The sequence below is a fragment of the Centropristis striata genome, chromosome 14 (genome assembly GCF_030273125.1).
Source record: "Centropristis striata isolate RG_2023a ecotype Rhode Island chromosome 14, C.striata_1.0, whole genome shotgun sequence".
In the NCBI taxonomy this organism is placed as follows: domain Eukaryota; kingdom Metazoa; phylum Chordata; class Actinopteri; order Perciformes; family Serranidae; genus Centropristis; species Centropristis striata.
In genome coordinates, this window is record NC_081530.1 from 3,206,509 (window position 1) to 3,323,926 (window position 117,418).

The following is a 117,418-nucleotide window of genomic DNA, read 5'->3' on the forward strand; positions in this document are numbered from 1 at the left end:
GTTCTTGGTTAAACACCACTGAATAACTGTTCAACTAAATGATCTGTGTCATGTGAGTGTTTTTACCCTGAGCCTCAGCAACCAAACACTTGGTTATATTATCCAGCAGAACTTATTAAGAGAGCTGGAGCCTCCATTGAGATATCATCTCTAAGTAGATAATTTGCCTCTTCAGTTATTACACACTAATTGCAATACTGTCTCGCTTCCTCTCTTCCCCGCTCTGCTCTCTTTAGCCCTCCATCGGCCTAAATTGGCTTCACCTTCCCATTGAATTGGCGTTATTGATCTTAAATATGACCGGCGGGCGGGCGTTTGTGCTCTTCATTGACGTTAGTGGACAGCAATTGATCTGATCAGCAGAAACAGGCCACGATACAGTAAGAAGTCCTCAGAGAGCGGATCTGAAGTAATCTGATTACATCCAGAAATGTACCATCTCCTCTTTTATTGCCATAGAAAGAGAGTTTGACAGGCCGAGTCATGTCTGGTTAGAAGTAGACTCACTGTGGCCTGTCTCCGTGTCTTACTGGATGTAATATCACACATTTCACAGAGTTTCAACAGGACACCCGTAACAAGGACGATAACAGAGTTTAATAAGACTTTTCAGTAGTTTCCACAAGTGCCATTCAACATCTAGAGTTAGGTAATATGATCAAAGAGCTATCAGATCCTAGCTCCCTTGTCACTGCGAATTAAATCTCATTGTCTCCAAAATCTATTTCCTCGTTGGTTCAGTGGGCTACTTTATATATTAGACATGTGTTAAATTAAAGACTCCCTCATTTGGAAACTTGTTAGGCAAGATTTTTGGTAACACTTTACAATAACCATCTTTTATAAATGTTAAACAGATATTATTCCCGTTATTTTTAGGGTCATTGTGTCATCATGGTGTTTCTCCGTTCATTTTACATAAAAATGTTATATTTTTACAGCAAAACTTTGTGTTTCCTACAGTTAATGACAGTAAAAGTTACAGTTTTGTGCTATTCTTTGATTTACAGTAATTAAAAGTGTCTACTACAGTGATATACAATTTTAAATTTTACGACCCATTTCTGATATAATTTTTAACATTTTTTAACAGTGTAAAAACACTCACATGACAGAGATCATTTAGTTGAACAGTTATTCAGTAGTGTTTAACAATGCACTATGTCTCTTAGTGAAGTCTTGTAGAACCTGATAATGTAATAAATCCCCGATAATGTAATAAAAATCTGCATTTGAGTCCATTGAAAATGTAATAAAACCTGATAATGTAATAACTTCCCGATAATGTAATAAAGTGCATTTCCCAATAATGTAATACACTTTTTTTGGTAACACTTTACAATAACCATCTTTTATAAATGTTAAACAGATAGTTTATTAATGTTTAATCATCATTTATAAACCGTATATAGGCCATTTAGAATGGTAAATACATAATTTATTAATGTTTAACTAACTAAATCATTTATAAATGACTAATAGATGGTATATCAATGTAAGTTTATAGTTACTTTACCATTAAAAAACAATTAAATTACAATTATTAGTATATCAATCGTTTAAGTTGCACTAATTTTAACATTTTTAACACCATATTAAATATGTTAATGATTTAGAAAAGATTCATATACATTTAAGAAATTGGTTGAAAACGTTTAAAGATTAAATATGTAGTAAATTGTTAATAATTGGTTTATAAACCATCTATAAACATAACTTAGTTGGTTATTGTAAAGTGTTACCAGATTTTTTTTTCGTTTCTTTTAAAACAAGTGAAATGGCGAATTAGATATTTGTTTCTTTTAAATCACCTTTTCTTGAATCAGGTGTTTTATTGTCAACCTTTGAGCATCTTTGTTCCTGTTTGTTTAAAGGCACTCACACTTTTCCTGAGCCTGGTGACAGTATTGTGAAATATGAAGTGCACAGGGAACAAGGAGCATTACCAAGCATCATTTTTCATGTCCTAAAGGAATAGATTCCAACATTTTTGGAAAGATCAATGCTATTCGTTGCCAGCAGCTGGTTAGCTATCCAAAAGGAACAAAATCTGTCTATCAGCATCTCAAAAGCTTTGTAATTAACACATTATATCTTGTTTGTATATTCCATTAAAAAAACACAAAGTGTAAAAATTCTTCTTGTCACCTTGAGTTTGCCAGGCAACCAACAGAGACTTCAGGAAGTTGCTGTTCCCAGCCAAGAAATAGTTTTACACATAAATGTAAGCCCACTCCAAAATCACAACTTGTTGTTTTTACTCTTACTATTTTGTACACATTAAGCAAATGAGATGAAACAGGTTAATAAGTGGGTTTTAGGTTAGTAGTCAAGTGGCAACCATAGACTGTATATGAATAATGGACGTAGTCACCGTGACGTCACCCATTGGTTTGTGGCCCGTTGGAAGCCTCGAGTTCAGCGTTATACTCGTCGCCATCTTGTTTCCGATACAGGAAGCAGACCATATTTGGACTGTGGAGGAGGAGAGGGATCTGATCACTGACTACAGCCTCTCTACACCTCAACCTGACTGAGAGAAGCTGCTGCTAATTCATGTTAGCATTAACTGGAGCATTAACTGGGATGTTAGTTTTGGCTAGCAAAAAAACAAAAACAAAATGTATCTTTCTTACCTCAGAAAACTGAGCAGCGACTCCTTGGAGTGTCTGTTAGTCCAACCAAACACTGAACAAGACATTTTTACTGAACAAAACGTTCAAATAAACTGTCATTAAGTGAAAATACAGTGAAAGGGTCAAAGTTATGAGACCAAACCGCTAAACGTCCTCTTTTCTATCTATATAACGTTATATATAACTTTATTGACTCGTTGCCGTGGATACGGATTGTTCTGCTTCTCTCCTGGTGACGGCTCGCCTTGTTAGTGACCTGTCAATCAAAGGTAGCCCCGCCCCAAATCATACGATTCTTTATCTTCTATTTTCTTCTAAATGGGGCCATTATTAGAACTATTGACATCAAATTGTCTTGAAGAAGATTTTTAACTAGTGATTGAGACCATAATGTTGTCCTGAAAAAATTTTCTGAGGTAATAAATCAAGTGAGAAGTTTTCAAATTTTGCACTGAAATGAATGGGCAGATTTTTTTTGCAGCCAAACTTAGCGCCCCCTGCTGGAATTTTTGGTGGATTGCAGGCTTAATGCACTTCCTGGTTGGCCTCCATGCTCAGACATGGAGATTGCCTCCTGATCTGACCTCATGTACTTAGACAACAAAACCACATACCAAGATGGCGATGGCCAAAATGCGGAACTTGAGGCTTCAAAGTCGCAGTCCACAAACTAATCACTTCACTGTGATCTTTACTTTATACAATCTATAGAAGTAATGAACCACATGTTAAAACAACTTTTACAGTTCGCCCTTAAAGTTAGGATAAAATATCTTTTACCTCTTTCCATGAAATGATTGTGACAATGTGATTCATTCTTGAGAGATTTTCTTAAAACTTTATTAATCAAGCTCTCCCAAACATATCACAATGAAAATGAAACCATAATTGTGTGGATTGTGTCAGGAAAAAAAAAAGTATTCCAACTTAATGACACGACAAACAATTTTGGGCCATAAAAAGAAAGATTGATTTTTTTATTTTTTATTTAACCATTGCTTCTCTACTGTAATTGTACCGGGCAAACTGAATTATCCTGCTTGGATCTATTCAAAACACAAGCTGACATTTCTTGCACTTTTCCTTGAATAGTATATACACTGTAAAAAATGTTTGTAGAAATTACAGTAAAACACTGTCAAATTGCATCAGGAATGGGGCGTAAAATTGAAAATTGTGTATCACCGTAGTAGACACTTTTAATAACCGTAAATCAAGGAATAGCACAATTTTTACTTTTACTGTCATGAACTGTAGGAAACACACAGTTTTGCTGTAAAAATATACCATTTTCATGTAAAGTTAATGGAGATTTGCCATGATGTGTGAATGAATGACAAAATTACCTTCAAAATAACGAGAATATTCAGTCTAAATTAGTTTTTGCTGATTTGCTGATTTGATATTTTGCTTAAATTTACAGTAGAAAACCCCCTCACTGTATTTTTTACGGTGAAGTTCTGGCAACCACAGCTGCGGGTAATTTACCGTAAATTTAACAGATTATTTTTTTACAGTGTAGACTAAAGTTGACTTTGTTGTATTATATTTAATGTTTTAATTTCATATTACATTTACGTTTAAAACCGTCTGCATGCTCTATGAGGACGCTCCCTCACCAGCCTGTCATGCCACCCTCTGCCCCTTTAACAGGATCATCTCTGCTCTCAGGGAATAATCCCCGATTCCTGACAATACTGGCTTAAAACCCACCAGATTACCAGGTGGAAAAGGATAACATCTCAAATTCCCAAATTACCTCGACCCTGGCTACTCATCCGACCTCTGAACTCCAGTGAAAACAAAAGGATCATCAACATGAAAGCTAAATTGACAGATGTTTGAAAGACAGATGTTGCTGCTGGACAGATGGGTCGGCCAGTCAACAAGATTAGGGGGGTTTAGATTAGATGCGGATTTTCCGGCATTTTTTGAGGAAATCAGTTGTGCCACATGGACAAACATATGGACAATTTTTTTTAATCACAGGATTGAATGCATCATGATTGTCCATTCACTTGTTCCTGGTGTCATAAAGTATCAGTGGAAGTCTGTCTGGTGAGCTTTTCTACGTAAAAAAAGAGCAATAAGTGATCATGAGCGTGATCATAGCATGCATGTTCTGATGGACGATGTTTTTCCCGAAGCACAGACGTGCAAAAGGCCTCACCACCTCTCATTGGTGGAGCAAGAGACACAGACTTTATAGCATTGCCTCTTTTTGTTATTGCTTCTTGTCTCTTTGTAGCCTTCATGCATTTTTTTCTGTTGTAGTTTTGTTTCTCTTTGTAGTTGTTTTGTGTTACTTTGTAATTCTTTTTGTCGTTAGTTTTTGTCTGTAGTTGTTTTTGACCCTTTATGCAGTCATTTTGCGTCTCTTTGTAGTTATGCCGTGTCTCTTTTTGGCCATTTTGTGGTTGTTTTGGTCCTTTTTATAGTCATTGTGGAACCTGGTCTCACAGAAATCCGTGAAATAGCCACGGATTTCGCTTAACTCAAAATCCGTGGAATAGCCAAGGAATCGCTCAAATTTCCATGAAACTGACACGGATTTCGCTACAATGCAAGTTAATGACAGTCATATCCCGTGGCTATTGGTTTGTTCCAAGTCACGTGACTTTCAAGGTCCCGGCAGTCAGAATAAAAAACATGGCGGACAGTTCTCTCATTTTTAGTGAAAAAAATCAATATTTTGACTGAGTTTCTGCATAAAAATGGATTTTGATCACATTTCTAGCGAGAAATATATGTTTTATTTTCTACATATTCACTCAGTGAATGTACATAATCACTTTGTATGTTGGAATAGCCACGGGATATGACTGTCATTAACTTGCATTGTAGCGGAATCTGTGTCAGTTTCACGGAAATTTGAGTGATTCCGTGGCTATTCCACGGATTTTGAGTTAAGCGAATCCGTGGCTACTTCACGGATTCCTGTGAGACAAGGTTGGTTTTACATCTCTTTGTAGTTGTTTTGGTCTCTTTATGATTATTTTCTTTGTGGTCATTTTGAGTCTCTTCCTGGTCGGTACGTGTCTGTCTGAGTGACATTTTGTAGGTGAAACCCCCGGCCTTTCCATTCAGAAATCCTCCAATGACGGCCTGATCAAATGTGCCACTAAATCTGCCGTAGCAACTGGTTTAAATATAATATTAGTAATGCACTAACATCCCTGCTGTTAGCAGCGAATGTCCTTGTGTCTTTAACTTTCCCTCTGATGCTACACTTGACTTTTTAAAATGCTCTTTCAGGCTGTCCTATTAGCAGCTATTCAGTGTCAAAATGTTTTGACAAAACACTTTTCAGGCGTGAACCATGACACTTTGGAGTAGCTGCACACATTTCTGTGTCACTGTACGTGTCACTCATGTGTCTTATTCATAGACTGTGGGCGGAGGTTATGCTGCGACCTCAGCCATGTCTAGTTCAGTGGAGGCTCAGGGAGATCATTACACATCATTACACCTGATGGGTGATGCTGACAGTGCTGCAATGGCTGACAAATACTATGGGAAGCAGCAAACAAGACACACATCACACACCCTTTCCTTTCCTTTCCTTTCATTCCCCCTCTTGCTCTCACTCCTTCTAACCTTACATGCCCCTATCTTTTATTCCCAGTCCCTCAACATGTAATAACTGGCATGCTGGAGTCATAAGATTGCTCACATCTGCAGTGTGAAATACAAATGTAGCTGTGAACTCAGGCTCCGTTTACATGATGACGGTCTGAACAGAAGACGCAAAAGTGTCGTCACGTCTTCACTTTTTATTCCGCGTTTAGACAAGCGTTTTCGGGAGGAAATCTGCTGCATACGGTGAAGCAAAAGTGTGAGAAATTGGATTGTATGCAGCCAGGCGGCATCACTTAAAGAGATAAGAGCATCTTTGGGCATGCAGAAGTTTTCCCGCTACACATTTTCATCAGCTACTCCTTCCACAAAGTTCTCCTCCATCACTAGATCTCCCAGGTCTCCTTCAAAGCCGTCTGGCTCGCCTCCCACCAATCGCTGCATCCAAAATGTGATGGAGGTAATTCCAGATCCTTCTCTGTTCACTAATACTATCTGTACATATCCTGTACATTTGGTGGAAAGACTCCTGTAAGTTTATTAGAGCTGCCAGAGCAGCTTGAAGGTCCCACCATGGAAATAATCCCACGTTTGTTTATTTTCCTGTACTGGAGCATGTATGTGACGTAAACACATACGTGACGTGAGCAGATCAGATCAGAGTTTTGTGTCTTGTCAGTGTAGACGACACGCTACGGAGGAGAGGATTTAACTTTTCCACTTTGGAAGGTGGTTTCAGATTTTTGCGTCTTTAAGCCCCAAAAACGGCGTCACCGTCTAAACGAAAGGCACTTCCCATAAAATATTTTGTCGTTTTTTGTCCTCGTGTAAACGGGGCCTCAGGGTAATTGCAGTTATGAAATGAAAAAGCTGCTTCCTGTTGAGGAGAAAAGACTGAAATACAGTACATGAGGTGATGTACATTAAGAGAAATCTAAAGAGAGCCTCCTCCACCACGACACCCCAACCCCCATTCCTGTCTTCCGCCTTGTCAAACCTGATAATCCTGACACATGCTAAGGCAACGTAATAAGATACTGCACCTCATATGGACAGAGGAAATGGCACATTGTGAGACACACAGAGCACTAATCCTCTGCAAGACAGCAGGACAGAATGATTGTGCAGCTCTGGAAGACACCGCCACATGCTGTCAACACCATTTTGCACTGAGCATTTTGACATTTTGAGGGAGAAGAAAGTGGCAGAATGTACTGAGGTGATGATCGGAGAGGCTCGGAAGGAAATAAAGGGGTGAATTAACGAGTTAACGACAGAGCGAGGGAGATGAACAGATGAACAGAGAGAGAGAGAGAGCGCACGAGGAGAGATACTGACAGGAGGAGAGAGGAGGAGACAAAGAGTGACAGAGAAGGAGCGAGGAGAGAGGAGGAAATGCAGACGGGCATGTTTCTATGGGCGCTCAGGAAAGATTTGGGATGAGGGAATCTTGCATCATCGTGACGAGCCAATGAAAAGGCTCGGTTAAAATGTTCAAAGGGAGTGTCCTAGCAACAGCAGAGTAAATACCATCGCAGCCACCATTCCATCTTAGACCGGAAAAAACCTTTACACACACACACACACACACACACACACACACACACACACACACACTGATTAACACACGCTAGCTGTTTCAATGCACCTTGCTATTTATTCATACATATGAATGGTTTATAATCTGCATATTTTGATTCATGACCATGCAGTGGAGAGCGAAACCTATATGTCACTCACTGTATGTAAGCATGTTTCACATGACAGTGATAAATCATGACAAGCATCAAATTATATTCTCTATTCATAGATACATATAGACAAGATGTATAATGGGTATAATTTAAGACGTTTTTGTTTGGGTGCATGAGTGAGTATACATGTATATATACACACATTAGGGCTACAATTAATGATTATTTTCATTATCAATTAATTTACTGATTATTTTCTTAATTAATCGATTAATTATTTGGTCTATAAAATATTAGAAAATAGTGAAAAAAAATTTGATAAGGAAAACAGAAAAAAATCAGGAAATGTCTATATTTGGAAGCAGGAAAAACATTTTTATTTTATTTTTTTTACATTTGTACAAAAATGTACTTTAATGCTCAATCAATTATCAAAATGATTGTCCATTATTTTTCTGATCACCTAATTGATTAGTCATCTAATTTTCTTGTTGTAGTTCTTATACACATATTGGCATACACATAAGGATATTTGGCAAATTTCAACATAAATATAAATATGTTAAACATATTTTTCTTTTGTATATATGTGTGCATGTGTGGTTTTGCAGTGGGACATGACCTCCTTGTATACCAAGTTATCGTGTGTGTGTGTGTGTGTGTGTGTGTGTGTGTGTGTGTGTGTGTGTTATGAAAGTCAACATGGCAGTAAATCATCATTTAATCTACTCATATGGATTATAACCAGAGTCAGTAGATTACAGAGGGATAGACAGGGAGCAGATCTTTCAATTACACACCTCCCGTGTCCGTTTCTCCCTCTACACTCCCTCAAACACCCACAGTACTTCATCATGCTTTCTCTTTCTCCCTCACTATTTATCCATCTCTCCATCCACAGCATCTCTCTCTCATTCCCCCCCCTGCACACACAAAAGAAGACCTGCAGAGTCACACGGCCGCTCGGTTCACCCGTCCTGCTCTCCGTCCAAACAGCCTCATGCACACCTCCTCCTCTCCTCCACCAGAATTTTGTCACATTTGAACGAACGCTCCTGAAAAGCATTTAGCCCTCATTCATTCATCCCTCCATTCAGTTTTTTCCTCCCTCCTCCCTGTTTTCCACTCTAGTCGCATGCACCCACCCCTTCTGATCAGCAGTGCAATCTGGGGCTATTGTTTTTAGCAGGCTGTTTGCAGAGACGGCTTGCACACACACACACCTCAAACACCTACATCACTGTATAGAATCGGATGCTTTTTGTGCTGATGCTAACAGCTCCTGATATAATGCATGTGTGATAATGGAGCTGAAAAGGCAAGGGAGCATGCTTGACATGCAATTTACCCACATTGTTCCCAGAACACTCCAGTGCATCAATGTGATATATATGATGCATGTGCTGTGATGGTTCTGGGTCACATATGTCCTGTGACTAAACCATCATCTATGATTGAAAATACACACACACAAGAATATGTGGACTCCATATCTCCTGATGAATTCCTGCTAATTCACACAGGAAGAATGGATCTTTGCTGAGGTGTGTGTGTCTGTGTGCATAGATGTATTTGTGTGTGTGACTGTGGCAGTGACCGTGCCGCTCTGGCTAAGCACTGCAGTGAAAGAGGACAAGCCCCAGTTGACCAGCCCCACAGGGTTTGATGTGGTCGGGGCCAAAATGCAACACTACCCTCCCTACCCCCAGGACCCTGACCCGCGATAGTCCCTCGCATCCAGACTTCTCCACCCTCAGGCAGTAGCGCCATCCCTCAGCCAAACCCCGCTCTGAAACCAAGCACCAGTTAGCCACCAGTGAGTCTACAGTCTAACCCACATCCATCCTCCAGCCTCAGCCTCCTGCTCCAGCTCGCAGCCTCTCCTTTAAGGTGCAGGGTGGGACTGTAAAGGCCCGTTCCTTCTACCGGATGGAGCGATAAAATGTAGAAGAAGAAGAAAAAGAAGAGAGCGTCGGCTCTGCTTACCGGCTGGGCGTGCAGGAGGGGAGGATGATGCCTCTGACTCTGCTCTTCCTTCCTTCTCCCTGGACCGAGGGTGAAACACAGATGGATGCAGAGGGGGGGAGAAAAAAAAGAGAAGGACAAAAAGAGACAGAATGCAGACACCGGCTGCTGGTGGCTGGTGAGAATATGAAGTGAGAAGACAGAGGATGCAAAAAAAGAGGGGGAAAGTGTTGCTTTTTCTCTGTCTTCCTTGGAGAGACTCCTTTATCCTCGTGAGCCAGAGGGCTGTGGATTCACCTAAACACTGAGCACACGCACTGCCTCACGCCACACAGCCCTCCCTCTTCCTCTCTCTCTCTCTCTCTCTCTCTCTCTCTTTCTGCACTAAAGACAGCAGCTGTTGGTCTATGAGAAATAGAACGCTATGTCCCCCTCCCTCTCCTCTTCTCCTCCTACCACGCTCGCTCACAAAGACCCCCACCACACACACACATTCGGCATGTCCTCACAACACCCCCTCCCCCTTTGACTACCACTAGCCTGCTGGCAATAAGAGGAGGGGGCACCAGTCTGTTTGTGTGTGTGTGTGTGTGTGTGTGTGTGTGTGTGTGTGTGTGTGTGGGGTGCAGAGTTGTATTGTGTTTGACATTGTTTCAGTAGCAGAGTGACTTTTTCTGTCCATACGGTGTGAAAGTGAATCATGGTGAGTAAGGATGATGTGCAGCAGGGTATTTTTGCAAACTGTGTGGGTGAGTGCCGAGCATCACTTGCTACTGTGCTGCAGAGATGAAGGAAATTCACTGTATTTGTGGTTAGAGGCAGTGTGAGGGTGTTTATATTTACTGTCAGACCGAACAGCGCAGACCAACAACGGGTATAAACGAGCTGACATTTAATGAAACGTTCACTAAAACAGAATAAGTAACTGGGGTGTGTGTGTGTGGGTGTGTGGGTGGGTGTGTGTGTGTGTGTGTGTGTGTGTGTGTGTGTGTTCTTGTACTTCCTACATAGTGAGGACCAGAACACGTTTTTAACCAACATCGTAAGGACATTTTTGCAAAGTGAGGACCGGCCGAAATGTCCTCACTTTGCAAAAATGTCCTCACAATGTTCTCACTTCTCACATCTTTAAAGGCTTTTTGAGATTTCAGACTTTGTTTTAAGGGTTAAAGGTTACATGATAATGATAATTAACTGAAACTGTATTGTGTGGTTACAAAACTAACTGAAATTACAGTGAAAATGTCCTTCGTTTTCATCTTTGTCAACTTTTTTCATACATAATGAAGATGGATCAGACAAAGGAAATAAAGGCAAAATTTACTGTGACCTCTTTTAATCTCCCACCCAACAAATACCCCATTGCAAAAAAACTAAAACTAACACTAAAACTAATAAAAACTAAACTAAAACTAGCAAACTCACTCTAAGAACTAATTAAAACTAACTGAATTTGAAAACAAAAATCAAAACTAAAACTGATGAAAAATTCAAAACTATTATAACTTTGCAAGGGAATTCATTATTCCAATGAGGGCCCTCACAAAGATAGAAGTACAATAATGTGTGTGTGTGTGTGTGTGTGTGTGTCTGTCCTTGTCATTCAGTCATTCACTAAGAACTTGGTATAGTGAAAACTCCCGTTAGGGACCCTTACTTCAGGGTCGCAGCCCGGACGAAAGGGCATGGTTAAATGAGCCATGGCTAAATTGTCACTCTATGTATGTCCGTGTGTGTGTGTGTGTGTGTGTGTGTGTGTGTGTGTGTGTGTGTGTGTGTGTGTGTGTGTGACAGAGTCTCTATTGTCTGCTGGTCTTGTACCCATACCAGTGTTGATGGCAGGCCACCCGGGGGACTGAAAGAGTGAGAAAAGAGCTGAATGCCACATGCTGCTGAGCAGTACTCAACCACAGTTATTCGAGCCAAATTTAGGGCAGAATCAGGTTAGCAACACCTGGTGCCCTTTTATAATCAGGTTAGGTGAGTGTGTTTTGGGGACAGAGACCGGAGACCAGTTGGTGAACTCTTCCCACTGTGGATGTTATTAATATTTAAACAGGTCGCTGGGTCAAACGAGCTGAAGAGGACGGACTCCAAAGGGCTTCAGATGTATAGTGCTTTTAATTGGAACTGGAAGTCAGAATTTTTTATTTCCTGTTTCGTAAAGTCGGAGGAAACTCAGAATCCAAGATGGCTGCTCTGTGCATCAACACACTGCAAAAAAAGAAAAGTTGGGTGAACTCAAAATTTCAAGGCAACAAACTTTGATAAAATTTTAAGTTGGACAATTGAACTAAATATTTTAAGTTTTGTTTTTGAGTTTGCTCAACTCTGAATTCAGATTTTTGTCAACTCAACTGTAAATTGTACTAATTTACAATCTTACATTGTAATAACTTTTAATCCTCACTTCTGCTAACTTCTGCAATGTGCTGAATTGGCACGATTGTAACGCCGCTATGAAATGTCAGCTAATGTTGCGAACACAATTTTGAGTTAGCATTGATACGCTAATGGCTACTCTTGTAGCTGTAACAAGCAGCGCCGCTAGCATCAGTTAGCCGCTAGCATCAGTTAGCCGCTAGCTTTCGCTAATGACCAAATTTCACCGCTTTCCAGCATTTCACAACAAAGAAATAAGAGTTATCAGAACTATTGTCCCTTGTTGTGAACCCCAACTTAAAGATATAAGTAACAACAACTCACCAACTTGTTTTTGAGCAGACAACTGGCTTCCTTTGTTGTGCTAACTTACATTATTGCCCTAAATGTCAATAATTTATATTTCCAAATTTTGCCAACTAAAATCACTGTTTTAGGCCAAAAAATACAAGTTGGCTTTTTTGCAGTGCAGTTGTAAAAGCTGTAGTTTTTTCATTTCATTTTTTCATTCATCCTTTATTTATTTTCTCGAGGAATCATTGAGGGCAACCCTCATTTGCGATGATGTCGAGAGTACAGAGAAAACACGAAACAGTACAGACAAAACACATGCAGAAACATTTAAATATAGCATAGTATATAGTGTTTATCAACACTTATGTCTTATTCGTGTCCTATTAAACAGTCATACACACAGTACTGTTCAACTTCTGTCTGTGGACATGTTGCTAGAGTGTCTGTATGTACAAAAATGTGTTTTTATTAAGAGGTACTGCTAACAATGGCTAGCTATGATCCTCATTCACTGCTTTTGAAAACTATTCAAAAAGTTTTCCTACTTAAAAAGACAACTCTGATAAAAAGAAATACTAATTATAGGTCCCCAAAGACTTCACGTGTGCTGTCAAAGGACATGTTGTTTGTTCAGTTATGGGGGAAATCATCCAACAGAACATTATCACAGACAAGCTCCAATGTGGCTTTGGTTAGTCATTATAATGATTTGCTATACTGATAACTAGCATGCTTGTAGCTATTAATCATATCAATACTTAGAATAAGTGGTTTCTAGTCTTTCTAGTCTAGTTTTATGTTGATTTTATGATTTTATGATTTTTTTGTTTTTATTGTATTCATGCATATTTTTTTGTGCGGGCAGTACATTTTACATTTTATTTTATTTATTTTTATCCCATTTTTTATTTATTTTATCTTATTGCATCTTACTGTTCTATTGTTTACTACATCTCTTTGTATTGTGTTATGTATTTATTGTTTGTGCAGCACTTTGGAAACCTTGTGCTTGCTAAAAATTGTGCTATATAAATAAAGGGGATTGGATTGGATTGGATTAGTCAGCTTGTAGTGTCCTTATTACACTTTAAAACACCAATATCCTTAATGTCATGTATCTTTTTGTCATAAAATAAGATAATTTGTCATGTAACAAAGCCTTACATATGGTGATCACAAACAATGGCTCTGTGTTGTCTGCTAAACCTAAATGAAAACCAAAAGAAGAGCTTAATGTCTAACAATAAATACGGCTCTTCCTGTTTTTGTGGTTGTGTCTGAGAAATGGATCTTCTGACTGCTACTTTCACATTGCCAAACATTACTGAACAGACTTCAGACAGGCAGCTAGTCATCACGTGGAAACGTTAAGCGGAGTTTTGTTTTTACCTCAACTTCCCCGTGATAATACATTATTAATTCTGCAGACATAATCCTGTGATACAAATTAAAAAACTAGACAGAATGAATTAAATATGAACCAGTGTGAAAACATAAAGGTACAATTTATTTCAGCCACTGCTTACATACATATTTAAGTATTATTAGTCTAGACGGAATTGTCCAAAAAGTGAAAGTGAGGAGCATTTATGGGTACAAGTCAGGAACCGGCCTACTTTACTTATTTCAAGAGTGCTGAATGAAAAAAAAACATGGTTCCCAATATATATATATATATATATATATATATATATATATATATATATATACAGTACAGGCCAAAAGTTTGGACACACACCTTCTCATTCAATGCGTTTTTCTTTATTTTCATGACTATTTACATTGTAGATTCATCAAAACTATGAATGAACACATGTGGAATTATGTACTTAACAAAAAAGTGTGAAATAACTGAAAACATGTCTTATATTCTAGTAAGCAAAGGGTGGTTACTTTGAGGAATCTAAAATACAAGACATGTTTTCAGTTATTTCACATTTTTTTTGTTAAGTACATAATTCCATATGTGTTCATTCATAGTTTTGATGCCTTCAGTGAGAATCTACAATGTAAATAGTCATGAAAATAAAGAAAACGCATTGAGAAGGTGTGTGTCCAAACTTTTGGCCTGTACTGTATATGCAAAATACCAACTTTTAAGGTAAAATTAAGCATTATTTGTGTCATTTTTTAAGGCCGACATAGATATTCAATCAATATCACTTTTAAATGTTCCAGTTGGTATTTTGCATATATATATCTATACATAAAAAGACACTGAGCCTCCACTATATCCTTGCTCTGACCCTAGACTATAGATCTAGAAACTTAATTTCCATTCTTGATTGCCTAATCACAAAAAAACTAAGGGGAAATGGTCCAATGACTGTGCAAGATGGGCAATTTGGTGGCCATTTGATATACAAATTAGAAGGTCAAAAACTCAAAAATTCGCTTGGGAACCATTTTTTTTGGACTCAGCACCCTTGAGATATGTAAGGTAGGCCAGTTCCTGACTTGTACCCATAAATGCTCCTCACTTCTTATAGAAGGCCTTTTTTCTGAAATCCCTCTAGACTATATAGTCTCCAAGAACATTCGAAGAAATAACAATGCATATACTGCATGAACCAGAATGCACCTGTGCCATCTGTAGTCCATCACAAAGGAAGAAATGAAACATGGATGTGGCGCTGCAGTGGTTGACACCCTCCTGTTGGCTGGCAACCGAGCACCATGAGGAAAAAAAGGGAAATCAAAGACAAAGAAGGGAAATGTAGAATAGAAAGCACAGTGAGCAGTTATTCTGTAGTGTTTTAACTTTTTATTTAACACATGCTGGGAGAAGGGTTTCTCTCCACAGGGATATCAGACGGGGCTGAGGAAAGGAGGAGAACCAACGTCAGACATTTTTTTTTTTATGAGTAATGGAAACTCACATTGTGGGAGGCTATTATGAAGCTGGTGTGAGACCTCAGTTTGTTATGATATTGTATTTAGTCACTGTTTCTGGCTCCCATTGAGCTTCCCACATCTATCAGGGAAACAAATGCTTTGATATAACACAGGGTTTTCCTTCCTGTTTGAAAAATGCCTGAGTTCTTTCTAATGACAAGCAGGGGGCGACTCAAATGGTCAATAAAAAAATTAGGTAACGCTTTATATTAAGGTCCTTGTAAAAACCAGCGCACACACTGCAAAAAAGGCAACTTGTATTTTTTGGCCTTAAACAGTGATTTAATTTGGTAAAACTTGGAAATATAAATTACTGACATTTAGGGCAATAATGTAAGTTAGCACAACAAAGGAAGCCAGTTGTCTGCTCAAAAACAAGTTGGTGAGTTGTTGTTACTTATATCTTTAAGTTGGGGTTCACAACAAGCGACAATAGTTCTGATAACTCTTATTTCATTAGTGAAAGCTAGCAGCTAACTGATGCTAGCGGCTAACTGATGCTAGCGGCGCTGCTTGTTACAGCTACAAGAGTAGCCATTAGCGTATCAATGCTAACTCAAAATTGTGGTCGCAACATTAGCTGACATTTCATAGCGGCGTTACAAACAAGTCCAAGTCTAGTCAGCTCTGATCAAGATAAAGTCAAGACAGATTCCAGAGCAAACCAGGTCCTTTTCATGATCATAACAGGCAATAATGTATTTTCAATGCTCATACAGTGAGTTAGGGTGGATAGAAATTATCTCAGAAATTGGTAACGCTTTATATTAAGGTCCTTAATAACCATTAATTAACAAGTAATAAGGCATTGTTCTAGCTTTAGATCCCTTTAGCTGCAAAAAGCATAGTTAACTGTTAACAAGTGCATAGTTAACTTACAATAAATGAGCAATAAAGTATATTTTAATATCAATAAGCAAATAAAAGATTAATAAAGGCATGGCAAAGACATAATGGGTGGGTTATGGGTGTTTGTAATGCTATTATGAAGAATTATAAGATACTCATGAGGCTTTTATTAATGTTCTTATTATACATCTCTTATAGCCTGCTATTAGCTGTATTATAATGCCATTATTAATACTTATATAGGCTTATAACGAACAGTAATGTTAATAAGCATCTTGTAAGGACTTACGAGGGCCTTATTACTTGTTAATTAATGGTTATTACAAGGACCTTAATATAAAGCGTTACCAAAGACTACCCTACTTTTCGCTTGATTCTGTAAACATTTTCCCAATGAGTTTAGTGTTTCTGTCGTTAGTTTCAAGTCTTATTCAATACAGCATGATGTTCATTTTGTATCACAGCTTTTCCAGTTAATGAAAGTTAATTGTACCACTTTGATCGCCTATATATGCCTTATTGAATGTTCTGTTGCACTAAGAGAAATTGTAACGGGTCAGCTATTTTTTTGTTTTATTACTGCTGCACCTTGATAACCAAGCTAGCTAGCTAGCACTAGCGTTAGCTGGTAACTTAGTGTCCTCCTCCCCAGCTCCAATCTCTCCTCCAAATGTAATTACTTCTGGTTCCAAAAATTAAAAGGCTTGAAGTCATTTTGTGTCTTTTTTGGTCATTTGTGTCTTTATGTGTCTGTTTTTTTGTCTTTTTTTGTGTCTTTTTTGGTAATTTTGTGTCCGTTGTTGTGTGTTTTTTAATTATTTTGTGTCTTTTTTTGTCATTTTGTGTCTTTTTTGTCATTGGTGTCATTTATGTGTCTTTTTTGTGTCTGTTTTAGTTATTTTGTGTCTTTTTTTGGTCATTTTGTGTCTTTTTTTTTGTCATTTTGTGTCTTTTTTGATCATTTGTGTCTTTTTTTTTCTCTTTTTGTGTCTTTTTTGGTAATTTTGTGTCCGTTGTTGTGTCTTTTTTTAGCTATTTTGTGTCTTTTTTTGTCATTTTGTGTCTTTTTTGTCATAGGTGTCATTTATGTGTCTTTTTTGTGTCTGTTTTAGTTATTTTGTGTCTTTTTTTGGTCATTTTGTGTCTTTTTTTTATCATTTTGTGTCTTTTTTGGTCATTTTTATGTCTTTTTCAAGACATTCAAAGATTTTGAATGCTTAAATATCATCTTTGCCATTTTCTCATGTGCTAATGTGCCCCTCTGATTAAACACTGGCCCCTCATTGGCCCCCACAGTAAAATTGGTCTAGAACCGCCACTGTACACAGTCTATGGTTTGCACCCATCTGTTGAGTGAATATGTCCTGAGGATATGCTATATAATGAAATTTGAGGCTCAGGGAGAACACAAATGGTGGCATCTGCTGGTTCTGGTGCACAGCAGTTTAAACATGACAGTCTGAGCTATTCTAATACTTCTTTTGAAATCGCCTCCAACATGGACTTAGATCATTTACAGTCTCAGTGCATCTGAATCTGGAAGGCTTTCAAACAATGGAAAACTCTAGTTTCACAGTTGCAAGCATGCATGGCCGATCCTAATGACTCAAAAATGCGCGGGACCAGATGTTCCCTTTGAAACGAGACGGAGGGCAGTGAGTTTTGTTTGTTGTCTGTGAATAAACATGATCTTTGATGTGAGGCCTTGTATTGCACCGTCCTGACCAGCTGAACTCTGGCTGCAGATAAATTGTTCACATCTCACCACACCGTGAAATTCAATTCTGTATGCTGTTAAGGGTGTGTTGTTCTTTCTCTCTCTCTCTATCTGTGTGTGTGTGTGTTCTTGTTCTTCCTACATAGTGAGGACCAGAACACGTTTTTTTAACCAACATTGTGAGGACATTTTTGCAAGTGAGGTCATTTCGGCCGGTCCTCACTTCTTTAAAGGCTTTCTTGAGATTTCAGACTTTGCTTTAAGGGTTAAAGGTTACATGATAATGATAATTAACTGAAACTGTATTGTGTGGTTACAAAACTAACTAAAATTATAGTGAAAATGTCCTTCGTTTTCGTCTTTGTCAGCTTGTTTTATACATAATGAAGATGGATCAGACAAAGGAAATAAAGGCAAAATTTACTGTGACCTCTTTTAATCTCCCACTTCAACAAATACCCCATTACAAAAAACTAAAATTAACACTAAAACTAATGAATACTAAATTAAAACTAGCAAACTCACTCTAAGAACTCATTAAAACTAACTGAATTTGAAAACAAAAATTCACAACAAAATGAAAACTAAAACTAAAGAAAAATCCAAAACTATTATAACCTTGCAAGGGAATTCACTATTCCAATGAGGGTCCTCACAAAGATAGAAGTACAAGAATGTGTGTGTGTGTGTGTGTGTGTGTGTGTGTGTGATTGAACAGCAGATACTGCAGACCCCGGCTGAGACACATGATCATCACCTGCTCTGAAAGACGGCTCTGCACTGAAGGAGACCAAAATGAATAAATAACTCGTTTCCAAGGATACTGAGGGAGGATGGTGAGTAAGTCAATTTGCATAAGCTTTAGGGAAAGTTTGCCTCCAGAGAAACCTACTGTATACGTCTCCATAGTACATATATATGAATTAATAATAATTGCACAAAAGTCTTTGTTTCATGATGATGATCTTTATGTAATAAAGTTCTCCTTTAACCCTTAATAGGGCACTCATTGAAATACTTGCAAATTCCAAATTTCATCCCTAGAGAATATTGGAGGATATTACATACTGCCAGAATGTGTAAAAAAAACATACGAAAATAATATTTTGAGAAAAAAAGTTTACGAGATTAAAGTGGCAAATCTACGAGAAAAAAATGCACAGATTTATGAGATTTAAAGTGGTGAATCTGGGAGAAAAAAGTTGCTTTTTTCCCACTTTTTCCCCGTAAATATGCAACTTTTTTCGCACAGATTTGCCACTTTAAATCTCTTAAATCTGCGACTTTTTTTCTTGTAGATTTGCCACTTTAATCTAGTAAACTTTTTTCTCAAAATATTATTTACGTATGTTTTTTTTTACACATTCTGTCAGTATGTAATATCCTCCAATATTCTCTAGGGATGAAATTTGGAATTTGCAAGTATTTCAATGAGTGTCCTATTAAGGGTTAAAGTGGTGAATCTGGGAGAAAAAAGTTAATTTTTTTCCATTTTTTTCTCATAAATCTGCAACTTTTTTCGCGTAGATTTGCCACTTTAAATCTCTTAAATCTGTGACTTTTTTTTTTTTACATACAGCCAGAATGTGTAAAAAAAACCATACGTAAATAATATTTTGAGAAAAAAGTTTACGAGATTAAAGTGGCAAATCTACAAGAAAAAAATGTGCAGATTTTTTAGATTTAAAGTGGCGAATCTGGGAGAAAAAAGTTGTTTTTTTTCCACTTTTTTCCCGTAAATCTGTGACTTTTTTCGCACAGATTTGCCACTTTAAATCTCTTAAATCTGCGACTTTTTTTCTTGTAGATTTGCCACTTTAATCTAGTAAATTTGCACCTTTTTTCTCGAAATATTACCTGAAGTTACCAAATATAGTTCTTTGCCTGATAAAGGGTTAACATCAGCTGTGAAATTGAAAGCATTTTCAGTTTGATTGTCAGTATTGATTGGAAGGTTTAAAAAAGAAAGAGAAAGAGAAGCAGTATTTTCAAGAATGTATGTATATATAATATATATGAATATATGATATGATAATATATGAAAAACCGGATATGGAGGTCTTTTTTTTGCTGAAATATTAATACCTGAGCATTATTGCCAACCAGCACCTTGGATTATTTATATAGTGTCTATTATTTTTTAGGTCAGTTGTCCCATCCCGCTTGCCGTTGCATGAAAATGCCTGTGGTGTGTGTGTGAGCCTGTCCTCAGATGAGTTTAGCCTTTATAGAGGCACGCTTTATGAATTATGAGGAGAAGTAAAGTGCACCAGTACCATTTAGGTGAAACACAGTGAAAGAGCAACTTGGGGTGAGAAAATCAAAGCTGGGGACATTTATTTCAGAGGGATTTTACACAGAAAAGTCATATATTACACTGTAAAAAGTGTTTGTAGAAATTACAGTAAAATGCTGTCAAATTGCATGAGAAATACGGCCTAAAATAAAAAAATTGCATATCACCATAATAGACACTTTTAATTACTGTCACAGAATAGAACAAAACTTTTGAAAAACACAGTTTTACTGTCAAAATATTTTTAAAAATCATGTAAAATGAATGGAGAAATACCATATTGTCTCAAGGACACAATTACCTTTAAATAAACGGACTACTCAGTCTAAATTACAGTTTTTGCTGATATTTACATTTAAATTTACAGTAGAAAACCCACTCACTGTAATTTTTACGGTAAAATTCTGGCAACCACAGCTGCCGGTATTTTACTGTAAATTTAACAGATTATTTTTGACAGTGTAGCCCCAAAGGAAACGGGTAAATTCAAGAGAAAAAAGATTGATTCAGAAGACTTTATTCTCAAATCAGTTTGAACCAATCTTGGGATTACAACTGACAATATTTTAATAGAACAGACTTTCTGTAATAAGTAGATTTACATTAAACTGAGATGAAAGCCCCTGTTACACATTTTAAGGAGATTTCATATCCTTTTGTGTGTTTCTACTTCAGTTTTATAATGCGTGAACATCTTTGCCTTCATTCTGTATCAGTCCCGCCTACTGTGTATTTCCCATTGACTGAAACTGTCAATCAATCCTTGTTTCCTTTTTTGGTCATTTTGTGTCTTTTTAGACATTTTGTGTCTTTTTTTGGTCTTTTATGTCTTTTTTTGGTAATTTTTTTGTCTTTTCTGGTCGTTTTGTGTCTTTTTTTTTTATAATTTTGTGGTCAATTTGTGTCTTTTTTTGTCATTTTGTTTCTTTTTTTGGTCATTTTGTGTCTTTTTTTTTAATATATTTTGTGTCTTTTTTTGGTCATTTTGTGTCTTTTTTGGTCATGGAAGGGAAAAAAAAGGAAATGGGTAAATTCACTTGATTCTCAGTGTAATCAGTTTTAACCAATCTTGGGATTACAACTGAAAATATTTGAATAGAACAGACTTTCTGTAATAAGTAGATTTACATTAAACTGAGATGAAAGCCCCTGTTACACATTTTTAAGGAGATTTCATATCCTTTTGTGTATTTCTACTTCAGTTTTATAATGCGTGAACATCTTTGCCTTCGTTCTGTTTCAGTCCCGCCTCCTGTGTATTTCCATTGACTGGAACTGTCAATCAATCCTTCGCAGCAGATGTTAGTTGTATCCTGTCAGGCAGGAAGCGAGCGGTTATTGTAACACTGAACAAGACATTTTTAGTTGAACAAAATGACAATTAATTTTGATCTGAAAACACACTGTGAAATTGTCAAAGTCCTCAAACAACAAAACACACCACACAATCAAAAGAAGGCAGGCACACCCTAAAGCAGCAGTTCTCAACCTTGGGGTCCCAACCCCAATTGGGGTCGCGAGATGATTTCTGGGGGTCGCCAAATAATTTTGGAAGTTTGCTCTGTCTCCACTGTGTTAAAGTGTTCATGTGTTTTATTCCTCTGGTCTTTTTTGGTCATTTTGTGTCTTTTTTTGATCATTTTGTGGTCAATTTCTGTCTTTTTTGGTCATTTTGTTTCCTATTTTTGGTCATTTTGTGTCTTTTTTTAAGACATTTTGTGGTCAATTTGTGTCTTTTTTGGTCATTTTATGTCTTTTTTGGTAATTTTTTGTCTTTTCTGGTCATTTTGTGTCTTTTTTTTATCATTTTGTGGTCAATTTGTGTCTTTTTTGGTCATTTTGTTTCCTTTTTTTGGTCATTTTGTGTCTTTTTTTAGACATTTTGTGTCTTTTTTTGGTCTTTTGTGTCTTTTTTTGGTAATTTTGTGCCTTATTTGGTCATTTTGTGTCTTTTTTTTAAGACACTTGTGGTCAATTTGTGTCATTTTTGGTAATTTTGTTTCTTTTTTTGGTCATTTTGTGTCTTTTTTTAGACATTTTAGACAAAAAATCATAAAATCAACATAAAAATCAGATTTAACTATTGCTATTTTATTTGTTTTGATTATTCTCATTGGATTTGTTTGTTTTTGAGTTTACTTTGTTGTGTTACTCGCACATGTTCGAAATAAAAAAGCTGAACTGATCTGATTTTGCATGACTACGTTCACCCAGTCCAAAAGGCATCTTATTCCTCTCATCAAAGGATCAAACATCTGAAGCCTGGACCAGTCACGTTGCACCACAGACGTCCGTCCTGAAGCCCACACTCTCCCTCCATGACTCTCACAGCTAAATGTTAGACTTCCATATCGATGAGCATGTGGGCAGCTGGTGAGCTGGCATCAGGCAGACACTACTCGCAGCGTCAGGATGGAGAAAATCACAGCTTTGTAAATGTAGAAGTGTGGACCGACTCTGGCTTTTGACATGGAATGGAAGGTAAATGTTGCTGGGAAAGTGCTTCACTTGGTAGCATTACCTCCAGCTGACACACAAGCATCATCCCCACTCACAGAAACATCCACCTGCCTCTCCTCCCTCGCCCCACCTCCTCCTCCCCTGTGCCTATTTCTGTCGTCTTATTTGGAGTCAAATGATTTCTGGGGGTCGCCAAATCATCACATCAAAGTGTTCATGTGTTTTATTCCTCAGGTCATTTAATGTCGTTTTTGGTCATTTTGTGTCTTTTTTTGATCATTTTGTGGTCAATTTGTGTCTTTTTTGGTCATTTTGTTTCCTATTTTTGGTCACTTTTTTAAAGACATTTTGTGGTCAATTTATGACTTTTTTGGTCATTTTATGTCTTTTTTGGGTAATTTTTTGTCTTTTCTGGTCATTTTGTGTCTTTTTTTTTTATCATTTTGTGTCTTTTTTGGTCATTTTGTTTCCTTTTTTGGTCATTTTGTGTCTTTTTAGACATTTTGTGTCTTTTTTTGGTCTTTTATGTCTTTTTTTGGTAATTTTTTTGTCTTTTCTGGTAATTTTGTGTCTTTTTTTATAATTTTGTGGTCAATTTGTGTCTTTTTTAGTCATTTTGTGTCTTTTTTTTAGATATTTTGTGTCTTTTTTTGGTCATTTTGTTTCTTTTTTGGTCATTTTGTGTCTTTTCTGGCCATTTTGTGTCTTTTTTTGATCATTTTGTGGTCAATTTGTGTCTTTTTTGGTCATTTTGTTTCCTATTGTTGGTCATTTTGTGTCTTTTTTTAGATATTTTGTGTCTTTTTTTGGTCTTTTGTGTCTTTTTTTGGTCATTTTGTGTCTTTTTTGGTCATTTTGTGTCTTTTCTGGCCATTTTGTGTCTTTTTTTGATCATTTTGTGGTCAATTTGTGTCTTTTTTGGTCATTTTGTTTCCTATTTTTGGTCACTTTGTATCTTTTTTTAAGACATTTTGTGGTGAATTTGTGTCTTTTTTGGTCATTTTATGTCTTTTTTGGTCACCTGCCTCTCCTCTCCATCCTCTCTCCTCCCTCGCCCCACCTCCTCCTCCCCTGTGCCTATTTCTGTCGTCTTATTTGGAGTCATTGATAGAAGTGTGGTAGCTTGACACCCCCCCTCCTCCTCCTCCTCCTCCACTCTCCTCCATCCTCCTCCCATCTCACCCTGCCATTACAGTCGCTGTGGTCTCCCTGCCCCTGCAACACCCCCGCTGAGCTCACGCGGTTAGTACAGTCTGCCTGTGCTCTCTCCTTATAAGGGCAAAATGCATTGACAGAGGCAGAGAGAGGGGGCTGTACCAGCACAGGAAGACAGGTAGGGGGACAGTGGCTCTAACAGGAGGAGAGGAGGATGATGTAGAGGAAGAGGAGCAGAGATTAGGATGGAGTGAACAGGGAGGAGGTGGAGGGATGAAGATGGCCGGGCGGAGAGGGTGACGGGAATGGTGTGATAAGAAATTGGGTTCAACTGAAGCTTTGGGGCTTTTGAAAAGAAAATAGCAAAAAAAAATTAACTGAGGACGCCAGAAGCGCATATTTGGATCGATTTTTCCTTGCTGAGTAGAGAAACATGAGGGACTATTCAGTAAAATCCAGGTTATTTGGTTTAGAAACTGCTGATATTTAGTCTAAATATTTAATATTTGTTTTACTAAATGTTGTTCTTTAACCCATTGACGCCTAAAACGCCTGTAAAACCTCTGGACGATTTTAAAATAACCCCCTAAAACCTGAAGTTTTTCTGGAAATTCAACAGAAGTGTCAATGCTTCTACTTAATAAAAGATTTTTCAGCCTCTGTAGCAGATAGAAATGAAATTCAAAACGTATTTGAGAGCTTATACAAATACTACAAAACGACGTATTCGTTTTCCAGGCTTCAATGGGTTAAAAGCAGTGAAACAGCATTTAAACCATGGTATAAATTGCTCCTCCAAAATCCATAATTATCATATTTCTAACTGCATGATCGAAAAACTGATCAAAGTTTTAGAGATGTGTTAAGTCTTCCTCCAGAAATATTTTAAAGTATATAAAAATACTCTCAACACCAGGCAACATTTGCATGTTAACCAAGTGGGCAAACTTGCCTATTTTCTCCATTAAGGGAAACATCGGAGAGATTCAACCGTACAGGTTTGAAGCTCTAGATTTGATTGATTGATTCTACCAACATGATGCATTATAGGTTGATGTTAAAAAGATTTCTGGGTAACGCTTTATATTAAGGTCCTTGTAATAACCACTAATTAGTAGTAATAAGGCCCTTGTAAGTCCTTACAAGATGCTTATTAACATTACTGTGTGTTTATAAGCCTATATAAGTGTTAATAATGGCATTATAATGCAGCTAATAGCAGGCTATAAGAGATGTATAATAAGAACATTAATAAAAGCCTCATGAGTATCTTATAATTCTTCATAATAGCATTACAAACACCCCTAACCCAACCATTATGTCTTTGCCATGCCTTTATTCATCTTTTGTTTGCTTATTGATATTAAAATATACTTTATTGCTCATCTATTATAAGTTAACTATGCACTTGTTAACAGTTAACTATGCTTTTTGCAGCTAAAGGGATCTAAAGCGAGAACAATGCCTTATTACTTGTTAATTAATGGTTATTACAAGGACCTTAATATAAAGCATTACCGATTTCTGAGATAATTTCTATCCACCCTAACTCACTGTATGAGCATTGACAATACATTATTGCCTGTTATGGTCATGAAAAGGACCTGGTTTGCTCTGGAATCTGTCTTGACTTTATCTTGATCAGAGTTGACTGGACTTGGACTCGATTAAAGTCTTAACTACAATCCTGATGGCTTGTTAGCTTGTAATTGGCAGTAGCTGACACAATATTAGTAGTTGTGGGAAAAATGTGTGTTTTTCACTACCTGTATTGACAAATCCACTGCACTGCAAAAAAAGAAAAGTTGGGTGAACTCAAAATTTCAAGGCAACAAACTTCGATAACATTTTAAGTTGGACAATTAAACTAAATATTTTAAGTTTTGTTTTTGAGTTTGCTCAACTCTGAATTTCTCTGGCACGATTGTAACGCCGCTATGAAATGTCAGCTAATGTTGTGACCACAATTTTGAGTTAGCATTGATACGCTAATGGCTACTCTTGTAGCTGTAACAAGCAGCGCCGCTAGCATCAGTTAGCCGCTATAGCATCAGTTAGCCGCTAGCGTCAGTTAGCTGCTAGCACCAGTTAGCTGCTAGCTTTCGCTAATGACAGAATTTCACAACAAAGAGTTAGACTTCGAAACAATTTTAAGTTGGACAATTAAACTAAATATTTTAAGTTTTGTTTTTTTTGTTTGCTCAACTCTGAATTCAGATTTTTGCCAACTCAACTGTAAGTTGTACTAACTTATAATTTTACATTGTAATAACTTTTAATCCTTACTTCTGCTAACTTCTGCAATGTGCTGAATTGGCACGATTGTAACGCCGCTATGAAATGTCAGCTAATGTTGCGACCACAATTTTGAGTTAGCATTGATACGCTAATGGCTACTCTTGTAGCTGTAACAAGCAGCAGATAGCATCAGTTAGCCGCTAGCAACAGTTAGCCGCTAGCTTTCGCTAATGACGAATTTCACCGCTTTCCAGCATTTCACAACAAAGAAATAAGAGTTATCAGAACTATTGTCCCTTGTTTTGAACCCCAACTTAAAGATATAAGTAACAACAACTCACCAACTTGTTTTTGAGCAGACAACTGGCTTCCTTTGTTGTGCTAACTTACATTATTGCCCTAAATGTCAGTCATTTATATTTCCAAGTTTTACCAAATTAAATCACTGTTTTGCAGTGTGTGCACTGGAGGTTTCAGGTTTCTCCTTCGACTTTGAATTGGCTTGCAAAGTTGTGACGTACCTAATCTAGCTTGTCTAAAAATGTGAAAACACCTTCTCTTTTCACCTCGAGCCTTTTCCTTATTGCTTGTTATATAACTCTAAAATGCAGGAAAGTTTCCTCCCAGTGGAAGATATTTGTTATTCTCAAAGGTCAAGTCAGCAAGTCACAGTCTCTGACACAGTAAAATATACTGGCTTTCTGGCTGGAAGCTGTGCTCAGAAACTCTATCTACTCCTACACTGACAGCAGCATCAGTATTGATAACGATGACTGTTGTCAGCATCATCATTATTTAATCATCGACATCCTGTTCCTCCTCATCGTGATCATCACAGTGATCATATGGCCCTATTGTCATCATATTCACATAAATATATTCCAGCATGCTTTCCTGGTGTGCGATCACATGTCACTATAAAGTCAATTCAGGTTAAGCGCCGCTTCACTGCCCATCAATACAGTATTGATTGGTTATACAGAATGTAATCAAACAAAAAGCTTTCCATCCATCAGAATCAGAAGTGGAACTAAATGCCAGGTCAATATGCAATTTCTAATAAAAGGGCAACATTTACATTAACCCATAAGAACCCAGACCCAGTTATTCTTAAAGGATGTGTTCTATAAGTTGACCACATACAACACATTTCTGATGTTTTTAAAAAAAATACTAACCCTAAATGTCAAAAATCTGTGATGTGACATATATGTTACAATGGCCGTTTATGGTATTTAATAATAAATAATAATACATTTTATTTGTAATGCACTTTACATTACTGGAAATCTGAAAGTGCTACAGGTTAAAAGCATAACATTCTAATTATAAAAAGGATAAAAAAAGGAAAAAAACCCCAGCTAAAAACAGAAAACATACATACATAATCTAAAAACCATCTACATGGGAGGAACCAAAGGTTTTGCTAAAAAGGAATGTTTTTAGTCCTTTTTTTATGTTTATGATATTATTTACACGACACATTTTCTGTACATTTTCTGCTTACGGAGACACAAATTTGCTTTTTTATTTTGCATCTCCATAACATATGTCAAAATTGTGACTTTAATTTGTTCAAGAAATATGGTCAGAACAAGTTAAATGCAATACAGGACACCCTATTAACGGATTAGAATTGTTAAATTGGTTTAAACTTAGCCTCGTAACAAATGATAAGCTTTTTAAAATTAGCTACTTTTTCACATTTCTGTTTCCAGTCACAGCCACATTTTGGAGAAGTCACTTCTTGTTAAAGTCACATGACCACCACACCAAAGAGGTTAAAGTGTTTGTTACACGAGTGTCACCATAGGTTCTTATGGGTTAAAGAGGTACACCAGCTGTTTAGTGTTTCACCTACATTAAGCTGGAGGTCTCTAAAAAAAATAGGTCATACTCTTTTGGTTAAAAATGTAAAAGTCAATGGAGTAACCCTTTAATCTCACCATTAAAAAAATGAAGTGATAATAGTAGTGTTGAGAAAAGGCTGGTTTGTAGGTTTGGATTGAGCTGAGTAAAGAGAACTGGCAGGGTACAAAAATGATGCATCACTTAAAACGGATAGATTGGATTTTCTGCAGTGGTGTTGTATGAGCTGCTTATCCATAGTCAGTGTATTACCTGCAGGAGATGGTGGCTGGCACGCTCCCAGCTTTGGAGAAGCAGGAAGGAGTATGAAAGCTCATGTTCCTCTGTGAATGGCGACAAGACGTTCCTTTTCATTACTCCGTCATCTACTGCAGGTAATACACTGACTATGGATAAGTAGCACATACAACCCCACTGCAGTAAATCTGAACTGTCCCTTTCATATAATCATAACATATTAGAAACTCCACCTTCCTATCACACTTAAAAGTGCACTGCAGTGTCAAACTCACAATTGACACTATTTAGAAAGGGATCTAAAGAACCTGGTCTCACAGGAATCCGTGAAATAGCCACGGATTTGCTTAACTCAAAATCCGTGGAATAGCCACGGAATCACTCAAATTTCCGTGAAACTGACACGGATTTCATTACAGTCATATCCCGTGGCTTGCATGGATATTTTTTCCTATTGGTTTGTTCCAAGTCACGTGACTTTCAAGGTCCCAGCGGTCAGAACAAAAAACATGGCGGACAGTTCTCTCATTTTTAGTGAAAAAATCAATATTTTGACTTAGTTTCTGCATAAAAATGGATTTTGATCACATTTCTTGCGAGAAATATATGTTTTATTTTCTAAATATTCACTCAGTGAATGTACATAATCACTTTGTATGTTGGAATAGCCACGGGATATGACTGGCATTAACTTGCATTGTAGCCAAATCCGTGTCAGTTTCAAGGAAATTTGAGTTTATTAATTAATTTTATTATTATTTATTGCCTAAACCTAACCAAGAAGCTCCACGTCAAAGTTAACAACTGTTAGGATAACCATTCTGCAAATGTTATCATAAAAAAAAACATATGAGACCTTTCATGACAATACATTTGTTATGTAATATATGCAGCCCATGTTGAATGATGGAATTAAATAACAGTATGTGTGACATGAGTGTGGTGTGTGACAGAGAGTGTGTGGGAGGGTAAGGAGTTTCTTATGCAAGTGACGGAGAAACAGATAAAATTGAGTTTTCCTCTCTCAGACCTGCATATGTGTGTGTGTGTGTGTGTGTGTGTTTGTGTGTGTGCCGGTCCTGTTGGTTCAGCTGGAGCATTTCTCAGCGTCACACCTCCTGGTTAGCAGGAGGCCTGGTCCGCCTGCGAGGACCGGGCAGGTGCTAATTGGGCCTGAAGCTTCTGAATGGAGGCGCCCGCCATGAATGGAGGTTGAATGCGTACACTGCAAAAAATATCTGTAGATTTTACGGTGAAAAACTGCTAAACCATGACAGTAAAAGACCATAAAATGAAAAACGGGTTAATTCAGTTTCAGTAACAACGAAACACCGTAAATGTATATATCAGCCAAAACATTATTTTTTACATTTTTATTTATTTTTTAAATACATTACTCCACTGTAAAATGCACTGGCACCATGTTTGTAGCAAAAAATATGATGTACAAACCATCATTTTTGCATTCATTTTTTGTAAAAAAATGTTTTCTCTCTGTTAAATGTACTAAACACCATATCTCCAACAGAAATAAACTGTAATATTTAATGGTAAAATCTTTAATTCATGCAGCATTTATAAAGTATTCTCTTGTCAATTATATGGCAGAACAAAGTTTCTTTTGATGGGAAAACTTTTTATTTGTACGGTAAAATATGGAATAAAATGGCAATCTTAAACATGAATTCAACAGTGCTAATATCATTATACCGTAATGTTACAAAAAGCTGCACCGTATTTATTACGGTAAAGTTCTGGCAACCACAGCTGCCGTTTTTTTACCGTAAAAACAAAAGTCTTTTTTTTACAGTGTAGAGGCCTGGTGTGTGTGATCCATGTGTGTTTGTTCAGAGTGTTTACGGGAACATCAGCGTCAGCAGAGCCACAGACTGCATAAACACACCTCCTCTGTGTGTGCTGGTATCTGTCTCAGTTAAGCTAAATAGACCCCTCTTTCTGTCGCAGATGGAAGGATGGCACCCCTTTGGGAATGATGCGGGAAAAGAGACGCAAATCCATTTAGTCACAGGTCCCTAAGTGGAGTAAAAGGCAGACGCAAGGAGGGGAAGAGAAGGGAATTAAACCAACACAACACTCCACTGCTAAGTGTGTCAGCATCTACGAAAGGAACCAAGCAGGGGGTTGTTAATGGCGTAGGGTTTGTGTGTGTGTTTGTTTCAGCATATTATCAGTATGAAACATCTGCTCCAGTTAATCTTTCCCAACCTGTGGGCGATACTTCATTTACTCTGAGTAATTCGCCCCATGGGGCAAAAAACTCAAACCCACCCGGAAGCCCACGCAACTGAGCAGATCTTAGAAGGAATATGATATAAAGATGAATAAATAGGATCTTGAACCAGAAGGAGTTTGGAGATAAGCCTTTTCTCACCATCTCTCCTCTCAGAATACATAACAGTGAAGCATCTCCTCACATCTCCTCACATCTCTCCATCATGTCTCTCGATCGGCATTCCCTTTGAAGGAATTAGGGAATGAAAAGTGTCGGAGAGAGATGAGTCTTGATAGCGCTCTCTGCTGTGTCAGTTATGTAAAGAGACTGTGATATAACGTAAGGGGAGTTTATGGGGGGAGTAAATTGAAGGACGTGCAAGATCGAGGTCACAGATTTACAGAGATTTGCTCACATGATAAATGTAGACGTGTATATGAACACAAAAGGCTCTTTTAACCCTTTGATGCACAACATGGGTAAAAAATGACCCGCGTTCATTTCCCTTTTTATTTATTGCTTGCTGTGTTTTTCTGTGCTCTATCTTTTGATATCAACTTATTTTATGATTGAATATTGTAAATATTTTTTACATATCTTGTTTTTGATAACAACAGATCATTATTTTCATTTTGCTTCTCATAATTTATGAAGAAAAAAAGTTTTTGTATCATTACATAGCTAACTACTTGGCTAAGTAGCTTGCTAAGCTAACTACTTAGCCAAGAAGTTAGCTAAGTAGTTAGCTTAGCAAGCTACTTCGCTAAAAAAATGGATATGGCTCATTTTTGACCCATGTTGTGCATTAGAAGAGTAGTGACAGAAAAAGGGATTTTATTCAAAAATTAGTAAAGGAAAACATAAAAATTAGGATGTATGATGATCAAAAACAAACTAATTGAGGAAAACCTGGAATACTGAATGATTATTGCAAAGATATAGAACATAAAAACTGTCGGGTCACTTTAGACCATGTTGTGCATCAAAGGGTTAATATGAGAGTAATTCATCACTCTTCATGCAACAGGCCCAAACATCTACTGAGACTGTCCTCCATCTTTCAGGTAGCATTGTTATTATTGAGGGACACTGAGAAGATTTCTGTAACTAATATATACATAGGAATATATACATTCCACACAATATATGGTATCATATTTTATATTAAAGTTTATATTGATGTTGTTTTTTTAATACCAAGTGAAAGTTCTTGTCATGGTATAGCTAAAGTGAAAAGACATACTGTATAGGCTGAGCCTGATATTCTCCTGCCTTTACAAAGAAAGTATTTATTATATACCAGGCAATTAACCCTTTATCAGGCAAAGAACTATATTTGGTAACTTTAGGTAATATTTCGAGAAAAAAGTTGCAAATTTACTAGATTAAAGTGGCAAATCTTTGAGGAAAAAAGTAGCAGATTTAAGAGATTTAAAGTGGCAAATCTGCACGAAAAAAGTTGCAGATTTATGAGAAAAAAGTGGGAATAAAGCAACTTTTTTCTCCCAGATTCATCACTTTAAATCTCTTAAATCTGCGCATTTTTTTCTTGCAGATTTGCCACTTTAATCTCGTAAACTTTTTTCTCAAAATATTATTTCGTAACTTTGTCTGCTAAGAGGTTATGAGGTAGTCAAAATAATAATTGTGCATGTTAAATTAAAAATGAATGTAATGAAATTATTGAAAGTCTGAATAAACCCAGGAACATATTTCAGCCTGCATTTAAAAATATTAGGGCTTTTTTGCAATGTTTAATTCTTGATAATAAATATTTTATTGATGTCCTTGAATTATTGAATTATACTTGTCGGGGGTGATTTATCATTACCCTGGCAACGACTCATTTTATATATATATATATGCACTTGTGCACTTCAAAAAGCAAATACTTATAGTGGTAATTGTGGTAATATATTGGTATAGATCTTAAAAACTTTTTTTTTAAGTTTTAAGAATAACAATTTAAGTGAACTGAATATTAAATTGCTCGTATTTATATTGGTAATTTAGTGTACTTCTAGGAAGTCTACTTGTGTTCAAATGTTTAATATTATTACACTATAAGTATGTTTTATTAAAGTGTACTTCAATTTCACTTGATTTAAATACTTACAAATAGTGAAATTTTAATTTGGATAATTATAAAACTTGCTTTTAAGAAGATCTCTGTTGTCACACGGATGGAGAGCCGACCACATGTAGACAAATGTGTTCTGCTTTAGGTCTCACACGCCAAAAATACAAACTGATTTTCTAAAAGTGATGATTCAGGCTGACTTTGAGACTGACTTTGGTTCAAAATGAGGTGTGACGCACAGTTGGATGAGGCTCCGTCACCTCCGTTACTGGGTAAAAGACGGGGTTAACACATTGTTTGTGCATATGTGTTCATCTGTATCCGTGCCAACAGGGGAAGCTGCAGGGGCGGGGGGTGGGGTGTCCCAGAAACTGGCAATTGCCCCTCACCCTTCCCCCATGTTGGGCACCCACATGGACAGTGACAGACCAGAGAAGAAGGAGGGAGGAGAGCCAGAGAGAGAAGATGGAGGGATGCCAACATGTCTTCCTCTCTTGGCACCCAGAGGATCCTCCCGGCCTGTCTGCTGCACCCTCATTGTGCACATCTATTTAAACACTATCAGTTGAAAACAGATCCTGGATTACCAGAGCTTTAGTGGTCGCTGTGCATATTCCCTATACAGTCTATAGCAGTGGTTCTCAACCTTGGGGTCGGGACCCCAATTGGGGTCGCGAGATGATTTCTGGGGGTCGCCAAATTATTTTGCAAGTCAGCTCTGTCTCCACTGTGTGGAGACAGAGACAATTTTGTGTCTTTTTTTTGTGATTTTGTGTCTTTTTTGGTGATTTTGTGTCTTTTTTTGGTGATTTTTTTGTCTTTTTTGATCATTTTGTGGTCATTTTGAGTCTTTTTTTGGTCATTTTGTGTCTTTTTTTGGTCAATATGTGTCTTTTTTGGTCATTTTGTGTCGTTTAGTCATTTTGTGTCTTTTTTTGGTCAATTTGTGTCTTTTTTTGGTCAGTATGTGTCTTTTTTGGTCATTTTGTGTCTTTTTTGGTCATTTCGTTTTCTTTTTTTGGTCATTTTGTGTCTTTTTTTGGTCATTTTGTTTCTTTTTTGGGTGATCTGAACTGTGCGTGTGAGATTCTGTTCAGTGAGCGGGGGTCGCGGACAACATGCATGTTAAATTGGGGGTCGCGACTCAAAAAGGTTGAGAACTACTGGTCTATAGGAAAAACAATTCCTTCCTCTTCACACACTGAACATCCCGCCTCGTCTCCATATGCGTCTAGACTGGAGTTTCCCAGTAACCCTTAGTAGTCCAGACCTCTCCGTTCCCCCCGAGGCTGAGCTGATTAACAGTAATAGGGAACAACAATGCATGATAATGTGAATCATAATGGACCAATGGATGCGGCCTATGGCCCCGCACTCCATATGAAGCCAATAGCACCGTTATGGTGTACTCATGCCCTGCAGGGACGGGCCAGACAAAGACAAAAGCATGTCAGACTGTAGGTTAATGTAAATGGAAAGGACATCGGAGGCCTGGAGGGGGTCCTCAACATGGTCTACACTGTAACAAATTGCTGTAAGAAAAAAGAAAAATAATGTACATTTCAGAATTATACAAGTAGGCCTTTTAAAGGGAACAAGAAATGGGTTAACAACTTAACTCTATGGAGTCTTTTCATGTCTTTGTAAGTCATTTTGTGTCTTTTTTGGTCATTTTGTGACTTTTGGTGTCTTTTTTTTTGTCATTTTGTGTCTTCTTTTAGTCCTTTAGTCCAACATAAAATGTGATTTTGAATCTTTTTTTTTTACTTTCAAAACACTATCATGCTCAATAAAGAATATTAAATTTTGCAAATGTGCATTAATCTCAGAGTACACTGAGACATTAAACTGCCTCATTTTCAATTAAATTCTGGAAAAGTTGGTGTTCTAAAACTTTTGACCGGTAGTGTATATCTATGATATTTTCTAAGTCTCTTCTTGTCCACATTTTTAATGGCTGTATTTTATTTAACTAATTCATTCAGTATATGGTTTATTAAAATTACTGAGGTTACAGTGAAGACAGCGCTTAATTCATAGTAATTGGCTTTCAGACAGTAATATGCTCTATTTACAAAAAATGTCTGCATTGTATACTGCAACAATATTTCAACTAGCTTCAGCACTATACTGTGTTTCAGTCTACTGTAAAAATCAATGAAATGCAGGATTTTACTGTAATTCAGTATGTGGTTTTATCACAGTAATATACTGTAAAGTAGATAACAGTAAAGGAACTTTAAAATTAACAGTAAAATACTGGCAACCCTGCTGCCAGTATTTTACTGTTAATTTACAAGACAATTGTTTACAGTGTACACACTGAGAAAGATGAGGAAATGAGTTTATTCTGAACTGTAAATACATTCATGCATGCCAGTGCACACACATTAGCACAATGAGGTCACTCTGCACGCTTTTATATATTGTTATGCCTAAAAATGAGTGCCACTCAACCTAAAAACACATTTTTCTGGTTGGTGAAAAACTGATATTTTCGAGATTATGTGGTTTTTGCTCAAGAGCAGCCAAGTGTGGTCGGAGTGTTTTGTTTTCACAGCAGCCGCAGCAGTTATTGGCCTCCTCTCTCCTCCTCCTTCTCCTCCTTCTCCTCCTTCTCCTCCTTTCGGCGGCCAGCTGTTGTTCAGCCATCCCTTCGTCTCTCTCTGGGGCAAGCTGCAGCCAGACGGGGATCAGTTGAGAGCTGGGGAGCGTGAACTTTGGGGGAGGGGGGGGCATTTCAACAGCAGAGACGTACAGTACAGTGAATTGTCTAGGACAGGGGTGGGCAATTAATTTTCCCAAGGGGCCACATGACCAATACCACGAAGGTTGCAGGGGCCGGACCAAAACTCGGAACTAAATTCTGCTCAATATTAATTTAATCGCTTTATAACATAGAGTAAATTATCTGGTTTTGAGCTGCTACTGATAGGAATACATGTTATGATAAGACTGTTAATGTGGAGTAAATCAAATATAGCAGTAAAAAGTAGTAAATACTCCAATCACTATATCACTGGTCCATTTATTTTAAACACAACTGTAAATGACCTTTAGCAAGCTTCCTATTTGTGTTTTTGTATTATATAGCTTGTTTTTCATGTTTGTACATTTTCAAGGTGTTTAACAATGTTGAGGTGCTTTTATTTTGAAAAAGTGCCGTCCAGTGTGAAACGGGTGCTTTCATTTTGAAAGGTAGTGACAGGAAATAACCGGTAGAACGGTTAAATGAAAAAATGAACGGTAAATAATAACGAGTGTGTCGTAATTCATATAAAGTTGATATAAAGTATGAAAAAGGCTTCTATAGTGGCTGACTGACAGGACACAAGGTTTGTTAGAGTTTATTTTATTCTGTCATATATATTAGTGGCTATATTTGTTGTCTTAACCCTATAAAGCCAAGTGTATCATATTTGATACTTAAGTTTTTGAGACCTCTACATCATCAGTGTGATATTTTTTTTCCTGAAAAACCTGATGAATACATGAATTGATGATTAAAAAAACTGAGCAACAAATTTCACAAAAATACCAGATGTAACAAAAAAGATTTGCTGGTTCCACTGGTGGATCTGTCATTGCTGCGTGAAAACTTCATATCAGCAGATGTTTGATGTTGTTTTATATGGAAACAAATATTTTGTATGTTTGAGGAAAATGTTAAAAGGAAAGTCAAAGTTTTATTTGGTTAAAAATATTAGGTTTTATGTGATTATGTGAGTTCAAGAAAAGCAAATTGTGAGCAACAAATTGCAAAAAAAGACCTGATGTATCAAATTTGATCCAAATTAAATTCATATATGAAAATTGATATTGAATTAAAACATTTTTTAGCCGGTTCAACAAACACTCCAGTTTTGAAAATTTTGACTTTTCTGGCAATTATTTCACGTTTCAGGCTTTATAGGGTTAACTATAGTAAAAGTGTTGTTAGCTAGTGCTAATGTTTGCTATTTTTTTCAAAATAAAAGCACTGCGGTTATATTGATTTCTAATTTCTGGGTAACATCACGCGGGCCGGACAAGGACAGCCAACGGGCCGGATGTGGCCCGCGGGCCGCCCAATGGTCAAAAAAATCAGCTCCTAAGTCCTTTCCTAACCACTTTTCCTTAACCTCAATGGAAAACGTCACGAGGTCAAGGAAAGATGAGAAGGAGAATTCATGAGGAGAAGACGATCGCGGTGTTTAGAGAATCCGACTGCACTTACACTTAGTCTACGTCATCACGCCACGGCGAATGTTGATGACGTCGAATGTCGTGGTGAAACTACAATTTTCCGAAGATGGACTACAAAAATCAGCGTTCTCACGAATATTAGGCGATTACCATGATTGGAAATGAAATGTAACAAAAAAGAATAATAGACCACTCCAGTCACAAAAGTGAAACAAAATGGTGATCACATTGAGAAAGGTTGATCATGCACCTGTCCATTCATATTTATAGACAAAATACCAATAGGTATGATTTTGTTCGTTTCTTCTCGTGACCGGTCGGCCTTATATGCTGCTACCGCAAGGAATTGTGGGACGGCATTACCTCCTTTCCTTTCGTAAAGGATGGTCCGGTGTATCCTATGCTAAAGGAGATACTAAAGGAAGCATTGAAGCTCCTTTCCTTAACAGTTAGAGAATTCCAACAGCCAGGGCCGGTTCTAGCCCATTGGCTGCCCTAGGCGATATTGAGATTTTGCCCCCCCCCCCCCCCCCCCCGAACCACATCCATTCCATGTATTCATTCTGATATAGGTACACTATGTTATATGTATTATGCTGTACACTAATATTTGATACATGAACTACAAGCAAGGTAATGGTCTCAGAACATTTTTATTTTTAGAAACTTTGGAACTTTACCAACAACAACTGAATTGAAAATACGAATAAATAAATAAGAAAACACAGATCTTCATCAAATTAAGAATGGCAAAGACTGAAAATAAATAAAATGTAGACATACAAATGCAATAAAAATAAACATAAAAATGAAATTTAAATGTATTTATATTTGATACATGAACTACATACAGGCAATATAATGGTCTCAACATTTTAATTTTTAGAAACTTTGGAACTTTACCAACAACAACTGAATTGAAAATAAGAATAAATAAATGAGAAAACACAGATCTGTTGATTGTAAAGACTTTTTAAAAAATGTTTCGTTAATCAATGTTGTTAAAACAAAGATGTATGCTTAAGGGCGCCACAAGGGGGCGCCACCTGCCAATTTGGCGCCCTAGGCAGCCGCCTTGGTGGCCTGTAGGAATAACCGGCCCTGCGAACAGCTCTTATCATGGCGGCTACGATAATACTTCCGGGTCATTTCACTCAGTTAGGAAGGTTCCTAAGCAAATTTGACTATTCGACCGCAGCCCAGGTCTGGTCTAGGAGGAGCAAGAGAACACACACATTGACTCGGAGATTGGAGGTTTTATCCCAAGTGACTCCCCACTTGTCTCACTCAGGAGGTGAGGAGGTCGGGCTGTTTACTCTGGAGAGGATCCTCTCTGCCTCTGGTTCAAATACACAGAGAAATAGACTGAGAGAGACAGAATTTGTCCCCTTTCACCTCGTCCATCACTCAACAAATTGGACTGTGTCTCCCATGCAGTGTGTGGTGTCTGGTTATAAGGAGCTGTAAGAGATGGAGCTGACAGCTAACCCATATTAATGAGACTCATCTACTGATATTTCTCCCGCTCTCTCCGACTCCTCCACCCTTAACATTCTTGCTCCTCTTTTTTTTTTGCTTTGCTCATTTTGCCTTGTATTCCTATCATTCTTCTCACTGATGGATAACTGCTGAAAACTGAGCAAAAAAGACCCAGTGGAGGACTTTATTGTGGGTAGAGAAAGTTCTCAGGATATGGCACCATTTCTTATGAAAGTACAAGGCATTCAATTTTAAAATTACATTTTTTTTTATCTCTAACTCTGTTTTGGATTGAGCTTTTATTACTATTTTATTCTATTTTATTTTATTGTTTTACTGTTTTTAGTATTTTATTGTTTCATTGTTTTTATTTATACCTATTTGTGTATGATTTATTCTATTTTAATAACTGTACAGCACTTTGGTCAACTGAGGTTGTTTTTAAATGTGCTCTATAAATAAACTTTGACTTGACTTGACTTGACTTAAATGTATAATGTATAATGTTACCTTAGTATTTTATTCAGTTGTGTACTTACATTATCCCCAAAAATTTCCAGCAATGAAAAAATATTTTATTTTATCCAAGGTAATGGAATGTATCATATCATATATCCTTTAACCCTTTATCAGGCAAAGAACTATATTTGGTAACTTCAGGTAATATTTCGAGAAAAAAGTAGCAAATTTACTGGATTAAAGTGGCAAATCTACAAGAAAAAAAGTTGCAGATTTACGAGAAAAAAGCTACTTTTTTAATAAACTTTTTCTCCCAGATTCACCACTTTAAATCTCAAAAATCTACGCATTTTTTTCTCGTAGATTTGCCACTTTAATCTCGTAGACTTTTTTCTCAAAATATTATTTTCGTATGGTTTTTTTTACACATTCTGGCTGTATGTAATATCCTCCAATATTCTCTTTTTTCCCACTTTTTTCTCGTAAATCTGCGAATTTGAAATACTATGAACTAGCACGGGCATTATGTCGTTCGTTAGCCGCGAGCTAACATTAGCTAACAATTAAAGTTGTTTTAATCACAAAAAGCTACTTCCTCCCTGTCGCTAAACACATGTAGCTTTCAAAATAAGAGCAGTGTGTTAAGAGAATCCACCACAGAATTTACAAGAAGACTGTCAAAATAAGATGCCTTAAATAAAACATACAAGAACCTTTATTGTCCTTTACAAAATTTCATTAAAATATGTCCCCGGAACCCTTAAATTATTAATTATTTGCTCACACTCAGGAGTCAAGAGTAAATGTTTTTGTATTTGGCAATTGTTGAGATTTGCACTTCACACTACATTTTAGATTTTTATTTATTTATACAGACAAAAAAAAAAAATCATGTTTTCTATATCTTTTTAAGAATTTCCCAATATCGTCAAGAATATTGTTATCGCAAAAATAGCCCGAAATATTGTGATATTCTTTTAGGGCCATATCGCCCAGCCCTAAAATGTATATTTTGCATTTAAAACCCAGCATCTATATGGTGCAGCTGTAGCGTGTATCCTCCAGTGTGATGCTGCTGTGAGATCCAGAGTCAGAAAAAAAAAAAAACCTCCCATAGTGGTTGTCCAGACACTTCACACCCTGACTATAACATATGTGAATCTCTCCCCTCTGGCAGGCGCTACAGGGCTTCAAGCGCCAAAACAAGCAGACACAACGAGTGTTTCCTCCCACAGGACATCACACTCACAAACAGTTAACTCAGAGACGTGACGTCTACCTGCAGTAAGTGTCTGCACAATGCAATCCCAGCAGTTACTGAGCAATTACTGCTGGTTTAGTTCTCTCTCTCTCTGTATGTGTCTATAGACAGAGAGGGTATTTATATAATGTACTGTACATAATATTGCTTTAGTTCTCAGCACAGCCTGCGATACATACAGCCACCTCTATATTTAATGTACTACACCACTTTAAATTCATACACTATTTATTCTAATGTTCTTTTGCACTACTGTTCAGGAGAGCAGAGCAACTAGAACACAACATCTTATATACACTTATATCCCCCTGTTAGCCCTTTGATGCACAACATGGGTCTTAAGTGACCCGATTAAGTTTTTACATTCTATATATTTGCAATAAATTAATTTCATCATTCAGTATTGCAGGTTTTCCTCAAATATCTTGTTTTTGATCATCATACATCCTATTTTTTTGTTTTAATTTCTTAAAAATGTCTTTAAAACCTGACAAAGAAGACACAAATATTAATTAACTATATCCTATTTTGTTAAATTGGTGTTTTGCCAATGGAGATTATTATTTGGTAGCTCTAATAAGTCTCAAATGTTAAAATATATGATTTCCCAATGTAATCTGGTGGTTCTAACAACTCTTTTAAAGTTAAACCTTCAAAAAAAGACAAACATCGTTACACATATACTCAAATTGTTAATTTAGTGTTTCACTTTTTGTATCACTATGCTTCTAATGCACAAGGTCATTTTTGACCCATGTGTGTAAACTTGAAGTAATAATACAAAAACTATTTTCCTTCATAAAGTCTGAAAGGAAAAATGGATATAATGATCTGTTGTAATAATGTGGTTCATTTTTGACCCATGTTGTGCATTAGAAGGTGTTTATATGTTGTGCATCAAAGGGTTAGTACAGGGGTCTCAAACTCAAATTACCTCGGGGCCGCTGGAGGCAATATCAAAATGACCAAAAAAAACTGAATTACTTAAAAAAGACACAAAATGACCAAAACAAAACAAAACGACCAAAAAAGACACAAAATTACAAAAAAAAAAAAGACACAAAATGACCGAAAAAACACAAAATTACGTTTTTTTAAAGACACAAAATTACAAAAAAAGACACAAAATGACTGAAAAAACACAAAATTACGTTTTTTTAAAGACACAACATTACAAAAAAAGACACAAAATTATAAAAAAGACACAAAATGACCAAAAAAAGACACAAAATGGCAGAAAAAAAAATTACTTAAAGAAGAAAAAAATGACCAAAAAAAGACACAGAATTATTAAAAGAAGAAACAAAATGACCAAAAAAAGACAACAAAATATTAAAAGAAGAAACAAAATTACCAAAAATAGACAAAAAATTACCAAAAAAAGACACAGAATTATTAAAAGAAGAAACAAAATGACCAAAAAAAGACTAAAAATTATTTTAAAAAGTAACTAAAGGGACCTTCCACACACAACACAGTAAAGTGCCATTCATATAAAACTCACATTAAACTTTCATATCAAGGTGGGGGCCACAAAATATCCTCCCGAGGGCCGCAATTGGCCCGCAGGCCGCAAGTTTGAGACCCATGGGTTAGTACATGCTTATGATTATAACTTAACCCATAAGAACCCATGGTGACACGGGTGTAACAAAAACTTTAAATCTTCTAGAATCTCCCGTATTCAGCTTTATGCTTCACCTTAACTCATTCAGTCCCTTAGTAAGACTGTTTGACTGTGACAAGAAGTGACTTCTCCAAAATGTGGCTGTGACTGGAAACAGAAATGTGAAAAAGTAGCTATTTTCAAAAAAGCTTATTTTTTTTGTTACAAGGCTCAGTTTAAACCCATTTAACAATTCTAATCCATTAATGTCCTGTATTGCATTTAACCTGTTTTGACCATATTTCCTGAACAAATTAATATAAAACAACAAAAGTAACAAAAATATCGCTGTGATGTATATGTCAGAAAAAGGCAAACGTTTCTGTTAGCAGAAAATGTGTGTCTAGTTCATTTATTTTAAAATAAGAAATATCATAAACGCCCAATGAATCGTATATGTCACATCACAGATCTTTGACATTTAGGGGGAGAATTTTTTTTTTTTAAATATCAGAAATGTGTTCTACCACTTGGTCTGTGGTATATATCCCCCATAATGTTCCTTTAAGGATAAATATGTCTGGGTTCTTATGGGTTAATGTTATTTTATTTTATTGTATATAAAATGTTTTAAGTCCTACTCTGGGTTTTTTTGAATCCCACAAATTGTGTTTCTACTGTGCATTTGTAATAGGGTGTAATAACTGAAATCCATACACATTTATGATTTAATTTACTATTTGTTGTATTTTTAACTTGTATTTGTACGACTTGCATTAGTAGTGCTTGTATTGTTTTTTCTACCCTCCCAGGGCAGTGAGTCTAAATAAATTCACTCATTTAAACTCATCATGGCTGTTGAAGTGATCTGAATCTCATCAGTAATATAATCAGCAGACTGTGACACTGCCAAACATCTCTGGCTCCATCTGATGGACAACTTAGAGAAATACATGATCTGGTTTGAAGGATTTACATAGTCAGGTTTGGTTTCTACAGCTGAGTAAACCAAATACTTTTACATTGTCAAGCTATTGGATTTCTCTACGGATGGACATACACAGTCTATTTAAATAAAATGAATTATGATAAATGGAATTAAATCACTAAATACACTACCGGTCAAAAGTTTTAGAACACCCCAATTTTTCCATTTTTTACTGAAATTCAAGCAGTTCAAGTCAAATGAACAGCTTGAAAGGGTACAAAGGTAAGTGGTGAACTGCCAGAGGTAAATAAAAAAAGGTAAGGTTAACCAAAACTGAAAAATAATGTACATTTCAGAATTATACAAGTAGGCCTTTTTCAGGGAACAAGAAATGGGTTAACAACTTAACTCTATGGAGTCTTGGGCTATTTTGTCCATTTTTGAATTATTTTCATGTCTTTGTAAGTCATTTTGTGTCTTTTTTTGCTAATTTTGTGTCTTTTTTTAGTCCTTTAGTCCAACATAAAATGTGATTTTGAATCTTTTTTTATTTTCAAAACACTATCATGCTCAATAAAGAATTTTAAATGTGCATGAATTTCAGAGTAGACTGAGACATTAAACTGCATCATTTTCAATTAAATTCTGGAAAAGTTGGTGTGTTCTAAAACTTTTGACCAGTAGTGTATATAAAAGTGTTAAGCTGCTGCCCTTAGTAATTTTAAGGAAGTATGATGTTTGAGCTGAATAAATGTTCTGAAGCTGAAGTTCCTGATTTTTCTCAAAGAAAAAACAGCTTCAGATAACACAACAGCTCTTCAGTTGAATCTACATGTCTGACACAAGAGTCATTGGTAACGCTTTATAATAAGGTACTTAATAACCATTAATTAACAAGTAATAAGGCATTGTTCTCGTTTTAGATCCGGTAGTTGCAAAAAGCATAGTTTAACTTATAGTTAACTTATAAGAGATGAGCAATAAAGTATATTTTAATATCAATAAGCAAACAAAATAAGATTAATAAAGGCATGGCAAAGACATAATGGGTGGGTCATGGGTGTTTGTAATGCCATTATTAACACTTATATAAGCTTATAAACACACAGTAATGTTAATAAGCATCTTGTAAGGACTTACAAGGGCCTTATTACTTGTTAATTAATGGTTATTACAAGGACCTTAATATAAAGCGTTACAGAGTCATTAACAAATATTATGAGCTTCATCTGCTTTTACTGTGTAGGTCCTTTTTTAGGCTTTTGTTGTGTTACATTTCCCCATTATAAGTATAAGAACTACTGTGTGAGTAACATTAAAAAACAGCTTTGAACAACAACATTTTTTAAAATGTAAATATTCATCCACTTTTATTACAACAAATGTGGCATTTTACACTGTCTGGTTTCTTAAGCACCTTTTTTGTTTTTTTTTAAACCAGAAATTAGGCTTTTAAAAGACAAACTTGGTGTCAAGGAAACTGAATAACATGTCAATCTACACAAAAAACAGCAACACAGTCATGACCATTCATACGAATATTGTCCTGTTTCTCAAAAACAACAAAAAATGTTGAAAAAGATATTTCTTGACTCCTGTAACTTGTAGTCTCTGTGTCATGTCACAAAATTTCAAGAGGAAAAAAGATGAAAAAAAGGTTGGAGGGAGGGGGAGAAAAAAAATCAATATCTGTATTTTGTAGAATAATCCTTTGGAGACACCACCAGACCTCGTCCTTTTCTTGCTCCGCGGTAAACTGTCTCCACAATGTCTATCATCTCCTGCTTGTCCTCCATCGTCCAGTTAATCTTGTTGTTGTTACCAGTTCCCAAATCAATCATGATGTGCTTGTTCCTGAAAAACACCAATAATTATATGAAGTTGTACAGTAGCTCCACAACAATGACAAGATAGGAGGCTTTATGGTGTCATTATTATCATACAGCAACTAAGTTCATTTAAAATCACATTATAATAATCTGCAATTAAAGGGGACATTATGCTCATTAAAGTTTTGTGGATTTTTACATGTTTACATGCTTTGATGGTCAAAAAACACTATTTTATCATACTGCCCATGGCTGCTGCATCTCTATCCACCTATCCACTATCTACCAACAAGTACACACATGTGTACTTGTTGTGTTTGTACCTTTTTTTAAAACAGCCCTGGGAAGTAATGTAACTGCATTGTTGCAGCACTTTCTGCAGTGAAAAATCATCAATAAAAGCTTCTAAACCAAAAACTACGCAATTGAACCTGTTGTAGCAGGAATGTGATCTGAACTCTGGAGAAATTTGCTAAAACGGGAACTGAGATTACAGGCTTCTCTGACGTTAGCATGTAGCTTCACGTAGCAGTGTATATAATGTAAACACTGCAGTAATAGTCTAGACGGATTTCAGAAAAAAGGGCCTCCTATAAGAAGTGAGGAGCATTTATGGGTACAAGTCAGGAACCGGCCTACCTTACATATTTCAAAGGTGCTGAATCCAAAAAAATGTTTCCCAAGCGAAATTTTGAGTTTTTGACCTTCTAATTTGTATGAAATGGCCACCAAATTGCCCATCTTGCACAGTCATTGGACCATTTCCCCTTAGTTTTTTTGTAAGTAGGCTATCAAGATGAGGAAATTAAGTTTCTGGATCTATAGTCTAGAGTCAGAGCAAGGATATAGTGGAGGCTCAGTGCCTTTTTTATGTGTGTGTATATATATATATATATATATATATATATATATACAAAATACCAACTGGAACATTTAAAAGTGATATTGATTGAATATTTATGTCGGCTTTAAAAAAAACCACTTAATTTCACCTTAAAAGTTGGTATTTTGCATATATATAAATATACATAAAAAAGACACTGAGCCTCCACTATATCCTTGCTCTGACCCTAGACTATAGATCCAGAAACTTAATTTCCTCATCTTTGATTGCCTACCTAGGGGAAAATGGTCCAACAACTGAGCAAGATGGGCAATTTGGCCGCCATATTGATATGCAAATTAGAAGGTCAAAAACTCAAAATTTCGCTTGGGAACCATTTTTTTGGATTCAGCACCCTTGAGATATGTAAAGTAGACCGGTTCCCGACTTGTACCCATAAATGCTCCTCACTTTCACTTTTTGGACAATTCCGTCTAGACTATAACAAACAAAGTGTCACAACAGTTGGAAACTTGAGGGGTTTGCTCACTGGGATTACCTGAACATACATTTACTGCATTATTTGAAATGTTGGCCCAATTTAAGCTGAATTTCAGACATTGTACAACAGCAGACATATGACAGAAACAAGGAGAACATAATGTAAATGTTTGTAAATCTAGATATTGAGCGCCTCACCTGAAGAAGAACATGACCGTGCAGGGGTCGTACAACTCGTACATCTTGTTGAAGTCCGGTACTTCTGTGATGTCCACCAGGTAGATGACTGCAAAATTCTTCACCTATCAGGATGAACACAGCTAGAATATTAATGCAATAGTATACCATCATAGTATAGTAATGAAAAGCATGGTGTTCAACACTTAAGTCAGAAAACAGAATGATTAGTTTCAAGATTTAGGAAAACAATTGGTAACGCTTTATAATAAGGTCCTTAATAACCATTAATTAACAAGTAATAAGGCATTGTTCTCACTATAGATCCGGTAGTTGCAAAAAGCATAGTTAACTTATAATAGATGAGCAATAAAGTATATTTTAATATCAATAAGCAAACAAAATAAGATTAATAAAGGCATGGCAAAGACATAATGGGTGGGTCATGGGTGTTTGTAATGCCATTATTAACACTTATATAAGCTTATAAACACACAATAATGTTAATAAGCATCTTGTAAGGACTTACAAGGGCCTTATTACTTGTTAATTAATGGTTATTACAAGGACCTTAATATAAAGCGTTACCGAATTTTGATATATACATTTATTTTTTATGTTGATTTTATGATTTTTCGTTTTTATTGTATTCATGCATATTTTATTTTGTGCGGGCAGTACATTTTACATTTTATTTTATTTATTTTTATCCCATTTTTAATTTATTTTATCTTATTGCATCTTACTGTTCTATTGTTTACTACATCTCTTTGTATTGTGTTATGTATTTATTGTTTGTGCAGCACTTTGGAAACCTTGTGTTTGCTAAAATTGTGCTATATTAATAAAGGGGCTTGGATTGGATTGAAAGACATAATGGGTGGGTCATGGGTGTTTGTAATGCCATTATTGACACTTATATAAGCTTATAAACACACAATAATGTTAATAAGCATCTTGTAAGGACTTACAAGGGCCTTATTACTTGTTAATTAATGGTTATTACAAGGACCTTAATATAAAGCGTTACCAAACAATTCTCTTCAACAATTTTTTTTAACTACAAATGACAGCCAGTTTACAACACCATGCATGTAGTAAACTTAGTTATCTGCATGACCCATACAATTGCTACTTGATGATGTAAATGTAAGATATGAACTAAACATACTGTTCATAGAATGCCAAAAATATCTGTTGCCTTATCTGCACTACCTCACATTTAAGTGTACTGGTATGAAATAAGGGCATGTTTAAATAATCTTCAAGAAGAGTATAAGTTACATCTTTAAGAATTTATTACAATGCCTCAGCTTTTTAACAGCCTTAATAGCTTTGGGCAGCATGTCCTGAAAACGCTCCACAAATTGCTGACTGAGAGTAAGATAACCCCGACATAAAATACTGTAATGGGAATCTTAGTTGTAAAATCAGCACTAAACTGCCAAAAGCAGTGAACACGGCGATGAAATAGTGATGAATCTTCACATCGCTACAGCAGAAAGTGTAAATCTGAGACAAAATCTACAACATCCCAGAAAATGACACTCGCATGATTTTCTGTTAGCTGAAAAATCAATATGATTTTCAGCTGAGGTCAAGTCAAACTATAAACTGTAAGGCTCCTGGAGTTTACCTGCAAGCATTTCTACAGTTGATATGGAGTGTTGTAGCCACAAATATACGTTTATTTCCAATTAAAACTAATAATTTTAGCACAGGGATTACTTTTGCATTTTATGCAACTAATTGCAATTCGGGGTTGTAGCAAGATTTAGCCCACCAAATAAAGGTTTATCCCTTTATATAGAGCTGGAATGATAAGTGGACTAATAATTAGCCAATCAACAGAAAGAAAATCAACAACTATTTTGATGATCAATAAATTGCTTAAATACTTTCCCATGCAAAAAAGCAGTTTCAGCTTCCCAGCTTCATATCAAAGTGAATAGCTTTAGGTTTTGGACTAACATCTTGGACTTTGGGCAGCTGGAATAGATATTTTGTTTTTTTCCTGATATTTTATAGACCAAAGAATAATTGAGAAATTAATGGTCAGATTCATGAAATCAAATCAATCGTCAGTTACAGCCGTAAAGTAGAAAATTAAAATTGATTGAAATATAAGGTTTGAGTCTGAATTACAAATATCTTGGTTGGCTTCTGTTATGTTCTATGGAAAGCTACAGCTTCGACCTGTGTAAAACGTAATTAAGAATTTATTTCAGAATTCAGATGTTATATTTAATATTTACAAAAGTTGGTGAATTTGAATATAAAATATATTCCCTTTTTTACGGTTTACAATTGATAATTTGTCATACAAGGGATAGGAAATTATTAAATTATCTCTAATTTACGCTTTGGACAATGTCCCAACTCTTTTGGATTGGTTGTATTATGGATCTGTCACAGCGGACCAACGGGTGATGCTAATCAGCATGTAAAGATAGCAGGGGGAGCTAATAATGCTAATGTTATCTATCAATCAATCAATCAATCAGACTTTATTTATGCAGCTCTTTTCATACAAGAAAAGCACGACCCACCTTCATCCCACACATCCTGTTAAAAACAAAGCACAAACTGAGGAAGCGCCATCTCAACATGGAGCAGTGAGGAAACACTGGAGGCAGGATAGAAATTAATTAGATAAAAAATAAAGTAAGGTAAGATAAAAATAAAATAAGATAAGATTTAAAAAAGTAAAAGTAAATAATAACAATAGAAAGTTCAACAAAAATTAATTAGATAAAAAATAAAGTAAGGTAAGATAAGATAAATAAGATTAAAAAAGTGAAGTAATAATAATAACAATAGAAAGTTAAAAAAAAATAATTATATAAAAAAATAAAGTAAGGTAAGATAAAATAAAATAAGATTTAAAATAAGATTTAAAAAAGTAAATAATAATAACAATAGAAAGTTTTTAAAAAAATATATATAAAAAATAAAGTAAGGTAAGATAAAATAAAATAAGATTTAAAAAAAAGATTAAAAAAGTAAATAATAACAATAATAGAAAGTTTAAAAATAATAATTATATAAAAAAATAAAGTAAGGTAAAATAAAATTAATAAGATTTAAAAAAAGTAAAAGTAAATAATAATAATAACAATAGAAAGTTCAACAAAAATGAATTAGATAAAATATAAAGTAAGGTTAGATAAAATAAAATAAGATTTAAAAAAAGATTAAAAAAGTAAATAATAATAACAATAGAAAGTTTTAAAAAAAGTATATATAAAAAATAAAGTAAGGTAAGATAAAATAAAATAAGATTTTAAAAAAGTAAAAGTAAATAATAATAGAAAGTTAAACAAAAAATAATCAGATAAAAAATAAAGTAAGGTTAGATAAAATAAAATAAGATTTTTAAAAAGATTTAAAAAGTAAATAATAACAGAAAGTTAAAAAAAAATTATATAAAAAAATAAAGGAAGGTAAGATAAAACAAAATAAGATTTAAAAAAAGATTAAAAAAGTAAATAATAATAACAATAGAAAGTTTAAAAATATATATATAAAAAAATAAAGTAAGACAAAATAAAATAAAATAAAACAAGATTTAAAAAAGTAAAAGTAAATAATAGAAAGTTTAAAAAAAATAATTATATAAAAAAATAAAGTAAGGTAAGATAAAAATAAAATAAGATTTAAAAAAGTAAAAGTAAATAATAATAGAAAGTTAAACAAAAAATAATTAAATAAAAAATAAAGTAAGGTAAGATAAAAATAAAATAAGATTTAAAAATGTAAAAGCAAATAATAACAATAGAAAGTTAAAAAAATAAAATAAAGCTCGATAAAAAAGAAAGGTTATAGCACATAGAGTTCATACAGTAGGCTTGCTCTGACACTAATCACACCTTTTCAGCGATGCTGTAGAGAACCTCGTCCATCTTCATACATGTGGGGTCCCAGTCGTGTCCGAAGCGGATCACCAGGACCCGGTCCTCCTCGGACAGGATGGCTTGGTCTACCTGCCAGCCATTATGGAGATGCGGTAGCATGTACGACATCTTGATCTAAGTTGTCGACCCAAAGCTGAAAAACAACACATCTGACTTCAGCTTGAGACAACACAGGAAGCACGTTGAATAAATTCAGTAAACATCCAGAAAAATCAGGATTTCTGCTCATAGTTTGAGTCGGAGCGTGCAGTTCGCCTGCTAACAGCTAAGCTAGCTAACAGCTATTCAGTTTGAATCGACGTCAGCCTAAAGAAAAGCCTAGAAGTGGAAAAAACGAAACATTGCGAGTAAGAAACGTTTATCTTACCTTAAAATAAAATGTTCTTTGTATTGTTTATGTGTCCTATTAACTACAATGAAAAGCAAAAGCCCGTCCACTGTTTCTGTTGTGTACCTTTTCGTAAAAGTTACGTTCTGCAGGCAAAACGTCATCAAACGAGCGACAGTGTGCGCACGACGTGATTACGTCACGCGTATCTATACATTTCTCAAAAATGAGTTATGTTTGAATTTCTTTAAGGATCGATGAAGCATTCTTTAGTATTTGTATCACCTTATCCTCAATATAATTTTATTTTCTTTATTTTTATTTTTTACTTTGTAAAAATGTACCACCATGGACAGTTCAGTGTGTATATAATTTCTATAAAATAAAGAAATGTTAAAAAAATAATAATAATTAAAAAGAAGAGTCTGTTTTTTGTTGATTACACCATTTCAAAATACGAAATGACATAAATAATCATAAAATTGATAATCGGATACTTCAAAAACATGATCAATGGGAAGCCAGTCAGTTAGATAATGTTAGATAAGTGAAAAGATTAACTTCATTCATAAGATTTTATTACTTATACCCAAAATAAAAGACCAATTTGCATTGTGTGTGACTTTGTCCAAAATCAGGAATGTTTAACTTGCTCAATATACATTCTATAAGGAATCAAGAAGAATCTTGGCCTTACAAGAAGCAAAATCCAAAGCTTTGGATGACAATCAAAGTATACTTTACAAAACCAAGACTGTCTTTATAAAACAGTCAGAAGTGGAAGAAGTATTCAGATCCCTTACTTAAGTAAAAGTACTAATACCACACTGTGAAATTACTCCACTACAAGTAAAAGTTCTGCATGAAAAACTTACTGAAGTAAAAGTACAAAAGTATCAACATCAAAATGTACTTCAAGTATCAAAAGTAAAAGTACTCTTTATGCAGAATGGACCCACTCAAACTGTTTTTATATTCCAAATATATTATTACATTATTTGTATTGATGCATTTATGCAAGCAGTTTTTTAATTTTGTAAAGACCGGGCTCATTTTAAGTACTTACTAATTTAAGTACATACTGAGATGTCATTTTTTTTTTTAAAAGTCTAATGGCTTTAAATTGATCATATATTTTATGTTAAATCTCAACCTGTAAAGTAACTAAAGCTTTCAGCTAAACGTTGTGGAGTAACAAGTACAATATTTGCCCTGAAAATGTAGTGCAGTACAAGTAAAAAGTAAAAAAAAAAATGAAAACATTCAAGTAAAGTACAAGTACCTCAACATTTTACTTAAGTACAGTACTTGAGTAAATGCACTTCGGTACTTTCCACCACTGACAACAGTGGTATGAAGACAGACTTATTTGGGTTTGTTTTGGGGTTTTTTACAAATGTAAATTAATATTTTTCTAATCAATACAATGACCTTATAAATGACCAAAAAACATGTACTGGCTAAAGTGAGTTAGTGAAGAAAACTCTTATTTACTTCTCTCTTGACTTGTGTGCTCCAAATCAAGATGACACATGCAATAAGTAAATATGAAGTAATAGTTCAAATGCTATCTTTTCCCGGAGGGAGCCTTTCCCACTTTCTAATCGGAAAAATACCTTCTGTGACGCTCATACCTTTTTATTACCTTATATAGTGACAGAAACACTGCGTCATTGTCTTTACAACACCTTAGGTCAATTAAAAGCTCACATTTCCTCAGACTGCTCATTCTGCAACAGACAGAAAGAAAACTTGATTCACTTTATCCGTGTCTCTGCATGCCCACATGTAGAGTCACTGAAGTAATCAGCTGTCATGTTTTACGGCTGTAAGTGGAAATTATTTCATACTTGATATCATGTCTTTTTGTGGAAGTTTCGCAACTGCAAACTGTCTGCAAACTATACATACATGGTATTAATACTTTTTCTTTAAAAAAAAGATTTATTTTTAAAACATTTTTGTTGCCTCACTTCCCTTCTTTCGCTTCCTCTTTTCTCAAGTCATATGAGCTGGAAACATCCATCTCTTTGTGGGATGACTCACTCTATTCCATATATTTAAATACATTAATTACACTTTTACATTTAAACATTTAATAGTTTGTATGCAGTACAGAGACACGAAGACAAAACATTTATTGTTGTGCAATTCATTACAGTACAAATAGAAAGTACGACAAACAAAGGTTCAAAGGTTATAGGAAAACATTCCAGTCTAAGACATAGCAGCATATTATGGCACTCCTTAGAGTATGAATCATTATTAGATATGTTTTAGCCTATCTTTAATTCCACCACGAAACTACACAATCACATTACTGTGGTTCTGAATGGACAAGTGATTGACAAAGTCCGACTATTTCACGTTAGACTATTTGGTCTAGGACACATGATTGTTTGACAAGAAATGATTTGACAATAAAAATTAAGATCTATTTCTTAACTACCATCATCAACACTGTAATCATCCCTTAAAGCTGAAAAAGGCCTTTTGAATTCTGAAAGGCTGTTTTTTTTCACATTGCACAACATCAGCCTTCAGCCTTCTGATCAAGTCTGAACAGTCTCCATCTAAATCTCTGCTGAAAAGAGACGTAACTCTTCTTCTAACCATGTTGGTTATACAAGTCCTCTGCTATGAAACCACACCCTGTTCAGCAAAACAGTCCAGATCCCAGGTTGCATGAGCCCACTTCAGGCCAGCAGGTGGCATAAGGAACATTCACATATTTTCTGGAGACAAAATGACTCCACCAGTGGTTCTTTGAACATCCCACAGCGTCTAGAGAAACATATCCAAAGTTCATCGCTTTTTCGATAAAGCAACATGAAAAATCCTGTGCACATTAATGTCTTACGATCCCTGAGGAGCACTGATGATGCTCGGCTGAAACAGACTGTTGGGATGAGGTGAGGCTGAAAGTGGACTCCTGCAGCTCCTAGTCAGAAGGATGCTCTGGACAGGAGCGATTCACCTCAAACCACTCGTCTATACACCTGGAACAAGAGGAGGACAACAGGAAGATTGGTCTCTTGTGGAAAAATGAGCTGAAATACAGTACAGGCCAAAAGTTTGGACACACCTTCTCATTCGATGCGTTTCCTTTATTTTCATGACTATTTACATTGTAGATTCATCAAAACTATTAATGAACACATGTGGAATTATGTACTTAACAAAAAAGTGTGAAATAACTGAAAACATGTCTTATATTCTAATAAGCAAACGGTGGTTACTTTGAGGAATCTAAAATACAAGACATGTTTTCAGTTATTTCACACTTTTTTGTTAAGTACATAATTCCATATGTGTTCATTCATAGTTTTGATGCCTTCAGTGAGAATCTACAATGTCAATAGTCATGAAAATAAAGAAAAACGCATTGAATGAGAAGGTGTGTGTCCAAACTTTTGGCCTGTACTGTACCCTAACGACCAATAATCACAACAAAAATCTTTATAAATGAACATAATGAAATGTATTTTATAGATCAAAGAATGCCATCCTTTCAAACAATGATAACCATTTTCAACTAATTACCTGGATGGCAATGTGTTTGTTTTCACAACGTCTAATATTTGTGCTCCTCTGATTGGATAAATGAGCATGCATCTATGTATTGTTTATTGTTTATTGTTAAAAAGATCCCCATTAGCTGTCACCAAAAGTGGGAGGAGCTAGTCTTCCTGGGGTCCACAAGACAAAACAAAAATCACTTAACAATTAAACATTGTAGACATTATTATATACGTCATCAGAAATCATTCCGAATAAGTTATTACATTCATATCTATTACATTAATTCTCACTTTCATACAGTAAATATGTTAATTCACTACTCACAAATTTAAATAGTGTATTCTCAAGTAATAATTAAAAGATACTTTACTATTCAGTTCACGTATATTCAGTGGGCAATTATTCCAATAACTGATAGCACGATAAATAACTGTTCTCTTTAAGGCATTTGATTCTGGACATGGTAACATCATCTGACCACCATTAGCTATCTGGTGTGAAACGGTTTTATTTATTACAGGATCAAAGGAACAAGTCAGGTGATTATACTTTGTCGCTCTTTTTACTATAGTACAAAGAACGACAAAGTCCGTGTAGGTGAAAAGCTTGTGTGAATAGAAGGCAACTCTGATCCAGGAGACAGCTGTTTTGTTGCCGGTGTTTTTAACTTAAAATAACTACTAACTAGCACAACCACAAAAGTTATGTAACAACATTAGTTATGTAAGTATGCCACGTGCCTAACTATGTCATGTAATTGCGTAAAAAAATTAAGTTTTGTAACAAATGTGCCTTTTTAATCACCCAAACTATGATTTCCTAAACCTAACCAATTAGTTTTGTTGCCCAAACCCAACTGAACTGTGACTGTTTCACAACATGAACCATGTTTAAAAACCTGCAATGGTTTTGTTTAGCTATGAAGCCGTGTTGGTCTCCTGCCACCAGTAGGGATGCTGATTTAGGAAATGATCCAGTGAGTCGAGGAACAACCGGCCCATGTGGTCGTATTGGTTGGTGGCTTGTTCATACACATGACAGAAGTCTTTAAAACTAAAATGTTGGGAAAATTTGCTTATTTGCTTTCTTACTAAGAGTTAGATGAGAAGATTGATACCACTCCCTGTCTGCTAAATATAATTCTACCACTAATGTCCACATTTCTGTGCATGAAGTAACATCTGTATTACAGCAGTGGTTCTCAACCTTTTTGAGTCGTGACCCCCAATTTAACATGTGACCCCCGCTCACTGAACAGAATCTCACACGCACAGTTCAGACCACCCAAAAAAGAAACAAAATGACTAAAAAAGATACAAATTGACCACAAAACAATCAAAAAAGCCACAAAATGACCAAAAGAGACACAAAATGACCAGAAAAGACACAAAATGACCCAAAAAAGAAACAAAATTACCAAAAAGACACAAAATGACTAAAAAAGCCACAAAATTACCAAAAAAAGGAAACAAAATGATCAAAAAAGACACAAATTGACCACAAAATGATCAAAAAAGACACAAAATGACAAAAAAAACACACAAAATGACAAAAAAAAGAAGAAATGAAGTGACCAAAAAGACTAAAACACATTAACACATGAACACTTTAACACAGTGGAGACAGAGCTGACTTCCAAAATGATTTGGAGACCCCCAGAAATCATCTCGCGACCCCAATTGGGGTCCCGACCCCAAGGTTGAGAATAGCTGTATTACAGGACTACTTTTTTAATCAATATGCTTATTTGCTCTATTGAGAAAACTGAGAACACCCTTTTTATGTTTATGCTAAAAAGAAGCTTACATTCCCTCCGGCAGTCATCACTATTTACACTCGGTGCCTTTTATCTATTCGTCAAACTTTTTCCAACCACAATCTGTTTATGTATGCGTGTTAGTTACCCTTTATGGTAGATACAGAGACAGGGCAGCCTGGCAATGGTGTCTCCCTGCTCCAGCTCTTCTAAACAGATGGCACATTCCCCAGAGTCTCTGGACAGGATGTCCTCTGAGAAAGACAATACAGACAGACGGAGACAAACTGAGAAAAGAGCTCCCTGGTACACCAAACTATGCATCAGATGATCACTCAGTGGATCTTGCACAAGCATCTGTTTAACCTTTGGTACCAGAAAACCTGTTGTCATCTGTGCCCAGATGAGAGCTGGTGTCCCTCTGCAGTGTTGTGAGTAAATATGCAGTCCCCAGTGGGAATAGGTTGTGTTATGTGGAACACAGTTTCACTCTTTTCTATCCTTTTCTTTGCTTAACCCTTTGATGCACAACATATTGACCCCCCTTCTAATGCACAACATGGGTCAAAAATGACCCGCCTTCATTTCCCATGTTATTTAATGCTGCTGTGTGTTTCTGTGCTCTATCTTTTGATATCAACTCATTTTATGATTGGATATTATATAATATAATATATATATATATAATATATATATAATATATATATATATATTATATATATATATATATATATATATATATATATATAATATATATATATTCCAAGAATAATTTAAATATCTTGTTATTGATAACAACAGATTATTATTTCCATTTTGCCTCTCATACTTTATGAAGAAAAAACGTTTTTGTATTATTACATAGCTAACTACTTGGCTAAGAAGTCAGCTAAGTAGTTAGCTTAGCAAGCTACTTAGCTAACTACTTAGCCAAGAAGTTAGCTATTGCTTAACAAGCTACTTAGCTAAATACTTAGCCAAGCTAACTACTTAGCTGACTTCTTGGCCAAGAAGTTAGCTAAGTATATAGCTTAGCAAGCTATTTAGCTAAATACTTAGCCAAGAAGTTAGCTAAGTAGTTAGCTTAGCAAAGCTACTTAGCTAAAAAAATGGATATGGGTCATTTTTGACCCATGTTGTGCATTAGAAGCGTAGTGACACAAAAAGGGATTTTAATAAAAAATGAATAAAGGAAAACATAAAATTAGGATGTATGATGATCAAAAACAAACTAATTGAGGAAAATCTGGAATACTGAATGATGAAAATAATTTATGTCAAAGACATAGAACATAAAAACTCTGTCAGGTCACTTTAGACCATGTTGTGCATCAAAGGGTTAATAGTTTGATGGTATATTTTATTAGCAGGTGGAATAAAGTTTTTTGTGCGTCACATGTTTACCTGCATATTTAGCTTCGACAGGCCCTTGTGTCAATACCTGAGGTGAAGGTGTAACTTGAACTGTTTGTACTTTCACTTATGCTCATATTAAAATTAATCCTGCATGACAGATATAACATTACGAGTTGAATTAAGAGCAGTGGTGGAAAGTAACTAAGTACATTTACTCAAGTACTGTACTTAAGTATAATTTTGAGGTACTTGTACTTTACTTGAGTATTTCCATTTTATGTAACTTTATACTTCTACTTCACTACATTTAGAGGCAAATATTGTACTTTTTACTCCACTTAATTTAGCTGACAGCTTTAGTTACTTTTCAGGTCGAGATTTAACATAAACAAACATGATTAATTAAAAGTGTTTTTTTTATTTTTATTAAATCTTATAACAGTTAAGAGTATATTAAGTAGTTAAAATGAGCCATGTCATTAGAAAAATTAAAGCACTTACATAAATGCATCAATACAAATAGCCTAATGTAATAATATATTTGGAATAAATATTACAATCTGAGTGGGTCCATTCTGCATAACGAGTACTTTTACTTTTGACACTTTAAGTACATTTTGATGCTGATCCTTTTGTACTTTTACTTCAGTAAGTTTTGAATGCAGGACTTTTACTTGTAGTGGAGTAATTTCACAGTGTGGTATTAGTACTTATACTTAAGTAAGAGATCTAAATACTTTTCCCACCACTGATTAAGAGTCATACACTCATTTAAATGTACAATATTTGCATGCATCAAGTAAAGGATGAATATGTTTGTGTAGGGTTTACACATTTGTATGCATGTGATAAGCTACAGCACTGTGCAGTGTATGAACTACATGTACTGTGTATTTATCAGTAACATGCATGCTGCTGTGGGTGTGCCTCCTGGTCTACACACATGCAGCAGCACTTAAAGATGAGGAGAACATTGTTGCATACATGCAGCACTGTGAGGCCTCAGATGGAACAAAGGTGTGTTGTGACAACTGTATGTCTACACACAAGATGTGTTTGTCCTTCCTGTGTGTGCACATGTAGGTGTGGATGCTCCACACAGATGCTAATTGTGTGCAGGCAGACACGTGTTCATGTGCAGCTGCATCACATAGCTGCAGATCGGCACGGATGACATCAACAGGTATAATATCTAGAGCATTAGGATATATTACTATGCATAATACATGCAATCTTTTACATTGTCAGCGAAGTTTAGAAATGGAAACTAAGAAAATAAAGAATATATAAGAATAGAATAACTAGCTAAATAATCATCAGTACTGTATGTTCAGCTGCTGAAAACAAATAGCTAACAGCATTTATAAATAACCCCAAGCATTGTTTTCTGCATTGAAGTAAAAATAGTTTTCATAACAGCAAATATATATAGAGTGTATGTTACACAGATGTATATTTAGCAGGGGTTTTAAATGTACTCTTTATTTTCTCAGTTATGACTTCTAGAATTGGTTGACACTGTCAGACATTGTATCTATAGTGTATAATACTGTTAACTACACTAAAAGTTCAAGTTACACAGAGACTTATTTGTTGAAGAAAGCAGCTTTGTGGGTATCTTTGCATAGACATATTAGAAGTCCAAATGCAGAAGTTGGCTTCCATATCTTTAGGCAAAATTAAACTAAATCAGTATTTTTAAAAAAAATACCATATTGGTCGGGCTCTAACAAATATGAGGGGTGCCAAGACGTTAACATGGATAATAAAGATAATAGGTCATATGTTACAAAAACACAATCTTCACTTATCTGCTATTTTTGTTGGGTTCATGTGAAATACTGGATGGTCTCTCAGGGATTTGTAAATGTTTCAAATAAATAAATCTATGGAGAAAAATGGACTCTTGGGACTTTTGAAGCTCTTAAACGGTGATGAGTAGACAAGGAATATGTTAAGGATTTGTCCTGGGAACCACTTTAATATTTAATGATAAAACCTCGACAAAAGCCATTATTCTGCAGGCGTATTTTTAGGCATGACTTGTATTTGTACAGCAGTACTGCAACTTTAATACCAGTGAGGATGTGAATACTGGACCTGGCCTCAGGCCTCTGATTCACCAGCATGTATCATTATCATTTTTCAGTTTCAGTGTCTATTTTGAACACAGTGGGGTAAAACTGAAAAATAACAGAGCTGTGTCTGCTACCTAATACCATATCCTTTAACCCTTGTGTGGTGTTCGGGTCTGTGGGACCCGTTTTAATTTTTTATTAAAAGAAAAATGATACAATTTTTGAACCTATTTTTCAAACTGAGACTCACTGACTTTGGCTCATTTTCTGTGAAGAACATATATCAGAATACATATTTAATGACCACACACCATACACCCCCCCTACACATTTCTATTACAAGTGTGGAAATTGATGTTCAGTCTGTCTTGACTGATATGTTTACTCTGTGTTCATGTGTTCAGCTTGTGTTGTGCATCATCTGTTCAGTATTTTAACATAAAAGTGTTTGATTGTGAGGCATTAAAGGCCACAAAATGCAACGGGTCCATCAGACCCACAAACACTACACTGTAAAAAATGTCTGTAGATTTTACGGTGAAAAACTGCTAAACCATGACAGTAAAAGACTGTAAAATGATAAATGGGTTAATTCAGTTTCAGTAACAATTAAACACTGTAAATGTATATATCAGCCAGAACAGTATTTTTACAGGTTTTAAAAAAAAACAAAAAAACATTACTCTATTACTGTAAAATACATTGGCACCGTGTTTGTAACAAAAAGCATCACTGTAATTTTTGCATTTATTTTTTGTAAAAATACTTTTTCCTCACTGTTAAATGCACTAAACACCATATCTCTAACAGAAATATACTGTAATATTTCATGGTAAAATCTTTAATTTATGCGGCATTTATAAAGTATTTTCTTGTCAATTATATGTCAAATCTTTTGATGGAAAAACCTTTTATTTATACGGTAAAAAAATGGAATAAATGCAATCTTAAACGTGAAATCAACAGTGTCAATATCTTTTTACCGTAATATTAGAAAAAAGTGGCACCGTATTTATTACGGTAACGTTCTGGCAACCACAGCTGCCAGTTTTTTACCGTAAAAACAACGGGTTTTTTTACAGTGTAGTAACAACAATATGAACATCACACAAGGGTTAAATTGAAGAACCTCCCACGCATCCTGCACTGCTTACTGTTGTAGGTGAGGCGCGTCTTGCTGAAACACATGAGCAGGTGCTTCTCTATTTCAGCTGCTGCCATGAACTTGGAGCACAAAGGACAGTGGAAGCCTGCAGAGGAAAAACATAAAAACAAGAACATGAGGACCCAGATGTGCCAACGTCTCTCTCATAACTTTTTATTGATATGTACACAACAGGGGGGCGTGGGACAGTGTGCATGATGTTGCACAGCTCTGCATGACCTGACACCTCCATGCACCTGCTAGTGGTCTGTCTGCTGTAAACAATCTGTTACAATCTCACTATAAACTAACTGCAAACACACGTTTAAGCTGAGATGCATTTATACTTATTGCACTCAGAGGTGGAAAAAGTATTCAGATCTCTTACTTAAGTAAAAGTACTAATAACACTGTGAAATTACTCCACTACAAGTAAAAGTCCTGCATTCAAAATGTACTTAAGTGAAAGTACAAAAGTATCAGCATCAAAATGTACTTAAAGTATCAAAAGTAAAAGTACTCGTTATGCAGAATGGAGCCACTCAGATTGTAATATTTATTCCAAATATATTATTACATTAGGCTATTTGTATTGATGCATTTATGCAAGTGCTTTATTTTTTCTAATGACATGGCTCATTTTAACTACTTAATATACTCTTAACTGTTATAAGATTTAATTAAAAAAACAAAACACTTTTAAGATGAGATGCATTTATACTTATTGCACTCAGAGGTGGAAAAAGTATTCAGATCTCTTACTTAAGTAAAAGTACTAATACCACACTGTGAAATTACTCCACTACAAGTAAAAGTCCTGCATTCAAAATGTACTTAAGTGAAAGTACAAAAGTATCAGCATCAAAATGTACTTAAAGTATCAAAAGTAAAAGTACTTGTTATGCAGAATGGAGCCACTTAGATTGTTTTATATATTCCAAATATCATATTATATTATTATTATTGATGCATTTATGTATACAGCGTTTTAATTTTCTCAAGGTAGGGCTCATATTGACTATTTAATATTCTGTTATGAGGTTTATTTAAAAAAGTGTCTAATCACCTAAATTTATTGTGTTTTTTATGTTAAACCTCGAGTGAAAAGTAACTAAAGCTGTCAGCTAAATGTAGTGGAGTAAAAAGTACAATATTTGCCTCAAAATGTAGTGAAGTAGAAGTATAAAGTGACATAAAATGGAAATACTCAAGTAAAGTACAAGTACCTCAAAATTGTACTTAAGTACAGTACTTGAGTAAAAGTACTTAGTTACTTTACACCACTGATTGCACTGCATTTAACCCTCTATGGTACGGTGTTGCCCTGAGGCAACATGCCCATTTTTGGCCTGTCAAATTTCTACAATGCATGTTTTTGAGTGATGTGATACTTTAAAAAAGAGGGAAGAGTATAGGGAACCAATAGCAATGCTTTAATTTGTCACATGACCTCCAGGCGGCCATATTGAAACCCTATTTTACAGACTTTTGCAGGAAACAGCTTTGCCATTTTGTGCCACAAAAAATCACTCAAAACGTAATTTTCTGGCCCTTTTCCATCTGGAAAAAAATATTCCTACTTATAGGTGCGCAAACCTTCATTTTTGGTAGTTTCATACACTTAGACTGTTCAAGACAACCATTTCAATGGGTCATTGGTTCAATGGTACAATTTTGCCTACAGGACAAGAAACCGGTTAAAAAAGTTCCTTTTATAATGTTTTTAATTGTAAAATGTTATGTATTGTACCCTGTTGATATTTATTAAATAAATGATGTTAAAATTAATTTTACTTGTGCACCATTATGGTACAATGTGGCCTACGGGCAACAAATCCCAAAAACTTCCACAAAAAAAAAAAAAGAATTATAAAATTTATTCAGATTTTGTTTATTTAATCTATTTTAAGACAAAAAAACAATCCAAGCATTTTTTCCTAACTGGCATCATAATGCGTACCATAGAGGGTTAAAGGAACACTCCACCGTTTTTTCATATTAAAACATGTTATTCGGTCAAGTAAGACGAGTTGATACAGACCTCTTGCGTCTCAATGCGTGCACTCAATCGCCCTGGCGCGCGGCGCTACTTGGCTAGCACTTAGCTTAGCCCAGTTCATTCATTAGGACCCAAACAGATGGACAGTTAGAAGCGACCAAACTCCTCCACGTTTTCCCTATTTAAATACAGCTACACGAGTAGTTAAACGACCAAGTATGGCGACACAAAATAAAACGTGGCGCTTTTCGAAGCGGATAAAAAGGATAACTATAATGTATGGCGGAATAGCACTTGGGAGCACTTCGACTCGGCGCAGTAATATCATCACTCCTGACGGAAGTGAGAGGGAGCGGAAGTGATGATATTACTGCGCCGAGTCGAAGCGCCACGTTTTATTTTGTGTCGCCAAACTTGGTCGTTTAACTACTCGTGTAGCTGTATTTAAATAGGGAAAACGTGGAGGAGTTTGGTCGCTTCTAACTGTCCATCTGTTTGGATCCTAATGAATGAACTGGGCTAAGCTAAGTGCTAGCCAAGTAGCTCCGCGCGCCAGGGCGATTGAGTGCACGCATTGAGACGCAAGAGGTCTGTATCAACTCGTCTTACTTGACCGAATAACATGTTTTAATATGAAAAAACGGTGGAGTGTTCCTTTAAGCAATACACAAAGTAATGTATTCATTTATAATTTGACCCACATACAGCTGCACCCCTGACATCTTCTCTGCTGCACAAAGATTAATAGGCCAGGTGATGCTTGACCTGAGATAAGCTAACCTGCTGTTTAACATTATAACAGCTCGGTGAAGACAACAACATGCATCATATACTGTATGCAGGCAGTAATTATCTCTGAGCCTCGTGTTTGGGTCAAGTGTTTGTAAGGAAGGATTTGCCTGCATGTCAGACCTGCAGAGTCATGATCACATGGATGTGATGAGCAAAGGTTATTGATGAGGTTATTAATGATTACACTTCCTCATCGGGGGAATTATGTAAGATGGTAATAAGAAGGAACAGAGATTGAAAATCAGACTTGGTTTTATTGTATTATTCAAGTTATAAAAGAGTAGGAAGTGGGAGCATTTACCAGAACTCCCAACAGCAATAAGGATTCAGGAAACTAGAAATTTTGTTATGGCGGCATAACAGCAGGGAAATTTTATTTTCAATTACAATTTCGGCTTCCGATGATTATGAAAACAAGATAATGGAGACAAGACAATTATTGTGCCAGATTCCGTTTTGCAATGATGTTTTCGTTTTGTCTTGTATAAATCCAGCTCTCCCCAAGTTACTGACTGGAATATGTTGAGTAGTAGAGAGTTTGTCAAAAAGTTAAATATATGTTTAGTAGTTTTCAGCAGGTTGTGGCAGAGCACCACAACCTATTTAGTATAATTTATTTTTATATTGAATTTATGTTTAGGACATTTCAGTACGTTGTGGCAGTGCACTGAAACTTGTATGAGCTAAATATTTGTATTTATTTTACTTTTTATTGAATATATTTAGGAGTTTTAAGTAGGTTATTGGTACAGTACACTGCGACATATTTAATAAAACTTGTATTTAATTAATACAACTTTAACTTTATTATTTTTATTTATTGAATATATGATAAGGAGTTTTCAGTAGGTTGTGGCAGTGCACCACAGCCTATTTAGTATAATTTATTTTTATATTGAATTTGTGTTTAGGACATTTCTTGTTTGAGCTAAATATTTGTATTTATCTTATTTTTTATTGAATATATTTAGGAGTTTTAAGTAGGTTATTGGTATGACAGTACACTGCAACATATTTAATAAAACTTGTATTTAATTAATACAACTTTAACGTTATTATTTTTATTTATTGAATATACGATAAGGAGTTTTCAGTAGGTTGTGGCAGTGCACTACAGCCTATCTAATATAATATTTGTATTTATTATTTTTTATATGGAATATGTGTTTAGTAGTTTTCAGTAAGTAGCGGCAGAGCACTTCAACATATACATTTTGGGGATTTAATTTATACATTTTTAAATACATTTAAATACATTTCTCCATTCCTCCTCACTGTCCATTTTTAAAAGTCATCTTAAAACCTATTTTTATTCCTTGGCTTTTAACCACGCATGAGACTCTGCTCTTGTTTTTAGTGTTTTATGGTTTGCTTTTATTTATTGCTTTTAAAAAGCAATGAATCTATTTATTTAAGTGTTTATTTCCTGTTTTTATATTTTATTGTCTCTTGTTCTGTTTGTTAATGTATAGCACTTTGTTGCGGCTGTGGTTGTTTTAAACAACCACAGCCGGGGGGGGGGGGGGGGGGGGGGGGGGGTACATAAAGATAAAAAAATTCAATAAACACATGATGTTTCAAAAGTCAATGTGTAATCATGTTAAATAATCTTGATCTCAATATTGACCAGAACATCGATCCATAATGGAGCAGCCCCGGGTCTTATTATATTAGTTTCAGTCCTGTTTTGTTGTTATGGTCTGGTCTGGAGACAACCCACCAGTTGAGAAACAGCTAGACTTGCAGATTCAGGAAGTGTGTGTGTGTGTGTGTGTGTGTGTGTGTGTGTGTGTGTGTGTGTGTCAGGCAATGTGTAACCAGCAGGAAGCTCTTATCTGCTGACCTACATAATGCACTCTTCCCTCTCAGCCGGAGAGAAAAACAGGGCCGTTTTGCAAGACAGAGGAGAAGCAGAAGAAGAAGAGAGATGGCAGCAGAGCCACCTGTGGCTACAATAAAAGTGCAGAAGTGCTAAACAAAGGGCTCAGTCATCAGACTGCTGTTACCATGTGCCAGGTATCATGTGTCAAATGGAAAAATACTAAGCGACTTTGACAGCAACTGCAATGGGATATCATATCTTGCAGGAGTATGATAAACATATGGTATCCTACTGTACATGAACTAACAGGTTGCCTCTCAACTCATACTGGAGGCCATAATAACACAGTTATGCCACGTGAGATGGAAAAAAAAAGACCATTTATGGTGCACTACAGAACTGACACACTATACATATTACACTGTAAAAAATGTTTGTGAAAATTACAGTTAAACACTGTCAAGTTGCATCCGAAAATGGGCGTAAAATTAAAAATTGTATGCCACTGTATTAGACACTTTTAATTACCGTAAATCAAAGAATAGCACAAAACTTAAACTTTCATTGTCAAAAAATTACAGAAAGCACACAGTTTTGCTGAAAAAATATGTAATTGTCATGTAAATTAATGGATAAATACCATGATGTCACAATGACACAATTACCCTAAAAAATAATGTGATTATTCAGCTTAAATTACAGTTTTTGCTGATATTTACATTTAAATTTACAGTAGAAAACCCACTCACTGTATTTATTACGGTGAAGTTCTGGCAACCACAGCTGCCGGTATTTTACCGTAAATTAAACAGTTTTTCTTTTACAGTGTATAAAAGATAGATTAAATACTATAACGCACTATTATATCAAACTGTACTTTAGGAACAATAAGCAAATCAGGAGATTCACATATTATTGCTGGCATGAGCTCTTTCCAGATGTTTATGAGGTAACTGTTGTGAATGTGGACTAGTCCGTGCGTTAGTCTTACCTCCCAGCAGGTGAGGGGACAGGTGAGCCGGTAGGGACCCTATAAGCAGTCTGTGGCCCTCAGGAGGCAGCTCGCCCTCCTCGTCACCATCTGTGCCATCGAGGCTCTGATTGTGCGACCCCGACCTGCCGCCGGCGGGGATACTGAGCCCGGAGCTGGTTGGCCCTCCACCAGTGTAACGGATCCGGGGGCCATCTGGTCCATTTGTGTACCTAAACCCGGCAATCCTCCCCTCCCCTCCGCTGGAGTTTCCAGATGGGAGATCGGAGCTGGAATAAGCTCGAGTTCTGCCATCAAATCCTGGGTTGCTCTGTTTGGCTCCCATGCTGCCGCCTCTCTCACCTCCTCAGGAGTTTGTGCGTGTGTGTGCGTGTGTGTGCGTGTGTGTGTGCGTGCGTTTTAAAGTTTTTTTAGCCACGACACATGTTTACAGTGAGTTCTGAAGAGCTGACACCAACAAAGGAAATGAAGCCTAACACGTGAACAACAATAAAAGCGACCTGATCCAACATCTTAAAGTTTCATGGTGCGCCCTGCGCGTAAAGTGCGCACTCACTGACGCATAACTTAATATCCAAATGGATGTTGTTTTTTTCTTGGCAGAGCCCTTCCCCTTTTTTCAACAATGAAAAAAAAGAAAAAGATTTTTTAAAAATTGCCTTCAAATGAAAGTCTTCAGCTCGTCCACTCCAGACGAGGGCATTAGCGCAAGTGTCGACTCACGGCTCGTCTGGTTCAAGTTTGTTTTTGTGCTCAACTGTGGCCGTCTGGAAAGAAAAATAAAAGCAGGGATTGCCCTCCTCCCCCTGGCGAGCCAGCTCCGTCAAATTACCCAAAGTTCATCAGGACAGCATACATTCCCTTTCAAAGTAAAAGCAGTGAATTACAAAAACTGTGAAAGTCTCTGTATTTTACAATTAAATTCAGTGCATATAAAATATGTATAGTATACCATACTCTGGACTTTAATAGAGAAGAGAATTAAACCTGTTGACCTAAAGAAATTAAATGATTGTATCCAAGATCTAATGGAATGTAACTTACAACATTTACTCAAATACAATATAAGATGTGCTTTACTTGGTACTTTACCTCCACCACACCATTGCAGGAAATATTGTACTTTTTACTGCACTACATTTATTTGACAGCTATATTCACTTTTTATATGATAAACATGACAGTCTAATATGATATGATGTAGTACTATACTGGACTAAACTACCAAAACTTGTCTTGCAAATTGGCCAATTTCCAAATAGTGTATATTTCATGTTTATATTATAATCATTGATGCATTCATGTGTTCATCACTTGAATTTTGTAGGTGAATACGGTGGAGCTAATTTAAACTACTTTATACAGTCCATAGAGACTTTTAAAAAAGGACTAAAAACATTCCTTTTTAGCAAAACCTTTGGTTCCTCCCATCTAGATAGTTTTTAGATTATGTATGTATGTTTTCTGTTTTTAGCTGTTTTTTCCTTTTTTATCCTTTTTATAATTAGAATGTTATGCTTTTAACCTGTAGCACTTATTTGACTTAATATGTCACAATTATATTTTGTAGCCTACTATTTTGTAGCCAATTTTGATTGTTAATATGGTTAATATGCTTGTAGTAATCAGATAACCTCTGCAATAGACACCTTTGTGCTTTTACTTTGAAGGCCAAAGCATGTTTTCCTGTCGCAGCTCCCTCGTGCGGAGCTTCACGCAGCTCTGAGTGGGAGCGTCAGGTGGCGCGTGACGTCAATCCCAGTAACACCACCAACGGGGCTGTTGGCACAGCAGCGGGTCACCAGTCCACTCCGAGATATGAAAAGCCCTCCATGTTTGGCGCTTCGTGTTTCATTAACTTCAACCCATGAAGAAGAAGGCAAAAAAATAAATAAATAAAGAAATAAGCACCTAGAACACTTTGTTCACACGGTTTATTGAACAATTTCACACACATTGGAGGACAAACAGAAGATACACTGCATGAGAAACATTCAAGTAGGCAATAAAAAGACAAACATTTACAAGCCAAAGTAAATAAGCTAAAGATGGACCTCTGAAACAGTCTTGCATGTGGATCGAGTGGTTGAAGGCGGCGGAGGGCCTGAAGCATTGCAGTGCACTGGATGTGACATACAACAACACACTGTGAGATTAGAGATAACAGGGCAGGCAGCAGGGGGGTGGCTGTCAACAATTATTCTCTCTCCCCTGTGATACCACTCGGGGATTTGGGTGTGCACTTATTAAATTAAGGTTAAGAGAAAAAGGAGCGAATAAATTCAAAACACGCAGAACAGAATGTAGCTAGATTTTAGGAAGGTATCTCATCAGATTGTGCTGAGAAAAGGAGGGCAAAAACTGTGAACCACCAACAACCAGGAAGACTACGTACAGGACAGAGGGGTGTCATGTGACAATGAGACACCCAAACCAGGGAAGGGCTTAAAAGCTGCAGCATGGGCCTTTTGTTGTAATGGTCATATGATAGTAAAACATCCTTATTAAGTGACTTTGAGGTGTCGAAGCATCACCTCAAGAAATGATCCATGCTACTGTAAAGCTGCACACTTTGATTTCCACATGAGGTGTAAAATGACTATACGACTATTTTAACCATGTGTTTTAAAACCAGATCGTTTGAGAGCTGCCCCGTGAGAAACTACGTCTCAGTTTCCTCCTTGTTTCCCTCCATGAGGTGTAGAAGTTATACCGTTTTTTTTCCTCCCCTCTCTCTTCTTCTGCGTCATTCATGCAGCCACAAACCGCCGGTTTTCACCCTTTCAGCTAGCTTTCCTGTATCCTCTGTGTCAACAGACAGAGAAAGTAGGTTATCTGTCACATTCATCTCCAAAGCCACGGGGGATACGTGTGTATTGCGGTAACATCTGACTGTATTTCTGCATAACAAAGCCAGCTGGGCCCGATGTAATATTGCTGTGCAGTGGAACTTTAACTAACCAGATGGTGAATGATTATGATACTTGCATTGTACATGGCTACTGCTCACGTAGCTCCAATGTGTGTGTGTGTGTGTGTGTGTGTGTTGGATTGGAGGGGGTCAACAGTGCAGCAGAGTGCACTCTTTGGGAAGCAAAGCCACTGAGACATTCAAGAACATGGTGGTGCATGTTTAGCATGTTGGCCGTACTGTAAGTATGTGTGTGTGTGTGTGTTGTTTAGTGTTTGGGCTGATGAGTTTGAGGCCCGGAGCTCCTCAGCAGCTCTAGCGGCGCCGCGGGGCCTCGTCTCGGGGCGCATCACTGCTGGCTGACCCCCATCTGCTGGTGGTCCGGCCCAGGTTCCCCCTCCATGTCAGCGTGGTAATGCTCGAAGCTGTCGTCTTCTATGTCTGGTAGGCCCAGCAGCTAGCGGGGGAGAAGGAGAAGGAGAAGGTTGTTGTAAGAGCCATTTTGCTTTCATTGTTTGTTTGTTTGTTTGTTTGTGCCTCCCACCACCGGGTGGAGAAGAGCACTCATTATGGATTCTGAGGTCATGAGTTAATATAACCCATAAGAACCTATGGTGACACCTGTGTAACAAACACTTTAAATCTTCTATAATCTCCCATAATCAGCTTTATGCTTCACATTAACTCATTAAATCCCTAAGTGACACATACTCAACACTCTGGTGTGGTGGTCATGTGACTTTGACAAGAATTGACTTCTCCAAAATGTGGCTGTGACTGGAAACAGAAATGTGAAAACATTTTAAAAGCTTATTTTTTCTTACTAGGCTAAGTTTAAACCCATTTAACAATTCTAATCCGTTACTAGGGTGTCCTGTGTTGCATTTAACTTGTTCTGACCATATTTCCTGAACAAATTAAAGTCACAAATGTGATATATTTTGTGGAGATGCAAAAGAAAAAGGTAAATTTGTGTCTCTGTAAGCAGAAAATGTGTCTAGTTTTTTTTCTATTTTAAAATAAGAAATATCACAAACATAAATACCATAAACGCCCAATGTAACATTTATGTCACATCACAGATCTTTGACATTTAGGGGTAGTATTTTTTTTTTTAAAACATCAGAATTGTATTCTATGTGGTCCACTTATAGAACACATCCAAGAATAACTGGGTCTGGGTTCTTATGGGATAAGGCACCGGTGTATGACTGATTGTTGTGAGATGCCTGAGAGGCAGAAATGTGATGAATACGTTGGAAATATACGTTTATTTGTTAAAGGAAGAAGTATATATTTGTTTGGAAACATTATAATAAACTGAGTTAATTGATATACGGAAACTGGACATTTCATTTGTGCGCGTAAAATACTATAAACGGGATCTCATCATAACAGCGGCATCTTTTTCTCTTTTTACACATTAACAAGAAATCTCCGAAAACATACATATATTAAAACAACCTTACCCCGATTTTGTGGGAATTGTGGGATTGTTTTTAGTGTTTTGTGCTCAATTTTAAGGGGTTAACCCACAAAAAACCTCAATGTCATTTTACAATTCATTAATTAACCCCATTTCCATTGTAGAATCCTCAGTTTTCACCTGAAATAATATTATGCCTTCATTTACAGTGAGATCCCAGTAACCCCAAATGATTACCTTAAATAAATAAAATCATATATTAAACTAACTATTTAATTCTTATTTAATTAATTTCATTTGTGCGCGTAAAATACTACCAATGAATAATTAATTGATTAACCAACTGATAGAATAACCTATAGAGCCACTAGCCACAGATAAAAAGTACTTATTTACTTATTCCATTTTATGCAACACTGAAAAAAGAACCAACTTAATTGAATTGTTTCATTTGGTAACACCTAAATTAATTAAGTTCTTTCAAATTAATTTAATAAGTTAGATTAACACAATTGATTTTAAATTAATTTGAAAGAACTTAATTCATTTAGGTGTTACCAAATGAAACAATTCAATTAAGTTGGTTCTTTTTTTCAGTGTACTTTATGCTTTTATTTTACTACATTTTGGAAGCAAGTATTTAAACACTAATCACACAACTAACAGCCTTAGTTGCAAGGTACTTTACAGATTCAGATTATTTATACAAAATATAATAAGCCAATAGGCTTACATTATGATGTAATATTATAGATCAAGCTACCAGATGTTGTGTTGACTATGTTTCAATGTTCATACTTTTGTATTTTAATTTCTGTTTTTTTCTCCACTGCATAAATTTTGCATACATTTTTTAATTTACCCCTCACCTAAGACCTTAAAGGAGTAGTCCACCTTTTGAAAAAATATGTGTTATTTTATTTATATTATTCACTGTCTTGCTCAGAGTTAGATGAGAAGATCAATGCAAGGGTTCTGAATAGACTACAGCATGATTTATTTAAAAAATGTACCAAAAATTATGACAGTTGATTAAAAAAAAGACGCTTTCAAAGTAAATTTGACTATGGCTTATATGTGATTTGGATAATTACATTACATTAAACCTCATTAATTAAAGTTTTAAAAAAGCATTATAAAATGCATTAATATAAATGAAATGTGACAATCCATTAATTTCTTCATTAATTACCCCTTTATGATGCCATTAACAAAACCCTAATTACATCATTAGTGATGGTAAAATTAATGAAAAGCTATTTATATTTACAAAAAAAACCCTTTAGAGGGAAAGTGTCGAGCAGTGTCAGTCAGTCAGCTCTCCAAATTGAGATTTCCTAAAAATAAAAGTACTGTTACATGTCAAACAGACAAGAATCCTTCATAAAAGGCCAAAAAATATCAAACTCACCACTAACATAAAGCAATTCAAAATATTAATAAAACAGTATTTATCAAAATAAGAAAACATGGTATATTTATATGTATGTAGTATATTTCTATAGATATATGATATGTGTTATTATAATGTATATGCTGTAGAACGAATGTGTATATACAACATATGTATTATGTGTTAGTAGATTTTGTAATGATGTATACATATATGCATTTTTTTTCACTTTGTCCACCACAGCAAACTAGTGTGTAGAAATGTGTGTAATATGGATTAATATGTGAATCATTTTTGTTTTGTTTTGTTTTTTATTTTTATTATGTTTTGTGTTTTCAACTGTATATTTGATGGACCCCAGGAAGAATAGCTGTGGCTTTGCTGCAGCTAATGGGGATCTAAATAATAAACTAAACTAAACTAAACTTCATAAAAGGCCTTGGATTATGATCTACATCCTGCTCTTGTTTTGTAACATTTGCCTTTAAGCCAGGAAACATTAAAATGTGAGATTTCTGGGTGGAGTTCGAAATGTTTTGTCCGTAGCAGAGAGAACAGAATGTATCAGGGTTGTAACAGAGCGAGACACAACGAGCAGAGGTCAGAGTTGTGTGATGCAGCGTGTTAAAAAGAAAACAGTGACTCCCAGGAGTGTCACTCTCTTATTTCCTTACAGGCCTGAAGGAGGTGAAGACTTTCTCCAGCACCTCCAGCAGAGTCTTCTTCCCACAGGAGGAGATGTAGTCCTGGGCCAGCTGTAGGAAGGGAAGACAGTCCTCACTCTCACTCCACACGTGCTGCAGATAAAAGATGAAAGTGTAAATATTAATGCAAGATGGCATTATTTCAAACTAGTCATAAAGACATGACCAGGGTAAAACAATGTACACTGTAAAAAAAAAAGATAAGATAAACAATAGCTACTCAATAAAATTGAGGCAACAGATTGCACGCAATACAAATTGAACACAAATTGACCACAAAATGATCAAAAAAAGACACAAGAAAGACACAAAATGACCAAAAAAGACATAAAATGACTAAAAAAAACACAAAATTACCAAAAAAGACACAAAATTACCAAAAAAAGACACAAAATTACCAAAAAAGACACAAAATTACCAAAAAAAGACACAAAATGACCAAAAAAGATACAAAATGACAAAAAAAACACAAAATGACAAAAAAAGACACAAAATGACCAAAAAAGACAAAAAAACTACCCAAAAAAACCCACACAAAATGACCAAAAAAGATACAAAATGACTAAAAAACCCACAAAATTACCAAAAAAGACACAAAATTACAAAAAAAAGACACAAAATTACAAAAAAAAACCCACAAAATTACCAAAGAGACACAAAATTACCAAAAAAAAGACACAAAATTACCAAAAAAGACACAAAGTGCCTAAAAAAGACACAAAATTACCAAAAAAACCCCACAAAATTACCAAAAAAAGACACAAAATGACAAAAAAACACACAAAATTACCAAAAAAAGACATTAAATGATTTAAAAAAAACCACAGAGGAAACAGAGCTGACTTCCAAAATGATTTGGCGACCCCCAGAAATCATCTCGCGACCCCAATTGGGGTCCCGACCCCAAGGTTGAGAATAGCTGGTATAAAAGAAGTGCACATAGCCATGTAGCTAAGCTATCAGCTAATGATAGCAACTCCTTCCAGTGTGTTTGAGTACAACCAACACTGAAGAAGGCACCATGGAGTCAATCACAATGTAGCCCACTTTAACCTGCTTTATCACCTATTTAACTCTAAATGAGACAATAAATAACATCATATTTTTAAGAAGACCTGACACTAGGAGACTGTTTACTGAGATTAGGGTTAATATTTCTTGCCCTGTGGCAACTTTGATCTTTGCCCTTTCCTTTGGCTTCACATAGAACTTGCAGGAATCAATTAACCAGTAAATATCTATAGCCGGGTCAGGGATAATGCAGCACAGGAAAAACTAAAACGAAGCAATTAAACTGGATAAAGAGACAATTGTTCAAGGACATGCAGCAGACAAATAAGATACATAAAGTCCTCAATAATAGCCACGGAGGGTGAAAATTACCCTGACAATGCTGGACAAGTAGTTCCTGCATAAATCTGAGTCAAGGATGATAAACTAGATTGTGACACATTCAGCTACATAACATGTTAACGAATCAGTGTCAAATCATCAGTTCCTATGAGGTGAATACTCATACACACATACAATATACACTGTAAAAAATGATAAACAATAGCTACTCAATAAAATTGAGGCAACAGATTGCACGCAATATTATTAATTAAATCTAACTACGTTACAAGTTGAGTTAATAACTTAACAGGAAGTGCCTGTCAATTAACCCTTTGATGCACAACATATTAACACCCCAATTCTAATGGCCAACATGGGTCAAAATAGACCCTCATTAATTAATTTCCCATGTTATTTAATGCTGCTGTGTGTTTCTGGGCTCTATCTTTTGATATCAACTTATTTTATGATTGAATATTCCAAGTACTCTTTAAATATCTTGTTTTTGATAACAACAGATCATTATTTCCATTTTGCCTCTCATACTTTATGAAGAAAAAAAGTTTTTGTATTATTACAAAGCTAAGTACTTGGCTAAGTAGCTTGCTAAGTACTTAGTACTTAGCAAGCGACTTAGCCAAGAAGTTAGCTAAGTAGTTAGCTTAGCAAGCTACTAAGCTAAATATTTAGCCAAGACGTTAGCTAAGTAGTTATCTTAGCACACAAAAAGGGGTTTTATTAAAAAAATAAAGAATAAAAACACAAAATGACCAAAAAAGACACAAAATTGCCAAAAAAAAGACACAAATTTACCAAAAAAACCCACAAAATTACCAAAAAAAGACACAAAATGACTAAAAAACACACAAAATTACCAAAAAAAAGAAATTAAATTATTAAAAAAAACACAGTGGAGACAGAGCTGACTTCCAAAATGATTTGGCGACCCCCAGAAATCATCTCACGACCCCAATTGGGGTCAGGACCCCAAGGTTGAGAATAGCTGGTATAAAAGAAATGCACATAGCCATGTAGCTAAGCTATCAGCTAATGATAGCAACTCACAAAAAAACAAAGTGTGTTTGAGTACAACCAACACTGAAGAAGGCACCATGGTGTCAATCACAATGTAGCCCACTTTAACCTGCTTTATCATCTATTTAACTCTAAATGAGACAATAAATTAACATCATATTTTTAAGAAGACCTGACACTAGGAGACTGTTTTCTGAGGTTAGGGTTAATATTTCTTGCCCTGTGGCAACTTTGCTCTTTGCCCTTTCCTTTGGCTTCACATAGAACTTGCAGGAATCAATTAACCAGTAAATATCTATAGCCGGGTCAGGGATAATGCAGCACAGGAAAAACTAAAACGAAGCAATTAAACTGGATAAAGAGACAATTGTTCAAGGACATGCAGCAGACAAATAAGATACATAAAGTCCTCAATAATAGCCATGGAGGGTGAAAATTACCCTGACAATGCTGGACAAGTAGTTCCTGCATAAATCTGAGTCAAGGATGATAAACTACATTGTGACACATTCAGCTACATAACATGTTAACGAATCAGTGTCAAATCATCAGTTCCTGTAAGTCTACGTACTGACTGATTTCCCGAACAATAAATACTCATACACACATACAATATACACTGTAAAAAATGATAAACAATAGCTACTCAATAAAATTGAGGCAACAGATTGCACACAATATTATTAATTAAATTAAGTTGAGTTAATAACAACTTAACAGGAAGTGCCTGTCAATTAAAAACGGACTAATTCTATTGTGTTGGATTCATTCAAAATTCTCTTGATTTATAATTATAATAATATATAATAATATAATAAGTAGTTAGCTTAGCAAGCTACTTAGCTAAATACTTAGCCAAGAAGTTAGCTAAGTAGTTATCTTAGCACACAAAAAGGGGTTTTATTAAAAATAATAATAAAGGAAAACATAAAATTAGCATGTATGATGATCAAAAACAAACTAATTGAGGAAAACCTGGAATACTGAATGATGAAAATAATTTATTGCAAAGATATAGAACAGTCACAAAGTGTCGGGTCACTTTAGACCCATGTTGTGCATCAAAGGGTTAAAAACAGACTAATTCTATTGTGTTGGATTCATTCAAAATTCATTAAAAAAATCATATTTAATGTGATCAAAATAAGTAGATTCTATCTCAAACATTTTTATATTAAAATTACTTAAACAACTGCCTCAAATTCCAGGACGCATTTTAAATAGGACATATTTAATACATTTTATCAAATATATTAAGTAAAATGAAATGGATACAGGGATTTCCCCCAAATTTTATCCAGCATAACTCTTTTTTTTTTGAGTCTGAGAGCTCTGCTTAATATAAAACCTGTTTACACTCTACTGGTCTGGTGAGTACTTAAAGGTCAGAAATATAAGCCAATAAAACACTGTTAAATAACAATGAATTGCAGTTTCTTAGTATCAGAGAGTTCAACTCAGATTGAAATAAACTTCCTTATTGGTGTAAGTTGTCGCTGCCTCAAAGCTCCGAATTGTTAGATAAACATCTTTGGATAGGCCATTGGAGCGATTCCACTTAAATCACTTTCAATGTTGTTTGATTGGAGTCAAGCGGCTGTATTGTTATAGATTATGTATTAAACTAGTAAGATATTAGATTTATCTGGCCAAGTGACCCTGATGAAACAACCAGAAGGTGTAAAACAAAAGCAAGGGATCTAAATGTGAAGTAAATAGTTAGTTAGTTTATTAATTTATTTAAGGTAATCATTTGGGGTTACTGGGATCTCACTGTAAATGAAGGCATAATATTATTTCAGGTGAAAACTGAGTATTCTACAATGGATATGGGGTTAATTAATGGATTGTAAAATGACATTGAGGTTTTTTGTGGGTTAACCCCTTAAAATTGAGCACAAAACACTAAAAACAATCCCACAATTCCCACAAAATCGGGGTAAGGTTGTTTTAATATATGTATGTTTTCAGAGATTTCTTGTTAATGTGTAAAAAAAAGAAAAAAATATCACTTTGAACATCATAAAACCCTCTTCAAAATACCTTAATATATTATAAGCTGATAATTCAGCCATTACTTATACCCTACACTGTAACAAATTGCTGTAAGAAAACAGCCAAATTGTGACAGTAACATACTGTTTTCCATTAAAAAGGTATTATTCTGTAGAAACTGTATGATACTTTCTAAGTCTCTTCTTGAACACATTTTTAATGGCTGTATTTTTATTTAACTAACTCATTCAGTATATGGTTTATTAAAATTACTGAGGTTACAGTGAAGACAGCGCTTAATTCATAGTAATTGGCTTTCAGACAGTAATATGCTCTATTTACAAAAAATGACTGCATTGTATAATGCAACAATATTGCAACTAGCTTCAACACTATACTGTGTTTTAGTCTACTGTAAAAATCAATGAAATGCAGGATTTTACTGTAATTCAGAATGTGGTTTTATCACAGTAACATACTGTAAAGTAGATAACAGTAGAGGAACTGAAAAATTAACAGTAGAATGCTGGAAACCCTGCTGCCAGTATTTTACTGTTAATTTACAAGACAATTGTTTACAGTGAATCCAATTAAAAGACCTTTGTTTTGTCATTGTCCGTGGGTCAGTCAGTGGTATTTTCAGGTTGTGGTGACATCACGTGTTGTCAGGTTTTAGGAGTCATGTGCGGTTCATGTGAATCAGCCCGAGGACATTTGCTTTAACAGAGCTAATATTGAGCCTGTGGCTCTCACTGCTGAGGGACGGTTGTTCCAGTTTGACACTGAGGGATGGACTCTCTCATGAGGGTGTGTCTCTGCTGCGCCTGCAAAACACCATCCTTCAGCAGATCTCACCGAGCAAATCCAACTCTCTTCTTTTTCAGCTGCTAAGCACTTTATCACCTGACCTGGCTGACTACAGAAAACTGCAAGCCTGACACCAAAAAAGTCTAACTGTGTAAGATGTAAATGACAAAATAAATGCATCAAATTCAGAATGAGTGCATATACATACTGTAAGACTTTGCTGTAAATTTACAGTCAAATTCTAACAGTAACTTGCTGTATTATGATTGTCAAGTCAGTCAAGTCAAAGTTTATTTATAGAGCACATTTAAAAACAACCTCAGTTGACCAAAGTGCTGTACAGTTAGGAAAATAGAATAAATCACACACAAATAGGACACACTAAAAACAGTAAAACAATAAAATAATAAAATAGTAATAAAAACTCAATCCAAAACAGAGTTAGAGATAAAAAAAAAAAAGACAAATAAAAGGGTAAATTGCACAGTATATTGCTGTGAAAACAATGCATTGTGGGAGTTATCATGATTGCTCAGGCATTCCAACGATCAAAATTATGTATATTTTTTCAGGAATTTACTCCTTTCAGCTGAGCATGTCAGGAAAATAAAGTCATTATTTTCGAAAAGAAGACAAGTTTTATTTTATTTCTTTTTTGTCTGGGCTGAAATAATCACAATGTGTTGTTTTTTCAGCAATCCTAATATAGAGTTTAAATGGATTAGTTGTAACATAATTTAGAGTTAAACATTTAAACGTCACGCTATTTTTTTCCTGCATTACGAGACAGTTTGTCAGTAAACAGACCTGTATTTCTATAATACAGTAGAGGTGCTGTAAATTTTACAGTAACTTACACTGTAAAAAATGTCTGTAGATTTTACGGTGAAAAACTGCTAAACCATGACAGTAAAAGATTGTAAAATTATAAATTAGTTAATTCAGTTTCAGTAACAATGAAACACCGTAAATGTATATATCAGCCAAAAAAAAATATTTTTAAATTAAAACAAAGACAAAACATTACTCTACTGTAAAATACACTGGCACCGTGTTTGTAACAAAAATATACTGTAATAAAAAAACAAGCATCACTGTCATTTTTGCATTTATTTTTGTAAAACTACTTTTTCTCACTGTTAAATGTACTAAACACCATATCTCTAGCAAAAATATACTGATATTTAATAGCAATATCTTTATCTTTAATTTATGCAGCATTTATAAAGTATTTTCTTGTCAATCATATGGCAGAACACTGTTTCTTTTGATGGAATTTTTTTTTTTAATGGTAAAAAATGGAATAAAATGGCAATTTTAAACGTGAAATCAACAGTGCTAATATCATTTTACCGTAATGTTACAAAAAGTTGCACCATATTTATTACGGTAAAGTTCTGGCAACCACAGCTGCCAGTATTTTACCGTGAAAACAACGGTTTCTTTTTTACAGTGTACTGGCGAAACTGCTGCCAGTAATTTACTGTAATTTTACAGTAAAAAGTTTTACAGTGCAAGTCTGAGCATTAGATATCTTGTTTTCATACTGTATTCAACGGATTGTAGGGCACAAAGGATGTGCAAATAATAACATTCTCTTTTTATTATGATTTTTACAGCATCCCAACTTTTTTTGACACGGGGTTGTAGTAAGACTTGGCCTGAGGGAAATTACACTGTAAAAAAAAACCCTGTTGTTTTACGGTAAAAAACCGGCAGCTGTGGTTGCCAGAACTTTACCGTAATAAATACGGTAGAACTTTTTTTTAATATTACGGTAAAATGATATTAGCACTGTTGATTTCATGTTTAAGATTGCCATTTTATTAAATTTTTTATTGTATAAATAAAAAAGTTTTTCCTTTAAAAGAAACGCTGTTCTGCCATATAATTGACAAGAAAATACTTTATAAATGCTGCATAAATTAAAGATTTTACCATTAAATATTACAGTCTATTTCTGTTAGAGATATGGTGTTTAGTACATTTAACAGTTAGGAAAAGTATTTTTTGATGACTTGTATATTACAGTATATTTTTGCTACAAACACGGTGCCAGTGTATTTTACAGTGGAGTAATGTATTAAAAAAAAAAAAAAAAAAAAAAACAACTGTAAAAAATACTGTTTTGGCTGATATATACATTTATGGTGTTTCATTGTTACTGAAACTGAATTTATCACTTTTACTGTCATGGTTTAGCAGTTTTTCACCGTAAAATCTACATACATTTTTTAGAGTGTACAAAATTAGATGTGCAGCTTGCTGTTATTATGGTTGAACTAATCTCACAGCGCCCTCCAGTGGAAGGACAGGGCAATGATACACGGTTATAAGGGGAAAACCAGATAAACTGACAAAAGGACTGTCTGTGTGTGCATGTTATTGTGTCGGTGCATTATGTGTCTGCATATAATGTGTGTGTTTGTGTGTTAGTGTGTGTGAGAGAGGGAGGCAGCATATGAGGCGCCCTGCTGATAGCAGTATTGATCGAGTGAGAGTAACCAGATCTCAGGCGTCCTGCAGAGAAACAGGGTTATTCTAGCTGATTTGAGAGTGCACAGCAGACAGAGTTGAGGCTTGGAAGAGGGGTAAAGTGAAAGAAAAGGAAAGGAGATAGAAAGTGAAGTTGGCGCTGAGACAACTAACCACATGATGTATCTGTGTAGCTACATCTGTTCATGGATGGATTAATGAACTGGCCTGCCAGGCACAAGCCGAGGGGTCTGAAATGTCAAGGCCCCCCTCCTGGTGTTCACCTGCCATTCAAAGAGACACGTAGCGACCACGAAGACAAGCAATGTGGCAACAACAAAACATTAAATGACTGCAAAAAGATGCAAAGAGACTAGAAAATGACCAAAACAACTTCACAGAGATGCAGAACAGCTGCGAAATGACAACAAAGACACAAAACTACAGAGAGAGATGCAAAACAAGGGATACAAAGCAACCATAAAGAAAAAAAAAAATAAAGGAGAAAAAAAAAAAAAAAAAAAAAAAAAATATATATATATATATATATATATATATATATATATATATATACATAAAAAAATATATATATATATATATTTATATATTCATCATTTTTAAATTACAATTTTTCTCTGTACTGTTTCATTGTTGTTTATTATTACTGCCATTGCTGTTTTATTATCATTATTTTGTTTTTAATTGTTTATTGTAATGTGACCTTGAGAGTCCTGAAAGGCGCCTATAAATAAAATGCATTATTATTATTATTATTATTATTATTATTATTAATAAAATTAAACAACTACAGCTACAAAGAGACACAAAAAGAATACAAAACGACCAAAAAACGATTCAAAACAGCTGCAAAAAGACACAATATGACCAAAAAAAAAGACACAAAACAAAAGAGATGCATCACATCTACAGACACAAAACAACTGAAGAGACACAAGACGACCTCAAAGAGACACAAAGCAATCACAAAGAGCCAGGAAATGTCCAAAAAAAGACACAGAACAAATGCAATGACAGAGACACAAAACAGCCACAAAGATGCACAAAGCAACTAAGGGGCAAAACAACAACACACAAAAAAAAACTATAAAAAGACCAAAACAATTACAATGACACAAAACAACTAGAAAGACACACAAAGCCAAAGAGAGATGCATAATTAAGACATACAAAGCATCTAAAAAAGATTTAAAATGACTATGAAGGGACAAAAAATGACCACAAAACAACAACAAAAAGCAGCTAAACAACTAGTCCACGTGTGTATTAAATATAAATGTGTCCTTGATTTTGAGGCAGCTGTTTAAGTAACTTTAATATAAAAATGTTTGAGATAGAATCTACTTATTTTGATCACATTAAATATAATCTTTATGTGTTTGTAATTCTAAATCAAGAGAATTTTGAATGAATCCAACACAATAGAATTAGTCTGTTTTTTAATTGACAGGCACTTCCTGTTAAGTTATTAACTCAACTTGTAACGTAGTTAGATTTAATTAATAATATTGCGTGCAATCTGTTGCCTCAATTTTATTGAGTAGCTATTGTTTATCTTTTTTTACAGTGTAGGTAGCTTGCCGTTTCCCATAAAATATATGATATATATCTATGATATTTTCTAAGTCTCTCCTTGTCCACATTTTTAATGGTTCATTCATTCAGTATATGGTTTATTAAAATTACTGAGGTTACAGTGAAGACAGCGCTTAATTCGTAGTAATTGGCTTTCAGACAGTAATATGCTCTATTTACAGAAAATGACTGCATTGTATACTGCAACAATATTGCAACTAGCTTCAGCACTATACTGTGTTTTAGTCTACTGTAAAAATCAATGAAATGCAGGATTTTACTGTAATTCAGTATGTGGTTTTATCACAGTAACATACTGTAAAGTAGATAACAGTAAAGGAACTGTACAATTAACAGTAGAATGCTGGAAACCCTGCTGCCAGTATTTACTGTTAATTGTTTACAGTGATATGTATTTTCCAGCAGCAGCCATGAATCAGTGCTGCTCTGCTGTCTGTGACAGACCCGCCTCATAGCAGAGACATGGTCGCTGTGACATAACATGTTATTGAGTGAACAGACGCCCTGGCTCCTGGGTCATCTCCATCTGCTCCCCGCCCTGTTACCCCTGTTACTGAGCAGGAGGAGCAGGAGGAGCAGGAGGAGCAGGAGGAGGGAGCGGGGCGGGTCTCAGGAGCTTTAGAGCTCATAGCACCACCACTGCAGCTCCCTGGTAAGATGCAGTGGTGGAAGAAGTATTCAGATCCCTTACTTAAGTAAAAGTACTAATACCACAATGTGAAATTACTCCACTACAAGTAAAAGTCCTGCATTCAAAACTTACTGAAGTAAAAGTACAAAAGGATCAGCATCAAAATGTACTTAAAGTATCAGAAATAGAAGTACTCATCATGCAGAACAGCCACACACAGGTTATAAAATATAGGCTACATCAAATATATTATAAGATTATTATTATTATTGATGCAATTTAAGACAGGGCTCATTTTAACCACTAAATATACTGTTATGGGGTTTAATTTAATAAAATGTCTATTCACTTTAAATTGATCATGTTTTTATGTTGTGAGCTAAATGTAGTGGAGTTAAAAGTACAATATTTGCCTCAAAATTTAGTGCAGTAGAAGTATAAAGTTATGTAAAATGGAAATACTCAAGTAAAGTACAAGTACCTCAAAATTATACTTAAGTACAGTAATTGAGTAAATTTACTTAGTTACATTCCACCACTGGTAAGATGATCAGAGGAACTCACTCATTCCAACAAGGAGCTCATTGCCTCCATTCTGTTCCTGGAGATTTTAACAATTTAAGGCAGGGGTGTCAAACTCTGGCCCGCGGGCCAAATTTGGCCCGCACTGTAATTTTATTTGGCCCGCGAGGCAATACCAAATTATTATATTATTGTACTATAAAAGCTGACCCGCCGGTATTATACGGCGCATTTACCGCTAATATTATTATTATTATTAGTTTATTTAAAAGGGGACAGTGCAATTTCATAAAACACATGATTATACACACTGTAAAAAAATAATCTGTTAAATTTACGATAAATTACCGGCAGCTGTGGTTGCCAGAACTTCACCGTAAAAAAATACAGTGAGGGGGTTTTCTACTGTAGACTGAATATTCTCGTTATTTTTAAGGTAATTGTTTCATTCATTCACACATCATGGCAAATCTCCATTAACTTTACATGAAAATGTTATATTTTTACAGCAAAACTGTGCGTTTCCTACCGTTCATGACAGTAAAAGTAAAAATTGTGCTATTCCTTGATTTACGGTAATTAAAAGTGCCTACTACGGTGATACACAATTTTTAATTTTACGCCCCATTCCTGATGCAATTTGACAGTGTTTTACTGTAATTTCTACAAACATTTTTAACAGTGCATGGTTAAAAAAGCCAGAGTTAGCCAGAAGGCTAGTTTTCATCTGTAGTCCCCTGGCTATGATGTAAAAAAGCAGAGAATTACGAAACAAAAAACGAACAAACAAAAAAACAAAAAAAAAACAAACAAAAAATAAAAATAAAAATACGTACAATATACAAAATACATATACAAACACTTACGATACGATTAAGAAAAAAAAATACAACATCACATACAACACAACAGTCTTATCTTTTAGTGTTGGCAGCTGTAGGTGTTGATGTTGAAGTACATAAATACTAGATTTATTATTGTTATTTTATTTTTAAATGTATTAACCTGTTGAAAAACGTTATTTTGATATTTAAATCAGAAGGATGCAAATAGAAAAGAGGCATACTATTTTTATTTAATTTTTATTTAATAAATTAATGACATTGATGTTTTTTTATTTGAAATTTCTTTGCTACAGCCGCAAAATTTCACACAATTTTTAAGATAAGATTAAAAAAAAATCTAAGAAAAGACATTTAACAATATACAAAATATACAATAATAATATACTATATACAACTTAGTGCAAATTAAGTGGAGAAATGTGCAGAGTGCAGATTATATGCAAAAATGAAAAATGAATTAAAATGAATTAAATGAACATAATATATAACCGGACAGTTAAATTTAAACATTTAACAGCATTAAATATTAAAATTTGTGTCTAGGCCTGCATTTTTTTCCTACAAGAATGAGGTTTCACTAGGATGATTTGGACTCTATAATTTGGCATAATTCCTTCAAAATAAAGATGTGAAAATGTGTCCTATAGGTGTTTAAGTTTGCAGCTCCCTCTGCCTGCAATAAGCTACAAATAACCTGAATCTTCATGTGACTTGTGAAGACTGTTCATGAATGCTTCTGATATTTGTTGACTCTTTCGTGGAATACTCTTGTTCTTCTTTCTAATCTTAAATTCATTAGTTTTGTTTTTGTGTCTTCAGCCTTTTAATGCTTCATGTCTTGGCAAGGACACTATTGAAAAAGAGACCCCAATCTAGATAAAGGTTAAATAAAAATAAAAATAAAAATGATTGACTGTATGTATGCAGAACTTGAACTTCTCCAATAAAATAAATCAGTGGATTAACTGGAGAGAATTATCTCCACAATAAAAAAGCAGCAAGCATCTGCCTTCCCTGCTACAAATTAAAATAACATAATAAAAATGATGTTTTTAGAGAAACAATAAATATTTCGTCGGATATGTTTTTTCTGTGTAATGTAATATAATAGACCTGGGCAGTGGCCTAGTCCTATTTTGTGTTCCTAATGCAACATCACAGTCTGCAGGGCTTTTATTTTGAAAGCTCCAGGCCTGGTGTTTTTCTAACCTGGCTAGCTTGATGGTGCTGTGGTTCAGAGGGTTATCGCAGTTGATTATGATAGAGGGGGTAAAAAAAAAACACCATCGACAAAGGGGGTGGGAGGGGGGGTGTGGGGTGGGGGTGCACCCAAACTGAAATGACATCATCCCCGCCACCCAAAGCCCCCCTCCCCTCCCCTCCTCTCCCGTGCCCATCAGCCGGAAAACCGGGAAGAACCGTGCCAACCCCACCTCCAGCCCACCCTCGACACACCTACAAGAACACGCACCCACCCACCCACACACACACACACACACACACACACACACGCGCGCGCGCAGTGGGAGAGCTAAAGGCCCTGCACGAGACGCTCACTTACAAAACTGTCGGTGCCGCCGGGACACAGCACGTAGAAGGAGACGCCGGGCTCTGCGTAAAAGTCCAGCCGCCTCTCGTCGTCCTCCTCGGCGAATATGAGGTCGAAGGGGTTCCCGGAGCACCACTTCTCCGCCGCCTCCACCAGATGCTTGAACTCCATCCTCCTGTTATCCGGTCTGCGGTGTCCCTGGCTCCGGAGCTTGATCTCGATCTCTCTGGCCCGTCACGGCGATGATGCTCAAGACGAAAATAACAGCTGATCGGACAGCAGCATCAGCAGCCTCCACTACCGCATCTCCTCTAGTGCACCGCCTGCACGGCCCGGGAATAGAGATAGCACTGATGGTGCATAGAGCCTACCGGGTCTGGTGCTCATCCGTGCTCAAAGCCCCATTCCTCTCTTCCTCCCCACGTTATGAAATCAGCCCGTCGGTCGCATGCATGCATACGCAGGAGGACGCTGGAGAAAACGCGATGACGAACAGTGGAGCCGGGCTGGCGTCCATATCTGAGGCTGCATAGGCCTACTCCCTACTGTCTGTCTCACTGTAGGCTGCAGCAGGAGTTCAATACCTTTTTGAGTCGCGACCCCCCAGTTTAACATGCATGTTGTCCGCGATGAGTGGACACTGAACAGAATCTCACATGCACAGTTCAGATCACCCAAAAAAGAAACAAAATGAGCTTAAAAAGGAAACAAAATGATCAAAAAAGACACAAATTGAGCACAAAATGATCAAATAAGACACAAAATGACCAGAAAAGACACAAAATGGCCAAAAAAAAACACAAGATGGACCAAAAAGACATAAAATGACCAAAAAAAGACACAAAATTACCAAAAAAAGACACAGAATGACTAAAAAAAAGACACAAAATGACCAAAAAGTCACAATTTGACGACAAAATGATCAAAAAAAGACACAAATTGACCACAAAATGATCAAAAAAGACACAAAATGACCAGGAAAGACACAAAATGACCAAAAAGTCACAATTTGATGACAAAATGATCAAAAAAAGACATAAATAGACCACAAAATGATCAAAAAAGACACAGAATGACCAGAAAAGACACAAAATGGCCAAAAAAGACACTAAATGACCAAAAAAAGACACAAAATGACCAAAAAGTCACAATTTGACCACAAAATGATAAAAAAGACACAAATTGACCACAAAATGATAAAAAAAAAGACACAAAAAAAGACACAAAATGACCCAAAAAAGAAACAAAATGATTTAAAAAAGACACAAAATGACTAGAAAAGACACAAAATGGCCAAAAAAGACATAAAATGAATAATAATAATAATCAGGCCTAAAGACCAATACTACCATGACATCGTTTTACACATATCTACCGCTGATTTATATAGGCTACGACTCAGTATTAAATATGAAAATACAATTTACGCGGTACATAATCATATCGTTGTTTAGAATGAGTAGGTAGGCCTGAACTTTAAAGCCCAATTTATTGCTAATATTTATGATATATTTCATATACAATATATGAAAAATGTAATATATGTATTGTAATATATTATTTATATATTTTGTTGTATTACAATATACTTCATAGATAAATAAGATAAAGTCAGCTCAGGTCTTAAGGTAAGACTTGAGCTTGAAAGTTCTGGAAAATTCATACTGAGTGCACCTTTTTCTTTTCTTCTTCTTCTTTTTTTTTTGTCAAACTGCTATTTCCAGGGTCTATTATCAACCCAACATCAGATAATAGAAAAATTCCAATAATAACATCAATTATCATAATAACAACAACAATAGTTGTTATTATAAACAATAATTATATCTGAATAAAAAGCATTCTGTATTCATACGCATGTAATAATAATACTAATAATAATACTACTACTAATAATAATAATAATAACAATAATAATAATAATAATAACAATAATAACAAAAACAACTGAACTGAAAAACTTCAAACTTAACATAAGAACCTATGGTGACGCCCTTGTAACAAAAACTTTAAATCTTCTAGAATCTAATCAATTTTGATATATGTTATGGAGATGCAAACAAAAAGGCAAATGGTTATTTGTTTTTATTTATTCTTATTTTGTTACTTAAAAACAAATCTGAAAAATAATTTGTTGTTAAACAGCACTATTCATGTCACAATTTTGATAAATGTTGTGGAGATGCAAAGAAAAAGTCAAATTTGTGTTTCTGTAAGCAGAAAATGTGTCTAGTTTATTTATTTTAAAATTAGGAATATTATGAACACAAATACCATAAACGGCCAATGTAACGTTTATGTCACAACACAGATCTTTGACATTTAGGGGTAGTATTTTTTTAAAAAGCATCATAAATTCTGTGGTATATCCCCCATAATGTTCCTTTAAGGATTACTGGGTCTAATTTGGGTTAAATGACCTCATGGTCTCCATAAACACCACAGATGAGTGCAGCCTGCTGCCACTATGAGGCCTCCAGTCTGACCCTCCCTGCTCCCAGGAGTCCTCACCACCAGAGGGCGAGTGAAACTTACTCACAATCACATGTCGGAGCTGAGTCAAGCTCATAAAGGCAGCTATAATAAAGCCGGAACATATGAGCGTGTTTCCTGTCAAAATAAAAGCGCAACTTAGTGATGAAATAGATAGACAACCTATATTTAGTATAACGCAGGCCTATAACAGAAAATTAAGTAGCCTACTTTACAGTTACATACCATTATCTAAACCAGCTGTTCTCAACCTTGGGGTCGGGACCCCAATTGGGGTCGCGAGATGATTTCTGGGGGTCGCCAAATCATTTAGGAAGTCAGCTCTGTCTCCACTGTGTTAAAGTGTTCATGTGTTTTAGTCTTTTTGGTCACTTAATGTCTTTTTTTGTTCATTTTGTGTCTTTTTATGTCATTTTATGTATTTTTTTGATCATTTTGTGGTCAATTTGTGTCTTTTTTGGTCATTTTGTTTCCTTTTTTTGGTCATTCTGTGTCTTTTTTTTAGTCGTTTTGTGTCTTTTTTTGGTCCTTTTGTGTCTTTTTTGGTCAATTTGTGTCTTTTTTGGTAATTATGTGTCTTTTTTTGTAATTTTGTGTCTTTTTGGGTCATTTTGTGTCTTTTTTTGGTCATTTTGTGTCTTTTTTGGTCATTTTGTTTCTTTTTTGTATGATCTGAACTGTGCGTGTGAGACTGTTCAGTGAGCGGGGGTCACGGACAACATGCATGTTAAATTGGGGGTCGCGACTCAAAAAGGTTGAGAACTACTGAAAACATAAGAGACTGCTCATATCCACCCACCTTCAAAAAACTTTTCAAAACCCACCTGTTCAAAACTGCTTTTAATGTATGTTGTTGATTTTAATTGTTTGTTTTTATTTGTAACTGCATTTTAACTGTAAAGCTTCACTGAGTACCTTGTAAATCGCTCTATAAATAAAATATATTTGTATTATTATTATTATTATTATGATTATTATTATTAATAATTTTATTATTATTATTACAATAACAACTCATCACAAGTTGTTAATGGCTATTTTATTAGTATTGGCTATTGTAAATTAAGCCAATGAAAAATTGAGAAAGTGTAAAAAAATGCATTGTTTAAAAATGTATATATCAAAATTCCAGTATGAGATTTACTGTAATCAACATCATGCAACATGTATTGTTACAGGAATGTCACCAGTTCAATTCCTGAATTGATATTATCCATTGTAGGGGAACTCTCTCCACCCTCATTACCACTGATAATGTCTAAAAAGACCAGTTTATTAAGATTGTGGACACAGTATGACAATTATTATATATTATAATACCCTTGCCTGCCAGTTTTGACGTCTGCCGCTACACTAAGTGGGCTTTTATTTTGAAAGCACAACAGGAAGTGACCGTATTGACGCTTATAGTTATTTTGATACTTTCTTTTCCACAGTTGCCGATCCCTGAGGTTGTGATCCTCCACAGTGAGTGTGATCTCCCAGCGGCCAGACGCGCTCCTCTGCAGACAGCGGGCTCCTCTGCTCCTCTGCTCCTCCTCTGCTCCTTCTGCTCCTCCTGAAAGCTCACAAAGCCTGAAGCATGCAATGCAGCCTGTGTAGAGGTTAGTGAGGGCGGATCACCCACTCCAGCACCCCGGGGTCGCGCTTTGTTTGCAGTGAAGACCCACATTTTCTTTCGCTTTTAAAAATAAATAAATAAATCTCCTGATTTCCTGAAAATGGATCCTTTACGAAATGGGAATAATAATTGCGAGGAGGACTCACAGTGTGTTGAAGAGGAGGAAGAAGAAGTGGATCCAAGAATCCAGGTGAGTTAAAAAAAAAAATGAAATTATATCCAGATGTGGCCACCACTGGTGAAAGTGACATTGAGGACAAAATGGGAAGCCCATTGAGAAATAGTCAGCTTGTGTGGGAAATGTTCAGCTCATATTAAATGGAATTTAAAGCCAATAAAATGTGAAATATTAATACTTTAATACGTTAATGTTAAACGTTAAATAAAAACATAGAGACTTTTAAAAAAGGACTAAAAACATTCCTTTTTAGCAAAACCTTTGGTTCCTCCCATCTAGATGGTTTTTAGATTATGTATGTATGTTTTCTGTTTTTCTTTTTTTTTTTTGATCCTTTTTATAATTAGAATGTTATGCTTTTAACCTGTAGCACTTTGAGATTTCCTGTAATGTAAAGTGCATTACAAATAAAATGTATTATTATTATTATTATTTGTTAATGAAACGAATATACAGCAACTTCAATTAAACTTAAATTATTCAATGTTAATTGCTTTCTAGTAATGCATACACACACACACACACACACACACACACACACACACACACACACACACTGTTTTAACCATACCAACCCTTCACTTTCTCTTTCCCTCCATGTTTTCTGTAAACAGGGAGAGCTGGAGAAGTTAAACCAGTCTACAGACGACATTAACCGCTGGGAGAGTGAGTTGGAGGTAAGACCAACCACCAACATGACTGTCATTATCATCAGAGCCTCTCCCCGCTGGGGTAAACACTCCCAGTCATGGCTGAGCTGTGCTGCAAAAACCAAACAAACAAACAACAACAACAAAACAGCTATCTCACAGAGCCTTTAAAACTCAAAATCTGACTCTAAACAAGTGAGAAATCCTGATGTACGTAGGTAATGAATCCTGTTTCCAGCTTTGGTTTTTGTGTTTTTGCCTAGCAACAAGGTCATAGCACAGAAACAGTTTACACGGAATGTTGCAAAGATGGAAATTTTTCTAAATGCGGTAGCTGCTTCTGAGGGAAAATGTGGAAAAAGTGAAGCAGCGACTGTCACTCCTCCTTAATAACACGGCACTGTTTAAACTCTCAGTGCTACAAGAGGCATAATAACTACGAGCTGAACGTTAAATAGAATATCTGAATGGCAGATTTGGAGCAATCTAAATTCCAAGTGCTCTACTTATTTTCTTTAGAAACATTCCTAGACTTTTAAGGAGGAAGAGGCTGTAAAATGCAGCGATTTTGTGTCTTTTTAGGTAATTTTATGTCTTTTTTTGATCATTTTGTGGTCAATTTGTGTCTTTTTTGGTCATTTTGTTTCCTTTTTTTTGTCATTTTGTCTTTTTTTTGTCATTTTGTGTCTTTTTTTTAGTCATTTTTTAGTCATTTTTTGGTCCTTTTGTGTCTTTTTTGGTCAATTTGTGTCTTTTTTTGGTAATTTTGTGTCTTTTTTTGGTCATTTTGTGTCTTTTTTTTATCATTTTGTGGTCAATTTGTGTCTTTTTTGGTCATTTTGTTTCTTTTCTGTCTCAGTGTGTTATTTAGTGCTTAATTCATGTTTATCCTGTAAATTCTGGATCAAACTTGTAGATCCTGGCCATGTTTACTTTTTTTGGTCATTTTGACAAAACCCAAGTGCTCTACTTATTTTCTTTTAAAACATGCCTAGACTTTTTAAGGAGGAACAGGCTGTAAAATGCATTGAGGAACAACAGATATGGATGGTACTTTTGACTTTTGCTGAACAGTAACCCTACTGGTAAATGTTTAAAACATTCCAGAGGCAGGCCATGGTTTTTCTTTTCCTAAAAGTAGGCCCCTTCTGTTTCTCATTAGACCTTCACTCAGGTCCGAATGCCACAAACCAGAGCTGGAATAAATGTAGCGACACACAGAGGGAGAGGACAGGGTTTGTATACACAAGTCTCAGTGTGTTATTTAGCGCTTAATTCATGTTTATCCTGTAAATTCTGGATAAAACTTATAGATCCTGGCCATGTTTACTCATCTGGTGAGAAGGAATGAACTGCTGTTTTTTGCTTTTTTTGGGAAAATGTAACATTTGTTCAACTATGTTGAAGTGTTCATATGTTTTAGTCATTTTGGTTACTAAATGTCTTTTTTTTGTTCATTTTGTGTCTTTTTAGGTCATTTTATGTCTTTTTTTGGTAATTTTGTGTCTTTTTTAGTCATTTTTTTGTCTTTTTTTAGTCCTTTTGTGTCTTTTTTGGTCAATTTGTGTCTTTTTTTTGGTAATTTTGTGTCTTTTTTTTGTCATTTTGTGTCTTTTTTGGTAATTTTGTGTCTTTTTTTGCTCATTTTGTGTCTTTTTTGATCATTTTGTGGTCAATTTGTGTCTTTTTTGGTCATTTTGTTTCTTTTCTGTCTCAGTGTGTTATTTAGCGCTTAATTCATGTTTATCCTGTAAATTCTGGATAAAACAGAAGATAGATCCTGGCCATGTTTACTCATCTGGTAAGAAGGAATGAACTGCTGTTTTTTGCTTTTTTTGGAAAATATAACATTTTTTTCTACTTCTTTGGCAATACCTTGAAGCAACAGTTGTGTAACTGATATAAATATATGCACAGACATAAGCAAACATAAAAAGAAAGAAGGCGATTCATGGTGAGGCAGAATGAGAGTCAAGAGCTGAAGAATGTGAAAGTGCTGCTGGCTGCCTGCGAGCTGATTAATGTACAGTAGATTCAGAGGATTCAGGAAAAGCCGAGGCAACGAGGTCAAATAATCCATGTTTAGGTTTAAACTTCTCTTCTCTGCCACCTTCATTTTGTGTCTTTTTAGGTCATTTTATGTCTTTTTTTGATCATTTTGTGGTCAATTTGTGTCTTTTTGGGTCATTTTGTTTCCTTTTTTTGGTCAGTCTGTGTCTTTTTTTAGTCATTTTGTGTATTTTTTTAAGTCATTTTGTGTCTTTTTTGGTCCTTTTGTGTCTTTTTTGGTCAATTTGTGTCTTTTTTTGTAATTTTGTGTCTTTTTTTGTAATTTTGTGTCTTTTTTTGGTAATTTTGTGTCTTTTTTGGTAATTTTGTGTCTTTTTTTGGTAATTTTGTGTCTTTTTTGATCATTTTGTGGTCAATTTGTGTCTTTTTTTTGGTCATTTTGTTTCTTTTTTGGGTGATCTGAATGGATTGTGTTCAGTGAGCGGGGGTCACGGACAACATGCATGTTAAATTTTGGGTAGAGCTGAAGAATGTGAAAGTGCTGCTGGCTGCCTGCGAGCTGATTAATGTACAGGAGATTCAGAGGATTCAGGAAAAGCCGAGGCAACGAGGTCAAATAATCCATGTTTAGGTTTAAACTTCTCTTCTCTGCCACCTCTCAAGATTGTGTGTGTTGGAGATGAAAAGCGTGCGCCATCACCTACAAGCAGTGGTGGAACAAGTTTTCCGATCTCTTACTTAAGTAAAAGTACTAATACTACAATGTGAGATTACTCCAGTACAAGTAAAGGTCCTGCATTCATAAAATATCAGCATCAAAATGCAAAAGTAAAAGTACTCATTATGCAGAATGGACCCACTCAGGTTTTCAAATATATTATTAATTATTGTTTTTGATGCAGTTATCTAAGCAGTGGTTTATTTTCTCAAGCCAGGGCTCATTTTATCCACTAAATATACTGTTATGTGGTTTAATTTAATAAAATGTCTAATCACTTTAAATTGATCATGTTTTTCATGTTAAATCTCGACCTGAAAAGTAACTGAAGCTGTCAGATAAATGTAGTGGAGTAAAAAGTCCAATATTTGCCTCTAAATGTCGTGGAATAGAAGTAGAAAGTCACATAAAATAGAAATACTCAAGTAAAGTACATGTACCTCAAAATTCCACCACTGCCTACAAACCTGCATGCTGCGTCACTCTCTCATTGCAGGAACAGGAAGTCAGGAAACGCAGTGATGTCACAGGAAGCGTGCTTCCTGCAGCGCCCTTTCCCTTTTCCCTTTTTTAACCTTCCTTGTAGTCTTCCGTCAGTTTTATGAAGAGGATGCAGGTGCTGCTGCCTTTCAAACTCTCCTCTATGTAAAAGACGACACATATAGGCACACACACACACACACACACACACACAGACAGACACACACACACACACACACACACACACACACACACTCTGTAACACTGTCGTATAGATCAGTGATGATAGAGCTCATCCACCTTGGGCTGTATGCCAAAAATGCAGAAACACGAACATAGGTGTTAACAATTGCGCAACATCAGTGCTAACAAACAATTTCAACATGAGTTCACCATGTGTGTCACTGCATGTGCTTGTATTGGGGTAATGGTTTAGTGATGACTTGAGTTAGAAGAGCTGCTGTCGAGGCGCCGGGCCAAATTGATCGGAGCCAGCAGGACAAGGAGAGCCAACTTGTTGGCTTAAGATTAAAACATAAAACATGAGAAAATACACAGAGTTGTAATGAGAAAATTACAAAACTAACTTAACCCAGTTAACCCAGAGTTTTATAATGCAGTATTATGACTGTAGATTGATTGATTTAAAAGATAATATGTGGAACCAAACCTGTTGATCGCTATTTTTGGGTTCGTGGAGGCAGAGGTGGAGTTATCCAAAGAAAAACAACGTACTAAACAACGTACTATGATGCCTCCTCTCCAACTCATGCACAATGGCTAGAAGAAATCATGTCCTGCTTAAAATTGGAGAAGGTTAGATACTCGCTTAAGCAATAAAATGGGAGATTTCAGAAAACGTGGGGTCCTTTTCTTAATGCGTTCCAGACTCTGTGAAGACTTTTAGGTGCAGCTTAGCAAAGCTAAGTACTCTGCTTATTTTTAATTTAATTTTGGTTTTAGATGTGGCAATGTGCTCATATTATTGTAGTTTATTGGCAGTGACTAGGGAGGGATTATTTTACATATGAAGATTTTATTTGTTTGTTATATTTGCCTTCTTTTCTGTATATCGTTACATTTGGTTGTTTTTTGTTTTGTTTTTTGTTTTCTGTGTTTTGTTTCTCTTTAAGTTATATTACCCAATCCATATCTATCTGGACACATTGGTGCTAATTGCTGTACTCATGTCTATCCCTTGTCTTTGTAATTACCATTCAGCATTGCACTTTTGATGTTCTGAAAATCCTTCAATAAACAGATTTTGTGTATATATATATATATATATATATATATTATAATATGTGTGTGTGTGTGTGTGTGTAGGACTGCCGGCAGCGGTTTCGTGCCGTGCTGGTGGAAGCAACAGTGAAGCTGGACGAGCAGGTGAAGAGGATCGGACGAGCTGTGGACGACTCCAAACCGTACTGGGAGGCCCGCAAAGTAGCAAGACAGGTAAACACACACACACACACACACACACACACACACACACTCACAGAAGAAAGCTGCAGTGACTGAGGTCGGCAGACGGTGAGTGTGAGGGCAGGCTTACTGAGGATTAGCGATGAGAAGTTTAAAGAGCTCAGCTTATATCTACTTAAAGGGAGCTCAGTCACGTGAGGCCTATTTTTAAACTCTCTCACACCTCTGTTTCCTACACTGGTGCTACACACACACACACACACACTGCCAGGAAGAGGGATTGTCTGAGCTGTCCTCAAACTGCTAGACTTGCCATATTTTTCATAATCTGTGTTGCATCCTTAGCTGCTCTGCTGCAGCAGGAAGACAGAATGTAGGGCGACTTCCCCAGTGTTCAGTGCTTTAAACTGTGTTGTTCCCTCTGCAGTAGGTCATGTCCTTTACTGTCAAACTGCTCCAGCCTGTTGAGGCTTTGATCTGATTGGCCAGCACCAAAAATGTAGAGTCCAGCGCCCCCCTGCTCTCAGCCAATCAGGAAGCAGCTTATGAATCGTTCATCAGAAGGATGACATTTGTGTGTCAGAGCTTAGGTGACACACTAAAATAGACTGTGTGTATATATATATTTATAGTGTGTGTTTCCATGTGTGCCTGTGTGTGTGTGTGTGTGTGTGTGTGTGTGTGTGTGTCTGTCCTAGCTTATCTCTGTTACAATATGACAAACTACCTGTCAGTAGCATCTGCTTCTGACAGCAACACGTGAGAGTCTGGGATTACCGGGAGGTTTTGAATTTTGATGGAACCTGCATTCACTTGAAAAGATCCAAAGCCTTCCCTAGCTGTGTGTGTGTGTGTGTGTGTGTGTGTGTGTGTGTGTGTCTGTGTGTGTGTGTGTGTGTGTGTGTGTGTGTCTGTGTGTGTGTCTGTGTGTGTGTTTGTGTGTGTGTCTGTGTGTGTGTGTGTGTGTGTTTGTGTGTGTATGTGTGTCTGTGTCTGTCTGTGTGTGTGTGTTTGTGTCTGTGTGTGTGTGTGTGTGTGTGTGTGTGTCTGTGTGTGTGTTTGTGGCTGTGTGTCTGTGTGTTTGTGTGTGTGTGTGTGTGTGTGTGTGTGTGTGTGTGTGTGTGTGTGTGTGTGTCTGTGTCTGTGTGTGTGTGTGTGTGTGTGTGTGTGTGTGTGTGTGTGTGTGTGTGTACGTGTGTGTGTGTGTGTGTGTGTGTGTGTGTGTGTGTGTGTGTCTGTGTCTGTGTGTGTGTGTGTGTGTGTGTGTGTGTGTGTGTGTGTGTGTGTGTGTGTACGTGTGTGTGTGTGTGTGTGTGTGTGTGTGTGTGTGTGTCTGTGTCTGTGTGTGTGTGTGTGTGTGTGTGTGTGTGCATGATCAGGGGGATTAAACAGAGCAAGCCGATGCAGCCCCCCCCCCCTCCCGGTTAAACTGGCGTATTGTCTGGTCATGATTTATGGATGAATATTTAATATTTAATACTTGACCTATTTTAAAGGGATTCAAATGCTTACCCTCACTGACCCTAAACTAGAAACACACACACACACACACACACGCGCACACAGACAACCTACCCCCACCCATAAGCCAGCCTCAGCCCCCAACCCCCCGTGTTTATCCCCCTACATTCCATCAAACTGGGGGGCGGTGTATAGGAATTTGCCTGTACTGTCCTATCTTTTGTCCTTTTTACCCAGCATTCTCTTCTGCACCACTGGCTGTCTGTCTGGCTGTCTGTGTCCTGTAAACCTCTCTCTCTCTCTCTCTCTCTCTCTCTCAATTCAATTCAATTGGCTTTATTGCAACCTGGTCTCACAGAAATCCGTGAAATAGCCACGGATTTCGCTTAACTCAAAATCCGTGGAATAGCCACGGAATCACTCAAATTTCCATGAAACTGACACGGATTTCGCTACAATGCAAGTTAATGACAGTCATATCCCGTGGCTATTCCAACATACAAAGTGATTATGTACATTCACTGAGTGAATATTTAGAAAATAAAACATTTATTTCTCGCTAGAAATGTGATCAAAATCCATTTTTATGCAGAAACTAAGTCAAAATATTGATTTTTCACAAAAAATGAGAGAACTGTCCGCCATGTTTTTTGTTCTGACCGCCGGAACCTTGAAAGTCACGTGACTTGGAACAAACCAATAGCCACGGGATATGACTGTCATTAACTTGCATTGTAGCGAAATCCATGTCAGTTTCACGGAAATTTGAGTGACTCCGTGGCTATTCCACAGATTTTGAGTTAAGCGAAATCCGTGGCTATTTCACGGATTTCTGTGAGACCAGGTTGCTTTATCGGCATGACGTAACAATGTATATATTGCCAAAGCAAGCATCAGAAAAAAAGATAACAAGATAAGGAAAGCAATATTGACAATAAATTATTATAATTCTATTATTCATTTTAAAAGAAAAGAAAAACTAATAACAATAAAAGAAAGCAATATTTACAATCATTGAACAATATTTACAATCAATATATAATTCATACAATCTAAATGTCCCAGCAAAAAAAAGAAGAAAAAATAAAATAAAAAAAATAAAAACAAAACAACCAACAGGTCTTTACAGATAGTTATCAGTCGTGTTAATCTGCTACCTTAATTTTTTTAACAGGAGCTTTATTTCATAAAATGCGCAACAAGAGTTATCATAATTAGTAATTATAAATCTATACCCATTGTATACATTTATACAGGCAGAAACATAAACTGCTGCTAATCCACACCTCTGTGACTCTTCCCCGAGGAGGAGCGGCAATTTTTCCTCATCTGATCATTTTAAAAAACCTTTTTTGACGGATTTAAATTTTTGGAAATATGTTTCTCTAATTAGTTAATTTGGTGAGGAAGTGTAGCTCTGTCTCCCTCTGTTCCTGTCACTTCACCCTCCATCTCTCACCTCCAGAAGAAAACTGTAAATGAGAAGACTTTCTAAAGACGAAGGCGTCAGACAGGATGCTAATTCATGTGTCTGACACGTGAATCAGCAACGAGTCATGTGCACAGTTGCACACACCCATAAACACAGTCCTGATATGAATAAGTGTCATGCATGTATGAAGTGGCAGTGTGTCATGGCATTTCAGAGCCAAAGCATCCTATTGTTGCCTTACAGACAGTCGTGACATCCAGTTAATTAACTGATAACAGTGCTCGTCATTTGCATGCTCAGCAGGCTTCTGGGCCACAAAGATAACAGAACTTTTTTTTTTTTTCCTCCACCTTTGATGCACGTTACTCACCAGGGTGCTATAATTTCTCATTTGTTTAGTTTTTGCATTTAGACTCACACAGTCAGTGTGTTTGGTCAGCTTAGCTACTGACAACACTAGGAGTAAACAACAACTCTGCATGAGAAAGGAAGTGAGCTGCGGCTCAGAGCAGGAAGTCCTGTGACGGACGGGTACTTTTTGGTGACTTTCTTATCTCTAACTTGACAAAATCCATTGATGGAGAGCGTTAAAGTCTCAGTTCCTATGGAGGACGGAAGTAGCCCAAATGGTAACACAATAACCAACTAAGTGATGTTTATAGATGGTTTATAAACCAATTATAAACCATCTACAAAGTGCTTTACATATTTAATCTTTAAATGTTTTTCAACCAGTTTCTTTTTTTTTTTTTTTTTTTTCACTGGGAAGAGTGTACTTATAATTCATCAGATGTATTCCTACAGAGCATGTTTTAAGTTTTTTTTCCTCTCAATTTATTCAATAGTAGGGGTGGAAATCACCATTATTGTGATGTTTTTTTTTTTTTTTTTTTTCTTAAAGGTATATGAATCATTTCAAAATCATTAACATACTTAATATGGTGTTAAAATGTGCAACTAAAACTGTTAATAAACTATTAATTATAATTTAATTGTTTGTCAATGGTAAAGTAACTATAAACTTGCATTAATATACCATCTATTTGCCATTTATAAATGATGTAGTTAGTTGAACATTAATAACGTATTTACCATTCTAAATGACCTATATTTGGTTTATAAATGATGATGAAACATTAATAAACTATCTGTTTACCATTTATAAATGGTTATTGTAAAGTGTTACCGCCCAAATTAAAAATAAACGGTAACACTTTACAATAACCATCATTTATAGATGGTAAAAAGACCATTTATAAATGGTAAACAGATAGTTTATTAATGTTTAATCATCATTTATAAACCGTATATAGGCCATTTAGAATGGTGAATAGAAAATGTATTAATGTTGAACTATAATTTATAAATGCCAAATAGATTACTTTACTATAAACAAACATAATTATTAGTTTATTAATAGCTTTACACTCATTATAACATTTTTAACACCATATTAAGTATGTAAATGATTTGAAAATGATTCATATACCTTTAAGAAATTGCTTGAAAACATTTAAAGATTAAAAAATAGGGACTCAATATAAAGGTAAATAAAACAGTAGAGCATGTTTGGGGTACATCTAATGGCATATTAAATCATTTACTGAGTACACTGTAAAAAATGTTTGTAGAAATAACAGTAAAACTCTGTCAAATACATCAGAAATAGGGCGTAAAATTAAAAATTGTACATCACCGTATTAGACACTTTTAATTACCGTAAATCAAAGAATAGCACAAAACTTTTACTTTTTTCTGTCATAAACTGGAAGAAACATGCAGTTTTGCTGTAAAAATATAACATTTTCATGCAAAATGTATGGAGAAATACCATGATGTGTGAATGAATGACGCAATTACCCTAAAAATAACGGGAATATTACAGTTTTTGCTGATATTTACATTTAAATTTAGAATAGAAAATCCACTCACTGTCATTTTTACGGTGAAGTTCTGGCAACCAGAGCTGCCGGTATTTTTCCGTAAATTAAACAGTATTTTTTTAACAGTGTAATTCATTTATTTATTAAGTTATTTTTTATTTTGCCAGTCCCGTCCTCCATAAGTTCTTCGCTATTTCTCGCTCCTTGTTTCTCCTCATCAAATATCCATCATCCTCCTTCTGTTTCCCCTGCGCCTCCTCGTCTCTCCGAGCCTGGGAAATGGGTCATGATAGGGCAGCTGTTCTCAACCTTGGGGTCGGGACCCCAATTGGGGTCGCAAGATGATTTCTGGGGGTCTCCAAATCATTTTGGAAGTCAGCTCTGTCTCCACTGTGTTAAAGTGTTCATGTGTTAATGTGTTTTAGTCTTTTTGGTCACTTAATGTCTTTTTTTGGTCATTTTGTGGGTTTTTTTTTTGTAATTTTATGTCTTTTTTTGCTAATTTTGTGTCTTTTTTTGGTCGTTTAGTGTCTTTTTTTGGTCGTTTAGTGTCTTTTTTTGGTCGTTTATTGTCTTTTTTGGTCATTTTGTTTCTTTTTTGGGTAATTTTTTGTCTTTTTCTGGTCAATTTGTGTCTTTTGGTCAATTTGTGTCTTATTTTGATCACTTTGTGGTCAATTTGTGTCTTTTTTGGTCATTTTGTTTCTTTTTTGGGTGATCTGAACTGTGCTTGTGAGATTCTGCTCAGTGAGTGGGGGTCGCGGACAACATGCATGTTAAATTGGGGGTCGCAACTCAAAAAAGTTGAGAACTACTGTGATAGGGGACAAAGCGGAGGGATTCATCTTTGCCAGTCAAACTAAGAGATTACACAGAAAGAGACTGTTATCTTCCCACTCCCTTCCTCTATCTCCTCACCTTCTCCAAGGAGCAAACGATAGGCTATCTAACCACTGCAACACTCAAGATATCACAACAATACTGACGCAACAGCTGCCAGCTTATAGATTTTCTGCAATTTGTGTGAGACGATGCAGATCTGTGCCTGCTCACATCACCGTCGGAGCTTTTATCGTAAACATGGCCAAGGGTGGCAGGGAGGAACAGAAAGCCAGGGAAGGCCGTGAGAAAAAATGTGTAACAGCTGAGAGAACCGAACTGACCTTTTGGGAGTTTGTTATGTTAAAGCTGTTAAATGTGAAATGAGTAGTTCGCTGAGACGGAAAAGACACATTTCAGTTTCTGAAAACTGAAAATGAAACTGAAAATCAGCAACATGTGTAGGAGGATGAGAGTGCTGTCTTTTATTCTTCTTTTTGTGATTTATTTTGGATTTGTAGAGATAGAGCATTCCCAAAACCAACATCATATTCAATATGCATGGCATATGTATATGCAGTGGTGGAATGTAACTAAGTACATTTACTCAAGTACTGTACTTAAGTACGATTTTGAGATATTTGTACTTTGTTTGAGTATTTCCATTTTAGGTTACTTTATACTTCTACTTCACTACATTTTGAGGCAAATATTGTACTTTTACTCCACTATATTTAGCTGACAGCTTTAGTTACTTTTCAGTTCAAGATTTAACATAAAAACATAATTAATATGAAATGTTTGTTAAAACACAATTTTAAACATGTTAACATGTTTAAAATTGAACATCATAAGAGTATATTAAGTAGTAAAAATGAGCCCTACCTTGGGAAATAATCTAACAATATATTTTTAGAATATATAAAACAATCCAAGTGGGTCCATTCTGCATAAAAAGTACTTTTACTTTTGATACTTTTAAGTACATTTTGATGCTGATACTTCTGTACTTTTACTTCAGTAAGAGTAGCTCGTTGAGACGGACAAAGAAAACTGCAGTTCCCTTTAACCCTTTATCAGGCAAAGAACTATATTTGGTAACTTCAGGTAGTATTTCGAGAAAAAAGTTGGAAATTTGCTAGATTAAAGTGGCAAATCAAGAAAAAAAGTTGCAGATTTAAGAGATTTAAAGTGGCAAATCTACGCGAAAAAAGTTGCAGATTTACGAGAAAAAAGTGGGGAAAAAGCAACTTTTTTCTCCCAGATTCACCACTTTAACCCTTAATAGGACACTCATTGAAATACTTGCAAATTCCAAATTTCAACCCTAGAGAATATTGGAGGATATTACATACAGCCAGTATGTGTAAAAAAAAAAACATACGAAAATAATATTTTGAGAAAAAAGTTTACGAGATTCAAGTGGCAAATCTACTGGGAAAAAATGCGTAGATTTATGAGATTTAAAGTGGTGAATCTGAAATGGAAATACATTTGGATTTCAAACTATTAATGTGTGCTGCTGGGAAATGTTTGTAGTTGTAGTATGAATGGATGTTTTTTAGTCAGTTAAAAATGGCCATTTAGCTGCAGCACTGCATACAATAATCCATTGAAATTGCTCAATGATGGAAACACAATCTAGACTAGCAGAGTTTGTTTCCATTGTAGTATCCAATCACTGCAGACAGAGAATACAGTTAAAACAGGAAACGAACATGCTGACAAACTCAGTGTAAATGTGATAAAATGTCAAAGTTACACACCACTTAGAACAACTTATTACCCTTCACTTCGGAGGACAATATGTCCCATTTAAGCGCAGTACTGAACAGAATGTACACTAAGCCTATCAAGCTATTAAAGGAGCAGAGGAGAAGAATCAGTGGGATGGCCAGTTGTTGCATAATTTTGGATGTAAAGTGATACTGCCAAATAGCTCGGAGCAGAATTGTTCACAGATGTGTTTGCTGTAACCTTTTTGCCTACAATAAAACATTTCAGTTTCTTCAACTGAAAATCAGCAACATGTGTAGGAGGATGAGAGTGCTGTCTTTTATTCTTCTTTTTGTGATTTATTTTGGATTTGTAGAGGTAGAGCATTCCCAAAAACCAACATCATATTCAATATGCATGGCATATGTACACTACTGGTCAAAAGTTTTAGAACACACCAACTTTCCCAGAATTTAATTGAAAATTATGCAGTTTAATGTCTCAGTGTACTCTAAAATTAATGCACATTTGCAACATTTAAAATTCTTTATTGAGCATGATAGTGTTTTGAAAGTAAAAAAAAAGATTCAAAATCACATTTTATGTTGAACTAAAGGACTAAAATAAGACACAAAATGACAAAAAAAGACACCAAAAGACACAAAATGACTTAAAAAAGACACAAAATGACCAAAGAAGACACAAAAAGACACAAAATGACTTACAAAGACATGAAAAGAATTCAAAATTGGACAAAATAGCCCAAGACTCCATAGAGTTAAGTTGTTAACCCATTTCTTGTTCCCTGAAAAAAGGCCTACTTAATATAGTATAATTCTGAAATGTACATTATTTTTCAGTTTTGGTTAAGCTTACCTTTTTTTATTTACCTCTGGCAGTTCACCACTTACCTTTGTACCCTTTCAAGCTGTTCATCTGACTTGAACTGCTTGAATTTCAATAAAAAACTGGAAAAATTGGGGTGTTCTAAAACTTTTGACCGGTAGTGTATATCATATAAAACATACACAACAGTAAGACATTTTCATCTGAGAGTCCCCGATGTTGACATTAAATATGGGACTTCAGCTCAGCTTTTTCTTTCCACCAGATAAAGGTCTCCATTAGATTAACAAATATTCCGTATTTATTTCTTATCTTATTCCAGGACCTCAGCTAGGAGTTACCGTAACTGCTGAGCATTCACTGACCTTTAAGTCACGCCTGTCTCAGTGGAGAGAGTGGGACCAAATATGTCCAGCATGATTGGAAGAATCCTCCCATTGACTGTGACTGTGGGCAGGACGAGCCCACTGACAGTGTGTCAAATTTTCTTAGTGACAAAGCTGCTGTTTGTCCATTGGATCAAGGCACGGTTGTCTTTCTGTGCGTGTATATCTGTGTGGGATCTTTTCGCCTCCTCTATGGCTGTCATAAGGAATCAACCACGCTTCCTCCAGAGGAACTAGAGGAATAAACACGGACACACACTGGAAGCCACACAGGGACAACTGATGCACTGATACCATGTGAGAAGAACTTGCTGGTAGAAATTAGTGTCAACTTAATGAGTTATGCTTTTTCACACACTGCAAAATAAGAAAAGTTGGGTGAACTCAAAATTTCAAGGCAATAAACTTCGATACAATTTTAAGTTGGACAATTAAACTAAATATTTTAAGTTTTGTTTTTGAGTTTGCTCAACTCTTGTAACTGTAACAAGCAGCACCGCTAGCATCAGTTAGCCGCTAGCATCAGTTAGCCGCTAGCTTTCGCTAATGACCGAATTTCACTGCTTTCCCGCATTTCACAACAAAGAAATAAGAGTTATCAGAACTATTGTCCCTTGTTGTGAACCCAACTTAAAGATATAAGTAACAACAACTCACAAACTTGTTTTTGAGCAGACAACTGGCTTCCTTTGTTGTGCTAACTTACATTATTGCCCTAAATGTCAATAATTTATTTTCCCAAGTTTTACCAACTTAAATCACTGTTTTAGGCCAAAAAATACAAGTTGGCTTTTTTGCAGTGCACTTTCTCACTTTTCATGGCATCAGAACTGAGTGAAATCCCATTGCATCCTTAAACCCTGAGCTCCACAGCAGAATATTTACCACCTAAAAGCTAATGCGGCTAGTATATTCAAGTAGGACACTTGTAGCTACTTCGCTTTAGCATTTCATCATTGAGTGGATTACTGAACAGGCCTACTGGCCCATGTCCAGGGGCCCAGAGTGTCATGGGGCCCCCTGGCCTTCACTTGATAAATGTCACTCAAAGAGAAATGCACAAAACAGGAAGAGACTCAAAAGGACTACAAGGAAACACAAAAAGACTACAACATCAACAAAAACAAAGAGAACAGCGGCCTAGAATGCCTAGAAATAGGGACAAAACAACTACAAAGACACGTTAAGTGACTACAAACAGACACAGAATAACTACATAGAGAAATGGAAGGACCTCAAAGAGGCAAAAAACCACAATGAGATGCAACACGACTAAAATAAACACAAAACAACTTCAAAGAGAGACAAGATTACTACAAAGGGACAAAACAACTCCAGAGACACTAAATTACTAGAAAGAGTCACAGAACTATAAAGATAGCATTTAAGTTCAAAGCGCCATCGGACTGGAATAATCTTCCTTTAAACATACGATCATTAACGTCTTTTCATAGTTTTAAATATGCCCTGTCTTCTCATTTTGAGTTAAACTGCACATGTTTCAGATAATATTATGTCATATTTATTTATTTATTTATTTATTTTTTAAAATGGTATTCCAATTTACAATAATATTATGTTACTTCTTTTTACTAGGATAATTTTATGGCCAACTTGTGGCCATTGAGAGGTTGTGATTATTCTTGTGTTCATTCTTGTGTTCATTTTTTTGTTTGTTATGTTTGTGTTGATGCCTGTTGTCTTTGTTGTTGTATGTCTGTAAATTGTTGAGTGTTTTGTTTTGTAATGTAGTTTAGGACCCCCTCGAAAACGAGAGGATTCCTCTCAAGGGGTTTATCCTACTCAGTAAAATTTCTGATGATGATACAGAAATTGAAAAGAAATAGAGACAGAGCAACCAGAAGCAAAATAACTACAAAATGACACAAAACAACAAGAAAAAGAAACTAAACAAACATAAAGTCTGGCGGTAGGGCCTATTGCATGTGTGTGTTCAGGGGCCCATATACTTATAATACGCCCATGCACTCGATGTGATAATAACTGCCCCCTCTCTCTGAACTCTAGGCCCAGGTTGAAGCCCAAAAGGCCACTCAGGAGTTCCAGCGGGCGGTGGAGATCCTGCGGGCAGCCAAGGAGACCATCGCCCTGGCTGAGGAGAGGCTGCTGGAGGAGGACAGCCGCCAGTTTGACTCCGCCTGGCAGGAAATGCTCAACCACGCCACGCAGAGGGTAAGGACATGATGATGCAAAATACCGAAAAGGTTTCGTTCTGACAAGTCATATGTGCTTGAGGGTGAGGTTTAGCCTTCTGACTGATTATGAAAGTGGAATTAGTCGACATGATGATACTGAAATTATCCGTCATTTGGTTGGTTTCTACAGTTGTTGATTGTTTCAGGTGATGGAGGCGGAGCAGGCGAGAACACGCAGTGAAGCTGAACACAAAAAAACAGCAGCCAATTACAACTCCTGTATCAGCCACATGAGGCAGTTAGAGAAGAAACTCAAACGCTCCATCAACAAATCCAGGTCTGTGCCTCTCTCACTGTGTTTTTCTTCTCCCCCCTCCTTAGGCCTCCCTGTGTGTGTGTGTGTGTGTGTGTGTGTGTGTGTGTGTGTGTGTTTGTGTGTAAGAAAGCAGGGCTGCGTTTATGTCATCTGATGCAGTCCAGATGTTTCATGAGCTGGTTGTGCAGTGTCGGGGTGTGCTCCGTTTGTAAGAGCCAAGGAATGTGACTGCTCACAGAGGAGTGTTATTCTTCCAGCAGTTTCTCCAGTGACACTTGGCACAATTTCTCCCTCCTTCTCTCTAACTTTTTCTTCTTTTTCTCCCCCTGTAGGCCGTATTTTGAACTGAAAGCCAAGTATTATCTACAGCTTGAGGTATGTATGTTAGCAGGCTTTTAAACAATTTATTTATTTATTTTGCATGAGCGCCAGAAGATATTTAGTTCAAGTACTCAATAACTTTCTAAAATGAGTATTATTATTATTTTCACGTCTCACTTGTACTACTGTTGTCCCAATAATGGAATATGAAGTGCAGTTACGTAATAATGAAGTAAAGTCCTTGATAAAGCAACCTACAAGATTTAAAACACAATTATATTTTTGCAGTTCACATACAGGAGATGGTTTTAGGTAGGTAGCAATACTGTTAGCGGAGCTTTAGCTGCTTCCAACTGCACTTCCTACAACCAATAACCTACTAGAGGTTACTAGTAGGTTTCATTGTAGTTTGATTTAGAGGTAGGAGTTTACAAAGCTTTTGATGTCTGAGTTGTCTGGAACACATCATTGGTCATGTTCAATTAGGGATGAAAGCACTAAGCCCTGACTGTGTAGATGTGAATGTCATGCTCACTTAGCCTCGGAAACACTGTTGTTGTCTGTGTAAATGTATATAATTCATATCTACAAACAGTTTTATTAATTAATTTATTTTATTTGATAGGGACAATGCAGTTAGCATAGATACAGGACATGCATCTGATGTGCTGCATACAGAGATATAGCTTCAGCTAATTTTCAACTCCCGTCCCAAGTTGGGCTTTTACAACTACATACAAAATCACAATACTATAAAAATCCAATATACAATTACACCATCTACAAAATAGAATAAAATTACAAACAATTACAATATACATTTACCCTGAGAAAAAAATAAAAAATAAATAAACCCTGTATAAATATAGCTTAGAGTTTAAAATCATCATAAATCTATACAACAATAAGGAGAAAAGAAAGAAATAAGAGAGAAAAAGAAAGAAAGAAAAAAAAAACATCTTACATACCAATCCAAGGTAACTACTCAAACAAATATATACAATAATAATACAAAGGATAAAAAGAAAAACATTACAACCCAATCCAAAATAACTACTTAAGACTATTAACAAACTGTGTTTGATTTCTTATAGCAACTCAAGCGTCATGTGGATGAGCGTCAGGCCAAACTTGTAGTTGCGAAGGCCGACTACCGCGCGGCGCTACGCAACCTAGAGAGCATCTCCGAAGAGATCCACGCCCAGCGACGATCCGTCGCCATGGGAACCAGGGAACAGGGTGTCGGTGCGGAGGGAGACGGGGGCAACGAGGACATCACCAACTTTAAGATGGAGTCAGACGGTCTGTCAAGTGAGTGTAACTGAGGCTCCGTTTCCATGGTGACGGTCTGAACAGAAGACGCAAAAGTGGCGTCACGGCTTCACTTTTTATTCTGCGTTTAGACGAGCGTTTTCGAGAGGAAATCTGCTGCATACGGTGACGCAAAAGTAATAATAATAATAATACATTTTATTTGGAGGCGCCTTTCTTGGCACTCAAGGACACCGTACAAAAAAAGATAGAAAAGATTCAGCAATAAAATACAATAAAATACACAGAATTAATAACAATACAATACGAAGATAGATTGAACAGGGTAATTGTGATCAGAGGGAATAAGCAGTTTTAAACAGACGTGTTTTGAGTTGTGATTTGAAATGAGGGAGTGAGTCAATGTTCCTGAGTTGGGGTGGTAGTGAAGTGTGTGAATTGGATTGTATGCAGCCAGGCGGCATCACTTAAAGCCATAAAAGCATCTTTGGGCATGTGGATGTTTTCACACCACATATTTTCATCAGCTACTCCTTCCACAAAGTTCTCCACCATCACTAGATCTCCCAGGTCTCGTTCACAGCCGTCTGGCTCCTCCCACCAATTGCTGCATCCAAAATGTGATGGAGGTAATTCCAGATCCTTCTCTGTTCACTAATACTATCTGTACATATCCTGTACATTTGGTGGAAAGACTCCTGTAAGTTTATTAGAGCTGCCAGAGCAGCTTGAAGGTCCCACCATGGAAATAATCCCACATGTTTGTTTATTTCAAAATAAGAGCACAGTGTGTTAAGAGAATCCACCACAGAACTTACAAGGAGACTGTCAAAATAAGATGCCTTAAATAAAACATACAAGAACCTTTATTCTCCTTTACAAAATGTCATTAAAATATGCCCCCGGAACCCCTAAATGGTTATTTTTATTATTTGCTCATACTCAAGAGTCAAGAGTAAATTTTTTGTATTTGGCAACTGTTGAGATTTGCACTTCACACTACATTTTAGATTTTTATTTATTTATACAGACTAAAAAAAAAAAATCATATTTTCTATATCTTTTTAAGTATTTCGTAATATCGTGAAGAATAATCGTTATCGCAAAAATAGCCTGAAATATCGTGATATTATTTTAGGGCCATATCGCCCAGCCCTAGTGGTTTCAGATTTTTGCGTTTTTAAGCCCCAAAAACGGCGTCACCGTCTAAACGAAAGGCACTTCCGATAAAATATTTTGTCGTTTTTACGCGCCTGAGGCTTAGAAACGAATAGGAATCCACTTCATCCATCCACGTTATTGTTCTGTTGGTGCATCTGTGTGTCTGCATGTTTAATGTTCATATCTATGTGTGTGTGTGTGTGTTTCAGTGGTGTCCGTATCAATTGAGGAAGAGGGAGGTCACAGTAGCAGCTCAGAGGAGGAGGCCGACACTCACTCCACCTCCTCACCCCAAGCCACGCCCTCCTCACCTTCCTCCTCCTCCTCCCAACCTTCCACCTCCGCCTCCACCCCCCTGGACATGTCCTGCTCCTACCCCGCCTCCTCGCTCTACACCGCCTGCTCCTCCCTCTCCTCCTGTCCCTCCTCCCCCGTCCTCTCCTCCTCCTCCTGTCCCGGTGGACTGGAGTTAGCCAGCCCCTGTGGCTCTCATGACCCAGACTCGGCGTGTGATTCTGGGCACGCCTCCCCTCTCCTTGGCCCTCGTAGCCAGTGCAGTGGAGCTTCCTCTCCAGACTGCGACCAGGAGAGAGGTGTGTGTTCATCACTTCAGTGTGTACATGTGTGTTGATGTGATTCTTCATCCTGTATGTTTAACCCTTTATCAGGCAAAGAACTATATTTGGTAACTTCAGGTAATATTTTGAGAAAAAAGTTGCAAATTCACTAGATTAAAGTGGCAAATCTACAAGAAAAAAAGTCGCAGATTCAAGAGATTTAAAGTGGCAAATCTGTGCGAAAAAAGTTGCAGATTTATAAAAAAACAATTGGGAAAAAGCAACTTTTTTCTCCCAGATTCACCACTTTAAATCTCATAAATCTACGCATTTTTATCTTTAATCTTGTAAACTTTTTTCTCAAAATATTATTTTCGTATGGTTTTTTTTACACATTCTGGCAGTATGAAATATCCTCCAATATTCTCTAGGGTTGAAATTTGGAATTTGCAAGTATTTCAATGAGTGCCCTATTAAGGGTTAAAGTGGTGAATCTGGGAGAAAAAAGTTGCTTTTATCCCACTTTTTTCCCGTAAATCTGCAACTTTTTTCGCATACATTTGGCACTTAAAATCTCTTAAATCTGCGACTTTTTTTCTTGTAGATTTGCCACTTTAATCTAGTAAATTTGCAACTTTTTTCTCGAAATATTACCTGAAGTCATATGTTTTTTTTACACATTCTGGCTGTATGTAATACCCTCCAATATTATCTAGGGTTAAAATGTGGAATTTAAAAAAAAAATAGTTCAACATTTTGTTTGGTTTAACACTTCTCTTCTCTGATCAGAAGATCATTATATATATTTCACGTCAGTGTATTTTCGCCTCGTTTCCACATAGTTCTGTGTACTGCTGCATGTTAACCGGAGGTCCATTCATTCCTATGGTCTCCAAAGAGTTTGCAAAACTCCTCCCTTCCTTTTAAAATGTGAACTTTTGGAGCAGATTTCAGACGTTTGCACTGTATGCCACAATAAGTTAGCATTTTAAGATAACTGGAGATATGGCCATAGAGATGTCTGTCTTTTCTCTAATATAATGGAACTAGATGGCCCTCGACTTGTGGTGCTTAAAGCGACAATAAGGTAATAAATTCAAAAGCAATGTTTCTTTCGAGAAATCATGACATGGTTACTCAAGATAATCCACAGACCTTGTTGTGAAGAGTTTCATGTAGGAACTATTTTAATTAACTACACCCAACAACCGTATCACTGTGCAATCTAGAGTGATTAATAGAACAACACTTGAATGTACCGTCCCTTTAAGACTGTGTGAGACTTACATTATAAGTTGTATACCATATATTACTTCAAAGCAATATTAATCAAAGCTGATGGATTTAAGCCAGGGTTTATCTAAAATTATACTGTGCATATTTTCAAAACCTGGTTTCAATGTTGCACACTTTTAAATCTAACTGTGATTTTTTTCCTTAAAATGATCAGTGTTTCTTAATAGTTTGATTCTGTCCTTTTGGGACGATGGAAAAAGTTGTTGAAAGTATTAATAAATATTGTTTTTTTATGGTTTAACAAAATACAAATGACCAATCTATCAACTAAATTGAAACAAACTATCCCTGATTTCTTGATTTACTTTAACCTGCACATTTATAACTATAGCATTTCCTCTGTGTGTGTGTTGCAGGTGACAGAGCAGAGGGAGCAGAGGCGACGCTAGAAGCCGGTTTGAACAAGCTAACATTGACTGTATCACAAAAACAAGAAGGGGACTCTGGGGACGAACAAGACCCCCATTTCATTAACCCTGAAATTTCCTCTCCCAGCTCTTCTACTAGCATTCTGTTACTCAACAGTGTCTAACGAACGTCTGTCACACCTAAAACACTCACTGTGCTCAGCTTCAAGCCTCAAACTGGACTCTGGGGCAGAAGATGGAGCGGGACAGGATAAAAATGCTTCATCAAATAAGCAACCTGCACAATGGAAGCTCCAACAAACCTGACTCTATGTCTCCATGTTGTCTGAACATCCAATGGTGTCATATTAAAGGTGCTATACGTAGTGTAACTGAACATCAGTGCATCTTTGTCAAATAGATTGGTCTCTATTGGTATTATTAGTGTTTGAGTTATTAAAATGACTACATTTCCCATGAACCTCCTTGTCTCCTGTTGCAAAGAGGATATAACTTTTTGCCATTGAACTGTTACTACTCGCTCTGTTTCTCTAAAAGAAGAACAAGTCTATAATGTGCCACAAAGAAATGTGTGTTGTATAGCAGTATTGCACATTTTCATTATTTGGCATATTGTAGAGGCTGTCAATCATCTCAATAACGGTGTAACCTGTCTACAGCTTTATAGTTATGTGTCAGAGTTAATGTGGTAAACATTTATCAGTGTAAACATACTACAGTTGGAAACACAAAGAGATATTTTTTTTTGCATTAATATCAACAGTGGGTCTTTTTGGGAACTGAATCTTCACAAGGATCAAAATGGGACGACACAGAAGGATGTGTGCACTGCAAAAAAAGCCAACTTGTATTTTTTGGCCGAAAACAGTGATTTAAGTTGGTAAAACTTGGAAATATAAATCATTGATATTTAGGGCAATAATGTAAGTTAGCACAACAAAGGAAGCCAGTTGTCTGCTCAAAAACAAGTTTGTGAGTTGTTGTTACTTATATCTTTAAGTTGGGGTTCACAACAAGGGACAATAGTTCTGATAACTCTTATTTCTTTGTTGTGAAATGAGGGAAAGCGATGAAATTTGGTCATTAGCGAAAGCTAGCAGCTAACTGATGCTAGCGGCCAACTGATGCTAGCGGCTAACTGATGCTAGCGGCTAACTGATGCTAGCGGCGCTGCTTGTTACAGCTACAAGAGTAGCCATTAGCGTATCAACGCTAACTCAAAATTGTGGTCGCAACATTAGCTGACATTTCATAGCGGCGTTACAATCGTGCCAATTCAGCACATTGCAGTAGTTAGCAGAAGTAAGGATTAAAAGTTATTACAATGTAAAATTATAAGTTAGTACAATTTACAGTTGAGTTGACAAAATCTGAATTCAGAGTTGAGCAAACTCAAAAACAAAACTTAAAATATTTAGTTTAATTGTCCAACTTGAAATTTTATCGAAGTTTGTTGCCTTAAAATTTTGAGTTCACCCAACTTTTCTTTTTTTGCAGTGTGATCAAGTCTTGTTCTGCCTTGATTTTTTTTTTGAGCTCCTAATGTAACATTCACATGCAGGATGTGGAGACTGTTTCTAAGGAATCGTCAAGGAGGAACGTGGAGTGCAAGCAGCACTCTGAGCACTAAAAAAGAAACTGAACACAAATGGTCCTCCATTTGGATTTGTGAATGAATGATTGAGTGAGTGAATGAGTGCAGCTCGCCATCTGAGGTGGTGGTGATCGAGCAAATTATTTTTCATGTGTGTGTCTGTTGTGTTTTTGAGAAATGCTCAAATAGTACCCTGTAGTTCAGATATTCTATATTTATACTCCTGTATTCTTGTATATGAACAGTGTTTTGTGGTAACTGTTGATATTGTTTAACACAAAATAAGCAATAAACATGTGCTACACGTTACTCATTATTTTTTTATGTCTGTTAGCGCTTAACCCTTTATCAGGCGAAGAACCATATTTGGTAACTTCAGTGGATATCTAAATGAGGTCCCCATGTCTCTCTGTGAGGTCGTAGAACCACATGGATTTCTTCCAGCTAATCAGCAAAGATCAGGCTACCAATCAGTATGATAATAATATGATAATATTAACATTATTGACCTTGACCTGCAATGTAAAAATGAAAAATTTAGGAAAAAATCTGCAAAAAACAGTCGTACAAATTCTTCTCATTCTTCAGTGACTTGTACCAGGAAAACTTGACTATGACGGCATATTAGGGCCAAATATGACTAAAATCAAAAATACAAACACGGGGGGGGAGGTAATATTTCGAGAAAAAAGTTGCAAATTTACTAGATTAAAGTGGCAAATCTACAAGAACAAAAAAGTCGCAGATTTAAGAGATTTAAAGTGACAAATCTGCGCGAAAAAAAGTTGCAGATTTATGAGAAAAACTACTTTTTTCTTGCAGATTCACCACTTTAAATCTCATTAAAAAAATTCTAAAAATATTACCCCCCTCCCCCGGGTCCGTATGTTTTTTTTTTTACACATTCTGGCTGTATGTAATATCCTCCAATATTCTCTAGGGTTGAAATTTGCACTTTGGAAGTATTTCAATGAGTGCCCTATTAAGGGTTAAGGTTATACAATCTTAGTATTTTTCATCAAAGCCTCTTTTAAAACAGGTAGAATTACACATCTAGAATAATGAGGTATGGAATATATAAAAGTCCATGCTGTAAACTTATACTTGTGTGTTCTGGGAGTTGGGGGAAGTCTTGCGCAACAACAGAGGTTACATGAATCCTCTCACACACAGCGGTCCTGTTCTGCCACAGTGGAGTAGCCTTGCATAGCCAGACCTCTCCCCACAGCTCTGTGTCAGCACTGGAGACGGATCTGACTGCAAGGAGGGAAAAAACATTCTGGCTTGTATGTATTTCTAGTAGGTGGCACCAATTGCAATTTTCTGGCCGATCACGATCACCGATTTTTAAAAAGCCTGACCTGCCGATTCCGATTTTGGCCGATACCGTTTTTTTTTATAATTCTGAAATAACTGAACCTTCAAGGGCTAACGAGCCGCTAACGAGCCAGCCTCCCGCTCGTTAGCAGCTCGTTAAGTAGAGTAAGAAGGAGTTGCTGGATTTGTCTCCAGTCGCTTTCTTGAAAAATAGTTGCTAAGGGGTTCTGAAAAGTTGCTAAATTTAGCTACAAAGTATTATCGAGGTAGATAAGATGCTAGATAAGATCGGTTTGACGTAAAAGAATCGGCCGATCGCCGATCCCGCAAAATTAAGGAAATCGGTGCCGATCGAGCGGTGCACCCCTAATTTCTAGTTCTTAAATCAATCACCACCATTCTAAGCCCAGTAAGCAGCAGTGGTGCACCAGCCAGCTCAGTGAACTTGCAACCTTCAGGCCTGAAAAGTGAAGAAATGCAGAAGTGCATTAAACCTGCATTCTTTCTAATGACCAGCAGGGGGCGACTGCACTGGTGCTAAAAGAAGGTCTAAAAAAAGTCAATGTGAAAATGACCCTACTTAATTTATTACTTTAGTAAACATTTTACAGTTTAGTTTAAGGTCACAATCACTCGTTTTGAGTCTTCTTCAATAGCATGATGTTCATTTTGTAAATGATGGTCCCATTTAGCCTAATAGACAATAAAGCAGGATATGGTTAGCATAGCGCTCCCTTTCAGTTTGTTTCCACTTCATCAGAGTTAACTGTAACATTTTGATAGCCTAAAATGTCTGGTACAGTGTTCTGTTGTACCAAAAGAGAATATGAGGAGTTGGCTGTTTATTTTGAATTGCAGATGCACCACCAAGCTTAACGTAAGCTGATGACAAAGCGTCCTTCCAGCTTCAGATCCTGCATGTGCATGTGCTGGTTCCAAAAAAAACAAGATGCCGACCACTCGAGGATCCAAAACGGTTGTCCACAAACCAATGGATGACATCACAAGGACTACGCCCGCTTCTTTTATAGGATACAATCTATTAGTTCAGAATTGTCCCACTTACTCTTCTTTTAAAGGAAATCTGAAACAATGGCTCAAATCACATCAAAAGTGTGACTACTAACTGGACTTGAGACGACTTGACCATTACTTTTTATTGCATAGTTACATCCTGTCTGGGTCTGCTATGTGTTGTGTTGTGTTCTGTGTGTGTTGTCCCCTCTATTTGTATCTTACCTATTTGTATTTATTTTTATTTTTTAGGGACTATGGATGCAAACTAGCAGCCTTGCTATAATCCGGCATATTTATGTTAACATAAGATGTTTATCGATGTTCATTAATGTGCACTGTCCCTATCCAAAAATAAAGTATTCATATTCGTATTTGTATAATATATCATGGTCACAATCTGTTGATTTTTTTGATTCCCTTAAAAAAAATTCAAGGGAATCAAACTAAGTCCAGTCTTAGCTAGCTATACTTAATACGGTACTTAATAACTGATACTGTTTCCATTTGATCCCTGTATCATGATATTCAATCCTGTTTACTACACTGTAACAAATTGCTGTAAGAAAACAGCCAAATTGTGACAGTAACATACAGTTTCCCATTAAAAAGGTATTATACTGTAGAAAACAATGCATTCTGGGCAATATTTGTAGGTAGCTTGCCGTTTCCCATAAAATATATGATATATATCTATGATATTTTCTAAGTCTCTTCTTGTACACATTTTTAAAGCCATAGTTATTGGCTTTCAGACAGTAATATGCTCTATTTACAAAAAATGACTGCATTGTATACTGCAACAATATTGCAACTAGCTTCAGCACTATACTGTGTTTTAGTCTACTGTAAAAATCAATGAAATGCAGGATTTTACTGTAATTCAGTATGTGGTTTTATCACAGTAATATACTGTAAAGTAGATAACAGTAAAGGAACTGTAAAATTAACAGTAGAATGCTGGAAACCCTGCTGCCAGTATTTTACTGTTAATTTACAAGACAATTGTTTACAGTGTAGTTACAGTAAGTTCCTGAAAAGTCCAACAAAGCGACCATTTGAAAAAAATGTAATTTCCTGCTGACTATTTTTACCTTTCTTAAACACATACACACCCTGACTGTTCTGTGGCTTGTTGCAGTGTCATCTCATGACTTCAGTTAGAGCGCTGAGACTCACACAGCTTCTTTTAATTTGTAACTCGGTCTTCCAGTCCTTTCTCTCTCATGCAAGTCTGCACATGCTCCAGAGAGTATGTTACCTTCCAATCACACTGAATCCTGTGATTTCAATATCTGTGCCAGGGAAGCTCAGAGTCCAGAGCTACTGTAACCATGCTGTGTAAGATGCTGACCTCTAGTGCCAGGTTTGGGTTTTGTATGCACTCCAGTCCTGAGGCAGGCACTTTAGACCAAACCTTTTTGAGTCGCGACCCCCAATTTAACATGCATGTTGTCCGCGACCCCCGCTCACTGAACACAATCTCACACGCACAGTTCAGATCACCCCAAAAAAAAAAAAAAGACCAAAAGAAGACACAAAATGACTAAAAAAAGACACAAAATGACCAAAAAAGACACAAAATGACCAAAAAAGGCACAAATTAACCACAAAATGACCCAAAAAAGACACAAAATCAGCAAAAAAGACAAAAATTACCAAAAAAGACACAAAATTACCCAAAAAAGACACAAAATTACCCAAAAACCCCCCACAAATTGACCAAAAAAGACACAAAATGACCAAAAAGAGCTGACTTCCAAAATGATTTGGCGACCCCCAGAAATCATCTCACGACCCCAATTGGGGTCGGGACCCCAAGGTTGAGAATAGCTGCTTTAGACTATTCTCATCGTATTGGAACTCAAAATTCAAGGTTTTATTGAATTGTCAGCCACACTGTGTTATTATATATGTGAATATTGTGTGCAATAGAAGATAAAGACTGTGAGCTGCACACAATCATTTAAAAGTGCAGAGGTGACGGGACAATGGACTGTTATTTCATTTGATTTATGGTACTATTCACTGAAGTATTATAACGCTATGCTATATTGGCTAATTGTCTGTCAATTCTGTGGTTTTCAGGAGGAGTTTATGTCTCTTTTAGCGATCCAAACACTGGTCTGTAGGCAAAGCTATTGATTTAGTATGTCAAGTTTCAGTCCTAAAATCACACATTTGTCTCAAACAGGGTTGAAATATGTTGAAGATACAAAATCCTATGTTCTTAGACCCTAAATTTAGATAAGGCAAAACCCTTGCATAAGAAAAATGTTGTGAAACCTCACTAGACTCAAACATCACGCTGTGTATATATATATATATATATATATATATATATATATATATATATATTTCCTTTTAAATCACAATGAATGCAGTATTTACTAAATTGCCACATGTTCTAGCAGATATTTGCCTTGAGTCATTATTAATCATAGTCAGAGAAAATGTCCAAGGACAGCAATCAATATTCCCACCCACATTCATGGTTTGTCCTTATGCAAAGTAAATGGATATGTTGAGTTTCCAGTATTTTTTGTAAAGCCCCTTTCAACACTTTTTCCAGCTTCAGATGGAAAGGCATATATATACACACATACAGAATAAAACCAACCTTATCCTTTAAGAAATGTGCCATTTTAAAAAACAAAATGCATGTATAAGACGTGATGACTGTATTTTAGCAGCTGAGTTCCAGTATGACAGTAACCTTGTAATCTTGTCCATCAAGTCAATTTTATTTACATAACCCAGAATCACAAATCACAGATTGATCAATCTTTTTACCAGGACTATTTCTTCAGAAGAAGGTGGTTCTTAATAAAACTGTATAGAATTGTGTGGGAGTTATCCACAGTAAAAATGTGTTTGTATTTTAATATTGTGAGCATTATTGTTACATTGTGCCTTGGAAATGTCAGTGTCTAAAAAAACGCAGCACATACAGTGCAGAAAACTATCTATATGGATATTATGATTTAATTTTGTTGAACTCAAGTCCTGCAAGGTAAGAACAGCTAATGTGTGAATCTATAACATGTACAATGTATACTACTGTATACTTTTATGTCTGTATTTACCGTTACTTGACTGTATTTGGCACTTATTAGTAAAAATTGAATTGTGTGGCAATATTTGAGTTTGAGAAAACCAT

General features: G+C 35.9%; 5 protein-coding genes across 5 annotated transcripts in view; 1 reads left to right on the plus strand and 4 right to left on the minus strand.

Annotated features, from left to right (window-relative positions):
• Positions 1-10,224, minus strand: part of fam49al (family with sequence similarity 49 member A, like) — a 57,468-nt gene extending 47,244 nt beyond the window's left edge. Inside the window, exon 1 of the mRNA XM_059349966.1 lies at positions 9,893-10,224. The gene's annotated coding sequence lies outside the window, so the exon portion shown is untranslated. The remainder of the gene's footprint in view (positions 1-9,892) is intronic.
• Positions 10,225-43,835: 33,611 nt separating this feature from the next.
• Positions 43,836-50,250, minus strand: txnl4a (thioredoxin-like 4A). The gene is made up of 4 exons (XM_059349130.1): positions 50,106-50,250; positions 49,694-49,871; positions 45,846-45,949; positions 43,836-44,348 (listed from the first exon to the last, which is right to left on the minus strand). The coding sequence occupies exons 2-4, from the start codon at positions 49,844-49,846 to the stop codon at positions 44,177-44,179; spliced, it is 429 nt and encodes a 142-aa protein (XP_059205113.1). The 5' UTR covers positions 49,847-49,871; positions 50,106-50,250; the 3' UTR covers positions 43,836-44,176.
• Positions 50,251-52,145: 1,895 nt separating this feature from the next.
• Positions 52,146-66,300, minus strand: LOC131985589 (E3 ubiquitin-protein ligase ZNRF2-like). The gene is made up of 4 exons (XM_059350776.1): positions 65,527-66,300; positions 59,933-60,028; positions 55,493-55,598; positions 52,146-53,065 (listed from the first exon to the last, which is right to left on the minus strand). Exons 1-4 carry the CDS (start codon positions 65,849-65,851, stop codon positions 53,008-53,010), a joined length of 585 nt encoding a protein of 194 aa, XP_059206759.1. The 5' UTR covers positions 65,852-66,300; the 3' UTR covers positions 52,146-53,007.
• Positions 66,301-67,445: 1,145 nt separating this feature from the next.
• Positions 67,446-85,247, minus strand: mturn (maturin, neural progenitor differentiation regulator homolog (Xenopus)). The gene is made up of 3 exons (XM_059349105.1): positions 84,781-85,247; positions 71,931-72,053; positions 67,446-68,894 (listed from the first exon to the last, which is right to left on the minus strand). Exons 1-3 carry the CDS (start codon positions 84,937-84,939, stop codon positions 68,787-68,789), a joined length of 390 nt encoding a protein of 129 aa, XP_059205088.1. The 5' UTR covers positions 84,940-85,247; the 3' UTR covers positions 67,446-68,786.
• Positions 85,248-88,424: 3,177 nt separating this feature from the next.
• Positions 88,425-111,375, plus strand: LOC131984260 (SH3 domain-binding protein 5-like). The gene is made up of 9 exons (XM_059349113.1): positions 88,425-89,072; positions 89,675-89,737; positions 94,245-94,373; positions 104,915-105,079; positions 105,249-105,379; positions 105,691-105,733; positions 106,774-106,990; positions 108,322-108,705; positions 110,322-111,375. The coding sequence occupies exons 1-9, from the start codon at positions 88,983-88,985 to the stop codon at positions 110,495-110,497; spliced, it is 1,398 nt and encodes a 465-aa protein (XP_059205096.1). The 5' UTR covers positions 88,425-88,982; the 3' UTR covers positions 110,498-111,375.
• Positions 111,376-117,418: the final 6,043 nt, after the last annotated feature.

Coding starts and splice junctions, on each gene's coding strand:
- mturn (XM_059349105.1), bottom strand. CDS start 84,939: ATGGAGTTCAAGCATCTGGTGGAGGCGGCGGAGAAGTGGTGCTCCGGG. Junction 72,054..84,780: donor CCGGCGGCACCGACAGTTTT/GTAAGTGAGCGT, acceptor TTTTATCTGCAG/CACGTGTGGAGTGAGAGTGA. Junction 68,895..71,930: donor TCTTCACCTCCTTCAGGCCT/GTAAGGAAATAA, acceptor CTCCCCCGCTAG/CTGCTGGGCCTACCAGACAT.
- LOC131985589 (XM_059350776.1), bottom strand. CDS start 65,851: ATGGGAGCCAAACAGAGCAACCCAGGATTTGATGGCAGAACTCGAGCT. Junction 60,029..65,526: donor GTCCCCTCACCTGCTGGGAG/GTAAGACTAACG, acceptor TTTCCTCTGCAG/GCTTCCACTGTCCTTTGTGC. Junction 53,066..55,492: donor CTCTGTATCTACCATAAAGG/GTAACTAACACG, acceptor CTCTTGTTCCAG/GTGTATAGACGAGTGGTTTG.
- txnl4a (XM_059349130.1), bottom strand. CDS start 49,846: ATGTCGTACATGCTACCGCATCTCCATAATGGCTGGCAGGTAGACCAA. Junction 45,950..49,693: donor TCTACAGCATCGCTGAAAAG/GTGTGATTAGTG, acceptor TCATCCTGATAG/GTGAAGAATTTTGCAGTCAT. Junction 44,349..45,845: donor ACGGTCATGTTCTTCTTCAG/GTGAGGCGCTCA, acceptor GGTGTTTTTCAG/GAACAAGCACATCATGATTG.
- LOC131984260 (XM_059349113.1), top strand. CDS start 88,983: ATGGATCCTTTACGAAATGGGAATAATAATTGCGAGGAGGACTCACAG. Junction 94,374..104,914: donor CCCGCAAAGTAGCAAGACAG/GTAAACACACAC, acceptor TCTGAACTCTAG/GCCCAGGTTGAAGCCCAAAA. Junction 106,991..108,321: donor GGAGTCAGACGGTCTGTCAA/GTGAGTGTAACT, acceptor TGTGTGTTTCAG/TGGTGTCCGTATCAATTGAG.